This window comes from Diceros bicornis, chromosome 17 (assembly GCF_020826845.1).
Source record: "Diceros bicornis minor isolate mBicDic1 chromosome 17, mDicBic1.mat.cur, whole genome shotgun sequence".
In the NCBI taxonomy this organism is placed as follows: domain Eukaryota; kingdom Metazoa; phylum Chordata; class Mammalia; order Perissodactyla; family Rhinocerotidae; genus Diceros; species Diceros bicornis.
In genome coordinates, this window is record NC_080756.1 from 61,805,921 (window position 1) to 61,950,099 (window position 144,179).

The 144,179-nt window shown below is 40.4% G+C and overlaps 2 protein-coding genes and 1 pseudogene across 6 annotated transcripts in view; 1 reads left to right on the forward strand and 2 right to left on the reverse strand.

The window, feature by feature from the left end:
- The first annotated feature begins 438 nt into the window (after positions 1-438).
- On the forward strand, positions 439-94,217 carry BCL2L13 (BCL2 like 13). Of its 5 annotated transcripts, XM_058559155.1 has the most exons (7): positions 439-507; positions 11,590-11,760; positions 36,214-36,321; positions 46,129-46,285; positions 50,824-50,893; positions 58,063-58,206; positions 91,832-94,217. In XM_058559155.1, exons 2-7 carry the CDS (start codon positions 11,640-11,642, stop codon positions 92,636-92,638), a joined length of 1,407 nt encoding a protein of 468 aa, XP_058415138.1. In that variant the 5' UTR covers positions 439-507; positions 11,590-11,639; the 3' UTR covers positions 92,639-94,217. The 5 variants fall into 5 exon arrangements, with proteins under 5 accessions (XP_058415138.1, XP_058415140.1, XP_058415142.1 ...); XM_058559157.1 differs by lacking the exons at positions 439-507; positions 50,824-50,893; positions 58,063-58,206 and having other exon boundaries at positions 91,832-92,046; XM_058559159.1 differs by lacking the exons at positions 439-507; positions 50,824-50,893; positions 91,832-94,217 and having other exon boundaries at positions 58,063-58,160.
- LOC131416487 (BCL2/adenovirus E1B 19 kDa protein-interacting protein 3-like) lies at positions 61,395-61,945 on the reverse strand (annotated as a pseudogene).
- Positions 94,218-100,578: 6,361 nt separating the features above from the next.
- BID (BH3 interacting domain death agonist) overlaps positions 100,579-144,179 on the reverse strand; it is a 44,662-nt gene continuing 1,061 nt past the window's right edge. Inside the window, exons 2-6 of the mRNA XM_058559160.1 lie at positions 112,640-112,713; positions 107,542-107,749; positions 103,919-104,058; positions 102,272-102,484; positions 100,579-100,983 (exon numbers count right to left, since the gene is read on the reverse strand). Coding sequence (XP_058415143.1) covers positions 100,972-100,983; positions 102,272-102,484; positions 103,919-104,058; positions 107,542-107,749; positions 112,640-112,651 — 585 coding nt within the window. The 5' untranslated portion in view covers positions 112,652-112,713 and the 3' untranslated portion in view covers positions 100,579-100,971. The remainder of the gene's footprint in view (positions 100,984-102,271; positions 102,485-103,918; positions 104,059-107,541; positions 107,750-112,639; positions 112,714-144,179) is intronic.

Sequence of the window (144,179 nt, forward strand, 5' to 3'; positions counted from 1 at the left end):
TAACCGCTTCCTTGCGCACACTTAAGCTCAATACTGGTCTACTCAATACAGCCACAGAACGTGTTCTGTGGATGTAACAGCGCTCCTTCCCGCGGGAACGGCCAGCCTCTCTCCCCGCACAACGACTCGCAGATCACCATCCCACCTCCCTTTCTCCAACCGCCAAAGGACTCCGCCACCGCAGGCACCACAGACTTGAGCGACTCCCGGGAAGAGCGGGCCAGGAGAGATCCGCTCTTCCGGGTCAAGTCTGCGCGAAGAGCCCTCCAGGCCTCTATGGCTCATGCTTCCGCTCGGGAGAACAGAGCCGCCCCCTTCCGGCGCTCCTCGGCGCCCCCGGACGCCGGCGGTGACGGAAGCACGCCGGGGGTGACCTCACCCTCCAACATGGCGGCGGCGGTAGATTAGGGCCGCGGGTCGGAGCAGCGACTGCCGCTGGGGGACCCTGTCGGAAACAACTGCCGCCGCCGCGTCTTTCATCTCTTCTGGGGCAGGGGCCAGGGCCAGGTGAGGGGAGCGGGGTTCCGGGCAGTAAGAGCTGGGTTCCTCACCCAGCTCCTCAGGCCATTTTCACTGGGTAGGACGGTGTCCAGAGTCTGTGCAGAACCACCAGCTCCCAGGGGGTTCCGACGACGCGTGAGTGAGTGTGTGACTGTGAGCGAGTGAGAGTGTATGTGTACCCGCGCTCCTCCGCCCGAGGGTTCTCGAAGCTTACGGGGTCCTTTCATCACCGGACCTGTCTCGGGTGGTCCCCTCGCGGGGGGTTGCTGAGCGGGCTTCCCGAGGGAGCTGCCAGAGGAGTAGCGGCTGGGCCCTTGCCCTGCACCCCTGTTCTTCCGCCCAGATACCTTCACGTGAACACCCCGTCCATTTTTAGGACAAGGTGGGGGAACGTGGACTTCTTTTTGATCGAGGAAAAGGTTTTCTTGTGATTCGTTTAGAGTGATTGTAGATGAGCTCTGCCAGTCCTAGTCGTTTCTTCTCACAGTGTTAGAAATTTTTTATTCTTTATTCACTGCTGTTCTGATACCCATTATTATTATTATTTTTTTCCCTGGAAAAACCTGCCTTCTTACCCTTGGAGGCACTACGGTTCACACTAAGTCGTTTCCTCTTTTGACTCTTATCCTCTTAGCATTCCAAGGAGGTGCCAAGTGTCTTTCCTTCATAACCGACTATGAAGGAAAACTCCCAGACTTTGTGAGTTAAGGCTTTAACCTAGGTTGAAAATCGGACAGATGTGGCCTGTTCACAGGCTCCTGACTGATAGCTTTGTTTAGTTCTTAACCACTCCCGGCGCTAGTGTTTGTTTATCCAGAATAGCCACCTGAGTCTCTTTTTAGGAGTTTTAAACTAAAGTCAGAGTGCCCCCCGCCCCTTTTCTTTATGATGTAAAGCAAAACAAACAAGTCTTTTTGCGAAATTGTCAGTAAGATTTCCCCTGGAGGTTTGGTGTGAACCAGAATTTTGATCTCTGCCCTGACTTGTTGTGTGACCTTGGATGAGTTGCCACACCCTTCTAGTACCTTCTTTTTTTTTATCTTCCAGAAAATCAAGCAAATGTTTGTGTAGGTAGTGAACTGTTTATACCTCATGTACACAGTTGGATAAATGTACACTGCACATTTGCACCTGGAAAATGAAAATATTTAAACCATTATGAAATATTCTTTATTTGATGATAGGCCACGAAGGATTTTGAAAATCCTTTTACTTTGGTCAAATGCTATTTTCGGTATTTTTTTCCAAATGATTCGTTTTTTTTTATGGAGGACTGTACCCCAATAGTTGAATTCAGTTGAAGGATATGTAAGGTTGAGTCCCACCAGTTTTGTAAAGAAAAGATGTGCTCACTAGCACAATAGTTAATCAGTATTTACTAAATATCTTATACCTAAGATATATACTCCTGTATATCTTATAAGCTTTTGGGACAAGTGATTTGCAACAATAATAATCATTGTTTTAAAAATATATTTCTGTTATGAAATATCTTAGACATACAGAAATTTTAAACAATCACTTGGTACTGTCATCCTGCTTTTTATTGTTTTTCAAACATGATTTTGATTCATGTCTTATTCCAAATAAATGGTCACCAGGAGTTCTTAACATATATTACAGAGTTGAAAGAAGGGGGCTGTTTTCAGAGTAGCTGATTTTTTAATAGCTTTATTGAGATATAATTAATACCATACAACTCACCAATTGCAAAATTCAGTGGTTTTTAGTGTATTCACAGAGTGTGCAACCATCATCACAACTTTTATCACCCCAAAAAGAAACCTGTACCCATTAGCAGTCATTCTTTATTCCCACTCTCCTCCATCTCTCCTACCTAGGCAACCACTGTTTCACTTTCTGTCTCTATAGAGTAGCCAATTCTGGACATTTCATATAAGTGGAATTATATAATATGTGGTTTTTTGTGACTGGCTTCTTTTACTTGGCATAATGTTTTCAGGGTTCATACATGTAGCATGTATCAGTATATCATTCCTTTTTATGGCCACATACTATTCCATTGTGGATATACTACATTTTCTGCATTAATTGATGGGCAGTTACTTCCACTATTTGGTTGTTATATATAATGCTTCTGTGACCATTCATGTGCCAGTTTTTGTGTAGATGTGTGCTTTCATTTCTCTCTGGCATATCTCTAGAAGTGGAACAGAGTAACTGCATTTTATATCTCCCTTTTACATGAGCTATCTACATGTTTATGGGAAGCCTAATTAACTTATTGTGAAAATCAGACTCTGTTTATGTGTTTGTGGGGAGAGAGTGAGAGGGAGGCATTCCTCTGTAAGTACATTATCTTTGAGTGCCACGTGCTGAGTGAAAACAGTTTTGGGCAGCTGTTAACACAAGATCAAACTAGAATGTTTCAGTTAGGTATGTTTCAGTTGGAAAGGGATAGTCTACACTAGAATACTTAGTGTCTGCTGAGTTTTAAAAATGACGCCTTGCTCAGTTGCATTTCTCAGCTGGATGGGGTGAATTTTTTCAATTTCACAATTTTTGTTAGGATTATTTAATTTTACTTCTTTCATTTTGGAGAAAGTCCTGGAATTCTATAGGAGCTAAGAAAGCATGGATTAAAAAATACAGTTATTGAGACTTCATGTTAATTTGTGGACCTTTAGAAAAATTACCTGCCCAAACCACCAGGGAGTCTTGAGACTAGAGATCTGGTAACCAAAAAACTTTGCTAATGTTTAAAATTCCAGAGTTTTGATTTGTGACTGAGTTATCTGTGGATTTTTATTTTTCTCTTTTAAACTAGGATTATAGATCTGTTCTACACCATATTACTGGAGTATTTAACAAATCTTACTACATTAGAATTTTATTTTAGTGGAAAGAAATGGTCTAAAAACAAAGAGCTTCCTGAAATAATTTAATTAAAACATGTTAAATTATGTTTCTGTTATGGTTCTATGGGGTTAAGGAATACAATATAGATATGATATTCTAAATTAGTATGTCTGAGGTGGGTGCTAGAAATTTTTTTTGCTGAGGAAGGTTTGCCTTGAGCTAACATCTGGTGCCAGTCTTCCTCTTTTTGTATGTGAGCTGCCACCACAGCATGGCCACTGAGAGACGAGTGGGGTAGGTCTGGGCCTGGGAACCGAACTCGGGATGCCCAAAGTGGAGCATGCCGAACTTTACCACTAGGTCACTGGGGCTGGCCCAGAAATTTCTATTTTTAACAAGCATTCAAGGTAATTATGATCAGGCAAGTTTGGGAAACAACTACAACAAAATCATATTGCTGCAGATTTGCTTTTCATAAGAATTTAAAGTAGAATTTAATAGTTGCTACATACTTCTGGTTGTAGTTCATAAAATGTAGTTAATTCCTGCAGTACTATCCGCGCTAGTATCCTGGGATTTGCACTGGTACTCATAGTGGAAATCTGGTTAAAAAAAGAAAGCAAACCATTATTGTAAGATTGTGGATATTACATTTGTTATTGAAGGATTGTGGATGTTTTATTTGTGACTGGTTTTGGAGATGCCACTAAATGAATGTATAAACACAGGATTAAGTTACCCTAAGCTTTCTCAGTCTGTCCATCTGGCTGACAACTACTTGTAACTTAATAGAGGAAAGAACTAAAGGTGTCACGCAGAGACAGAAACAGCAGGGTAACACAGATATGTTCAATAGCTTGTCAGAATTGTGCAGAAGACAGGAGTTTTTATGTTTAAGATCATTCTTGTATTTAATCACTTCTTGATACCAAGAACACTTACATCTAATTTGAATTCTAAAAGGTCTACTAGATAAAATTTAAAGAGTAAAAGTAACTACGTCCTTCTCATCATTTAAAAAGAAGCTTGATATGTCTTGCATATGAAATGTTACCAACACTACTGTGTTGGTAACACAGTAGTGGGGTGGACCTGAGCATTGTCCCTGCTTCCAGGAAAGCTCTGGGTGGTGGTCTCAGATCATACTTATCTTTCATCCAATCTGTCTTTTTCCGTTTTTTTTTCCATGCCCCATTCTCAAAATTGACAAATTTGCTTCTTTCAGTACTCTGGGTGTCTGAAATTTCAAAGACCAGCTTGTTTTTCTGCCGTTTCTTCCTCCTATTATTAGTGTTAGTGTTTTCACCTCTGCCTTCCTCTCACCCAGCACGTTGCCTGGCATGCAGTAAATATATGTTGAATGAATGCAGGTAAGGGGGAAGAGTTCGAGCTGAAGAGGATGTACCTAACCAGGTGGTTGCACTGTTTGCTGAATGATTTGGGGCCAATAAATTATCTATTCTTGTTTCTCCATCAATAAAATTGAGACTATTACCTTTTCCTTCTAGCATAGAGGATTGCTGTGACAACACATGGGAAAGTGCGTCAGAAATAGAGAGCTCATGGAGATGTAAATTATTTGTGATGTTTGTTAGAAATGCTGCAGCCTGTTGTGCAGCATGCTGATTGGTCACCACTGAGTGTTGCAAAGGAAGTGGATGCCTTCTCTTCCAGAATACCTTAGAGTCCATGACCCTGTAGTAGTGCTCTGGAGTTTACATTTGGCATTTTCTCAATGCCTATGTTCTGTAATTTAATACAAATGCACTAGATATATAAATACAGGCCTGAATGAGCTGCTTCATTGCTATACACTAGAAGCTTAAGCTAAATTAGAAGTTGGATGGATATTTTATACTGTAGGTCTAGTATGTTTATAACTAGAATGTCAAGTTCACATTTAAAGCCTAAAAACCAAATACTAGACTTAAATGATTGAGGTTTGTATTCTCCTTTTCTCCAGTAGTGTGAATCATTGAGAAAAGACTGAATATAATTATTCACCAAATATGCAGATGTCTGGGTACTAACATGTATACTAGAGCTGAGGACTTTATTGCAGATAGGATGGTGAGTGTGAAAGATGGAAAATGATGAAATCCATGATTAAGAGTGCATTTATGGTTAGGCAACAGAGATTTGTAAGAAAATTTGAAGAGCACTGGGCTAAAAATCAGATTTGGAAACTCTGAACTATGCTTTGTCTGTGACATCTGCGTTGGAGAATGACTAAAAGTGTCTTCAGTGATCTAGATTTTTTTTTTTCGTGAGGAAGATTCGCTCTGAGCTAACATCTGTTGCCAAGCTTCCCCTTTTTTTTGCTTGAGGAAGATTAGCCCTGACTAACATCTGTGCCAGTCTTCCTCTGTTTTGTATGTGGGTTGCTGCCACAGCATGGCTGACAAGTGGTGTAGGTCCGTGCTGGGGATCTGAACCCGCAAACCTGGGCCACCGAAGCGGAGCGCACTGGACTTAACCAGTGTGCCACGGGGCTGGCCCCTGATATGGATTTTTGATAAATACAAGAAATTTGAATGTAACAAATTCTAGAACATCAATTTTTTATTTAAAGCATTATTCAAAATATGAGTACTTCTTTATTCCTGTTACCAAAGAATTCTAAGACTTTTTTTTTTTTTTTAAAGCTTGGCCCTGAGCTAACATCTGTTGCCAATCTTCCTCTTTTTTTTTTTTTTCGCCCCAAAGCCCTCATACATAGTTGTATATTCTAGTTGTAGGTCCTGCTAGGTCTGTGTGAGCAGCCGCCAGAGCATGGCCACTGACAGCCGAGCAGTGCGGTTTGTCAGCGAAACCGAACCTGGGCTGGAGTGTGCTGAACTTTAAGCACTAGGCCATCAGGGCTGGCTCTCTCTCAGACTTTTTAAAGCTTAAATTTTGTTACTGATTTGCTCTGTTCTCCCTCCCCCTCTCTTTTGGAACTGTACTTCATAATCTGTTCCTTGCTTTCTATATTTATTTATATCTCATTGACTCCTTCTCCACTGAATGTAAACATGCTTAAGTCTCTTTCATTGTGTATAAAAACAAAACAAAGCAAACGAACTCTCAAACTTTTGTCTCTCTCTGGCCTCCATTCTTTTCTTCCCTTCAAACCACGTTCTTTCTTTGAAACAGTAGACTAAAACTCACTTTCTCTACTTATTCACTTCCCATTCACTCTTCAGCTCCCTGCCTTCTACCATTGCACCTGCCAGTCAAACAAAACTGTCCTGTCAGGGATCATTATCCTGACGTTTTCATTCTTTTTGATGTCTTGTTACATTTGATGAATTTGTTCACTACCTTCTTATTGTAGTGTCTCCCCTGACTTCTGTGAATGCACTCTTTGCTGGTTTTCTTCCTGCCTTTCTGAGTGTTCCAATCCAGACTTAAAGGTCTCTGCCAACTTCTCATCTTTCAGCCACCCCTGAAATTTTAGTTGTGCCCTGAATTCTAATTGTGTTTCTTTTTCAGATTAAACCAGTATTTCTCAACATATTTTTTTAAAACAATGTCTCCTTTTGATAAATAAAAATTTCTCTGGCTCCTGTTCTGGTGGTAGTCCTTGAGGTGGGAGTGTGCATTATTCCTCCCTCCCATCCCCTCACTGAAAGTCATTGATACAAAGAAAATTGAAGATTTACTGAGCTTTATTTTCTGTACTTTGTAATCTGAAAACAATAGGCAATGTTTCCTTCTCCACATATGAAACTGTATATTGAATATGCTTTTTCAAATTATATTACCCTTTCTCCCTCCTCCCTGAAATTTTGACACTCCCTTCCCATTGGAAATCGCTGCTCTCCATTCACTCTCTAGGTAATTTTATTGACTTGCATCTGTGCAGAGTACAGTTTTGTATCTCCAGTCCAGACTTCTTTCTTTTTTTTTTTCTTTGAAGAAGATCAGCCCTGAGCTAACATCCAAGCTAATCCTCCTCTTTTTGCTGAGGAAGACCGGCTCTGAGCTAACATCTATGGCCAATCCTCCTCCTTCCCCCCCCCCAAAGCTCCAGGAGATAGTTGTATGTGATAGTTGCACATCCTTCTAGTTGCTGTATGTGGGACGCCGCCTCAGCATGGCTGGAGAAGCGGTGCGTCGGTGTGCGCCCGGGATCCGAACCCAGGCCGCCAGTAGCGGAGCGTGAGCACCTAACCGCTAAGCCACTGGGCTGGTCCAGATTTCTTTCTGAGTTTAAGACCTGTATGTCTATTTGTTGTACATTTCCACCTGGATATCCCATAGGTATTTAAAATTCAGTATGCCCCAAAGTGAACTTGTTATCCTTCTCCCGTAAACCAACTCTTCTTATATTATCTGATTGAGAGATAGGAATAACACTACTTTCCATATAGCTGCCTGGATTACTTTCTAATTGAGTTAGTTAACAAATGTTTGAACTCTTAATATTTTCCGATCCACCATCCCCTCCCCCTTTCCAGTGTTCCTGCCCCAGTTCATGCCTTCATACATTTCTTGTGTAGATTTCTCCAATACTCCCCTAACCTGTGTCTTTGCCTCCAGTCTGCATTCTCTCTTCCACGCTGCCTCCAGGATGATTTTTCCAAAATATAGTCAGCTGTTAATATGCTTCTCTTGCTTAAAACCCTTTAATGATTGCTAATGGTGTTCTGTAGTAATTTTTAGCCTGTTTTGCATCATGATCTAATTTGAGAATCTAATGAAAGAAATGGAGTGATTTTTCTCTCCAGAAGAAATTCTCAGACACACAATTTGCATACAGTTTTAAGGGGTTCATTCATGGACCTGGTTAAAATAATTCCTGGCTTGTAGGATAACACCCAAGCTTCCTAGCATGCCGTAGCATACGTGGCACACCAAATGCTGACTACTGCTAACTGTTGAGCCCCATCCCTTTTCGATCTTATGATTTAGCCATGTCAAATTCCTTAATTTTGGTGTTGTTTTGTGCTGTTTCAGAGCACTTCAGTGCCTTTTCCTTGTCTTATGTATGTCTAAAATTCATTCCTGTCCATCCCCCAGCTGGTTCAATTAGTGAATACCTATTCATGTTCCAAGATTGGCTCAGATTTTACTTTAGAAAGCCTTTCGTGATTTCCACTTCCTTTTCCCCTTACCCAGGGAGAGTTACCTGTGTCCTCTTTTGAGTTGCCCTCTCCCACTCTATGGATACTGACTTGTATCATAGAACTTTGTTGTTCTGTTCTTATTTGTTTATATATTTTTGTTTTCTTCTACTTGGTTGAAAATTCCTCAGGGCAGGTGATTTATCTTGTCTTTGTGCCTAATGCCTATAGAGTACTTTGTATTTTAAGAAATGTGTGTTGAATGAACACAAAAAATTATTAGAAGGCATTATTTTCTATTTCAAAAGATGTAATTACTACGTCCATAGGTAGACTTTGCAGAATTAGAAGATTTTTTCTAAACTATAAATTAGTGATCTTCACATGAAAGTAGTGTGTTATAATTGTTGGAGAATTGCTGTAGAAATTTTAAGAAAATTAGGTTCTGGTAAGGTCTTGATTGCAAACCACACAAAGTGATTTTTTGCTTATTTAAGCAGAAAAGAAACTTATGGAAAGGGTGTTAGGTAGCTCCCAGAATGGATGGGAAAGCTGGAAAACAGGCTTGGGAAACAGGAAGGAACCAAGAGAGACTGCTGCAGACTCAGCCAAGGTCAGTCCACAGGAATAGCATAGTTAGGACACTGCTACTGGATCCATACCACTGCCTCTGCTGAACTCATACCGCCACCTTCGCCAGAATTATCTTTAAAAGTATTTCCAGGGCCGGCCTGGTGGCTTAGTGGTTAAGTGCGCGCGCTCCGCTGCTGGCGGCCTGGGTTCGGATCCCCGGCGAGCACAGACGCACCACTTCTCCGGCCATGCTGAGGCCGCGTCCCACGTACAACAACTAGAAGGATGTGCAACTGTGACATCCAACTGTCTACTGGGGCTTTGGGGAAGAAAAAAAGGAGGAGGTTTGGCAATAGATGTTAGCTCAGAGCCGGTCTTCCTCAGCAAAAAGAGGAGGATTAGCACAGATGTTAGCTCAGAGCCGGTCTTCCTCAGCAAAAAGAGGAGGATTAGCACGGATGTTAGCTCAGGGCTGAGCTCCCTCACAAAAAAAAAAAAAAAAGTATTTCTAGATTCCAAATCCTAGGAGGGAACCTCTAACTTGGCTGAACCTAGATTGCATATCTGTACCCTCAGTGCTAGGGAACAGGAGAGAGAATGTCTAGCCCATTTTAGCTTTTGTAGTGGGGTCTGGGAGATTTCTGTTTCCTGCTAAGATTGACACAGTGTGGGATGTTCCACAGATAGGAAATGAGGTTTTCCATTTCATTACATTACATGATAGCACTGCTGTTAGCTAATACCTGGCTGATAGGCCTCAGAAAACTTATTTTACCTCTGTGGGTTTCCCTTTTCTTATTTGTAAGTTTGAAATACTATCTTCTCGCTATTAAATGGTAACAGTGTGTGATCAAGTATTTTGAACTTTTTGAGAGTAAAACGCCCTGTAAGAATACAGTGAATGTGGCTTTTATTCCTGTGATGTCAGCCGTAACACTTTTTCTCTTTCTTAGGAGTACGTATTAATAATTTTGAAATACCTGTCTGGAGTTTATGGGAACTTTTGAAGTTGAACAGGATAATCCAAAGCCTATTGTTTGATTTACTGGATATTTTGATATAATTGGGTGGCATTACCCCCTGAAGATAGAAACACTAGGGACTTTAAATGTTGAACCAAGATTTCTTTTGATGGCCTAAGTAAACACTGATATAAGTAGCATTTTTTAAAAATTAAAATTAAAAAAATTAAATACGTTTTTTAAAGAGTATTTAACCATTCAAACAGATTTACACGTTATCTTTCTTTTTATCTCTCTATATAGCCACTCTTTTATTTTCTGTACTTCAAATCCTGCATGTATTTTTTTCATTGTTTATCATTCTAGGACATTTCTCTTAGTTTGTTTATTAGAGATCTTAAATTTACCCAACATTGCCTGTCTCTTTTTCCTATTATTAGTTATCTAAACTTCTTTTTCTTTCACTGCATATTTCTTGAGATCTTTTTTGTTGTTGTTGTTATTTATTTATTTATTTATTTTTCCCCCAAAGCCCCAGTAGATAGTTGTATGTCATAGTTGCACATCCTTCTAGTTGCTGTATGTGGGACGCGGCCTCAGCAAGGCCAGAGAAGCGGTGCGTCGGTGCACACCCGGGATCCGAACCTGAGCCGCCAGTAGCGGAGCACACGCACTTAACCGCTAAGCCATGGGGCTGGCCCTTTCCTGAGATCTTAAAGCAGTTCGTGTTATTGTTTTAAGTAGAAAACAAAGTTATTTGGAAACCGCTTAAGACATTTTGGTTTGAAACAACTATCGAGGTACATAGTAGGAGGTCAAAAGGTACAAATTTCCAGTTATGAATTAGTCATGGGGATGTAATGTACAGCATGATGACTATAGTTAATACTATATTGCATATTTGGAAGTCACTAAAGAAAGTAGATCTTAAAAAAAAAAAGATACATAATAGGTAAAACAGCTACTAAGTCCATGTGAAGAAGTGAGAGTTCTAGTAGTATTGATTAGGGTACGGGTTAGGATGTCTAATGAAGAGATGCAGAATAAAGTGGCTTAAGTAACAGTCCAGAGGCGAGCGGTCCAGGCTGGCAGGGCAGCTCTGTTCCACATGGTCATTCAAGGACACAAGTTCCTTCTGTTTTGTTGCTTTGCCATCCCCTAAAGTGGCATCCTTGTTTGCATGGCAAAGCTAGGTGTCTGCCATATTCACATTTCAAACCATAGAAAGGAGGAAAAAGGAAGTATTTAATGAGAGACCCCCAAATTACACATATAATTTCTGCTCATGTTTCTTTGGCTCAGACTAATCTTATGATACATTAAGCTGCAAAGGAGACTGGGAAATGTAGTCTGTAGCTGTGTGGCCATGGACCTAGCTAAAATTTAGGAGGCTTTATTAGTGAAAGAAATAAGAGGAATACTGGGGCGGGGGTGTAGCTAGTGTTTCTGTCATATAGGTAAAAATAGAGAAATGAGGGAGAGCTAGAAAGGGAAATTTACTTTTGATCTGAAATCTGAATGAATTCCCACTTATAAGTAAATTAAAGTTACATTTTTTTAAGATTACTGGGAAGAAAAGTCTGAGAAAAATTTATTTTGGTATTTAGTTGAATAATTAGAGTCAATGAGAAAATGTACTGGCATGTAATAAACTTTAAACTGAAAAAAAAATTCTGTGTTTTTAGGTTTTACACATCTGTAAGTAGACCTTTTTGGAGCTCTGCAAGCCAACTCAATGGCGTCCTCTACTACTGTGCCTCTAGGATTTCACTATGAAACAAAGTATGTTGTTCTCTGCTACTTGGGACTCCTCTCTCAGGACAAGCTGCAAGAGCAACATCTTTCCTCAGCCCAAGGTATTATTTTTGGCTTATGGTGGTTATACTAAGTAGTAATAATTACTTCATATATAAAAGTATGTGTATCTAAGTAATTTATATCTGTGGTTATAAGATCAAATAATACCAATAAGCTTTTAAAGAATAACCCTTCATCGCATCCCTTCCCATCCCCTGATCCATTCCCAGAAGCAATTACTTTTAATGCTTTTTGAGAGCTTGATATTTTAAATGATTGCCATTGGTACATGTAAAAATGTACTAAGTACATGTAAATAAACAGAAATCCATCTGTTTTTAGAGATTTCATACTTAATAAGACATAGATTAGAATTACTTAAAATTATTTAAAAATTTTTAGTACAGCTAAGTTCTTTGAATTGCTTTTTCTCAAGGATATTAGATTTAAACAATGGATTCATATACAGTAGTCCCCCCTTATCCATGGGGAATATGTTCCAAGACGCCCAGTGGATGCCTGAAACCACAGATAGTACTGAACCCTGTATATGCTATGTTTTTTCCTATACATACATACATATGATAAAGTTTAATTTATAAATTAGGCACAGTAAGAGATTAACAACAATAACTAACAAAAAAAATAGAATAACTATAACAATATACTGTAATAAATTGCCAGCATCACTACTCTTGCGCTTTGGGGCCGTTAAGTGAAATAAGAGTTACTTGAACACAAGCCCTGCAATACCACGACAGTTGATCTGATAACCGAGATGGCTACTAAGTGACTAACGAGTGGGTAGCATATACAGCAGGGATACAGTGGACAAAGGGATGATTCACATGCCAGCAGGTTGGAGCAGAATGGCATGATATTTCTTCATGCTATTCAGAATGGCACAAAATTTAAAACTTAGGGATTGTTTATTTCTGGAATTTTTCATTTAATATTTCGGACCTCAGGTAACTGAAACTGCAGAAAGCAAAACCACAGATAAGGGCAGACTATCTGATAGACTTAGAGGGTTTTTAGCACAATTCTTTGTATTGTGAAGTTGTATATATCCTTCTTAAAATAGTTTGCCAAACGAAGCTTAAAACAGTTATGGAATCTGAATTAGATGTAATTCTTCATTAAGATGTAATATCGGGCTGGCCCCGTGGCTTAGCAGTTAAGTGCGTGCGCTCTGCTACTGGCAGCCTGGGTTTGGATCCTGGGTGCGCACCAACGCACCACTTGTCCGGCCATGCTGAGGCGGCGTCCCACATACAGCAACTAGAATGTGCAACTATGACATACAACTATCTACTGGGGCTTTGGGAAGAAACAAGGACAAAAAAGGAGGAAGATTGGCAATAGATGTTAGCTCAGGGCTGGTCTTCCTCAGCAAAAAGAGGAGGATTGGCATGGGTGTTAGCTCAGGGCTGATCTTCCTCACGCAACACACAAAAAAGATGTAACATCATCATCTTAAATATTCTCATCCATAAATTTCTCCTGCAGCCATAGAGGTAATTCTTATTTATCTACTGCCATTCTAGCTCAAGAAAGGGTAGTGTTGAGAGAATTCAGAAATGATGGAATCCAGTAGCCATTCTAACAGTAGGGATGACAGAAGGTATCTTAACAATGCTAATTTAAATAATTACATATAACAAGTGGGTGTTTTCTGTTTTTTTTTTTTTTTTTTTTTTTTTTTTTTTTTTTTTGTGAGGAGATCAGCCCTGAGCTAACATCCGCCAATCCTCCTCCTTTTTTGCTGAGGAAGACGGCCCTGGGCTAACATCGGTGCCCATCTTCCTCCACTTTATATGGGACGCCGCCACAGCATGGCTTACCAAGCAGTGCGTCGGTGCGCGCCCGGGATCCGAACCAGCGAACCCCGGGCCGCCGCAGCGGAGCGCGCGCACTTAACCGCTTGCGCCACCGGGCCGGCCCCTGTTTTTAAATATTGAATCATATTTTAAGTACCCCAAGGCAGGTTGCTATTTAAACAAAATTACGTCAAAATGACCTTAAAAACGCATAAAAGAAAATGCAATACCAAATATTTATTATTTCACCAAACTCACACAGCAACTATTTTACTTTCTGTTGTCTTCTAATCTTTATCAATATACACATAGTTTTTACATAGTTGTAATAAATTATTTGTGATTTTTTTCACTCAGTTTTATCTTAAAACATGTTTACATATTTCTATATCTTATCTCTTCCGTTATTGTATGTCTAAGTGTTTCCAGTTTTTTTTTTAAATCAATAGCACTGCTATAAAATTTTTGGTTTACCACAAAAGCCTGTTTACGTAGGTCACTAACACTGGAAGTAGGACTTTAATTGAAAAAGTCAATTAAAAGAGGGAATTGTAAATAAAGAGGTTATTATAAAAAATTTTAATTTAAAATGTTAATAAATGTACATTTATTTAGCAATTTTGATGTAGGGCCAAGGCTTTTTTTTGAACATGGGTCTGTTTGGAATTCCATGTTATCTTTTTAGTGTAAACCATGTCTATTACCTATAGTTTCCAATTTATGTTTATTTAAAGTGGAGTAACAACATAAAGACACTTATAAAACAATCTGATGGAAGAGACATTCTAAATTTTTATGATTTTTCTCCCAATGTTTTACAGTTGTTTCTCTCACACCCAATTTGATTTGGTATTTTTTAAGAATTTTTTTTCTTTTTTCCTCCCCAAAGCCCCAGTACATAGTTGTATATTCCAGTTGTAAGTCCTTCTAGTTCTTCTGTGTGAGCTGCCACCACAGCATGGCTACTGACAGACGAGTGGTATGGTTCCATGCCTGGGAACTGAACCAGGGCTGCCAAAGCGGAGCGCCACGAACTTTAACCACTAGGCTGTCAGGGCTGGCTCTGATATGGTGTTTTTAAAGCAACCTCCTAAAACATTTAATTTAGCTTTCATAGAAATACCAAGTATCTTTGCACAATCATATTTCAATTATGTCTATGATTTTTAATGTTATACAATTTCAATGACATGTATAATTTTCGTAAACGTTCGGAGAAAAATAACTGATTCTTGGTAAGCATACGACTTACGCAAGTGTGCCAGAAGGTAGTCTACTAGCTGCATGTGTTCACCTTGCTGTGGGCATTTTCAGTATGGGCTTTTTTTTTTTTTTTCCCCAGTATGTTTTATAGTGAGACTGTAGTGGGTCTCTTAATCCAATAAATCACTTCAGTGGAGGTTAGTTAAGAGCACTTCTACTGTATGTTGCTTTTTTTTCAGTTATTTACTTTTGCTAAATTATCTAGATTCAAACTACTGAATCAAAGAGTAATAATATTTTTATGAGGAGCTTGCCATTTGAAATAAATATATGGCCTTTAAATTGTCATACCATATAACATCTTTTTAAGTTTTCACACATTGTCTTTAAAACTAGTTATAACTTCTGAAAATGCTGGATCCTATTGTTCTAAAACTTGGTGATTTAGACTCAGTGAACATCTACCATAATAGACTTACTGTGAGTCCAATTGGGTAGTTGCGTTGATAGTGATTAATGCATAAATGGTTAGCACATCTGAGAGAGGAATTGTGTCTGTACAACATTTCAGTTTGGGAGGAAGATTCTGGAAATTAATTTTATGAAACATGGCTTTTATATTGAACCTCCTAGAACTTCATAGGTTCCAAAAGTAGACATAAAGACTCAGTGGATTAGAGCAAGACAATTTATTCCTCTAACCCAGCAAATGCCAGGAGTGTTACCATGGTAGCACTGGTTCCCCTGCCCCTAAGTACCATAGGGTAATGGGATGAGCCCACTTGATGGCATTTCATGTAGTGTCTTGTACTGCAGCTGAGGAACCCAGTGCTAAGGGCTTAGCCCCTTTTGTAGCAAACAGTAAGCAAGCCAGTTCCCCTCTCCCAGAGAGCGAGCAGTCCATTGTGGTCATTTTGGCCTACCTTCATGACTACCTACCTTGCCTTCATGACTAACTATAGAAATGGCTCAGAGTCAGAGGACAGGCCTTCAGTTTGTCATACTCAGCAAGGACATACAGGGATGCTTGGGGCTCATTGCAGGCTACTGCTCCCAACAATTTACCCCTGAAGATTAAATGCAGTGACATTCAGTGGAATCCATTCAGTTTGTCTCATATAACACTTGATTAAGGCCATTATCAACAAAATCTGAATTAGTGGGATGAGTCCATTCTGCAGTGTTAATCTCAGCCATCCACCTGAGGACCCTAGGTTCTGCCAAGTGAGTAAGTCCCAAGGGGACTAGTAGGTCTTTTTTCAGATAACCACTTAGCTTCCTTTCCTTTAGCATGTATGGATTGTTCCACCTAACCAGTAGTAGTAATCCAGCTCAACAGGAGGTGTTGTCAACTGTACATACTCCTCCCTATTCAGCCAGGACCAGTCTATTACCCATTATAATCCGTGCAAGAGCATTTAGACTGATCTGCTGATCTTCTAGGGCTTGTGCCATCTCATTGGCTATGGTAGCTAAAGTTAGGTATAGGTTCCTGATTATTATCTGTAGGGCATGAATTCCAATACCAGGGAACAATATTTGCTCTGCTGTGTGAAACCAGGAGTCAGTGTATCCCTGGATAGGACAGCCGTCTTTACCTGGAGATTCAACAAGGAGAATGCAGTCCAAGGGGTGGTGTCACTGACTCTTAGAAATATTGTCCAGGGTAGAGTTGGCAAAGAGCAAGCCTTATAGTATTAGATTTAGTTCATTAAGAAACATTTTCCAGTTTGCAGCAAAAGCTAATTACTAAAGCAATTCCTTATTTGATAACAGTAGTTGAAGGTGGTTCTTGTTCAGAAGAATTTCATTCTCGTTCTTGGGCTCAAAAAATTGCAATAAGGAGGAGTGACGTCAGCATCATGGCGTAGTGAGCTTTCCAGTAAACTCTTCCCATGATAAGATACAACAAAAGTGTCAAGCATAGACCAACAGGAGACACTCAGACTGCACAGAGAGACATCAGAAAGACCCACACTGCCGCACATCTGAGAGTTTACGTTCTGGGGCCCCCAGAGGAAGTGGGGAGAGATAAGGAGAAATCCTCTCTCTCCCCATCAGATCAGCAACATGGGTCATGCAGCTCCTAGAGAGAGAGGAGAGGTGGCCCTCTGCAGGGAAATTGTAGCTCTTCAGGCTCTCTCAGCCAGTGAGAAACTCCACAAGAGGACTCAGAACTTCTGCAGGGGTGCCATCAACATCTGAGCACCCCAAGAGAGCAGATAACGAGGGGTGAGTGAGAAGCCCCCCCCCAACCCAGAGACCCAGTGGGCAAGGGAGAGAGCCCCTTACCCCCCACATGCCTGACACTGCAGCTCAGCCAGCCAGTCTGAGCAGCCCTGGTGGAGTGCGGGCAGCCCGTGGCAGCAGAGCAGCCGCGGCGGAGTATGGGAGGCCACGGCAGCAGAGTAGCTGAGGTGGAGCACAAGCGGCCTGCGGCAGTGGAACAGCCGCGGCAGAGCACAGGGGGCTCAGATCACACAGTCCTTGACACCCACATGGTGACAGCAGGTGGAAACTGCAGCCAGATATTTCCAGGGTGAGGAAAAACAAAGCCAATACAGCAACCACGATGCAAAAGTACATTAAATCGCCAGATCAGAAGGAAAATGACAAGCACTCAGAAATCAACCCTGAAAGCACAGAAATCCATAACCTAAACGACAGAGAATTCAAAGTAGCTATCATAAAAAAGCTCAACGAAATAAAGAAAACGCAGATAAACAATTCAACGAGATAAGGAGTTTCTTCACAAAAGAGATTGAAATCATAAAGAAAAACCAATCAGTATTAATGGAAATAAAGAACACAATGGAGGAGATAAAGGAGAATCTGGAATCTTTAAAGAACAGAGATGACAATATGGAGGCAAGAATTAGCATTATAGAGGATAGGAATGCAAATATGCTTCAGATGGAGGAGGAGAGAGAACTAAGACTAAAAACAAATGAGGAAAGTCTCCGAGAAATATCCAACTCAATTAGGAAATGTAACATAAGAATTATAGGTATTCCTGAGGGAGAAGAGAGGGAAAGAAGAACAGAGAGCCTATTCAAGGAAATAATAGCTGAGAACTTCCCAAATCTGGGGAAGGAGCGGGAAATAGCTGTAAGTGAAGCCAGTAGGTTCACCTAAATATGTCAGCAGGCAAAGGCCCACTCCAAGGCATATAGTAGTAAAACTGGCAAAGGTCAATGACAAAGAAACAATATTAAGGGCAGCTAGACAAAAACAAACAATAACGTATAAAGGAACTCCCATCAGGCTCTCAGCGGATTTCTCAATAGAAACTTTACAGGCTAGGAGAGACTGGAATGATATATTCAAAATACTGAAAGACAAAAACTTTCAGCCAAGAATACTCTATCCAGTGAAAATATCCTTCAAATATGATGGAGAAATAATAACTTTCCCAGATAAACAAAAGCTAAGGGAGTTCATGGCCACGAGACCCCCATTACAAGAAATGCTCAAGAAGGCCCTCAGGCCTGAAAAAAAGAAGAGAAAGGGAATACAAAGCTTGGATCAAGGAGAAAAATAGGTAGACAAAATCAGAAAAATAGTAGATCTTCACCGGAATAGGATAGCAACCACTTAAATACCAAAATCAAAGATCAAAGGAAGGAAATCACCAAAAATAAATATAACCTCATCACTTTAAACACACACTGACAACACAAGATAGAATAAGTTGTGACAAGAATAACTTAGAAGAGGAAGAGGAAAGAGATTGAATTGACTTAGTAAAAGAGAATAAGAGGCATCAGATAATGGACTATCTCATACACAAGATTTTTTATAGAAACCTCAAGGTAACCACTAAACAAATAATCAGAACAAAATCACATAGGATAAATAAAGAGGAAACTAAAAGAGTCATAAGGCAGAACAACCAAACTGAACAGGCAGGCTGAAAAACATGGGACAAGAAACAGAGGAAATGCAAAAGAACTGGAAAATAAGTGATAAAACAGCAACATTAAGCCCTCATATATCAATAATTACTCTAAATGTAAATGGATTGAACTCTCCAATCAAAAGACGCAGAGTGGCAGGATGGATTAAAAAGCAAGACCCAACAATATGCTGCCTCCATGAAACACATCTCAGCTCTAAAGACAAACACAGGCTCAGAGTGAAAGGATGGAAGACAATACTCCAAGCTAACGGCAAACAAAAGAAAGCAGATGTTGCCCTACTTATATCAGACAAAGTAGACTTCAAGATAAAACAGGTTTGGGCCGGCCCTGTGGCTTAGTGGTTACGTGCGCGTGCTCTGCTACCAGCGGCCCGGATTTGGATGCTGGGCGCGTACCGATGCTCTGCTAGTAGACATATACAGAGCACTCCATCCAAAAACAGCTGACTACGCATTCTTCTCAAGTGCGCATGGAACATTCTCAAGGATAGCCCATATGTTGGGAAACAAGGCAAGCCTCAATAAATTTAAGAAGATTAAAATCATAACAAGCATTTTGTCAGGCCATAATGCTATGAAACTGGAAATCAACCACAAGAAAAAAACTGGGAAAGTGACAAAGATGTGGAGATAAAACAACATGCTACTGAACAACCAATGGATCATTGATGAAATTAAAGGGGAAATCAAAAAATATCTGGAAACAAACGAAAATGAAAATCGATGATGATATAAAGAAATGGAAAGATATCCCATGCACGTGGATTGGAAGAATAAACATAGTTAAAATGTCTATATTACCTACAGCAATCTACAGATTCAATGCAATCCCAATCAGAATCCCAATGACATTCTTCACAGAAATAAAAAAAAGAATACTAAAATTCATACTGGGCAAAAGACCCTGAATAGCTAATGCAATCCTAAGAAAAAAGAACAAAGCTGGAGGCATCACAACCCTTGTCTTCAAAACATACGACAAAGCGATAGTAATCAAAACAGCATGGTACTGGTACAAAACAGAAACACAGGTCAATGGAACAGAACTGACAGCCCAGAAATAAAGCCACACATATGTGGACAGCTAATTTTCGACAAAGGAGCTAAGAACATACAATGGAGAAAGGAAAGTCTCTGCAATAAATGGTGTTGGGAAAACTGGACAGCCACATGCAAAAGAATGAAAGTGGACCATCTGCTGTCGCCATTCACAAAAATTAACTCAAAATGGATCAAAGACTTTTAGGTGAGACCTGAAACTATAAAACTCATAGAAGAAAATATAGGCAATGCACTATTTGACATTGGTCATAAAGGAATGTTTTTAGATGGCATGCCTACCCAGACTAGGGAAACTAAAGAAAAAATAAACAAGTGGGACTTCATCAGATTAAAGAGCTTCTGCATGACAAATGAAACCAGGATCAAAATGAACAAACCCACCAGCTGGGAGAAAATATTTGCAAAACATACATCTGACAAGGGGTTAATCTCCATTATATATAAAGAACTCACACAATTGAACAACAAAAAAACAACCTGATCAAAAAATGGGCAGAGGAAATGAAGAGACACTTCTCCAGAGAAGATATACAGATGGCCAATAGGCACATGAAAAGATGTTCGACATCACGAATCACCAGGGAAATGCAAATCAAAACAACATTAAGATATCACCTCACGCCTGTTAGAATGGCTATAATCACCAAAACAAAACACAGTAAATGTTCAAGAGGATGTGGAGAAATGAGTGGTAGGAATGCAAACTGGTGCAGCCTCTATGGAAAACGGTATGGAGATTCCTCAAAAAATTGAAAGTAGAAATACCCTATGATCCAGCTGTCCCACTGCTGGGAATCTATCCAACGAACCTGAAATCAACAATCCAAAGAGGCTTATGCACCCCTATGTTCACTGCAGCATTATTCACTGTAGCCAAGAAGTGGAAGCAGCCCAAGTGTCCCTTGACTGATGATTGGATCAAGAAAATGTGATATATATACACTGTGGAACACTACTCAGCCATAAAAAAAGACAAAATTGTCCCATTCGCAGCAACATGGATAGACCTGGAGAGTATTATGTTAAGTGAGATAAGCTGGAAAGAGAAAGACAAACACCACGTGATTTCACTCATATCTGGAATATAAACTAACACACGGTCAGAGAGAACTGTATTGTGGTTACCAGAGGCAAAGGGGGTGGGGGATGGGCACAAGGGGTGAAGGGAGACATGTATAAGGTGATTGACCAAGAAAAATGTACAAAACAAAAATGTACAACCAGGATTTTCACAATGTTATAAACTATTAAGATATCATTAAAAAAAAATCGCAATAAAACAGTACCACAGCTTAGCCATTGGACTGCTGTGTGATAGGGTATCTCAGTGTATTCAGCTTTGATTTCTGACAAAAATTCTTGGAACTGACAATGGTTAAGTCCATGACTACAAATGAAATTCGCTGTTGAAACCCCTGGTTCATTAACACAAGATAGATTGAAATAGTTCCCAGAATACCTGCTGATGAATACTATAATCATTAACCATAAGTTTTATTGTTTTATTTATTTTTATTTATTTATTTTTTCCCCCAAAGCCCTGGTAGATAGTTCTACATCATAGCTGCACATCCTTCTAGTTGCTATATGTGGGACGTGGCCTCAGCATGGCTGGAGAAGCGGTGCGTTGGTGCGCGCCCGGGATCCGAACCTGGGCCGCCAGCAGCGGAGCGCGCGCACTTAACCGCTAAGCCACGGGGCCGGCCCAACCATAAGTTTTAAATACCTTAAATTTTCATAATCTTCGTAACTTTGTCCAAATAATAAGCCTTCTTCTGCTCCACACATATATTTTTTCCACTAACAGTAACACATCTTAGCAGATTCCACTTCAGGTTGTAGTGAATTAGTGTTTTCTTAATTACTTTGAAAACAGTCTCACCTGTAATTATTCTATGCAGACTATGCCAATTCTTTAGTCACTTCACACTTGTTCTTGACTCCTTGAATAAACAGCAGCTGAGCAGTTTCAGACATCTGTTAGTGCATCAAGAGTCTAGGAAAACCACTCAAAATTGTTTGCCTGGTATTTCAGTTGTCTATTGATGTTGTTCCCATTGTCCTCAACTCGTTGAGCAACTGTTGTCTCCAAAAGACTAATAAGCTTAAACTTTTACTTTTTCTGGACATATTTCTTCAGTTGCTGTGGTTGAACACGATTTAATTAACTCAGTGTCAGTAAATAACTTTCCTTGCTTGGCTAACAACTGAGCCTCTTAGGAACTCATTTTGGTTGTGGCCTCATTTTCAGTTTTATGAAAAAATTCCATGATGAGATGTTCCACTTTAAATTTTCTAATTTTTTTGCTTTCCTGTGAGTTGGGAATATTGTGATGAGTGCTTTATAGTCTGGTAATATCAATGTATATTGTGTTCTTTTAGCACAGCTATAATGTCATTGCATAATAAACACAATGCTTTGCCATCTAATTAGATAACAAAATAATCTATACTCCATTATGCCTTAAAAGCAGGATATTCGAAGTCCACTTGTCTCTTCTTGTTTTGACACATGGTTGTGCACGGATAAAGTAAAAGTTGTGGTACAGCAATGTGCATGCAGTTGAAATGCTGCATAGTTATAATTGTGTCACTGCAATTTTTAGTGTGCTGAATAGCAGTGTGGAGCTGTGAGAACGCCTCATATAGTCTCTGTTGCAGCTACTCATCTGCCACTGAGCCACAAAACAACCATAGATAATACTTGAATGAAGGAATGTGGCTGTATTCCAATTAAATTTTATTTATGGGCACTGAATTTCCTATAATTTTTATATATCAGAAAATATTAATCTGATTTTTTTCGACCATTTAAAAAATGTAAAAACCATTCTTAGCTCATGGGCTGTATGGAAACGCGCAGAGGGCCAGATTTGGCCCGTGGGTCATAGTTTGCTGATACCCGAGGTATTACATAAGTGCAAGGAACATTTTTTTTTTCCATTATTATTAAGGAGCTCATTTCATTTATGCATAAAACTAAATGCTGTTTTTTTTAATATTAAGCCCAAATCTGTCTCCTTGTCACTTCCATTCTTTAATCATATTTTATTTTTTGTTATATAAGTAATATATATTTGAAAGTATTTAAAAAAGTTAAAATATGAAAGAAAAAAATCTTATAATCCAGTAATTGAAATTATGAAATGTTAACATTTTTTCCAAACATTTTTATAGATACATAAATTTTTTTTATAAAACCATAAATTTTTTTATAAACCATAAATATGAATTTATGGTTTATAAAAATGAGATAATATATATGATGTTTTATAACACTTTAAAAATTAACAATATATTAGAACATCTGTCCATGTCACTAAATAAACATCTATAGTCTCCTGCTATAGGACGTTTAGGATGTTCACCAGTATTCGCTGGTAAAAGGTAATCATTAGCCTTCTTTGGAGTGGGCACATGGCAGTTTTTCAGTTAGCCTCCAAATTCCTTAAAACTTTTCCTTTCCAGTTTCCATTTTCATTTACTTTTCCAAAACCTTCCCTTGACTATTTATAGCCTGATAGGTCTGGAAAAACACTATTTAATAGAACTTTGTGCAATGAAAATGTTCTGTATCTGCTCTGTACAGTATTGCAGTCACAAGTCACATGTGACAGCTGAATGCTTGAAATGTGACTAGTGTGACTGAGGAACTGAATTTTTGATTTTATTTAATTTTTATTTAAACTTAAAAAGCTGCATGTGGCTCGTGGGTGCAATATTAGACACGCAGGTCTAGAACTCAGTTTTTTATCTTCCTCTCTCAGCCAGCCCCTATTTTTACAGTAATTTGTTAACAATACCACTTGCTAGCCAGGCTTGAAACATAGGAGTCATCCTTTAGCTCTTACCTCTGTTTTCTGTCTTCTTTATTTGTCAGCTGTTACCAACTGTCCCAATTTTGTGATGATTCTTCCATTATCCTACAGACGCTGCCCCAAATTATTGCAAATGTCTCCTGATTTTTCTCCTTCATTTTATGTCTTCTCCATCATACATTTTGCATGCTGTAAGCAGGTTGACCTTCCTAACATTGCGTGTTGCATCGAGAACCCACAGTTGCTCCCTTTTCCCTAGGGCTACTCTATAAAACTTTCCTTGGTTTCTATGATCTGGTCTCATTACCTATTGTGCCTTATGTCTGTTATTACCTTGTACTTTAAGCAAGTCCCACTATTCCTATCTATGTTTTTTCACTCAAGCTGAGCTGCTCTAGAATGGTAGACTCCTATGATAGTGATTACTATTGCTTACCTGTATCTATTTCTTCTCTCCTTCCTGGCCCATGGGAAAATTGCATTTAGGCAGGGCTGTGTGACTAGTCCTAGCCAATGACATATGAGTGGATATGATTTGTGTCACTTCTAGACTGTAACATTTAAAAGCCAGTATGCCTTCTCCCCATTTCTTTCCCTTGCCTTGCAGTATGTGTGTGGATGTAGGGGGGAACATATGTTCCTAATGGCATAGTTACAATAGGGCAGAACCACCATCAGGCAGGATTGCTAAGTGACTATATGAAGCAGTTGCCTTGCCTTCCAGTCCCCAGGTTACATATATAAAATGAGGGAGAAATGGACCTTTGAGTTAAGTTGCTGAAATTTTGGCTTTATTTATTATTGCAGCATAGACTAGCCTGTCCTAATTAACATATCTGCCAAATAGGTATAGGGTGACCAGCTGTCCAGTTTGCCCAGGATCGAGTAAAACTAGGAGAATCCCGGGCAAACTGGGACAAGTTGGTCACCCTAATACATACACACTTCTCCACCTATCCAAATTCAACTTATGTTGTATCTCAGCTGTAACAGACTCCATGTCCCACAAAAACCAGGCCTTTTCAACCCCTGTTATTTACTAAATTTGTAAGGACCTTAAGGATTATGTAAGCCTGTATTGATCAATTTTTTTTCCTGCTTGAGCATAGAATTTTTTCCACCTGAACATTGTAGAATCTAAAGAGTTTGCCTGCTCCAGCATTTTTGTTTTGTTTTCTTTTTGAAATTTGTTTGTTATCCTTATATTGTTTTCTCGTAAGCCCAAGTATAAAGTATTTATACCTAAAATACAAAGGTGTAGGCTAACTTTTTAGAGGGAAACATTAGGTTCTTTTTTTTTTTTTTTTTATAATTTTTATTTATTTATTTTTTTCCCCCAAAGCCCCAGTAGATAGTTGTATGTCACAGCTGCACATTCTTCTAGTTGCTGTTTGTGGGACACGGCCTCAGCATGGCCAGAAAAGCGGTGCGTCGGTGTGCACCCGGGATCCCAACCCGGGCCGCCAGCAGCGGAGTGTGCGCACTTAACCGCTAAGCCACAGGGTCGGCCCGAAAAATTAGGTTCTTGTTGCTCTTTGGTGCTTTACTATCCTACCCTATTTGTTATCTAAGATGTGATGTAGAACTCACTCCTATGCTATGCTATTGTAAATAGGATCTGCCATAGCATTCATTGTGTAATGTGGGTAGAGTTTGGTTTCAAGTTCATGAAGCAATAAGTATGAGAAGAGGCTAAAGGAGGTGACCCTTTCATGCCTCAAGATTTCTGTCACATTAAATGTCTTTCATTTTTTCCTAAGTGAGTCATGTGCTCAGTACAGAATTTTCCATAGTTACCTCTACACTTCCAGAACTAGTCAACTCTTCCAACTCTTCCAGACTTCCAGATTTGTGCTGAATATAGTCAACCCTGTTCAGGATTATGTATTCTCACTAGTAGAAGTCCTGACTTGCATACTTGATGCCACATGATAACTTTTGTTATACTCAACTTTTCATTTATTAATATAGAGCACCTTGATGCTGTAGTAATATGGATTTAATAATAAAACATTTCTTTCTTAGGTTAGGAAGGAGAGTAAGTTCTCTTCTGTTAATTAGTAATGTTAATTAGTAATGTAACAATCAAATACATGTGGTTGTGATACTGGTTTGTTATTCGTTCAGCCATTAAAGAGTAACTCCTCATTTTCCCCTCCTCCCTCCAGCCCCAGGCAACCACTATTCTACTTTGTGTCTCTATGAATTTTACTATTCTAGGCACCTCATTTGAGTGGAATCGTACAATATTTGTCCTTTTGTATCTGGCTTATTTTGCTTAGCACAATGTCTTTAAGGTTTATTCCTGTTGTAGCATGTATCAGAATTTAATTTCTTTTTAAGGCTGAATAATATTCCATTGTATGGAATGGACATTTGGGTTGTTTCTACCTTTTGGCTATTGTGAATAATGCTGCTATGAACATTGGTGTACAAATCTCTGTTTGAGTCTCTGCTTTCAGTTCTTTTGGATATATACCCAGGTGTAGACTTGCTGGATCACATGGTAATTCTGTGTTTAATTTTTTGAGGAACTGCCATACTTTTTTTCACAGTAGCTGCACCATTTTACGTTCCCATCAGCAGTGTATGGGAATATGGAGGGGTTCCAGTTTCTCTGTATCCTCACCAACACTTGTTTTCTGTTTTTTTATAATAGCCATCCTAATGGGTGTGGTGTGAAATGGTATATCTTTTTGGTAGGTCATTTCTTTTTATTGCTGAAGAATATTCCATTGTATGGGTGTACCATAGTTTGTTCATCCATTCACCTATTGAAGAACATCTTGGTTGCTTCCAAGGTTTGGCAATTACAAATCAAGCTGTTATAAACTTACATGTGCAGGTTTTTGTGTAGATGTAAATTTTCAACTTATTTGGGTAAATGCCAAGGAGGGTGTTGCTAGATTGTATGATAAGAGTATGTTTAGTTTTGTAAGAAACTACCAAGCTGTCTTCCAAAGTGGCTGTACCATTTTGCATTCCCACTAGCAATGTATGAGGGTTTCAGTTTCTCGTATCCTTGCCAAACTTGCTATTATCCATATTTTTGATTATAGCTATCCTAGTGGGTGTGTTGTGGTATCTCATTGTGGTTTTAATTTGCATTTCATGGCTAATGATGTTGAATATCTTTTCATGTGCTTATTGGCCATTTGTATGTCTTTGGAGAAATATCTATTCATATCTTTTGCCATTTTTAATTGGGTTATTTGTCTTTCTGTTGTTGAGTTGTAAGAATTCTTTATATGTTCTGGATACCATACCCTTATCAGATACAGTCATGAACTGCATAATGACATTTCGGTCTGCAACAGATTGCATATATGATGGTGATCCCATAAGATTAGTACCACATAGCCTAGGTGTGTAGTAGACTATACCCATCTAGTTTTGTATAAATACTGTAGGGGAGGAAGACATTTTCCTCTACCCTTCTAGGTTCTTCTGGCTGGTCTAAGAATTAAATTGACATGAAAGAGATTAGCAGGAGAAAAACAAACAAAAGTTTAATAGCATGTAAACATGGGAGAAACCCATGAAAACCAAGGAACTCACCAAAATGGCTGAAGCCCTTACCTTAAAAACCATCCTCAGCTAAAGACAAAAGAAGATGTTGGGGATGGGGAGAGTCAGGGACTTCAAAGGGAAGGAAGGCAATTCACAGGTAGGTGAAAAGGAGCAAAAGTTTGGAAAACAAGTGTTTGGCCACACAGAAAAAGAAGAACACAGAGGGGAGCCCAACAAGCAGGCTTTTCTAGGTTCCTCCCTGTCTACCACCTCATTTGTGTGATGCTAAGGTGATAGCTTGCTTCCTGAGACAGGTTTTTTTAATAGGAATTATTTTAGGCAGTTAAGGGGGAGGTAACAAGAAAACTTGGAGTCTTCTGTTTCTTAGAAATAATCAGCCTAAAATAATCCTCACATTAAAGAGTCACATTTTGGGGTGGCAAATTTCTTTCCCTTCAGTACACTCTATGATGTTTCCACAACGATGAAATTATCTAATGACGCATTTCTCAGAAGGTGTTCCCATCGTTAAGTGACACATGACTATATATGATTTCTAGATATTTTCTTCCATTCTGTAGTTTGTCTTTTCGTTGTATCGGTAGTGTCCTTTTTTTTTTCTTTTTGGTGAGGAAGATTGGCCCTGAGCTAACATCTGTGCCAATCTTCCTCTACTTTGTATATGGGACGCCACCACAGCATGGCTTGATGAGCAGTATGTAGGTCTGTGCTCGGGATCTGAACCCGTGAACCCGGGGCCGCCAAAGCAGAGCGCACTAACTTAACCACTACACCACCAGGCTGGCCCCTTGGTAGTGTCTTTTGACATACAAGTCTTTAATTTTTATGAAGTCAATTTATCTATGTTTTCTTTGATTTCATGTGTTTTTGATGGCGTATCTAAGTAACCATTGCCTAATCTAGGGTCATGCAGGTTCATTCTTTTGCATGGGAATATCCAGTCGTCCCAGCACCATTGTTAAAAAGGCTGTTCTTTCCCCCGATTGAATGATGTTGGTACTCTTCTCAAGAGTTGACCTTAAACATATGGATTTATTTCTGGCCTCTCAATTCGATTGCATTGATCTATATGCGTGTTTTATACTATGACCACATTATCTTGATTATTGTAGCTTTGGAGTAAGTTTTGAAATTGTGAGCTGTCAGTCCTCCAACTTTCTTCTTTTTCAAAATTGCTTTCACTATTTTGTGTCTCTTGCAATTCTATCTGAATTTTAGGATTGTTGTGTCCATTTCTGGAAAAAGGGCAGTTGGAATTTTGATAGGGATTGCATTGAGTCTGTAGATCAATTTGGGGAATATTGCCATCTCAAATCAACTTTTCAAGACAGATTCTTATAACCCATGTGGGGAAGGAGAAAATTTCCCCCCTTCCCCTCTTGGTTCTTATGGCTGGTCAAATAATTAAAATGCATAAGGCAGGTTAACAGGAGAGAATCCAATTTAATTTGTGTGCATGGGGAATTCACATAAGCATGAAAAATTCCAAAGACAGTCAGGCAAAAGGAGGTATATACATCATTCTGGACTAAGGAGAAGGGAGCAGGGGTCTGGGCCTTCAAAGGGAAAGAAGGCAATTTACAGGAAGATGAAAAGAGTTAATGTTTGGTACACAAATGTTTGTTGGGCCATCTAGAGACAATGGGACACAGAGAAGACTTAGGTCAAACGGGCCTTGCTAGGTTCCTTCCTATCTACCACACCTAGTTCGTGTTATACTTTGTATAGTGTCTATATATCTATACCTTATGTAGTTATCTATGGTGATAGCTGCTTCCTGGAGCAGGCTTTTTATCTTATATATATTTTATTTTTATCAAGGAACTCATGTATGGAATTTATTTATTTAATTTATTTTTATTATTTATTTTTTGTGAGGAAGATTGGCCCTGGGCTAACACCCGTGCCCATCTTCCTCTACTTTATTGGTGGGACACCTGCCACAGCATGGCTTGATCAGCAGCGCGTAGGTCTGTGCCCGGGATCCAAATCCAGGGACTCTGGGCCACCGAAGCAGAGCACGCGAACTTTACCACCATTGGGCGGCCCCAGGCTTTCTATCTTAAATTCTTTTAGGCAGTTGGTGTTTCTTGACTAAATTTTGTTTCTTAACAATAATCAGCCCACGGGGCCGGCCCTGTGGCTTGGCGGTTGGGTGCGTGCGCTCCGCTGCTGGCGACCCGAGTTCGGATCCCGGGCGCACACCGAGGCACTGCTTCTCCGGCGATGCTGAGACTGCGTCCCACATACAGCAACTAGAAGGATGTGCAACTATGACATACGACTATCTACTGGGGCTTTAGGGGAAAAAATAAATAAATAAACAATAATCAGCCCAAATAATCCTCAAGCCAAAGAAACACATTTTGGGGTGGCAGATTCTTCTCCCTTATACCCCATTGCAAATTGTGATTCACAATTCATTAATTCTGAAGATGTGTACTGTTTCATTCTTTTCTCAGTCTTTCTATCAGGAACAGGAGATGTTTGATCCCAACCACTGTGAAACCAGACTTTGAATGGGTGCATGGTGGGTGCATTCTTCTGTAACCCTGTCCTCTCTCAAATCTGTCTCCCAATATGCAGGATACCTGGTGGGTGTGGTATCACTGGAAACTGACAACTGCTAGTGAGATTGGCTATTTTGGAGTTTGGTTGTTTTTTAAAAAATCTGGTTTCTTACTTACTGGTCCAGTATGGTATCATTTGGGGTATTTGTTTTTGCTACTGAATTAATAATTGAACCATGTTGTCTATACTTTCAGTAGATGTTTTTAATTTGATTATAATTATTTGGGTTGTCTAGAGCAGTATTTGTCAAGGTTAATTGCCTCAATGCTTATTAAAACAAAGATCATGGAGCCCTACCCCAGACCTACTGAACCAGGTGCTTCATGCTAGAGCCTGGGAATCTGTATTTTTGATACATTCTCTTGGTAATTTTAATATGCCTCCAGTTTGGGAAACCATAGATTTAGAAAGTATTTTACTCTGGAGTGTCTAGCCCATGCAGCCTTTCTAAACTTGTTGATCCGATATTCACTTTGAAAGCCCTGAGTGTATTTCAGGGCTGGCATATGATGATTGCTGACTCAACTGACTCTTCATTTGACACTGAAGTGGGTGGGATTTAGTGTGCTAAAGTCTGTTTATCACTGAAGTATTTTCCTCTGGGTTTATAGTGCAGGATTTATGCTGCATTGGTGCTACTGTGAAGCTCTATGCTTTTGAAAGTCTGGGCGGGGTTGATTAAATGAAAATCGCTGAATCTGTCTGTGTCATTGGTTAGCTAAATAAATAGCCTTTTGTGTCTTGACAGCAGTAGACTTTTTCTGGTTTAGGGTTTCCACATGGCTGATTATCAAGTATGACAACTTGTCGTGTGTAATCAGCATCACATTAGTCTCAGGAGAATAGGCACTCCTTTAATCAGCTGCTTTTCTTTAATCTGGCAGGGTGAGACATATGGTAACCAAGACATTATTGTCATTTACGTTGTGGCATGGTGGTGGTATTGGTGTTGTGATTGGGTGTGTGGGTGTGTATATGTTTTAGGTATGTAGATTTTCCAAAAAGCGGCAAATGGCAGATAAAACATTCATGTATTTCTTGTTTTTCACTGTACATCAAAAATTATAATCATATGTTTTAGAATTCAGTAATAATGTTACTTACCAGAAGATCTACTTTCTAATCTTGTTTCTGTATGATATATTTGAGCCTGGGCTAGTCATTTAAATGCTCTTAGTCCTATATTCTTCATATAATAAGGAGGAAGGAGTAGACAGCTTTTACTTTACAGACCCAAATCTAAAATTCTATGATGCAGACAGTGATTAAAACTCTCATAAGCATGGAGATAATACTTAAGTTCTTATTCTTTACATTCCTTGTCCTCAGTATTCTCCATTACAATTCCATTACCATAAATAAATGGTCTAGTTACTCTCCTATGTATGTGTTTCATCTGTACTCTTGTTCTCTTATATAGAATGAATTCTCATTTTCTTTATTTCTTTTAACTTTTGTCATTTGAGCTAGCTTCAAAATATACTGATAACTTTGGGGTTTTTTATTCCTCTGAATTTATATACTATAACTTTCATTTTATTGTCTTTTTTCTTTTTTTTTTTTTGTGAGAAAGATCAGCCCTGAGCTAACATCCATGCCAATCCTCCTCTTTTTGCTGAGGAAGACCAACTCTGAGCTAACATCTATTGCCAATCCTCCTCCTTTGATTTTTTTTTCCCTTTTTCTCCCCAAAGCCCCAGTAGATAGTTGTATGTCATAGTTGCACATCCTTCTAGTTGCTGTATGTGGGACACCGCCTCAGCATGGCCGGACAAGCGGTGCGTCGGTACGCGCCCGGGATCCGACACCTGGGCCGCTAGTAGTGGAGCGTGCACACTTAACCGCTAAGCCACGAGGCCAGCCCCTTATTGTCTTTTTTCTTAAGTGTCCTATCTCCACAGCAAGGTCGTCATCTATACATGTATATCTATACGTTGTAATCCTTTGAGTCTTCATCACAGTGACGGTGATAGCTGTCACTATCAAGTATTTGAGTACGTTTTTAGTCCTTGCTTGACACAAGTCCTAGGACAAAGGAACTATCTCAAATAATTTGTAATCTGTCAGAATAATGATAATAAACTATAAAATCATTGAACATTATAAGATATATATTTAAATGTTAAACTACGTGGCACAGACTAAATGATATAAATGTTCAAATGTCAGTGATATAGAAGTAGTCAGTGAAGATGTGAAGAAGTAGAGAGACTTAAATTCGTCCTTGCAAAGTGGATAGAGTTTGAATAATCAGGAAAAGGAAAGACAATCCAGCTTAGGTAAAATTGTAAATATGTCTTTTTCATTAGTGAAGAAATTGGCAGTGAGTTCATACTGGGTAGGAACAGAAATGAATTTTTTAAAAAGTTCTTACCACATATAATTTAGTGTGGCTTATAATACATAATGAAAACATAAATAAATAAATAAAAATATTCTAGTAAATAAAATCAGAATAGGGAAACTATACATTTCCATAGTGGGAATAATAGATCACAGATATGTAGTCTATAAGGTCTCATACAGTAATACTAACATTGAGCAGTGAATTTGGTTCTGAGGCAAAGCCAAAAAAAAAGTGGAGATATATTTAGTTCCAGGACTTTTTTGTCCATAACTGGAAGCTATACTATTTTCTTCTAAGTGGAACATTATTCTTTAAAAATATTTTTTTCACTTAGAGCTTTATTACATAGGGCACAGAGAAATGCAGTAGAGAATGTTGTCAATATCACATACAGTATTAGGTTTCAAAACATTGTCTCTTAATATGATTCTGGATAAAAGCCAAGGAAATGGCACCAAGATGCAACTTATTTAAAATAAGTAGTTAACACTGTCTGGCGACCTAGATTATATGTGTGTATTTTTCTGATGATCCAGCTTAATATGAGGATAAAATCTAGAATGCAGAAGAATGGAAGGACTACATGTCACATCAGGAAACCTTATAAAAAATTAGATCTAACAGGTTGCATTCTCTGGGAAGAATTTGAAATGTTTAGGTGCTCTATGTTTCTGATTAAGGGCAGGTCAAGAGCAAACTAGCAGATGTTAAGTTCGAAATGTTTTTATGGAACTTAAAAGGCTAACCAAGACCTTTTTCAGCATGGTTCTTACCCTACCTCTGTCGTAGAAGTATGTTTGAAGGAGTATCAGTAGGTAAAAGAAGGATTTCTCTTAAAAGCACTTTCATGCATTGTAGTTCATGACAGTAATTGATCAAAATTCTTATTTTGAGTATGGCAGAGATTATTTTAGCCTGCAGAAGTTTGAAGGCAAATCTCTTATAGGTAAGTCACACCTAGAAAAGTAGAAAATCATAGGACATCTAGTATTCAGGAATGCAGCTTCTTAGTAAAACTTCCCACATGAATTTATTGTGAAATGTACCCTAAATTTAAAAAATTTAACTTTCCTTTTGAATTTTTGAATATAAACTAATTAAACTTGGTTGGACATGTGCTCAGGAAAAAAAGATTTTAGTTTTAGATCAATGGATCTAAATTGATTATTTTTTCTTATAGCAATTGAAGAGCAAGAGTAACTGCCTACCAAGATTTCTCCTAGTTTGTGTTATAACAGCCCTATTTTCTGTCACTTGGCATTATCTAAACTGTCAGAAGGTGGTTTCTGCTGATCCAGACTCTTACAGTACTGAAAGCAGAATATGTATAAGCATCATTGATTAGAAATTTATGATGAACTGTTTCTGTTCACAGAGACAGGGTTTGTGGAAAGATCATTGTCAAATAGTTAACAACATTTTAGAGAATCAAAAAGGCTTGATGAGAGGCCGGCCCTGTGGCCTAGTGGTCAAGTTCGGTGTGCTCTGCTTTGGCGGCCTGGGTTCGGTTCCTGGGCATGGACCTGCATCACTCGTCGACAGCCATGCTGTGTGGCGACCCACCTACAAAATAGAGGAAGATTGGCATGGATGTTAGCTCAGGGTGAATCTTCCTCAAGCAAAAAGAGAGGAAGATTGGCAACAGATGTTAGCTCAGGGTGAATCTTCCTCAGCAAAAAAACAAAAAAGGCTTGGTGAGTGGGAGCTACTATCTATTGAGCATTTTTGATGTGATGAGACTTAATTTATTTATCTCATTGCCCTTGACAACATCCCTTTGTGTTGGTTATTATTTTCCCATTTTACATAAGAGGAGAGGCTGAAGAAGATTATTTTCCTTGTCCAAGGTCCCATGTAATGATGAGCTGGAATGCTTGACTCCAAAGCTTATCTTCCACTTTACTGAGGTGTCTTCCAGGAAGCCAGAGGGGAGAGAGATAATTTCACTGGAAGAAATGAGACTGACCTTAAACTAATTTCCCAGTCTGTGTTTGGTGTTTTAATAATGTCACAGTATATTCTGGAAGTCACTTTACCTAGTGTAGTTATATTAATCAGTGCTGTTGCAGAGCCATCTAAAACTAAAAATTACTGCTAAAAGGAAAACCTGTTATAATTATAAACAATACTTGAGATTTATTAAAAATTTATCTGTAAGCGAAATAAGCCAGTCCCCAAAATACAAATAACTGTACGATTCCATTTATATGAAGTATTTAGAGTAGTCAAAATCATAGTGACAGAAAGTAGAATGGTGGTTTCTAGGGGCTAGGGGGAAGGAAGAAATGGAGAGTTATTGTTTAATGGTATAGAGTTTCAGTTTTATAAGATGAAAAGAGTTCTGGAGATGGATGGTGGCACAACATTATAAATGTATTTAATACTTCTGAGCTATACACTTAAAAATGGTTAAGATGGTAAATTTTATGTTATTTGTATTTTACCACAATAAAACAAATTGGGGGACAAAAAGCCTATCTGTAAAAAGATAGACTTTTATGCTTTATGAGAATTTGTAAAGATTACCTTCTTCATAGGATACATTGTCTTCAAATTTTGCATAATAGATTGTGTCTGCTTTATGTAATGTTTTAAAGTTTTTATGTATGTAGTTTCATCTAAGGTATTTATGTAGGCAGAAATAAATGAAATGTCATTAAGCAAAATATATGTTAACTATGACCTTGAGGGGATCCTTTGTAGTTGCACTTCAACTAGAAATACATAAGGAATCTTATATTTTCTGCAAAAAATTCTTTTAAGAGTCTGAGTTTTATTTTGGTCAGTCTCAGCTCAGAAGGCAAGTGTTTTATGTGGCCTAAAGGAAAATCATTTTTGTGAACTTGAAAAATTGAAAACTAATCATAGAATCTGTGAGATATAGAAATGTCTAACTTTTTGTTTTTCAGAGGTATTTTAAAGACCCACAGATGCTATAATAATCAAGTTTCTTGGCCTAAATTAATAAGCTCATCTTTGAATTTAGAATTTTTTGCTTACAAAAAATGAAAACATATAAACGGCTCACCCTTCTCTTTATAAAACTTGTCAGTGGTCGAAAATAGTACTGAAAAGTACTAGAGGGCTGGCCATGTGGCTTAGCGGTTAAGTGCGTGTGCTCCACAGCTGGCGGCCGGGGTTCGGATCCTGGGCGCGCACCGACGCACCGCTTCTCCGGCCATGCTGAGGCCGTGTCCCACATACAGCAACTAGAAGGATGTGCAACTATGACATACAACTATCTACTGGGGCTTTGGGGGAAAAATAAATAAATAAATAAAAATTAAAAAAAAAAGAAAAGTACTAGAAATGTGTCTATAAATAATTTTTCTCAATGGGAAGGGTGACAGGTGTCATATTTGGATTCAGTGTTTTAGATGAAGTGATGAAGTTCTGCTCCAACTATCTGAGGCAGGAGAAATTAGTAAATTCTCAAATGTCTGGTCTAATTTTCTCCTTTAGACTCTTGCCCTGTTTTCCATTCTGTGCTATAGACCAGGACCTTCCTTTTCGTTTTACTGAGTGAGAATAGCTTGTGCCTGGTACTTTTGGTATATTCATAAGTTGGAGGAGATAAATCTTTTGATGATAATAGGCATTCTCTTGGGCTGCAGTTTGCATAAAGATGTGAAGATAAGGGACTGTGAATGTTAATGTCAAAAGATATTATCACTGATCTAGACAACCTTTCAGGTTTCTTTTCTATTAGGTCAAAAATGTTTCTGAGCATTTCCTTCCTAGCTGCCCAACCAGAAGATGAGGAAGACACAGCCTGGATGAGTGGTTTTGTGTTTGGACTGACATGAGTTCCAATCACATGTACCACTCTATAGTAGTGGTATAACCTACCCAGGCCTGAGTGTCCTACTCTTTATTATTATTTTTTTTAATTTTATTTATTTATTTTTTTCCCCCAAAGCCCCAGTAGATAGTTGTATGCTGTAGCTGCACATTCTTCCGGTCGCTGTACGTGGGACACGGCCTCAGCATGGCCATAGAAGCGGCACGTCGGTGCACACCCGGGATCCGAACCCCGGGCCGCCAGCAGCGGAGTGCACGCACTTAACCGCTAAGCCACGGGGCCGGCCCATCAGTGTCCTACTCTTTAAATATCTCCTATCCCCCTAGCCTCGATAATGAGTTTTGATTTTGTATTTTCTGACTTAATAGTTAAAATACTACCCATATTATAATAGCTTCTCTCTCCCACTTTCAATAGTAACCTTTTTTGTTGGTTTCAGGAGCCCAACAAGATGTAGCTTCACAATCTCTGGATCAAGAAATTTTATTAAAAGTTAAAACTGAAATTGAAGAAGAGCTAAAATCCCTGGACAAAGAAATTTCTGAAGGTTTGTTTATCCTTATCTTCCTAGTTAATCAGTAGATTCTGTTTGGTGTAGTTTGCTGTTGATATAATTTGACTTTTTACAGTTCAGTGTTCTCAACATTATACAACTTCATTGATGTAGGATTATAAGGGTGAAACTAGAAGGTATCCTTTTTGTTTCCTGGGGGATATATTTAAAAGTTTCCCAACTATACCCAACAGTTTAGATGTAGCCTTTTCTGGCTAAAGTAATGGATTAAACGATCGTGTTAAGGTACTTTCCATTCAATGTGGTTTGATTTGTATTTGGTCTCTTTATAATTAATAACATTAAAGGGAAAAATGTAAGTAAGCTGCTTCCATTTTTGCATGCATATATGCTATAGATAGTTGTAATAGTGACGTACATGTAATTTTATAGCCACATATTTTGTACTTAACATTACATCATAAACTTTTAAAATAGTTATTCTACTTAACTACATGAAATTCTGTACTGAGTGAATATTTACTCAATCATTCCCTGTGATTGAGGGGAGCATTTGGGTTATTGTTTTGCCTTCCATAAGTAACACTGCATTGAACCTCTGGCCCAGTGATTTTTTTTTTTTTTTACAGCTTTATTGAGATATATTTCACATACCATAAGATTTACCCATTTAAAGTGTATAGTTCAGTGGTTTTTAGTATATTCACAGAATTGTATAATTATCACCAAAATCTAAATTTAGAACATTTTAACACACCAAAAAGAAACACTATACACATTAGCGGTCACTTCCCATTTCTACTCCCACCAGCCCTTGCCCCCAGCCCCACCCGTGGCAACCACTAACGTGCTTTCTGTCTCAGTGTGTTTGCCTATTATGGATATACACGAAAAGAGAATCATACACTATATGGTCTTTTGTGACTGACTTCTTTCATTTAGCATAGTGTTTTCAAGGGTCATCTGTAACATGTTTCAGTACTTCATTCCCTTTTACAGTGGAATAAAACTCCATTGTGTGGTTATACATTTTTTTTATCCATTCATCAGTTGATGGATATTAGGTTGTTTCTTCTTGGCTTTTATGTATAATGCTGCTATGAAGATTCTCGTACAAGTTTCTTTGTGGCTGTATATTGCCCAATAATTTTTAACAAGAAAAATTATAAATTATGTTTATAAATCAGTTCCCTGTTAGTAGAGAAAGAATATGAATAGAAATTTACAAATAATCCAGAAACCTAACTTTAATCTTCTCTTTTATTTTCCTTTACCAACTTTTAAAATTTTATTTATTTATTTACTTTTTCCCCCAAAGCACCAGTAGATAGTTATATGTCATAGCTGCACATCCTTCTAGTTGCTGTATGTGGGACACGGCCTCAGCATGGCCGGAGAAGCGGTGCGTCGGTGCGCGCCCGGGATCCGAACCCCGGGCCGCCAGCAGCAGAGCGCGAGCACTTAACCACTAAGCAACGGGGCCGGCCCATCCTTTACCAACTTTTTTAACTGATTAAAATTCCAATTCTATTTTAAGCCTTTGTCCATTTAAAAAAAAAATTATTTTATTGAGATCATAATGGTTTATAACGTTGTGTAATTTCAGGCATACATTATTATTTATCAGTTTCTGTATAGACTGCATCGTGCTCACTACCAATAGTCTAGTTTTTATCCATCACCATATATATGTGCCCCTTTACCGCTTTCACCCACCCCCACCCCCTTCCCCTCTGGTGACCTCTAATCTGTTCTCTTTAGCCATGTGTTTATCTTCCACATCTGAGTGAAATAATGCAGTGTTTTCCATTCTCTGTCTGGTTTATTTTGCTTAACATAATACCCTCAAGGTCCATCCATGTTGTTGCAAATGAGACGATTTTGTCTTTTTTTATGGCTGGGTAGTATTCCATTGTGTATATGTACCACATCTTCTTTTATCCATTCATCAGTTGATGGACTCTTGGGTTGGTTCCACATCTTTGCTGTTGTGAATAATGCTGCAGTGAACATAGGGGTGCATAAGTCTCTTTGGATTGCTGATTTCAAGTTCTTTGGATAAATACCCAGTAGTGGGATAGCTGAATCATTTGGTATTTCTTTTTTTTTTTTTTTAATTTTTATTTTATTTATTTTTCCCCCAAAGCCCCAGTAGATAGTTGTATGTCATGGTTGCACATCCTTCTAGTTGCTATATGTGGGACGCGGCCTCAGCATGGCTGGAGAAGCAGTGCATCGGTGCACACCCGGGATCCAAACCCGGGCCGCCAGTAGTGGAGCGCGCGCATTTAACCGCTAAACCACGGGGCCGGCCCTGGTATTTCTGTTTTTAATTGTTTGAGGAATCTCCATACTGTTTTCGATAGTGGCTGCACCAGTTTGCATTCCCACCAGCAGTGTATGAGGGTTACCTTTTCTCCACGTTCTCTCCAACATTTGTTATTTTTTGTCTTGGTAATTATAGCCATTCTGACAGGTGATATCTCATTGTAGTTTTGATTTGCATTTCCCTAATAATTAGTGATGTAAACATCTTTTCATGTGCCTGTTGGCCATCTGTATGTCTTCTTTGGAAAAATGTCTGTTCATATCCTCTGCCCATTTTTTGATCGGTTTCTTTGTTTTTTAATTGTTGAGTTGTATGAATTCTTTATATATTTTGGAAATTAACCCCTTGTTGGATATATGATGTGCAAATATTTTCTCCCTGTTGATGGGTTGTCTTTTCGTTTAGTTCCTCGTTTCTTTTGCCTTGCAGAAGCTCCTTAGTCTGATGTAGTCCCATTTGTTTATTTTTTCTTTTGTTTCCCATGCCTGAGTAGATATGGTATTTGAAAAGATGCTGCTAAGACCAATGTCAGATAGTGTACTGCCTATATTTTCTTTTAGAAGTTTTATGGTTTCAGATCTTACATGCAAGTCTTTAATCCATTTTGAGTTAATTTTTGTGTACAGGGTAAGATAATGGTCTACTTTCATTCTTTTGCATGTAGCTGTCCAGTTTTCCCAGCACCATTTATTGAAGAGACTTTCCTTTCTCCATTGTATGTTCTTGGCTCCTTTGCTGAAGATTAGCTGTCCATAGATGTGTGGGTTTATTTCTGGGCTTTCAGTTCTGTTCCATTGATCTGTGTGTCTGTTTTTGTGCCAGTGCCATGCTGTTTTGATTACTGTAGCTTTGTGTAGTATATTTTGAAGTCAGGGATTGTAATGCCTCCAGCTTTGTTCTTTTTTCTCAGGATTGCTTTCGCTATTCGGGGTCTTTTGTTATTCCATATAAATTTTAGGATTCTTTGTTCTATTTCCATGAAGAATGTCATTGCGATTCTGATTGGCATTGCATTGAATCTGTAGATTGCTTTAGGTAATATGGACACTTTAATTATGTTTATTCTTCTAATCCATGAGCATGGAATATCTTTGCATTTCTTTATATCTTCTTCGATTTCTCTCAATAATGTTATACTTTTCAGTGTATAGGTCTTTCACCTCCTTAGTTAAATTTATTCCTAGATATTTTATTCTTTTTGTTGTGATTGTAAATGGGATTGTATTCTTCTCTTTCTGCTAGTTTGTTATTAATGTATAGAAATGCAACTGCTTTTTGTAATTTGAGTTTGTACTGTGCAACTTTGCTGTAGTTGTTGATTATTTCTAATAGTTTTCCGATGGATTCTTTAGGGTTTTCTAAATCATGTCATCTACAAACAGTGAGTTTAATTTCTTCCTTTCCAATGTGGATTCCTTTTATTTCTTTTTCTTACCTAATTGCTCTGGCCAAAACCTGCAGTACTATGTTAAATAGGAATGGTGAGAGTGGGTACCCTTGTCTTGTTCCTGTTCTTAGAGGGATGGCTTTTAGTTTTTCACCATTAAGTGTGATGTTGGCTGTGGGTGTGTCATATATGGCCTTTATTATGTTGAAGTACTTTCCTTCTATACCAATTTTGAGAGTTTTTATCGTAAATGGATGTTGGATCTTGTCAAATGCTTTCTCTGCATCTATTGAGATGGTCATGTGATTTTTATTCCTCATTTTATTAATGTGGTGTATCACATTGATTGATTTGTGGATGTTGAACCATCCTTGCATCCCTAGTATAAATCCCACTTGATCATGGTGTGTGATCCCTTTAATGTACTGCTGTATTCATTTTGCCAATATTTTGTTGAGGATTTTTGCATCTATGTTTGTTAGCAACATTGGCCTGTAATTTTCCTTCTTTGTGTTGTCTTTGCCTGGTTTAGGCATCAGGATGATGTTGGCCTCATAGAATGAGTTAGGAAGTGTTCCGTCTTCAATTTTTTTGGAGTAATTTGAGAAAGATAGGTATTAAATCTCCTTTGAATGTTTGGTAGCATTCTCTAGAGAAGGCATCTGGTCCTGGACTCTTGTTTTGGGGGAGGTTTTTGATTACTGTTTTCATCTCTTTACTTGTAATTGGTCTCTTCAGATTCTCTATTTCTTCTTGATTCAGTTTTGGGAGGTTGTATGAGTCTAAGAATTTATCCATTTCTTCTAGGTTATCCAGTTTGTGGGCATATAGTTTTTCATAGTATTCTCTTATAATCCTCTGTATTTCTGCAGTATCCATTGTCATTTCTCCTCTTTTGTTTCTAAATTTGAGCCTTCTCTCTTTTTTTCTTAGTGAGTCTGGCTAAGGGTTTGTCAATTTTGTTTGTCTTCTCAAAGAACCAGCTCTTAGTTTCATTGATCATTTCTATTGTTTTTTTAGTCCCTATTTCATTTATTTCTGCTCTAATCTTTATTATTTCCCTCCTTCTGCTGACTTTGGGCTTTGTTTGTTCTTCTTTTTCTAGTTCTGTTAGGTGTAGTTTAAGCTTACTTCTTTGAGATTTTTCTTGTTTGTTGAGGTGGGCCTGTATGGCTGTAAATTTCCCTCTTAGCACTGCTTTTGCTGCATCCCGTAGGAGTTGGTATGATGTATTTTCATTTTCATTTGTCTCCAGGTATTTTTTTTTTATGGTCGTTTTTTGTGTTTTTTTTTCATTGCGATAACATTGGTTTATAAGATTATATAAATTTCAGGTGTACATCATTATATTTCGATTTCTGTATAGATTACATCATGTTCACCACCCAAAGACTAATTACAGTCCATCACCACACACACGTGCCTAGTCATCTCTTTCACGCTCCTCCCTCCTGCCTTCCCCTCTGATAACCACCAATCCAATCTCTGTCTCTCTGTGATTATTTGTTGTTGTTTTCGTCTTCTACTTATGAGTGAGATCATACGATATTTGACCTTCTCCTTCTGACTTATTTCGCTTAGCATAATACCCTCAGGTTCCATCCACGTTGTCACAAATGGCTGGATTTCATCGTTTCTTATGGCTGAGTAGTATTCCAGTGTGTATATATACCACATCTTCTTTATCCATTCGTCCCTGATGGGCACTTAGGTTGCTTCCAAGTCTTGGCTATTGTGAATGATGCTGCAATGAACACAGGGGTGCATGTATCTTTACGTGTATAGTGTTTTCATCTTCTTTGGATAAATACCCAGCAGTGGAATAGCTGGATTGTATGCTAGTTCCATTCTTAATTTTTGAGGAGTCTCTATACTGTTTTCTGTAGTCCAGGTAGTTTTTGATTTCCCCTTTGATTTCCTCATCAATCCAGTGGTTGTTCTGTAGCATATTGTTTAGTCTCCACATATTTATGACTTTCCCAGCTTTTTTCTTGTGCTTGATTTCTTTCATAGAGTTGTGGTTGGAAAAGATACTTGATATTTCAGTCTTCTTAAATTTATTGATGCTTGCCTTGTTTCCCAACATATGGTCTATCTTTGAGAATGTTCCATGTGCACTTGAGAAGAATGTGTGTTCTGCTGTTTTTGGATGGAATGTTCCATATATATCTAAGTTCATCTGGTCTAGGTTTTCTTTTAAGTCCACTATTTCCTTATTGACTTGCTGTCTGGATGATCTATCCGTTGATGTAAGTGGGGTGTTGAGGTCCCCTACTGTTACTGTGGTGCTGTTAAGTTCTTCCTTTAGATCTGTTAATAGTTGCTTTATATTCTTTGGTGCTCCTGTGTTAGGTCCATATATTCATAAATGTTATGTCTTCTTGGTGGAATGTCCCTTATATCGTTATATACTGCCCCTCTTTGTCTCTCACTACCTTTTTTATCTTGAAGTCTGCTTTGGCTAATATAAGGGTGGCAACTCCTGCTTTCTTTTGCTTGACATTTTCTTAGAGTATTGTCTTCCGTCCCTTCACTCTGAGCCTGTTTGTCTTTAGAGCTGAGATGTGTTTCCTGGAGGCAACATATTGTTGGGTCTTATTTTTTAATCCATCCAGCCACTTTTAATCCATCCATCCCTTTATCTTTTATGTTATAATTGTTTGCTAACCTGTTCTCATAGAGAGCTGCAATTTTCTGATTTTGTCTGTCTATTTATCTCCTTACTCAAAGCTTTGTAAACCTTTGCGTTTTTGTTTCAGATATGAGGGCATCCTTGATCATTTCTTGTAAGGGAGGTCTAGTGGGGATGAACTCCCTCAGCATTTTTTTTATCTGGGAAAGCTTTTATTTCTCCATCATATCCGAAGGATAGTTTCACTGGATAGAGTATTTTGGCTGAAAATTTTTATCTTTCAGTATTTTGAATATATCATTCCAATCTCTCCTAGCCTGTAAGATTTCTGCTGAGAAATCCACTGAAAGCCTGCTAGGGGTTCTTTTGTAGATTATTCTCTTCTGCCTTGCTGCCCTTCATATTTTTTTTTTGGCATTGACTTTTGCTAGTTTTGCTATTTTATGCCTTGGAGAAGGTCTTTTTACATTGATGTAATTAGGAGTTCTTTTGGCTTCATATACTTATAAGTCCAGTTCCTTCCCCAGGTTTGTGAAGTTCTCAGCTGTTATTTCTTTGAACAAGCTCTTTGCTCCTTTCTCCTTTTCTTCTCCCTCTGGAATACCTATCATCCTTATGTTCCATTTCCTAATTGAGTTGGATATTTCTCAAAGAGTTTCTTCATTTTTTTTAAGTGTTAGTTCTCTCTCCTCCTCCACCTGAAGCATTTCTATATTTCTGTCCTCTAAATTGCTAATTCTGTCCTCCATAACGTCAGCTCTGTATTTTAGAGTTTCTAGATTGTTTTTTTATCTCATTTATTGTGTTCTTCATCTCCAGAATTTCTCTTTGCTTTTTTTTTTTTTAGAGTTTCAATCTCTTTGGTGAAGAATTATTTCTGCTCGTTAATTTTATTCCTGAGTTCACTGAACCGTCTTTCTAAGTTTTCTGGTAACTCGTTGAGTTTCTTTATGACAGCTATTTTTAATTCTCTGTCATTTAGATTGTAAATTTCTGTGAGTTCAGGATTGGTTTCTGGAGGCTTGTCATTTTCCCTCTACTTTGGAGTGTTAATGTAGTTCTTCATGGTGCTTGATGAAGTAATCCTTTGCTGGTGCATAGTGGTAGTATCAAGTCACAGATTCTACCTGCCACCTCTGTTGGGGGTGGGCAGGAGCTGTATTTTCTGAACCCACCACGTCTGCTGGATGTTGTGCCAGTAGGGCTTGTCTGTGTTTGCCTGCTGGCCTCAGCCACTTGGCGGGTCACACGTGTACACGCAGGTGCTCTGGTGTGGAACTGCTGCCATCTCCAGGGACTGACCAGACTGGTGTGCTAGGTGGGAGAGGAGGGGAGAGAGGCACTTTCTTTTGCACATGTGGGCCCTCTCTGCGCTCACAGGCAGTTCGCCTGGGCTACTGCGCTTAGTGGGGCTGCCCACACGGTGGCTGAGTTGCGCTACTCACATGGAGCATTCCCGTGGGCCGGACTGCACTCTCAAAGCGAAAGTGTTCACGTGAGGGCCTGCCTGCTCCCCCGCCTCCTCCTACAGTCTTGTGCTGGCTACTGTGTGAGGACCTGTGACCTAGATTACTGCTGCTGGGGAGGGTAGGGGATCCTCTCACCTCCTTCCACTGCTTCCTGGGGATCCAGTACCCTCATCTTCAGATGTATGGCTGCGTGGATCTCTCAGACGTCCTGCTTTGAATTGTAGCGAATCCTGTGTTGGTTAATGAATGTCTGTTTTGTTGTAACTTAGGAATAAGAGACTAAAGGAACAGCTCACTCCTCCGTGATGCTGACATCACTCCAAGTCTTTGTCCATTTCTGATAAAAGTACTTATAGTTAGTAAAATGAGCAAAAGGCAGAAAAGGAAAAAACGCAACAAAAGCTTACATGCTCTCACTTATTGCACCCCCATATTATCTGAGACTAATCACTAAAATGAACAACAAAATATTTGTGAGCTTTGCAGCCATTTGCATCTTTCTTGGATGCAAGCACTTTTATAAAGAAATACATGCTTAAGTCTGTAGTAAAATTTGTAGCCTTCTAGGAGCAAGCCTTAGATTAATGCAATGAATACTTTATGGAAGTTTTTGATAACTCTTGGGAGTGGATACAAGCTGCTTGTGCTACTGGGATTCTATGCCCTGCATCCATTTGCACCCTGAAGCAACAATGATTCTACCTGTTCTTCCTACAGTTAGAGAATGGCTAAGTCTATATAACATGGAGTAAGGAAGCAGGTCAGATGCTGGAGGTTTCAGCTGAAGAGGGGTAGGCTATGACTACTTCCATGTACAACTTGTATAACCTTCATAGTTTTAAAATTTATTTCTGTAAAGGAATATTGACTTTGAAAATTCATTTTTAAAAGGGTATAAAAGTAATCTCTTCATCCTCTAAGGTGGAATAAACTGATTAGAATCTGGTTTAAGAAGTGCCACATTTAGAGAGAAGAGAACTCTCATACACTGCTGATGGGAGTGCAAACTGGTGCAGCCACTATGGAAAACAGTATGGAGATTCCTCAAAAAATTAAAGATAGAACTACCATACGATCCAGCTATTCCACTGCTGGGTATTTATCCAAAGAACATGCAAACACCAATGTGTAAAGATACATGCACCCCTGTGTTCATTGCAGCATTATTCACAATAGCCAAGACTTGGAAGCAACCTAAGTGCCCATCAGGGACGAATGGATAAAGAAGATGTGGTATATATACACACTGGAATACTACTCAGCCATAAGAAACAATGAAATCCAGCCATTTGTGACAACATGGATGGAACCCGAGGGTTTTATGCTAAGTGAAATAAGTCAGAGGGAGAAGGCCAAATACCGTATGATCTCACCCATAAGTAGAAGACAAAAACAGCAACAAACAAACACATAGAGACAGAGATTGGATTGGTGGTTACCAGAGGGGAGGAGGGGAGGGAGGAGGGAGAAAGGGATGACAAGGCACATGTGTGTGGTGATGGACTGTAATTAGGCTTTGGGTGGTGAACACAACGTAATCTATGCAGAAATAGAAGAATAATGATATGCGCCTGAAATTTATACAATGTTACAAACCAATGTGACTCCAATAAAAAATAAAATAGAAAAAGTGCCACATTTATAAAGGTAAAAACAAACTATTAACAGAGGGATGATAGAACTAGGAGTTGTCTCTCATTTATCATTCTTATACTAAATTGGTTTGTAGTAATACACTAAATTGGTTTGTATATTTTAAAATGTCAGTTTAGTCTTTTTCTTCTCTTGAAACTAAGATTTTCCATAAACATCCTTCCTTTAAAAAAAAAATCTCAAAGTTGAGGACCTATCAGATTTTGTGTTCCAGGAAAGATTAATATCCCATAATGATTATCTGACCTTTTTAAGTGGCTTATAACTATTAGCTTGTTCCCAATAGTAAGTATCTTAATCCTCTGAGTTTTTATAGTACAACTTTTGATATTGTTTATTAAATTAGGCTTTTCTTTTGCCCTGTCTTCAGCCTTTACCAGCACAGGCTTTGACCGTCATACTTCTCCTGTATTCAGCCCTGCTAACCCAGAAAGCTCAGTAGAAGACTGCTTGGCTCAGCTTGGAGAGAAAGTGTCACAGGACCTGAAAGAGCCTCTACAGAAGGCGTTGCAAATGCTCCTCAGCCAGTGAGTTACTATTGCTGAGTGGGAACGTGGTTCTCTCAGTAGTCTCTTGATCGCTTATGCACCACTGGGTTGGTTAAGGCTGTGTTTAAGTGAACAGTGTCACTTCTTTTCTCACTTACTTTTCTTCATTTTCCTTCTTTTGCTTTCCCAAGCATCTCTGAGTTTTGAGCGACAACTTTTACATCAAAGCAGTGGTTTAACTGTTCCAACATGAATTTGATCATTTGTATTTACTTGTTGAACTGTCAGGTTTCAACAGATGCTTTCACTGAGTTGTAAATAAAAGCTGTTTCACTTGTCCTGACCACTTTTTACTGCCATTCTCTCTAGTGGCCAACATAAATATATTGGCTAGGATTTTATGCCTTGCAATGTGGGATTAACATTATATCAGAATTTCAGATATCCCAGATGTTGCTCAACTTTGGGTCACACTTCTGTCTGTGGAACTGCTGTCACATTTTTTTTTTTTTTTTGTGAGGAGATCAGCCCTGTGCTAACATCTGCCAATCCTCCTGTTTTTTTTGCTGAGGAAGACTGGCCCTGGGCTAACATTCGTGCGCATCTTCCTCCACTTTATATGGGACGCCACCACAGCATGGCTTGCCAAGCAGTGCATCGGTGCGCACCCGGGATCCAAACCGGCGAACCCCGGGCCACCGCAGCAGAACGCATGCACTTAACTGCTTGCGCCTCTGGGCCGGCCCCACCACATTCTTATAGTGTGAACTTCTCTCCTAGCTGTGGTTCTGACTTTTAAAGCTAAAAGCAAGAAGCTCATAGTGCAAGTATATTAAAATAGAATCAAGTCATTTATTGTAACTCTTTAAAATTCACTTCCCCTAATTCTTTGCTAAGAATCATTAAGGAATTGGTATGAATTAGAAAAAATATTTGTTTTAATGAAGATTGACAGCTATTTAAAAATGGGATGAAGACTGTTCCTTCACTGAAAGGCCAAAATTCAGATGCCAAATTGCTGTCGTAGTAAGGTGATTCCTTACTTCCGTGTAGGCAAAGTTTATATACTTTACCATTTGTTAGAAGGAAGCAATTGAAGTTTAAGGAGAATTGTTTGTTTCTGCATATCCTGGTGACAAGAGCAAATGTAAAAATCCAAATTATACATAGGAAACAGTAAAATGAAAAGCATATTTGGATTTTCTTAACTTTATATATAGAAAAGTTTAAAGATAAATGTGGAGAGATTAGAGTGTTGAGAAATAAAACTTAAATAGGAAATTTGGATGTACAGCTGTGGCTTTCAGTTTTAGGGGCCCTTAGGAGGGGATGGGAGGGAAAGGGTGAGTGGGTGGGGCTTGTTAGCCCCTCTCCACTCTTCTGAAACCAGAGCAGCTATACTTTCATAATTTTATATGTTGAGGTTTCAAAACCTATTTTGCAAAAGCAAACGAAAAAACTTGTAAAAGCTGTTGGAACTGGGAGTAAAATAACTGAGAAGTATAAGGCAAAAAAATCTGTTTCCAATTTTGATACAAATTATTTGTAGCTTTGAGCAAACCATTTTGCTCTATATCTCAATTTCTCCATCTGTTAATTTTAACTTGACTGCGATATTATAAGCTCTCTGAAGAACAGTATTGTATAGTTAAAAAAATAAGTATTGTTTTTGGAGTCCTTTTCATAATCTACGGGAAAAATTGATATTGTCTCACTGCAAAGTAAATTATATTTTTAAAAATATTGTCTTGGATGAATACTTGTTTTGTTTTTTTCCCCAACCCTGAATACTGGTATAATTATTTTTTAGATTGGTACTTCTGGTTGTATATCAAAGTCGGGTGTCTTTATGAATAAATATTTTTCAGAAATCTACTTTTGAAAATTGTTAAGCTCTGTTACTAATACCATGAAAATAACTTAACTGATGATGAACTAGAAGTATTATACAGGTTGATGGCAATATCTTCTAAGGTGGAAAATACCACCTACTCCTCCAAACAGTTTCATTAAAGTGGGAAATCAGTCCTGAACTCTTCCGCATAGCCAAGCACCAGCAGTTTCAAAGGTGCCCCTGCCCCCCCATCCCCCCTTGCCCCGCCCCGCTTTTTCTTCTTTGCTCTGTTCAAACATCTGATTAGATAGGGCTGATTTTTCAGCTACTTACTTTTCTGCGTATTAGATTTTCTTTAAATGTTTTAATCTGCTGGATCTTTTATGTGCATATATGCGTGTACATATAATGTTTCAAATCATGTTTCATTCTGGAGGATGCTAAAGTACTTTAAGCCTGATAGACAAACTACCAATACAGACTACTGTGATCCACAGCAACATCAAACTGTTCAGGAAAGGAAGGGACTGACATACACAAGTAAAGCTTCAGGGAGAATATAGGTAGGTAGACTGTATAGTATCTGCTGAAGTTCAAATTTTACCACTTCCTAGTATTTAGCCCAAGGTTTCTAAAAAATTCTAAGCTTACTTTCTTGGGAATATATCAGGAAGGTAGTACATATTAAATTAAAAAGGTCTTATTAAAAGCTCTTATTAAAAAGGTCATCCCTGGTATCTTATCTTCTTTCAGCATCACTGAAGTGTTGGTTTTATACTGACTTATAGAAAAGAATGATTCCTGTGTCATCAGAACTGTTTTCTGAAATATCTAGAGTAGCACTGTACAATAGATATAATGCAGGTCACATATATGTAATTTAAAATTTTCTAGCAACCACATAAAAAATGAGGATTTCTAATAATATGTGATTTTACCCAATATATTCAAAATAGTATAGTTTTTTTTTTTTAATTTTTATTTTATTTATTTTTTTTCCCCCAAAGCCCCAGTAGATAGTTGTATGTCATAGTTGCACATCCTTCTAGTTGCTGTGTGTGGGACGCGGCCTCAGCATGGCTGGAGAAGCCATGCGTCGGTGCGCACCCGGGATCCGAACCCGGGCCACCAGCAGCGGAGCGCACGCACTTAACCACTAAGGCACGGGGCCGGCCCAAAATATTATAGTTTTTTTTTTTTTTTTTTTTTGTGAGGAGATCAGCCCTGAGCTAACATCCGCCAATCCTCCTCCTTTTTTGCTGAGGAAGACGGCCCTGGGCTAACATCGGTGCCTATCTTCCTCCACTTTATATGGGACGCCGCCACAGCATGGCTTACCAAGCAATGCGTCGGTGCGCGCCCGGGATCTGAACCAGCGAACCCCGGGCCGCCGCAGCGGAGCGCGCGCACTTAACCGCTTGCGCCACCGGGCCGGCCCCCAAAATATTATAGTTTTAACATGTACTCAAGATAAAATATTATTAATGAGATATTTTACATTCTTTTTTTCATACTAAGTCTTTGAAATCTAGTTGTATATTGTTCTTTCAGCACATCACTAGTCACGTTTCAAATGCACATTAGCCATATGTGGCATCTAGACATTATCAGGGCATGTGTCAAAATCCTAACTTAAAATAGGAGCTGTGTGGCCTTTGGAGCCAGATCTAATTGGGTGTGAATTCCTACATTGCTGCTTGCCAGCTATGTGGATTTGGGATAGTCTCTTGACTTTTCTGAGCTTCAGTTTCCTAATATGTAAAATGATAATATGTAATATAAAATATAAATATATAAAAATATAAAACCCAACAGTAGGCTACAAATAAGTGGTAGCTGTTATCAATCTTAAATATTCATAGGCTGAAGAGATGACAAACCAGAGTCATCAGAGCAGAAAATGCCTTTGGAATGTATTTTAAAATCCTATGAAAGACTCCTATATGTTAATACTTTGCCCACAAAAGGCGGGGAGGTAAACTTTATTACATCTGTTACCCAAGCTATTGGTTCCTTAATGTGTTACTTGGTACCAAGTATTTTTGTTGTTGTTAAGTTGTGCATGAAATGAAGGCTTAGAATACAGTACTTAAAGGCCCTCAGTAGATTAATGAGTGAGCGTTGTTGTCATCACTCAATGATTTGAGTTTTGGGTATGAATAGAACTTATACAGAAATGATCAGAAAGGCTTTTCTCTCCCGCTTCCAGGATGTTATGTCATAAGACTCGAAGTTAAAAACAGAGCTCCATTTACTGGCCTTGTTTGTTCTAACTCCTTATGTCCTCAATTTGAAAAATCTTCCATTGACAGGTCTCTTTAATTTTCAGATATTTTAGATTTTTTGCCTTTTAAAAAAGTTAAATTGTGCTTTAAGTTTTATGAATGAGGTAATTTTTGTTATTACTTGATCCTATATTAATAACCCAGTGTTTATATTTATCTGCAATATAGAAATCCTGTTGGATAAGTTTCAAGCAATTATAAAAAATTTATTATTATCTTGTTATGTTATTAACTGCTTTCTCAATCTGGTAGCATGCATCTCAGCCTCTAGAGAATGCTTGAAGAAGAAAATGCATACCAAATGTTAAAAGCCACTTCTCATACAAAACAATATGTTGAATAATCTTTGTTACTTTAGCAAAAAGTTCAACAGCAGAGTAGTGACTGTATATTTATTCATCTGGAAATTTAGAATTTTCCTTCTTTATGACACAGACTTTTAAAAAAAATCTCTGCAGGCCAGTGACATATCAGGCATATCGGGAATGTACACTGGAGACCACAGTTCATGCCAGCGGCTGGAATAAGGTATTAACCAAATTATCTTTTGTCTTACAAGATTTTAATGTGTTGATAAAGTAAAAAAGTAATTGCTAGCATTATATAAGAGAAAACTGTTAGAGCTCATTATTTAATGCATAAATCCAACTGTGGTAAGTGGATATTTTTGATTAAAGGAGTTTTTTGATTAATTAATGCTGTAAGGTTCTGGTTGGCCCAAAAATATGCATCCCATAGTATGCCACTCTTCCTTCCTATCTGTCCTGAATTTTCCATAATTTCTTCATTTCTCTGCATTAGACAGGACATTTGTCTCCAGATGATTATTTGTTAACACGTGAGTGTCTGGGGGGAGAAAGAATTACGGCTTCATTTGGGACACGATTCTTCTGGGTCTCTTAAATGAATAATACCATTTGTGTTTTATAGTTTACAAAGTATTTCATGTCACATCTCGTTTGATCATTACAACCATCGTTTGCAGAAGGCAGAATGGATTTTAGTAGCTTTTGTGGGTTTTTTTTTTGGTTTTTTGAGGAAGATTGGCCCTGAGCTAACATCTGTTGCCAATCTTCCTCCTTTTTTCCTTTTTTCTCCCCAAATCCCCAGTAGATAGTTGTATGTCATAGTTGTACATCCTTCTAGTTGCTCCATGTGGGACGCCGCCCCAGCATGGCTTGATGAGCGGTGTGCAGGTCTGTGCCCAGGACCTGAACTGGCAAACCCCAGGCCGCCAAAGCAGAGCACACGAACTTAACCGCTCTGCCACCAGGCCGGCCCCTTAGCTTTTGTTTTGTTATTTGTTTAGTTAGTTAGGTCAGGTGAATAATCAGAGAAAGAAGTTAAATGACTTGTCTAGGACCCCTTGACTAGTAAATACTGGAACCGACACTAGAGCTAAGATTTTCTGATTCCAGCTTCAGTGTTTTTTTCCTACTATACCATACTGCTTATCTGTTATCTCAGACTGTATTATCTACAGTCTGAAAAGGCAGAGAATCTAGTGGGATGCAATATAGCATGGCTCAGCTCAATTTGAGGAAGAAGTATGGCCCTTAGTGATGTAGTGCCAGGGATGAGAAAATTCAGTAGAATTATTTTTATAAATAGCCACCTCTACTCAGAATCGTTAATAATACGAGTCAGACCATGTGACCTAATTGAGGTATATTATTTTTACTCACCTTAATATATGCTTTGGAGGCATTATAGCATAATAATTAGCATCATAGGCTTTGTAATCGGACTTGTTTCAGATATCAGCTTTGTCATGGACTAGATGTATGTCTTTGGACAGGTTAATTAAGCTCTCTCAGTCTTAATTTCCACATACGTGAAATGGAGATGATAATGCTAACCTCATAAGTTTTATTAGAATTAAATGACATAATACATGTTAAATACTTTTTTAGCACATCTTCTAAAAGTGCTAAAAAATAAAAAAATAAGTGCTTACCATAGTAAGCACTCAGTAAAGAGCACCTATTATATTAGATTTAACACATGAGACCTTGTTCCGAAATAGTCACTATTATGGAATTTTACTGTTACTTAGCTATAAATAATTTGTTAAAATATCTGTTTGTTTCATTTGCTTTCTTGGAGTAAAAAAAACCTCTCTTATATGGAAATTTGAAATAGTTTTTATGAATAAAAATGAGCTTGGTTATGATATATTTCTTAGTATATCAAACAACAAATATTTAGGTACCTAGTATTACTAGCCTTCTTCCCCTATTTTATGTTTTCTTCCTGTCACTCCTGTCTAGTAACTGTTATCATCAAATCATGTATGTCCTCCTCTGACCTGATCCTAGGGTTACCCTAAAAAATCTGAGTAAACCCTAGTCTTTAGCCGTCCTTTTTTTCCATTCCCTGCTTCATTTTAGTCCCTCATCTGGACCAAGGGCCTACTGTTGATCTTTGAGGCTGTGGTTTGAATCCCTCATGTAAATGAGGAATGCCAATTAGAATATTACTTGCTCTGCTGCATCCACTATTACTCTCCTTCTAAGTCCTGTAGGCCTGAAAGGAACCTGTCTTATGATAGGCAACTGAAACGCCCCCCTAATCAAAACCAGATGGCTAATTTGAAGCAGTTAGCTCATATTTTACATTTTGCATACATGTTTGCAAAATTCTGATATAACATTGTTAAATGAATGTGGCTCTCTGGCAGGTAAATGAGGCTCAAATGAAACACCCATCAGAGAGAAAAGAAAAACATGTCCACAAAGCATGCCTGGTTAGGGCAAACTGAATATGTTTATCTGTCTAGGGATCTTAAAGCATCTTGGTAGAATACTCTTTAAATATATCAAAAGAAGTGGAGGAAAAAAGCTGGTCATAAACCTGTATTAATAGTATGATCTTTTTTTTAAAAAAAAATGTACATGTATATAAATGTAGACTGTATATAGTCAGCCCTCTGTATCCATGGTTCCACATCCATGGAATCAACCAACTGCAGATCGAAAGGCCTACCATGGTTGCCTCTCTACCAAACATGTACAGATCTTTTTTTCTTGTCGTTATTCCCTAAATAATACAGTGTGACAACTATTTAAATAGCATTTACATTGTATTAGGTATTATAAGTAATCTAGAGATGATTTAAAGTATACGGGGAGGATGTGTGTAGGTTATATGCAAATACTACGCCATTTTATATAAGGGACTTGAGCATCGCAGATTTTGGTATCTGTGGGGAATCCTGGAACCAATCCCTCACAGATACCGAGGGACGACATAGTATGTATATGCCTAGAAAAATAATTGGAATATGTGCCAGAACATTAAGTAATACATAGTAGTTATCTCAGTATTGTTTTTTTCTTATGTACTTATCTGCTTATCAAAAAAAAGAAGAAAATAACCATCAAAGGGAAAAAGCCAGCTAGAATGTTAGTGCATGATGTTCATAGTGTAATAAATAGACTTTAGAAAAATGATAACAAAGATAAATGAATTATTTGCCTTGGTTAACTGTTAGTGGCGTGTTAAATCACTAACCTTTTAAAATCTTTTATTATTAAAATTTCAAGCATACACAAAAGCAGAGAAAGTAGTATAGCAAATCCCATGTATCCATCACTAAGCTTCAACATTATCAATATGTGGCTGGTCTTGTTCACACTCTTCCCACTCTCCCTCTAGATTATATTGAAGTAGACCCTATACATCATATCATTTTGTTCATAAATACATTAGTATGTATTTCCCAAGGATCACGTATCCCCTTTTTTAACCAACTGATAATACCATTCAAAATTGATACACTTCAAAATATTAACAGTAATTCTAATATCACATCATCTAGTCAGTATTCAGATTTTCCCAATTGTCTCATAAAGGTATTTTTCTAAGCTGATTTGTTTTAATCGCGATCCAAACAAGGCTCATGCATTGTATTTGGTTGATATATCTCTTAAGTGTTTCTTTTTTTTTAAAATTGAAATGTAATTCATATGCCATAAAATTTACCATTCTAAAGTATACAATTCAGTGGTTTTCAGTACATTCACAGTGTTGTGCAGCCATCTTCACTGTCTAGTTCCAGAACATTTTTATCTTCCCCGCAAAGAAATCCCATACCTAGTGGTAGTCACTCCCCATTTCCTGCTTTTCCCAACCTCTGCCAACACTACTCTCTCTCTATGAATTTGCCTATTCTGGACATTTCATATAAATGTGATCATATAATATGTGACTTCAGTTTCTTTTAATATGTAGGCTCACTCTCTCTCTTGTTGCTTTTTCTCTAATTTACTTGCAAGTTATTTGTCTTGTAAAATTTCCTACCTTCTGGATTTTATTGACTGCATCATTGAGATGTCACTTAACGTGTTCCTCTGTATCTATATTTCCTTTCCATTGCTAGATAGATCTAGAGGCCTGATCATATTCAGGTTTAATCTTTTTGGCAAGAATACTTGATTGGTGGTCTTCTCTATTTCCTGTTGCATCACTGATACATAAGGTCTCGTTGTCTCTTAAATTTTATTTTGACTCATATAGGTCAAAGACATTTAAACCTAATAATAAATTAGGTACAGATAAAAATTGTGGCATGTGACATTTACTAGAATTATTAAGGCATAGAAAGGTTAAATAGTAGATTGATGGACAAAAAATATGTAATTTATCATCACAGATATCTGTTCTTTTGGAGGAGACTCTCTGAGCTATAAATTGGTGTACTTTGTCTCTACACCAGCCAAGCTCATATAGTCTTTATTTTTTTTTTTTTATTTTTTTTTTTTTTTATAATTTTATTTATTTAGTTTTTTTCCCCCAAAGCCCCGGTAGATAGTTGTATGTCATAGCTGCACATCCTTCTAGTTGCTGTATGTGGGACGCGGCCTCAGCATGGCCGGAGAAGCGGTGTGTCCGTGCACGGCCGGGAGCCGAACCCGGGCCGCCAGTAGCGGAGCGCGTGCACTTAACCACTAAGCCACGGGGCTGGCCCACATATAGTCTTTAATAAGAGGATAATGTTGTTAGCTAAGTCTAACCTATTGGAGGAAGATGCCACATGGTACATATGAGGAAACAGCCCCTGGAGATCATCCTTTTTGATGGTCAAAAGTACCTTAGCATTCCATTGCAAAAGTTACTGAAGAAAAAAATAATTTATATGTGTTGTGTGGATTACTATTATCCAGTAAGGAAATGACTTAAAGCAAGGAATTCAAAGGGTAAGACTGTTTGATTGCTTTTTAGTCCTAGAGATGTGGATAGTGGGATCTTCTAGGAATGGATGCTTGGGGATCCAGTTTTATTTTAACGTTTCTTTAATACTATGGGAAGGGGAGTACAAAATATATCAGGTGTAAATATGATATAAAATTCTTGTGGGTAGGGGCCAGCCCGATGGCACAAGCGGTTAAGTGCGTGCGCTCCGCTGCGGCGGCCCGGGGTTCGCTGGTTTGGATCCTGGGCGCACACCGACACGCTGCTTGCTGAGCCACCACACACTGCTTGCTGAGCCATGCTGTGGTGGCGTCCCATATAAAGTAGAGAAAGATTGGCACGGATATTAGCTCAGGGCCAGTCTTCCTCAGCAAAAAAAAAAGAGGAGGATTGGCATCAGATGTTACCTCAGGGCTGATCTTCCTCACACACACACACAAAACATTCTTGTGGGTAGTAAAATGCCAAATTGATGGGGATCAGATGTAGAAATAACTCGTGCAGCTTTGCGTGTGATCACAAAGAGGGTAAATGGATTTAACTATATAAAGACAATCTAAACTATACTTAAAAGATAGTGGGTCTGGAAATTTTCATACAGGTCCCTGAAGATAATATGTCAAATAGGTAAAATAGATGTAACATGTACCACCAAGAGTATTATCAACCAAATGGAAGAGGTTGGTCCTATAAAATAAAGTTTCTGTACTCTGGTTACTGCGATTTCAAGCAGTATATAATTGGGGTGGAGAAGATCCAGGAAAGGAGAACTTAAATGATCAAAGCAGTGGAGGAATTGCCTTATGAAGAACGGACTAAAAGATTAGTAGATTTTGGCCTAAAAAGTATAGTGAATGAGAGGGAATATGATTAAGGACTAAAATTAAGACAGTAGTGAAAGAGGATTACAGATTTATCTCTAGATTATTATATAGTAAAACTAGGGCATCTACTTTTTGATACATGAGAGAGAAAAATTTGGAACAAATAAATGTATTATTTTATATAGCAAGTATAAAATGTTTGCAACTCATTTCCCTAAGAGCTTAAACACGAGTAACTTTAGAATCTTGCATATGAGTAGATTATTATGGGAAATCAGAATGTTTTAAGGTACAGAACATCCCAGGCCTTTGAGGTGGATATGTGAATCAGCAAGGCTGATTTATAAGCTATCCTTTACTACTCCTGCTAAGACAAAATACTGAGGCTAGATGAACAACAGTTTTTTGTGTTTGTTTTTAATAGTATGACAGGTTTTCTAATTGTGGAGAAAGCCTAATATATTCTTTATAGCCCCCATACCCTCCATTAGTTTACGAAGGGTTTTAAAATATATTCTGGGCTGGGGTTCTTTTAGAATATCAAAAAGTGAAGATATATGTTTGTTGTATTCTTTCTGTCAGACTTTGATACAGATTCCTCAGGGATGCTTTTACTTAAAAGCCAAAGAATATTAGTAAGAATATAAACTCATTGGGTTTTCGTTTGTCCTCTTCTGCAGAAATATTTTATAATCCCTCAGTTATTACCTTGGCATTCAGTAACAAGGAACTGGAATTGGTTTCATTTCCTTTTGCATTCCTTTTCCAGTCATGTGGCGACCTCTTGATGTTTCAGGCAAAAGAGATTGCATGCAGATGGTTAACTGAGAATAGTTCTTTTCATTCTGCAATTTTGGGGGGAATACAAGGGTCTGTAGTTAGTCTCTGTCTAAATTTTGATGGTTTTTAAATATTGAACCACAAGGTTATTAGGAATGATAATAGCCCCTGTGGTTTTTCATGACTTTTATAAGATAGCTCATAATTTTGAAAGTTCTTGTTTTCAAGTAGGTATTAAAAGCACAGTACAAAATGCAAAAAGTACAGAAAGATAATACATTGAAAAATATTTTCCCACCCTTGCTGCCAGTTACCTAGTTCTCCTCTTCTTAGGCTACCACTATTACCAGATTCTTATATATTTTTTCCATAGATACTATAGGATGATACAAATATGTATGTGTATGTGTTCTGTTTTGTGTTTTTACGTAAGTGGTACCATCACTGTACACAGTCTCCTGTGTCTTGCTTTTTTTCCTGAAAATAATTCCTTGGTGATTGAGCAGTGAACAATCTTTTTAACAACTAAATGATATTTTACTGGATGACCAAAATTGATTTAACCAGTCCCTCTTGGGTTGTTTTCTGTCTTTTGCTATTATAAATAATGCTTCGGTGAATTTCCTATACATATGTTGTTTCACACACACACACACACACACACACACATATGAGCCCAATTATTTTTATATAATAATTGTTTCTATCATCCTATGGTATAAAACCTACATGCATTATTCACAAAAATTCTCGTAGGGGTCAGTGTTTTATTTTCTTTATTACAATAAAAATGAAATTCTTTAATGGTATATCTGAGTATAATTTTCTAGTAATTGAACATATAAAATGAATTATAAGAATTTCAGTTTGTTTTTCTACTCTCTCATCTTTGCATTGAAGATTTTGGTGCCTCTGATTTTGCTACGACAAATGCTTTTGGAGTTGACAAGACGTGGTCAAGAACCTTTGAGTACATTGCTGCAGTTTGGCGTGACATACCTGGAGGACTATGCAGCAGAGTACATCATTCAGCAAGGTGGCTGGGTATGAGCTATGTTTTTTTTTAAATTTTTTTTTTTAATTAAGTCCCTCATGATTGTTTTTAACAGCATAGGTTTAATATTTTTAATATTATTTAACATTGACTGGATGACAATCAATGGAAAGGCTATTCATACAATTGAAAGGCTATTCATACAATTTAAGTTAAGCCACTAAGATTTTACTTATTATAAGGTGATATGTGGTATTTTTAAGTGGTTCTTTTAGGTAGTTCTAATTATGAAACATTTCATACCAATAAAAAATATATAAATAACTAAGGGATGAGGAATAATAAAATAAACAGCTATGTATTAACTATCCCAGTCCAAGAAAAGAACACAGCCAATACTTTTGAATCTCCTTATATGCCTCTTCTAGATTTCTTCATGTTCCTACCTACTTCACAAGGGTAACTCCTATTCTGAATTGTGTGTTTTCTTTATTATAGTTTAACAAACATATATGTATCCCTAGACAATATATTTTGTATGTTTTGGACTTTATGTAAATAGTATCATATTATATGTATTCTTCTGTAACTTGCTTTTTTCACTCAATGTTACGTTCTTGAGATTCACCTAGGTCATTGTTTCCCAACCTTTTTTACATTATCCCTCCCCCTAAGGATCCTTTTTAGACACTTTTATCCTAATCATCTCCTTCCCTCCACCCTATGAAGTTTTGATACCACAGATATAAGTCTGTTTATGTACTGTGGCCCTTTGGAGGGCCACAACCATTGTAATATTAATATCTAAGATTTCCCCCACCTCCCCAAACCAATTTTCACCCTCGAAATCATCCCTATTGGGAATGCATGATCTAGCTTGACATGTTGGCTGGTGTTTGGTATTCCATTGTGTACATATATTGCAATTTATTTATTTGTAATTTATTTATCTTATATAATCTTGTCAGTAGACATGTTCACCTTTTTGCTGTTACAAACATTGCTCTATGAGTATTCTTATACATATGTGCAAGAGTGTCTCTGGGTGTATACTTGGGAGTAGAATTTCTGGATCCAAGAGTATAAACATGTTCTAATTTACAAGATAATGCCAAAGTGTTTTCCAAAGTGATTTTCCAACTTACGCTGTCAACAGTATATAAGAATTTCTGTTGTTCTACATCTTCCCTAACACTTAATATTGTCAGACTTACTAATTTTTAAAATCATTTATTAAAATAAGATTATTTTGGAATAATTTTAGATTTACGAAAAAGATACAAAGATAAAGCATTACCGTATACCCTTCACCACTTTCCCCTAGTGTAAACATCTTACATAACTATGGTACCTTTGTCACATTGACTTTTCCATATTGATTGTGTATCCGGCAAATTTGTTAAACTCTCTTATTACAGTATTCTGATTACTTATCTTTAGGTTCCTTTGGGTTTTCTTTTTTTTATTTATTTTTTATTTATTTTTTATTTATTTTTCCCCCAGAGCCCCAGTATATAGTTGTATGTCATAGCTGCACATCCTTCTAGTTGCTGTATGTGGGATGCAGCCTCAGCATGGCCGGAGAAGCGGTGCGTTGGTGCGCGCCTGGGATCCGAACCCCGGGCTGCCAGCAGCGGAGCACACACACTTAACCACTAAGCCACGGGGCCAGCCCTGGGTTTTCTACATAAAAAATCACATCATCTGTGAATAATGACAATTTTTTTCCTTCATGAGTCTATCTTTTTAAAAAATTTATTGTACTAATCAGGATTTCCAGTACAATATTAATAGAATTGGTGTTAGCAGCCATCCTTGTCTTTTTCTTGATATTAAAATGAGTAATTTTAATTGTTTCACCATTTAGTTTTATCAATCTCAGTGAGTGAGGTTGGGCTGTAATTTTTTTATTTGGTTTCAGTTTTAAGGGTCTGGTGGCTTCATAAAAGAATTTAAGTTGGGAAGAGTGTTTCCTCTTTTTCTATACTCTGGAATAACTTGTATAAGATTCAAATTGTTGATGCCTTGCTTCTTATAACATGCCTCTAAAACCTACCTGGTATTCTTTGAGAGAAGATTTCTGGTTTTTCTTGTCAGCTTTGATGTTTTTTCTAGGGTATTAACCCTAAATTTTCAGATTTGTTGGCATAGAGCTGTTCATAATATCCTTTTATTTTATTTTTTGGAGGAGGATATAGTGGATTTTTATTTCTTAATTCTCTTATACTACTTAATTTTTTAAAAGCGATTTATTTTGGAGAATTTTGAACATATATGAAAATAGAGAAGATAGTATAATGAATCCCCATCCCTAACAATCAACTCATTGCCAGTTATGCTTTATTCACACCCTAATCACTTCCACTCTTAATATTATTTTGAAGCAAAATCCAGACATCATATAATTTTATTTATAAAAATTTCAGTGTGTATCTCTAAAAAATAAAGGTTCTCTTTTTATTTTTAATCAAAATCCTATTGTCACATCAAAAAAAATTCAAAATAGTTTCTTCATATCATCAGCTATCCTGTTAGCATCCAAATTTCTAAATGTCTCACAAATATCCTCTCAAACTCTGCAATGTATGGAGCTGTATCTCCCTTTTCATTCCTATTATTATTTCTTAATGGTTTCTTTCTTTTGTATGTATGTATGTATTTATTTTTGGTTTAAAATAATTTTTTACTGCCCAGGATATTGTTTTTTCTTGTGTCTTTGTTTTCTTGTTGTTGTTTTCTCTTTAATAACTATAAATTCAAGCTTAGGGAAGCTTGCCTTTATCTTGAAAAACAAAACAAAACAACAAAGCTTTTATATCATTTGCTAACCTGATCTCGTTTTAAGAGAGAGATGGTAGTTATCTTGCAAGAGTAAAATTTATACCATGAATAATGTGGGTCTAAGTTTGGTGGTACTAAAAGGAGACAATAGCATTGTTGACAAAATTATAATCTGTTGGTGGCAGTGAAGAAGCCCATGCAAATTTCTAAATAAGAGTAAACTCGGTTAGGAAATTCTTACAATGTCTTACAGGCCAAAAAGGGAATGAGGTTAGTAAAATGCCTTAGAGTTGGAATAAAATACTGGATTTGAGAGTTACTGGAACTTGGATATGTAAAAATAGGGTAGTAGGTTGGGTTATGCTTATAATGGTCTCAAATTCAAATAAACTACTGTGACAGTACAAAGGTCACATGCTTCACAGGTCACATGGTTTTCAAGGGGCTTTTCTTTCCTTCAGTAGGTGCTGGCAGAAGGTATGCTCAGTCATTTTCAATATAGATGCCTAGCCCCAAAGCCAAAACATGAGAAAGGAAGAGAGATGGAATGAACACCTTAAGAGATTCTGCAGAGAAAATATCCCCTTTCTTCATGCCTCTACTTTTCCTCATGCTTAAAGAAACATAATGTTTAGGATGCCTGAGGTAGAACTCCATAGGTGGAATGTTTTCAGGTCTACTAGACCAGTCAGACACACAGTCTACACTTTTCTTCAAAGCATCAACTTCTTTCCCTCCTTTTACAACTTCTTCTTCTGACAGAGCTATGGTCCCTGGTGGTGTGCATTTCCACATCGAACATAATCTGCCCATCTTCTTGTGGGGAAGGGCTATCACAGTGAGAACTGCCTCTTGAGCTACTCTGTCCTGATTCATGTTGTGCATCCAAAAGACTCTTCTCCATGTCTCCATTGTGGATGGAGAATGAGAAAGGTACATGTTCCAGCCCCCGTTTTTCCCACTGGCATTATCATTGCCATTGCTGCTGTTCATGAGTAGCTCCACCCAGGAACCTTGCTCACCTATATGGTGCTTTACAACAAAGGAAGAAGAAAAATGCAAGGAATATTATATATAAAATTTTCAATTTTATTATGATGTAGTGCATCAGAATTTGTTGGTGATTATAATTTGTTAACAAGAAAGTATTTTATTCAACTAAAATATGAGTACTAAAGAGCAATAATACGGATAACTAGTTTGTTAATATTTAAAGTTTGTTTTTATCTCTAAATTTGAATGCCCAATCTGTATTTCACATTGTTAGGTCTAAGCATTCTGTTTTTTCATGTTTAAAATTAAGAGATTGCTTTTTTGGCTAATTGGTGAAAATGTATCCTCTGATACAGAGTGTCAGCATGAATCACCTTAAGGTACTTTGTGTTAAACACCACATCTGACAGCTCTTAAAACCATTCGGGCCGCTCTTCCAGAGGAGAATCATTTGGCTACATGATGTTGCATGTCTGTTCACTTAAAGTCTGTAGTATGATTTCCACAGGTAATGTGTTTGTCTTCAGCTACTTAAACAGGACATCCGGGTGAAACAAACTACCTAGCTCCCAAAATGGAACTAGTTTGGAAATGTACAGAAAAGGAGGATGTGATGGCAGCCATAATCTGTTGGATGAATGGAGTGATAGCATGTAGTTGTTTAGGAACAGGCAGGCTTTGGGCATATTGATTTGGAGAGAGAAAAATAATATTTTGTTCTCTGAATTATAAAAAGAAATGCCTAGGATAAATGCCTTTTGGAGTTCTCCAGATAGTTTTGTTTTTTCTGTGACTTATGTTTTGTAATTATTTTTGTCTTAGTACATTTGAGATGATTTTTCCATTGTGCTGGTATTGAGAAGAGCACTTTATTGAGGTTTAGAAGTAACATGACCAGTTTAAATGTTTTTTTTTAATATAGTTTTTAGAGCAGTTTTAGTTTCACAGAAATATTGAGCAGAAGGAGCAGAGGTTTCCCATATACTCCTTGCCCCCACACATGCATAGCCTTTTCCGTTATGAACATCTCCCACCAGCTCCCAAAGTGTAACTGGGTACATTTATTATAATTGATGAGCCTACATGGACACGTCATTATCACCCAAAGTCCATAGTTTACATTAGAGTTTACTCTTGGTGTTGTGCATTCTATGATTTGCATGGATGTATAATGACTGTATCCATAGTTATACAGAGTAATTTCACTGCCCTAAAAATCCTCTGTATTCTACGTATTTGTCCCACCCTCCCCCCAACCTCTGGCAACCATTGCTCTTTTTACTCTCTCCATAGTTTTGCCTTTTCAGGAATGTCATATAGTTGGAATCATGCAATATGTAACCTTTTAGACTGGCTTCTTTCACTTAGTAATGTGCATTTAAGTTCCCTCCATGTCTTTTCATGGCTTGAGATAGCTCATTTCTTTTTAGTACTGAATAACACTCCATTGTCTGGATGTACCACCGTTTTTTTATCCATTCACCTACTGAAGGAGATCTTGGTTGCTTCCAAGTTTTGGCAATTATGAATAAAGCTGCTACAAACATTCATGTGCAGGTTTTTTGTTTTTTGTTTTTTGTTTTGTGAGGAAGATCAGCCCTGAGCTAACATCCATGCTAATCCTCCTCTTTTTGCTGAGGAAGACCGGCTCTGAGGTAACATCTATTGCCAGTCCTCCTCCTTTTTTTTTTTCCCCCCAAAGCCCCAGTAGATAGTTGTATGTTATAGTTGCACATCCTTCTAGTTGCTGTATGTGGGACGCGGCCTCAGCATGGCCGGAGAAGCAGTGCATTGATGTGTGCCCAGGATACGAACCCCAGGCCGTCAGTAGCGGAGCACGCACACCCAACCGCTAAGCCACGGGGCTGGCCCCCATGTGCAGGTTTTTGTGTGGACATTAGTTTTAACTTCCTTTGTGTAAATACCAAGGAGCGTAGTATGTTAAGAATATGTTTAGTTTTGTAAGAAACAGCTAAGCTGTCTTCCAAAGTGACTATACCATTTTGCATTCCCACTAACAATTAATGAGAGTTCCTGTTGCTTCATAGCCTCACCAACATTTGATATCGTCAGTGTTCCAGATTTTGTCCATTCTAATAGATGTATAGTGGTATCTCATAATTGTTTTAACTTGCTTTTCCCTGGTGACATATGATGTGGAGCATCTTTTCATATGCTTATTTGCCATCTGTATATCTTCTTTGGTGAGGTCTCTGTTAAGGTCTTTGGCCCATTTTTTAATTGGGTTGTTTGTTTTCTTACTGTTGAATTTCAAGAGTTTGTTGTATATTTTGGATAACAGTTCTTTATCAGATGTGCCTTTTGCAAATATTTTCTAGTCTGTGGCTTGTCTTCTCATTCTCTTGACATTGTCTTTCACAGAGCAGAAATTGTTAGTTTTAATAAAGTCCAGCTTATCAATCAATTCTTTCATTGATCATGCCTTGATATTGTATCTAAAATGTCATCGCCAAGCCCAAGGTCATCTAGAGTTTCTCCTGTTATCTTCTGGGAGTTTTATAGTTTTACGTTTTACATTTAGGTCTGAGATCCAATTTGAGTTAAATTTTGTAAAGAGTGTAAGGTCTGTGTCTAGATTCGTTTTTTGCATATGGATGTCCGTATGCAAAAAAAATGTTGTTCCAGCACCATTTTTTGAAAAGACTGTCTTCTCCATTGTATTGCCTTTGCTCTTTTGTCAAAGATCAGTTGAGTGTATTTATGTGGATCTATTTCTGGGCTTTCTACTGTTCTGTTGATCTGTTTGTCTGTTCTGTCACCAATACCATACTGTCTTGATTACTGTAACTTAATAGTAAGTCTTGTAGTCAGGTAGTGTCAGTCCTCCCAAGTTTGCTCTCCTTCAATATTTTGTTGGCTCTTCTTGGTCTTTTGCCTCTCCATATAAACTTTAGAATCAGTGTGTCAATATGCATAAAATGTCTTGCTGGGATTTTGTTTGGGATTGCATTGAATCATAGATCAAGTTGGGAAGAACTGATCTCAACCACGTTGAGTCTTTTTATCCGTGAACATGGAATATCTCTTGATTTATTTAGTTCTTTGATTTCTTTCATCAGAGTTTTGTAGTTTTCCTCATATAGATCTTGCACCTATATTGTTAGATTTGTACCTAGGTATTTCATTTTTAGGGGTGCTTATGTAAATGGTATTGTGTTTTTAATTTCAAGTTCCACTTGTTCGTTGCTAATATATGGGAAAGTGACTTACTTTTGTATGTTTACTTTGTATCCTTCAACCTTGTTACCATTGCTTATTAGTTCCAGGAATTTTTTTTTGTTAGCTCTTTTGGATCTTCTACAGAGATGATCATGTCATCTGTGAACAAGACAGTTTTATTTCTTCCCTCTCGATCTGCATATATTTAATTTTCTTTTCTTGTCTTATTGCATTAGCTAGGTCTGTAGTTTTCTTTTCTTGTAATATCTTTGTCTGATTTTGGAATTAGTGAAATGCTGGCCTCATAGAATGAGTTGGAAGTATTTCCTTTGCTTCTATCATCTGAAAGAGATTGTAGAGAATTGGTATAATTTCTTCCTTAACTGTTTGGTAGAATTCACCAGTGAACCTTTCTGGGCCTGGTGCTTTTGTTTCAGAGGGTTATTAATTATTGATTCACGGGGCCGGCCCTGTGGCTTAGCGGTTAAGTGTGCGCGCTCTGCTATTGGCAGTCCGGGTTCGGATCCTGGGCGCGCACCAACGCACCGCTTCTCTGGCTGTGCTGAGTCCGAGTCCCACATGTAGCAACTAGAAGGATGTGTAGCTGTGACATACAACTATCTACTGGGGCTTTGGGGAAAAAAATAAAATAAAAAAATTAAAAAATATAAACCTTAAAAAAAATTATTGATTCAATTTCTTTAATAGATATAGGCCTGTTCAGATTGTCTTTTTTTTTCTTGTGTGAGTTTTGGCAGTTTGTACCTTTCACAGAATTGGTCCATTTCATCTAGGTTATCAAATTTGTGGGCATAGAGTTGTTCCTTTATTATCCTTTTAATGGCCATGGGATCTGTAGTGATGTCCCATCGTTCATTTCTGATATTAGTAATTTGTATCCTCTCTTTTTTTCTTAGCCTGGCTAGAGGCTTATTGATTTTATTGATCTTCAAAGAACCAACTTTTGGTTTCATTGGTTTTCTCTATTGATTTTCTATTTTTAATTTTATTGATTTCTGCTCTTATTTTTATTATTACCTTTCCTTGTGCTTACTTTGGACTTAATTTGCTCCTCTTTTTCTAGTTTCCTAACTAGAAGCTTAGATGCTTAGGTGATTGATTTTAGATCTTTTCTAATATATGCATTCAATGTTATGAATTTCCCTCTGCTTTCACTGCCTTGCACAAATTTTACTAAGTTGTGTTTTCATTTTTATTTAGTTCAAAATATTTTTTTAACTTCTCTTGAGATTTTCCCTTTGACCCATATATTATTTGGAAGTATATTGTTTAATGTCCAAGTATTTGGGGATTTTTCCAACTATCTTTCTGTTATTGATTTCTAGTTATATTCCATTGTGGTCTGAGAGGGGACATTGTGTGATTTCTATTCTTTTAAATTTGTTAAGGTGTGTTCCATGTCCTAGAATGTGTTCTAGGTGACTAGTCCGTGTGAGCTTGGGCAGAATGTGTATTCTGCTATTGTTGGATGAGGTAGTCTATAGATATCCATTATATCTAGTTGATCGATGGTATTGTTGAGTTAAACTATGTCCTTCATGACTTTTTGCCTGCTGGATCTGTCCATTTCTGATGGAGGGATGTTGAAGTCTCCAATTATAATAATGAATTCATTTATTTTTCCTTGCAATTCTATCAGTTTTTGCCTCCTATAGTTTGACACTCTGTTGTTAGGCACATACACATTAACAAATTATGTCATTTTGGAGGTTTAGCCCCTTTCTCATTATGTAATGCCTTTCTTTATCCCTGATAACTTCCCTTGTTCTGAAGTCTGCTCTGTCTGAAATTAATATAATTACTCCTGCTTTCTTTTTTTTTTTTTTTTTTTTTTTTGGTGAGGAAGATCAGCCCTGAGCTAACATCCATGCTAATCCTCCTCTTTTTGCTGAGGAAGACTAGCTCTGAGCTAACATCTATTGCCAATCCTCCTCCTTTTTTTTTCCTTCCCCAAAGCCGCAGTAGATAGTTGTATGTCATAGTTGCACATCCTTCTAGTTGCTGTATGTGGGACGCGGCCTCAGCATGGCCAGAGAAGCGGTGCCTCGGTGCGCACCCGGGATCTGAACCCGGGCTGCCAGTAGTGGAGGGCATGCACTTAACTGCTAAGCCACAGGGCCGGCCCTGCTTTCTGTTGATTAGTGTTAGCATGGTATATTTTTCTCCATTCATTTACTTTTAATGTATATGTGTCTTTATATTTAAAGTGAGTTTCTTAGACAATATATAGTTGGGTCTTGTTTTTTTCATCCACTCTGATAATCTCTTTTAATTGATGTGTTTAGACTATTGCTGTTGAAAGTGATTATTGATATAATTGGATTAATATCTACCATATTTGTTACTATTTTCTACTTTTTGCCCTTATTTGTGTTCCTATTTTTATCTTCACTCTTTTTTTTTTGCCTTTTATGGTTTTGATCAAGCATGTTATATGATTCCATTTTCTCTCCTTTCTTATCATATCCATTACATTTCTCTTTTTACTTTTTGTAGTCATTACCCTAGAGTTTGCAGTATACATTTACAACTGGTCCAAGTCCACTTTCAAATAACACTATACCATTTCACATGTAGTGTGAGTACCTTATAATAACAAAATAATCCTAATTCGTCCTTCCCATCCCTTGTATCATTGCTGTTATTCATGTAGTATATAAGCATATATAATCAAATACATTGTTGCTATTATTATTTTGAACAAACTGTTATCTGCTAGATCAGTTATGAATAAGAAAAATAAAAGTTTTTATTTTACCTTCATTTACTCTTTCTCTAATGCTCTTCCTTTCTTTATGTAGATCCAAGTTTTTGACCTGTATTATTTTCCTTCTCTCTAAAGAACCTTTTTTCACATTGCTTATAAGGGAGGACTACTAGCAACACATTTCCTCAATTTTTGTTTGAGAAAGTCTTTATTTCTCCAACACTTTTGAAGGATAATTTCACATGTACAGAAATTCTTGGTTGGTGGGTTTTTTCTCTCACACTTTAAATATTTCACTCTACTCTCTGCTTGCTTACCTAGTTTCTGAGATGTTGGATGTAATTCTTATCTTTGTTCCTCTGTAGGTAAGAATTTTTTTCTCTGGCTTTTCTTAGGATTTTTTTCTTTATCTTTGATTTTCTGTAGTTTGAAAATGATATGCCTAGGGGTAGTTTCTTTGACATTTATTCTACTTGATGTTCTCTGAGCTTCTTGAATCTGTAATTTGTTGTCTGACATTAATTTGGGAAAATTCTCAGGCATTATTATTTCAAATATTTCTTCCTCTCTCTCTTTCTTCTCCTTGTATTCCAATATGTTACACCTTTTGTATTTGTCCCTTATTCCTTAGATAACCTGTTCTTTTTTTTCCTGTCTTTGTCATCTTTGCTTTTCAGTTTTGGGTGTTTCTATTGAGACGTTCTCAAGCTCAGAGATTCTTTCCTCAGCCGTGTCTGGTCTAACAATAAGCCCATCAAAGGCACTCTTCATTTCTGTTACAGTGTTTTTGATCTCTAGCATTTCTTCTTGGTTCTTTCTTAGGATTTCCATCTCTCTGCTTACATTGCCCATATTTTCCTTCATGCTATCTACTTTATCCATTAGAGCCCTTAGCTTATTAGTCATAGTTGTCTTAAATTCTTGGTGTGATAATTCCGGCATCTGCCATGTCAGTTTCTGATGCTTGCTCCATCTCTTCAAATTGTGTTTTTTTGCCTTTTGATATGTCTTGTAATTTTTTCTTGATAGCCAGACACAGTAAAAGGAACTGCTGTAAACAGGCCTTGAGTAATGTGGTGGTGGAGAGGTATGGGGGTAGGGGAAGTGTTCTACACTCCTGTGATTAGGTTAGTCTTTTACTGAGCCTGTGTCTCTGCACTGTAAACTTCACAAATGTTTCTCAGTCCTGTGTCCCTCCCTCCACCCCCACCCTTAGGTGGGGCAGGACGGCTCAAGTGGGCTGGAGTTGGGTATTTCCCTACTCCTGGATTGGTTAGGATCTGGTTAACTAGTTTCTCTTGAGGGCAGGCCTTGTTAAGAAGAACAAAGTGCTCTGGTGTATTTCAAAATGGTTCCTTTTCCTCTCCTCCTTCCAGAAGCATGAGGGGATTTTTCTCTGGTGTTTATTGTGAGTACCTGGTCGAGCTCCTGGAGGTAAACCTCACAAAATTGTAGGGGCCTTGCTGTGACTGAGTCCCCTGGAGTTTTTAACTCGCAGTGTTTTCTACACTGAGCCTCCAGCAATTCATCAATTATAATTCAGGTGTTCCTACCTCAGCGCTGGTTGTGATTTCCCGTATTCTCTTGTCTCTCTCCAGTCTTGAGGCAGCAGTTTGTCCTGTGGTTTGCCCTGTGTCATCATCTCTCTTATCTTACAGATCCTAAAAGAGTTGTTGATTTTTCAGTTTGTTCAGCTCTTTACTTGTTGTTAGGGTGGAGTGGCAACTTCCAAGCTCCTTACAAGTGGAACCAGAAACTGGAAGTCCCTCTGAAGTTTTTCTCTTTCAATTTTGTCCACACTGAGCCTCCAGCAGTTCATCAGTTACCCTTCTCGTTTCCCTTCTCAGGCATTGGTTCTTGAGGTCGTTGCTGCTTGTGGGTTTCTGCCCCAGTGAGTTGTGATTCCCTGTATTGCCTGTTGGTCATTCCAGTCTTGGGGGCAGCAGTTTGCCCTGTGGCCTCACTTCTCTTGTAGATCTAAAAGAGTTATTGATTTTCCAGTTTGTTCAGCTTGTTACTTGTTGTTAGGATGGAGCAGCGACTTCCAAGCTTCTTACGTACCTCTGAGAAACCAGAAGTTAAAATGACTTTCAGTTGAGGCTTGTGTGTGTGTGTGTGTGTGTGTGTGTGTGTGTGTGTGTGTGGAAGATCAGCCCTGAGCTAACATCCATGCTAATCCTCCTCTTTTTGCTGAGGAAGACCAGCTCTGAGCTAACATCCACTGCCAATCCTCCTCCTTTTTTTCCCCAAAGCCCCAGTAGATAGTTGTATGTCATAGTTGCACATCCTTCTAGTTGCTGTATGTGGGATGCAGCCTCAGCATGGCTGGAGAAGCGGTGCGTCGGTGCGCGCCCGGGATCCGAACCTGGGCTGCCAGTAGCGGAGCGCGCGCGCTTAACCGCTAAGCCACAGGGCCGGCCCAAGGCTCTTTTTTTTAAACAAGGATCTATATCATTTTGTTTTTAGTTACTTCAACCATAGACACTGTTCTTCAAACTTGGACATAAGTCATATAGTTACAGCTTCTCTACCTTAGGTGTGAAAAATTCTCAGTCTACTTCTGAGCATTCCTAAGTACTGATACTCACTGTCATGTAAGGGCGACGTTTCTGTAATCCCTTTGAAATGTCTACATGGGGTATAGAAGCCGAGGCTCCTGCTCTGTGGAGCAGTAATCACAGCACCAACTCATGTTCTCTGTCTTGGTTTTCCAGGAGAAGCAGAATGACCTAGTACTGTTTATTACTTTCTAACTCCATGGCGTTAGATGAATCATTTTCCTGCATCTTCTTCAGATTATTTATAAACTGTTAGTATACTAATGAAATCATTAATAGTGTCTGCCCATTTTACAAGGAGTTTGTGATGATTAATTAATGTCTATAATGCTATTTAAACCCTTCAGAGATTAATTTTCAATATACAATAAACCTTAATTGATTGCAAGTTATGCTAGGCACCATGCTAGATGCTAAGTATAGAAATGTTGAATAAAATATAGGCTCTACTTTTGAGCTCAGATCTGGTTGAAGAGACATAAATGTAAGTAATCACATGTAGCATGTTACGTGCTGTGAGATAGGTATGTTCAAAGTGTAGTAGGAAGACAAAAGGAGGAAATGTTTAACTGGGGTGCAATTAGAAATATAAATTCACTTGGGACACACATCTTAACTATAATTAGCCATTTCGGAGCTTTTCAGAGCTAGAACTGGAGTATAACTTTCTATTACCATTTATCCTGGCATTGATAGGGGTTTTTGTTTGTTCATTTGTTTTCTTTCTTTACCCTTTTTTTTTTTTACCCTACCAGAGAGTGGTGAGTTGAGAACAGGATTGGAAACCACAAGATTCGTTTCTGGCCCCAGCTCTGCCAAATACTAGCCCTGTGTTTTGAAGGGAATTCATTTAACTTGTCTGAGCCTCAGTTTTATTAACGACAGAACGGGAAAAATAGTTGCTCTATCTCACAGAAATAATGATGAAAAAGTGTTTTATGAAAATGTTACATTTTAACAAATGTCAGGTTTTCAGATATGTTTTTAAGAGTGTGTATTTTGGGCCGGCACCGTGGCTTAGAGGTTAAGTGCGTGCGCTCCGGTGCTGGCAGCCCGGGTTCGGATCCCGGGCGTGCACCGACACACCGCTTCTCTGGCCATGCTGAGGCCATGTCCCACATACAGCAACTAGAAGGATGTGCAGCTGTGACATACAACTATCTACTGGGCTTTGGGGGAAAAAAAAAATAAATAAAATTATTAAAAAAAAAAAAAAAGTGTGTATTTTTTTCCTTTTCATAAGTCCAATTGAAGTTTCCTTTGAGTTTTGATTCTGACTTTTACTTGCCCTGCAGCGCAGTTAGCCACAGACTAGTTGGCATGCTTTAATTCTCACTGATTCATCCTTGTTCCCTCCCTCCTCTTTCTCACTGTCTTTCATTTCCTGGGATTGTATTGCTACATTAGAAGTAAGTCTCTCCTGAAAAGGGCAGTGCAAGACCACTGTGGTAAGGCTTCTCTTTTATTTTCTCCTATGTCATGTATTAAACTAAATACTCATTATGAGAGATTTAGTTTTATATTACATAAAAGATTATTGGGGAAAATGTCATCTAATGTCTATCATAATATTTAAGTAGTTTGAATAAAAGAAATTTTTGTCTTTTTTCTCTTTGACTTGAAGCATCTCATTTCTATTTTAAGAATAGCAGACCTCAAAGTGTTGTTTTTTTTTTTTAATCAAGGATATTTGAAGACTGTTTCTTAGGAACTTTTAGGTAAGACTTTGTTAGAACAGAGTTTTTACCCTGTGGGAAGTGACACATAGTTTGTGATCTAAAATCAGTTAAGTCGGTTTTGCAACTAAAACAATTTTAGTGTAGTACGGGTCAGAACTGTTTGTTTTATATGTGAGTGTGGGTGTCTGCTGCACTGTGTTCTAAAATGTATTTTTGTGGTCATGGTCATAATATTAGGTAGAAAATTTCTTCTCTGGAATTTCTTTCACACTCCCCATTTTCTCATTGTAGGCTAATAGTGATCTGACGCGTTTGATTCTTAGTATCCTGTTTACTGAATGTAGAAAAGCAAGTATCTGTTTTTATTTTATTTTATTTATTTTTTATGAGGAAGATTAGCCTTGAGCTAATGTCTGTTGCCAATCCTCCTCTTTTTGCTGAGGAAGATTGGCCCTGGGCTAACATCCGTGCCGATCTTCCTCTACTTTATTTGTGGGATGCCTGCCACAGCATGGCTTGATAAGCGGTGTGTAGGTCCCTGCCCGGGATCTGAACCTGTGAACCCTGGGCTGCTAAAGTGGAGCATGCGAACTTAACCACTACGCCACCAGGCTGGCCCCTGTTTTTATTTTTTAAGGTGAATACATGAGAGCTAAATATTGTATAAAGGCTGAGAAGTAATAATAAAGATTTGTTGGCGCATCTTAGGGGAGGTGAATCTCTAGATGAGTTTACCAATGAATATGGTCTTCAGAGTTCTGACAACGCATCTTCAGATGGAAAAGTTGTCTATAGGAGCTCAGTTTATTAGAAGCTATGACCCTGAAGGTGAAATACTGCTTGAAATGGCAGAATAATTTGTAACTGATGTGAAAGAAAAAAAAAAAAACTGAGGCAAAATGCAGTCAATATAGACATCATGAAGCAGCTACTGCACATTTTTGAAGTGGTTCTTTGAATGATCACAAAGCTTCGTTCATACTGCCAAAACCAAAAGTTACATTTATATTTGATCTTACATTTATTTAAAAATATTCCCTTTATCTCCATATTTCAATTTCTTCTCTACTTCCCTTTTTAAGGTTTTCACGCACGTATATTTGTGTTTGTGTTTCTTGCTTGAAGAAAACACCAAGAATAACCTTTTCCATTTACTTCTTGCCATAAACTCGGGGAAAAGCACTGGTATGGTAATTGGGGGACTTCAGCCTGAGAGTTAGGGTAGCATAGTTGATAAAAGCATAGACCCTGGAGGTAAACTGCTTGGGCTTAAATCCAATCCCAGTTTTATGACTTTGGGCAAATTACTTATTATTGCTACAGTTTCCTTGTCTGTAAAATGGAAATAATAGTAAGATTTACTTCACAGCTTTGTAAGATTTAAATAGATTAAGTCAAGTCTTTAGAAGAGCACATGATAAGAGTTATGTAAAGGTTACCTGTTGTTATTGGCATCCAGCTCTCATAGCACCCTAAGAGACCTTAGGCAAGTTCTTAATCTCTCTGGGCTTCATCTGTTTAAAAAAAAAAGATATAGTTCTCTGATTCTTTGTGCATATTTAAACTCTGATAGTTGGTCCCAATTAGTTTTATATTTTTGAGCCCTTGAAGTTATTCCTTTGTGTTTTTGTATCACTAGGACTAAAGAGCTGGATATTTCCAACAATATAAATATTTTGTGTTAAAAATGATTTAGATTGTTGGAATGGCTCTAAAACTGCTCGTAGATGTTATTTCCCCTAATTTGCTAAGTTTTAGGTGAAGTATTACTCAAAACAGCTCTTTATCTTTTAGTGAAAGCCTACTCTTCATTACAGTAATTGTTAAGAGTGACAGTAATTGTTAAGAGAGAGGCCTCTGTTTTTATATTTTTGCTTTAAAATGTCACGTCCCAAATACAGAAATAAATTGTAAGGTGTGGAGGCCATGACAACAAGGAAAAAAGCAATTAAATCTGAACTGGCTTTTGAGCAATGTATTATTTCAAAGTTGTAATTTGACAAACTTGTTGATCTAGTATCTTGGATGAGATGAAAAGTTCCTCTAAATGTGGAACAAAGAATGTTCTTAACTCTTTTGTTAGCTTTGAGCTGTTAAAAATAAAGAGAAAAGTCATTTTACACTAAATTCTATGTCAGTTTGTTAATTTTTCCCTTATTTCTTCATGATGGAACTTTTGAAATTTCCTTTTCACTTGTTTTGGCTTAGAGCCCTAAAGAAAAAGTCGCTGAAGTTTCCTTTCTGAGGATTAAAATTCTTACTTCTTTTGTTGTGGTTCTTTTGTTTTGTTTTGGTTTTGCTTTTTAAATCAGTTCTTGTTATTAGAGGTTCTGTTTTTAGAAGTGCAGATAAGTAACTTGTTGAAAATTCCTACAAGTGAGCACTTAAGACCTCTCTGACCCTTGGATAGCCCTTCTTTTTGAAGAGTTGTGTAATTGTAAGGCTGTCCTGTGAATCCAGCTGTACTGTACGTCTTTTGAAATGGCGTGGAAACAGATTACAGAACTTGTAGAGTGTGAACAGAGAATGAGAGCAGATGTGATTCTAAGACTAAGAATAAAGAACATGTGAAATTACATTCCTTATCTCCAAATAACTCAGTTGGGACGTAGGGGTGGTTAGTAGCACTTTTTGAGTTTTTTAGATGAAAATTTTAAAGTGTTAATGGAAGAACCAGCCTTGGTGGTCTAGTGGGTTTTGGCCCGGCTTTGTTTCCCAATCATGGAACCACACCACTTGTCTGTCAGTTGTCATACTGAGGCGGTGGCTCACATAGAGAACCAAAAACTAATAACTAGGGCACACAACCATGCACTGAAGCTTAAAAAAATAAAAAAGAAAAGAAAAAAAAAATGATCAAATATTAATGGAAGACAAAGAAGAATACCCTATCTTAAGTAACTTGTAGTGGAATAGCTGATGTTCTTTGACTATTTTGCATAACTTTGAAATGCAAATTCTTTGAGAAAAAAGTGTGGTCTTACTTGCTTCTTGGGGTGGTAGACTGTTTCATTCAGTGGTATAATTCTGTTAACTTTCTTTCCCAACTTTTTCCTCTTCACTTAACAAGAAGAGCCCAGTTTTAAAATGTTCAGAGTTTCAATAATGAAGAAAAGATTTTAATCTTAAGCAGTGCCTCATTGCCTTTACTTTTAGCTACATTACAAGGTTTGAGGGTGGAGGATTATAAAGCTACTTAACCATATTATGTAGTTTCTCATTTGGAGATTTTGAGAGAGCAAGTAAATAAAACAAGTAAACTCAAGTAAAGTTAAACAAGAGACAATTGTGAACTTTGTGTTACTTTATACTATTACTGTTCTTTGTTACCACCTTTTTCTTCTGCCTTATGAAATTATTCTTTATGTGAGCGTTTTTTTCTGGTCTTCACAAGATGGAGCTCCTTGAAGAGATGATTTAATAAACAGATAAACCTTTGAGTATATAAGTTACACGGCACAGAGAAATCCCTTTGTAACACGTGTTAGAGGATCTGCATGACTAATTAGAATTGTGTTCTGGCAAAGAGGTAGGTAAATATATCTTCACAGGAAAATTTAGCTTAACTGTTGATCTAGCTTTGGTGACTGGATCTCTCTCACTCTGGGATCTCCAGGTATAGTCTTCCAAGATGGTTACAGAAATGGCTCCTTGAGTAGCTATTTTCATTCATGTTGACTACTATCATTCTTCATAATTGGTGATTTATCAAGAATCAGCGGGCCGGCTCCGTGGCTTAGCGGTTAAGTGTGCGCGCTCTGATGCTGGCGTCCCGGGTTCGGATCCCGGGCGTGCCCCGGGGCACCACTTCTCCGTCCAACCCGGGGCCGAGTCCCGCGTACAGCAACTGGAGGGATGTGAACCTATGACATGCAACTATCTACTGGGGCTTTGGGGGGAAAAAAATGAATAAATAAAATCTTTAAAAAAAAAAAAAAAAAAAGAATCAGCAAAGCTCAGAATATCCTTATAATCTCTGAAAAGTCTAAATCATCTTACCTTTGTCTGTTCATTGTGCTGCAGTATATTTGGGCTTTGGGTGGGATATAGCGGAAGTCAAAGTGATTACAGTGTCATTTAGCAAGATGTAATACCTGGGTCCCACCTTCAAAGATTCAAAGACTGTTATGGGTTTTAACTTTAGCAAAGGAATTCTTTTTTTTTTTTTTTTTTTGTAAGGAAGATCAGCCGTGAGCTAACATCCATGCCAATCCTCCTCTTTTTGCTGAGAAAGACTGGCCCTGAGCTAACATCCATGCCGATATTCCTCCACTTTATGTGAGACACCACCATAGCGTGGCCTGACAAGTGGTGCGTTGGTGCACGCCCGGGATCTGAACCCGGGCCGCCAGCAGCGGAGCGCACACACTTAACCGCTACGCCACGGGCTAGCCCCGCAAAGGAAGTCTTAAAAATTTCACAGGTGTCTATAATTAGGTGGCTGTGTTATTAATCCCCCCAAGTGGATTACAGACTCCTTATAATCTTAAACTTCTTAAACTTTACTAGATTGCTGATTATATACTTATTAGTCAAATACAACCCTAAACATAAAGGAGCCAATTGTTTAATTATTCAAAATAAATATAAAGAAAGGCACGGTGAAGTACAGATTTTTTAGTGAGTATTGTAGAATACCAAGAAAGGAAATGATAGTGGTATGGTAAACTAGGGATTAATCAGGAAAGGCTTCTTGAAAGAAGTATAGTCACTTCTTGAAGAAAGTGAAGGACTTACGTTGGAAAGCAGCAAGGAATTAATTGGACGAGTTTTGGGATCCAGCTCAGGTAGTTTGGAGGGGTCAGGACTCAGAATAGCAAGACTTTGTGTGTTTGTTATGTTCCAAATCTTTTGTGTTTGAGCCCTTTCTGATATATCCTAAACTGAGCCTTGATTATGAAAAAAGCAGTCCTGAACCTATTCAGTCCTGCTCAGACCTCCGCTGAGGGTCTTTCTTCTCTGTGTATGGTAGAAAAAGTTGGAAAACAGATACATTTCAGAGAGGCTTGCAGGTCTAGAATGACAGGTTATGGTACCTGTTATGTTGTACATAAAAGTGTTCCATCTTTGTGGGTTGGTGATTCCAAGGCAGCAGTCATGCAGAAAGAGAAGTGATAGCTCTTCTGCAGTGGAAGAGATGCCAGATTCAAGAACTGCACCAACTTGACTAAGCTCCCCAAAACTAATATTCTCTTAATATAATATAATTAATATAATTCTATTAATATGATATGTATGGAATCCTATAAGGCACATGGGAGGAGTGGGGCTGAGAAAAGAAACAAATACAACAAAGATGTTATAAAAACATGTCCTTAATCTCTAGGAACTTATAGTTGCTAGGGAATGTAAGACAGATACACACTATTTACTGTATGTTTTATATCAAAGAGAACAGATAAATCATTGAAGAGTTTAGAGGTAATGAGAAGGGTTCAGAAGGGCAGAATTGAGGAGGAGGGCATTCTGGGTGGGTGGCAAAGGGAACTTGAGTCACAGGATGGGGGTGTGTGTTCTCTCTTCAGCACAGCACTGTGTGACCTTAGACAACAAACACAGTCCATATGTGTAGAAATAGATGAATAAAGAGCTGCATATTATCAATGCCTGAGAAAATCAGAATAGCTAGTGTTCAGAGCTCTTTTTATATCCAAAGATGGGACCAATTTTCTTGTCAGTCAGGCGTTTATTGAGCATCACTGTTTGCTTGGCATATGTTAGGCATTACAAGGGGGATAACGAAATTTAAAGTGTGTTTTCTTCCCTTGAGGTATTTATAATCTAGTTGGGGAGAGGACTGATACTTTTGAATAAATTAGTGAAAAGTATGGTGTAAAATGTATAAGTATGATACTTTGTGTGGCACAAACTCAGAGCTCCTATTAGTTCAGGAGAAATAAGAGAGGGATTGGATTCAGTCCAGAGCGCATGGAATTTAAGCCAGGCCCTGGTAGAGCCAGATGAGGAGTCTTAAACTGGGACCTGTGGATATGTTTCAGGGAGTCTGAAATTTCCCCTAAAATGATAGGCTGCTTTGTATGAATGCATAGTTTTAAGGGAGAAGTCTCACACCTTTCACTATATTTGCAAAATATTTCTGCTCCCCAAAATGTTAACACCAGTTACCTACATAATAAGAAGCCAGGGGTTGGGAATTGAGTACAGCACTTGTAGGGGGCAATGAGCAACCTCACCAAGATAAGCCTTGCCTCTTTTGTGGAGCACTTAATATGTGATTAAGACAAATTTAGGCTAAATGATAGCTCTAGGAATAGAGAGGAAAGATTGGCCTTACCTCCCCTAATACTATTCACTGTACTGCAGCTTTAAAAAAATTTTTTTTCATATACTTATCCATTTATTAATATCTGAGTTAAAATTATTAGCAGTAAGGGAGAAGTTGTGAAAGATATTAAAGTACAAGAGACATGCAACATGCAATGTTAAGGCAAAAAATTTGTGTATTGAATAAATGACACATTTTTTAGATTGGTATTATAATATTTAAAAGCAGCAGAAATATCACAAGATACATTTGAGCCTAAAAATGTCTGAAACTTAAAAAGTTATATTTTTCTTAAATGCTGTCTCCCTAACCTTATTATTTTTTTCTTATTTTTCTTTTATTGAGGTAATTGGTTTATAATATATAAATTTCAGGTGTACATCATTATATTTCAACTTCTGTATAGACTGCATTGTGTTTACCACCAAAGTCTAGTTGCCGTCCATTATCATACACATGTTTCCCTTTATCCCTTTTGTCCTCCCCGCACCCTCTTCCCCCCTGGTAACCACCAGTCTGTTCTTGGTATCTATGTGTTTGATGTTTGTTTATCTTCCACATATGAGTGAAATCGTATGGTATTTGCCTTTCTCTGTCTGACTTATTTTGATTAGCATAATAGCCTCAAGGTCCATCCATGTTTTTGCAAATGGCAAGATTTCATCTTTTTTTATGGCCGAGTAGTATTCCATCCATATATACGTACCACATCTTCTTTATCCATTCATCTGTGGGTGGGCACTTAGGTTGCTCCCAAGTCTTGGCTATTGTGAATAATGTTGTAGTGAACATATGGGTGCATATATCTTTTCCAATTAGTGTTTTTGTTTTCTTTGGATAAATACCTAGAAGTGGAATAGCTGGATCATATGGAATTTCTATTTTTAATTTTTTGAGGAATCTCCATACTGTTTTCCATAGTGGCTGCACCAATTTACATTCCAACCAGCAGTATATGAGGGTTTCCTTTTCTTCACCTCTTATCCAACACTTATTATTTCTTGTCTTTTTAATAATAGGTATTCTGACAGGCATGAGGTGATGTCTCATTGTAGTTTTGATTTGCATTTCCCTAATAATTAGTGATATTGAGCATCTTTTCATGTGCGTGTTGGCCATCTGTATGTCTTCTTTGGAAAAATGTTCAGATCCTATGCCCATTTTTTAATCGAGTTGTTTGTGTTTTTGTTGTTCAGTTGTGTGAGTTCTTTATATATTTTGGAAATAAACCCTGTATCGGATATATGAATGGCAAATATCTTCTTCCAGTTGATAGGTTGTCTTTTTGTTTTGTTGATGGTTTTCTTTGCAGTCTAGAAGCTTTTTAGTTGGATGTAGTCCCATTTGTTTATTTTTTCTTTTGTTTCCCTTGCCTGAGGAGACATATTCAAAAAGATACCTCTAAGACTGATGTCAAAGAGCATACCGCCTGTGTTTTCTTCTAGGAATTTTATGGTTTCAGGTGTTACATTCAAGTCTTTAATCCATTTGGAGTTAATTTTTGTGTATGGTGTAAGATAATGGTCTACTTTCATTCTTTTCATGTGGCTGTCCAGTTTTCCCAACACCATTTGTTCAAGAGACTTTCCTTTCTCCATTGTATGTTGTTGGCTCCCCTGTCGAAAATTAGCTGTCCATAGATGTGTGGGTTTATTTCTAGGCTCTCAATTCTGTTCCATTGATCTATGTGTCTCTTTCTCTGCCAGTACCATGCTGTTTTGATTACTATGGCTTTGTAGTATAATTCAAAATAAGGGAGTGTGATGCCTCCAGCTTTGTTCTTTATTCTCAGGATTGCCTTGACTATTCAGGGTCTTTTGTTGTTCAATATAAATTTTAAGATTCTTCTATTTCTTTGAAAAATGTTGTTGGGATTCTGATTGGGATTGCATTGAATCTGTAGATTACTTTAAGTAATATGGAAATTTTAACTGTGTTAATTCTTCCAGTCCATGAGCATGGAATATCTTTCCATTTCTTTATGTCTTCTTCAGTTTCTTTCAACAATCTTTTATAGTTTTCAGTGTACAAGACTTTCACCTCCTTAGTTAAATTTATTCCTAGGTATTTTATTCTTTCTCTTGCCATTGTAAATAGGATTGTTTTCTTGATTTCTCTTTCTGCTCGTTCAGTGTTAGTGTATAGAAACGCAACTGATTTTGCATGTCGATTTTCTACCCTGCAACTTTACTGTATTCATTAATTATTTCTAATACTTTTTGGGTGGATTCTTTAGAATTTTCTATACAGAGAGTCATGTCATCTGCAATTAGTGACAATTTTACTTCTACCTTTCCAATTTGGATACCTTTTATTTCTTTTTCTTGCCTAACTGCTCTGGCTAGGATTTCCAATGCTATGTTGAATAAGAGTGGTGAGAGTGAGCATCCTTGTCTTGTTCCTGAACTTGGAGGGATAGCTTTCAGTTTTTCACTGTTATGTATGATGTTAGCTGTGGGTTTGTCATATATGACCTTTATTACGTTGAGGTACTTTCCTTCTATACCCATTTTATTGAGAATTATCATAAATACACGTTGACTCTTGTCAAATGCTTTCTCTGCATGTATTGAGATGATCATATGCTTTTTATTCTTCATTTTGTTAATGTGGTGTATCACATTGTTTGATTTACAGATGTTGAACCATGCCTGCATCCCTGGATTAAATCTCACTTGATCATGGTGTGTGATCCTTTTAATGTATTGTATATGATTTGCTAATATTTTATTCATGATTTTTGCATCTATGTTCATCAGCAATATTGGTCTGTAATTTTCCTTTTTTGTGTTGTCTCTGTCTGGTTTTGGAATCAGGGTGATGTTGGCCTCATAAAATGAGTTAGGAAGCTTCCCCTCTTCTTCAATTTTTTGGAATAGTTTGAGAAGGATAGGTATTAAATCTTCTTTGAATGTGTGGTAGAATTCACCAGAGAAGCCATCTGGTCCTGGACGTCTGTTTTTTGGGAGGTTTTTGATTACCCTTTCAATCTTTTTACTAGTGATTGGTCTATTCAGATTCTCTATTTCTTCTTGAATCAGTTTTCAGAGGTTGTGTGATTCTGTGAATTTATCCATTTCTTCTAGGTTATTCAGTTTGTTGGCGTATAGCTTTTCACAGTATTCTCTTATAATCCTTTGTATTTCTGTGGTATCTGTTGTAATTTCTCCTCGTTCATATCTGAATTTATTAATTTGAACCTTCTCTCTTTTTTTCTTAGTGAGTCTAGCTAAGAGTTTGTCAGTTTTGTTTATCTTTTCAAAGAACCAGCTCTTAGTTTCATTGATCCTTTCTATTGTCTTTTTAGTCTCTATTTCATTTATGTCCACTCTGATTTTTATTATTTCCTTCCTTCTGCTGACTTTGGGCTTCATTTTTCTTCTTTTTCTAGTTCTTTTAGGTGTAGTGTTAGATTGATTATTTAAGATTTTTCTGGTTTTTTAACCTTCTTTAAGGTAGGCCTGTATTACTATAAATTTCCCTCTTAGTACCCACTTTTGGTACTAGGTTTTGATATGCTGTGTTCTCATTTTCATTTGTCTCAAGGTATTTTCTGATTTCTCCTTTGATTTCTTCATTGATCCAGTAGTTGTTCAGTAGCATATTGTTTAGTCTCCACATATTCGTGACTTTTTCAGCTTTCTTCTTGTAGTTGATTTCTAATTTCATACCATTGTGGTTGGAAAAGATGCTTGATATGATTTCACTCTTCTTAAATTTATTGATACTTGTTTTGTTTCCCAACATATGGTCTATCTTTGAGAATGTTCCATGTGCATTTGAGGAGAACGTGTATTCCGCTGCCTTTGGATAGAATGCTCTATATATCTGTTAAGTCCATCTGGTTCTAGTGTTTTGTTTAAGGCCAATGTTTCCTTGTTAATTCTCTATCCATTGATGTAAATGGGGTATTAAAGTCCTCTACTATTATTTTGTTGCTATCAGTTTCTTCCTTTAGGTCTGTTAATAGTTGCTTTATTTATTTTGGTGCTCCTATGTCAGGTGCATATATATTAATAAATGTTATGTCTTCTTGGTGTCCCCTTTATCATTATATAATGTCCATCTTTATCTCTCTTTTTTTTTTTTTGGCTTGAAGTCTGTTTTGTTTGATATTAAGTGTGGCTATACCCACTTTCTTTTGGTTGCCATTTGCTTAGAGTATTATCTTCCATCCCTTAATTTTGAGCCTATGATTGTCTTTAGAGCTAGATGTATCTCCTGGAGGCAACATATTGTTGGTTCTTGTTTTTAAATCCAGCCAGCCATTTAGTGTCTTTCGATTGATGAATTCAATCCATTTACATTTAGGGTGATTGTTGATATATGAGGGCTTAATATTGGCATTTTATCTTTAGTTTTCTGGTTGCTTTATATTTCAGTTGTTTCTTTTTCCTTGTGTTTCTGTCTGCCATTTCAGTTTGGTGGTTTTTGGTGATGTGTTTCTCACTTTCATCTTTTTAAATGTTTTGTGACTCTGCTCTGAATTTTTGTTTTGTGGTTACCATGAAGTTTGTATAAAAGATCTCATAGATGAGGTTGTCCTTTTTCTGCTGATAGCATCTTATCTCCATCTGCCTATGCAGGTTCTGTCCTTTTCCTGTTCTCCTTTTTGTTTTTGTTGTCACAAATTATCCTCTTTTTTGGGGGGGTGGGGAAGATCAGCACTGAGCCAACATCCAATGCCAATCCTCCTCTTTTTGCTGAGGAAGATTGGCCCTGGGCTAACATCCGTGCCCATCTTCCTCTCCTTTATATGGGACGCTGCCACAGCATGGCTTGACAAGCGGTGAGTCAGTGCACGCCCGGGATCCTAACCTGTGAAACCCCGGGCTGCCAAAGTGGAGCACACGGACTTAACCGCTTGCACCACTGGGCCGGCCCCACAAATTATCCCTTTTTGTGTTGTGAGATTGTCACCAAATTGAAGTAGTTTTAGCTATTTTTAATGCTTTCCTTCCCTTTAGCCTTTATGTTATAATTGTTTACTAACCTATTCTGATATAGAGTTGCAATTTTCTAATTCTCTCTGTCTGTCACCTTGCTTAAAGCTTTGTATACCTTTTTGCCTTCTGTTTGCCTTTTTGTTTCAGGTAGAAGAGCTCTTTTCAAGATTTCTTGTAAGATAGATCTAGTGGCAGTGAACTCCCTCAGCTTTTGTGTGTGGGAAAGCCTTTATTTCTCCTTCATATTGGAAAGATAAATTTGCTGGATAGAGTATTCTTGGCTGACAGTTTTTATCTTTCAATATTTTGTTTGTTTGTTTGTGAGGAGCATATGTACTTAACCGCTGTGCCACCAATCCGGCCCCTATCTTTCAATATTTAATCATATCATTCCACTCTCTCCTGGCCTGTACAGTTTCTGTTTAGAAATCCACTGATAGCCTAATGGGGGTTCCTTTATAGGTTACTGGTTTTTTTCCTCTCTGGCCACCCTTAATAGTTTTTCTTTGTCATTGACTTTTGACAGTTTTAATATAATGTGCCTTGGAGAAGGTCTTTTTTTTTTTTTTTTTTTTTTTAAGATTTTATTTATTTATTTTTCCCCCCAAAGCCCCAGTAGATAGTTGTATGTCATAGTTGCACATCCTTCTAGTTGCTGTATGTGGGATGCGGCCTCAGCATGGCTGGAGAAGCGGTGCGTCCGTGCGCGCCCGGGATCCGAACCCGGGCCGCCAGCGGCGGAGAGCGCGCACTTAACCACTAAGCCACGGGGCCGGCCTGGAGAAGGTCTTTTTGTGTTGAGATAATTAGCTATTCTATTAGCTTCATGTACTTGTATATCCAGATCCTTCTCCAGGATTTGGAAGTTCCTGGCTATTATTTCTTTAAATAAGCTCTCTGCTCCCTTATCCCTCCCTTCTCCTTCTGGGAGACCCAGTATCTTTATGTTGCGTTTCCTAATTGAGTTGGATATTTCTTGTAGAATTTCTCCATTTTTTTTAAATCTTAGTTCTGTCTCCTCTTCTGCCTGAATCATTTCTAGATTTCTATCTTTGTGCTTGCTAATTCTCTTTTCCATATGGTCTGCTCTATTTCCAATGCTTTCTACTTTATTCTTCATCTCATTTATGTTCTTCAGCTCCAAAATTTCTGCTTGGTTCTTTTTTAGAGTTTCAGTCTCTTTGGTGAAGTACTTCTTCTGTTCGTTAATTTTATGTCTGAGCTCATTGAACTGTGTTTTTGGGTTTTCTTGTAGCTTGGTGAGTTTCTTCATGACAGCTGTTTTGAATTGTCTATCAGTTAGATTGCAATCTTCCATGACTTCAAGTTTGGTTTCCGGAGAGATGTCATTTTCTTTTTATGATACCATGTTACTGTAGTTCTTCATGATGCTTGATGAGTTGGTCCTCTGCTAGCACATTTTTGATAGCAAACACCTTTCTTACTTGGGTAAGGCTTTGTTTACTTTGATTCTGAGCTGCTTCTGGTTGTATTTGAGAGCCTGTGCTTTCCACCTTCCACTGCCTCTACTGGAGGTGTTGTCATTGTGCTGCTTGTGCCCCCGAGCTTCTGGTGCCTTGCTGCTTACAGTGTCACTGCAGTCGCAGATGTTGTCACCAGGGTCACCAGACTGACAAGCACTTCTGCTGCTCCTGGGATCACCTGGATCATAGGTTCGCCCACTGCGGCAGGTGGAGCGGGAGAGAGGGGTGGGAGCCAGGGTCACAGGCACCTCTGCCACGTTTGAGTTTGTTGGGTCTGCAGTCGCCACTGCTAGAGGTGAGGGTGCTGAAGTTGCAGGCACTGCTGCAGCCAGGGGTCCCCGAGGTTGTGGGCTCTGCTGTTGCTGCGCCACAAGGCCAGCCCCTGGCTCTCCACAGGCTCTCTATGGGCTCTGGTGCTGCTGCTGTGTGCGCTGCCTGCACCACTGCTCCTGGGTTTTCTGGGTGTGCTGGCACCACCACTGCCAGGTGGGCTGGGGTTACAGCAGACATCGCCACTGCCATGGGGAGAGGGGTACCTGGGTCGTATGTGCTACTTGGGTTCTGGAGCCTCAGGTCACAGGCACACCACCCAGCACTGCTGAGGGCAGGGGAGGGGCTGAGTGGCAAGTGCCATTGCAATTCCTGGAGCCTCTGGTCACGGGCACCACTGCTGCTGCCAGGGGTATTGGAGTCTTGGGTGCAGCCCCCACTGCTGAGAGGGCTAGGGTCAAAGTCACAGCCACGAGGGGAGGGGCAGGGGCAACGGGAGGAGGCTGGGTTACATGTATTGTCGTGGTTCCCAGAGCCTCCAGTTGCAGCCCTGCAGTGGTTCCTGGCACCTCTGGGAGTGTGGGCTTCCTGGGTTCCTGGGGTCTCCATTCACGAGTGTTACCTCAGTTCCTGGGCCCTCTGTTCACAGGCACGGCCACAGTTCCTGGAGCCTCCAGTCTTGGGAGCTGCCGCCACTGCTCCCCTGGTTCTACCGCCTCTGGGAGGTCCAGTCTACTCACCTTCATATGTATAGATGTATGGATCTCTCAGGCATTCTGGTGTGCTGTGCAGAGTCCTTTGTTGGTGTATGGATGTCCTACTGTAACTTAGAGGGGAGAGACAAAGGGAACAACTCACTCTGCCATGATGCTGACATCACTCCAAAATTTTCTTTTTTTTTTGGTGAGGAAGATTGATCCTGAGCTAACATCCATTGCCAATCTTTCTCTTTTTGCTCAGGAAGATTAGCCCTGAGCTAACATCTATGCTCATCTTCCTCTATTTAGTATATGGCATGATGACCAGTGCATAGGTCTGCGCCCGGGATCCGAACCTGCGAACCCCAGGCCACCAAAATGGAGTGCACGAACTTAACCACTATGCCACTGGGCCAGCCCCCAAATTTTCTTTTTTATTGAAGTACAGTTGACATACAGTATTATATTAATTTCAGGTATATAATATAGTGATTCAACATTTGTATACATTGTGAAATGATCACCACAATAAGTCTAGTTACCAGCTGTCGCCATACAAAGTTAATACAATATTATTAAGTGTATTCCCCATATTGTACATTACATCCCCATGACTTATTTATTTTGTAACTGGAAGTTTGTACTTCTTGATCTTCTTCACCCATTTTGTGCCCTCCTTAAGCCCCCTCCCCTCTGACAACCACCAGTCTGTTCCCAGTATCTGTGAGTCTGAGTTTTATTTTGTTTTGTTTTGATTTTTAGATTCTACATGTAAGTGAAACTATGCAGTGTTTTTCTTTCTCTGTCTGACTTATTTCACTTAGCATCTTACCCTCAAGGTCCATCCATGTGGTTGCAGATGGCAAGATTTCATTCTTTTTTATGGCTGAGTAGTAGTCCATTGTGTATATGTGTGTGTGTGTATATACACCACATTTTCTTTATCCATTCATCCATCAATGGACAGTTAGGTTGTTTCCATATCTTGACTATTGTAAATAATCCTGCAGTTGAATGTAGGGGTGCTAAAATTTTTTTATATTTGGTTTCCTAGGAAAACCTTTAATGTGCTCAAGAAGAGATAATATATTATTCTCAATATTGCATGACTTTGCCCCCTTTATACCTGAAAGAGTCAGTAATTAGAAATAGATTTCAAATGTAGCACTACTCTATTTTATAAAATTCAAACCGAGCCTGTATCTAATGGCCGATGGTACCTTAGATTCATCTTTATGCTCTGAGTTATTGATGATGTCTAAGAGTTGCCATATTGGGAGGTGGGAGGGAGTTGGATTTGGTTTTCAGTAGAACCAAGATCTTTATCAAACTCAGCAAGATTGCAGGGAAAACACTCACCTGCTGTGAGACAGAGGCATGTCTTTGTTTTATATCCAGATAGACATTGGTATTTTGCTTTCCGTGCACTGGTCTCATGGCTGACCTTCCCTGCTTCTCCACCTTCATCTTTCTTCACTCCTCATCTTGAGCTTTGGAACACTGAAGAGCTAGTAGTTGCCTGCACATACTGTGATATCTCTCAGCACCAAGTTTTTTATTATTTTTTGCTGCTGCCTGGAGTGTCTTTCTCATCTGTTTGGTCTGTTGGTTCTTACTCATTCTTTTAGATCCAGCTCTGTTATTCTCTCTTCTAAGAAGCCTTCTGTAAATCTCCAAATAAGTTCCCCTCCTTCGTGCTCCTAGAGTAGCCTATGTTTTTCTCCTTCACTAGATTTTAAACTGTATTTTAAACTCTTTGAGAGCAGAGATGATATTGTTTTATCACAAGCATCTAAATAGCACAGTTCCCAGCAATAAGAAGTAACTACTTCAGGAATAGGAGAAATCAGTATGACTCCCAGGTTTTTGGCTTAGCTGACTGGTGAAATGATGCTTTTCATCTCCAAACTGGATTGCAGGGTCAAGGAGACAGTCAGGAGTTGTTTGCATTAGTTCCAGTGAAAGATAGTGATTGCTTATATTAGAGCAATAGCAGAAAATGTTGAGAGAAGGGGTAAAAATATATTTAGATGTATTGATACATCTAAGAATAAATATTTTGAGATATATTTAGTACTTAATGATTAAATATAGGGAGAACAACATGGTGATGAGATAGATGCTAGCTAAAATAAAAAATTGTTAAGTATGGGGTAAGACAGAGAAATGATGTAGAAGTGGTATTTGTAGTTTGTATTCTTCAGGAGGACAAGCACTATCTTCCGGCTGGCTGTAACTAATGACCCCTGCAATTGATGGGTGTATACAGTCTCTGTGTGCTGCATTTGGTTGTGAAGGGACTCTTTGTTATCATTCATTATTGATGATAGTCTCAGAACTGTTGAGTGACTTTACATTACCATTATACTGATGAAAATATAATGAAAGTTTAAAAGAGATGAATCCCATAAGATTATAGCTACGAAAGTCTCTTTTAGTCATGTGGGCTTTGAAGTCTAGGAAAGGAATCCATCTGAGGAATGGCACTAATGGCAGAGATCTTTTTAAAAATAAAATTATTAACTAGCAGAGACTACTAGTTACTTTAGTACTTTACCCCTCTGTTTCCTTTAGTCTCAACCTTATTACAATCACCCACGCCCCCAAACAGTTGGTTATTTTAATATCCAACTATGTAGCAGTCTCATGTAAGAATAAAAGATAAAACTCTTAACAATTCAACAATAAAAAGACAACCCAATTTAAAAATGGGCAAAATATTTAAATAGACAGCATTCCAGAGAAGATATACAGATGGCCAGTAAGCACATGAAAAGATGTTCAGCATCATTAGTCATTAGGAAATGCAAATCAAAACCATAATGAGATACTGCTTCACATCCCCTAGGATGGCTATAATAAAAAAAACAGACAATAACAAGTGTTGGCCAGGATGTGGAGAAATTGGAACCCTTAGAGATTGCTGGGAGGAATATAAATTGGTACAGTTTCTTTGGAAAATAGTTTGGCAGTTCCTCAATAAATTAAACATAGAATTATCATATGACCCAGCAATTTTCCTCCTAGGTATATACTCACAGAATTGAAAATAGGTGGTCAAACAAAAACTTGTACATAGCATCACTATTTCTAATCACCAAAAGGTGGAAACAACCCAGATGTCAACCAACTGATCAATTAATAAACAAAATATGGTATATCCATACAGTGAAATATTATGAAGCTATAAAAAGAAAGGAAGTACTGATACATGCTACAACATGGACAGACCTTGAAAACGTCATGCTAAGTGAAAGAAGCCAGACACAGAAGGCTACATATTGTATGATTCCAATTATATAGACAGCCCAGAATAGGCAAATCTGCAGACAGAAACTAGATTAGAGGTTGCCAGAGGATAGAGGAGGGGAGAATCGGGAGTGACTGCTAAAGAGTTTCTTTTTGAGATGATGGAAATGTTCAGGAATTAAATAGTGATAACGTTTGCACAACAATGTGAATATACTAAAAATTACTAAATTGTACACCTAAAAATGGTGAATGTTAGGTTACGTGAATTTTATGAATGTAAATCTTAATACTAAAAAAAATAATGAAAGATAATAAAAGGAACACTAGTTCCTAATAGTATATTCATATGCCCTGCCCTTTATTTTAGACATGTGCAAAAGAAATTCAGGAGATTCTCTTCACCTGACTCAAAGTATTTCATACCTTATTTTGAGATTGTTGAATATCCACTAATCTCAAGTTCCTAGGAGGTAGCAGAGCCCCATTTATGTTTACATTCTTTAAAAAAAAATGGAAATAGATTCTTTTTACTAAGCCATGATCATTGTAAAAAATTTATATAACACGCACTTTTCTTGGAATTCCGTCCCATAGAAATAACTCCTATATTGGTTTGATGTATAGTATTGTAATTTCGAAGGAGAGATTTTACTTTCCAGTTTTGTGATGTCTCTATTTAAAAGAGATGAGAGAGGAAGGAAAAGTTTATCTTCTCTACACAAGGAAGGATATCGTTTCAAATCTCTTTTACTTTTTTAATTTTTCTATCTAGGTGGTACTTTAGAGTAGCTCTTTGTCCCACTACCATACCACCTAAACAACAGTAGCAATAAAGACAATGACAATAAAAACAATAATAAAAAAATAGCATTCTTTATTGATTGCTTACTACGTAGAAGGTACTATGTTAAGCACTATAAATACTGTATCTGATTTTTGTAACAGTCTTATCAAATTAGTCATTCCCATTTTATTTATGAAGAAATTGAAGTTTAAAGGGCTAAACAAGGCATTCAAATTTACACAGCTGGTATGTGGTGGAGCTGGAATTCAAATCAGTTCTTTTTTACTACAAATATTGTATTTTTAATTACTGTAATGTTTTGTCTCTCTGCTTGTATTTGTGGACCAAGATCTCTTCTGAAGGAGATTGAAGCAAGAGTTGAGGTGCTAAAATGTGGGGCATTTAGAATATTGACATTATGACCATGTGATGTGTTTAGCTGTAGTTCTGGTTTCCTTTTTGTGGGGCTGATAGAATGACTAGTGATTTATTTTAGAGCCTTAGTACACACAGAAAGTTTTTGGTCTTGATTGAAGAATAAAATTATATTTTATATGGCTTCATATAAATAGCCATAATCACAAAATAAAGTAGGAATTAATTTGCTTTACCTATCTTATTTAAGCTCTCTGTAGCATTTATGAGTGTCATCCAGACTTTTTGTAAAACTTGCTATAGACGTCTATGACATTACACCCCATTAGTTCTCTTCCTGCCTTTCTAATCATGACTTAACCTGTGGGTTCCCCTACTGCCCTGTGTGTACACCTGTCTTAAAGCTTACTATATTATGGGGCCGGCCCTGTGGCGTAGTGGTTAAGTGCGCGCGCTCCGCTTCTGGCTGCCCAGGTTCGGATCCCGGGCGTGCACTGATGCACTGCTTGTCAGGCCGTGCTGTGGCGGCGTCCCATATAAAGTGGAGGAAGATGGGCACAGATGTTAGCCCAGGGCCGGTCTTCCTCAGCAAAAAAAGGAGGAGGATTGGCACGGATGTTAGCTCAGGGCTGATCTTTCTCACAAAAAAAAAAAAAAAGTTTACTATATCATACTGAAATTAGTTATTCATATGTCAGTCTTCACATCTAGACAGTGAATTTTTTAAAAACAAAAATTGGGTCTCATTGTTCCTTATAACTCTGGTGCCTAACAGCACCTCATAGGCAATAAACACAGAGGGTCCTGTTAAGCTAAACTGTTAAATGTGAACATGAAGACCAAGACTATTTGTTGTTACTGCTTTTGTGTAGACTCTTGCTAAAGAGGGAAGCAAGAGTCCTACATTTCTGGTGTCTCTCCGTTCTGCCACTGCTATCAGAGTCTTTAAAGTGGAGCTCTGATTGTCATTTTGTAGCTCAAAGACTTCATTGACTAACCATTTCCTATTGAATAAAGTCCATATTTCTTGGCACTCTGCCAGGTTCCTCCGTGGTCCTGTCCTAACTGAGCTCTCTCTTCTTCTTCATGTTTACTGTGCACTCCTTAAACTGGGCTACTTGCTAGTCCCCTTCGTTATATTTCTATGCTTTTGATGGTATTGTCTTCTACATGATTGTCACCATGGAATCTTACCCATTCTTCGGATGTCCAGTATAAATGCTGGTTCCTTGATGAGCTTTCAGTCATCTCACTGCCCTTTCCAACCTCCACCAAAAGAAGTCATTTCCCCCTCTGAACTCTTAATAGTACTTTGACTATGGTATAGCATTGCCCTACTAAGTGATAAATTCCTTGAGAACAAGGTTCTTGCCTTTGCTTTCTCTGCTGTTTTGCATTGATTATTGCATTGAATATATATAAATTGAATATAAATTAACTTTTTGATTTTTTAAGTTCAAGGAAACTGGTCAGAGGACCATTTGTTAAAAATTCTTCCTCTGCATTGGTCTGCAAGTAAATGCATCCAATCCAGAAACTACGTAGGTTTAAACAATGTATTTATTCCTGAAACTTCAGTTGAGGAAAGAATTTTTTTCCCAGATTTATATTTATTTTAAATATATTTGCCATTCTTTATATTGACTCTCCTTCTTTTCTAGGGCACTGTCTTTAATCTTGTGTCAGAGGAGGAGGAATACCCTGGAATTGTTGCAGAAGACAGCAATGACATTTATATCCTGCCCAGTGACAACTCTGGACAAGTCAGTCCTCCAGAGTCTCCAACTGTGACAACTTCTTGGCAGTCAGAGAGTTTACCTGTTTCACTGTCAGCCAGCCAGAGTTGGCACACAGAAAGCCTACCAGTGTCCCTAGGTCCTGAGTCCTGGCAGCAGATCGCAGTGGATCCTGAAGAAGTCAAAAGCTTAGATAGCAATGGAGCTGGAGAGAAGAGTGAGAACAACTCTTCTAATTCTGACATTGTGCATGTGGAGAAAGAAGAAATACCTGAGGGTATGGAAGAGGCTGCTGTGGCATCTGTGGTCTTGCCAACCAGGGAGCTGCAAGAGGCATTCCATGAAGCCCCAGCTCCCTTGCTTCCACATATCACTGCCACTTCCTTGCTGGAGATGAGGGAGCCTGACACAGAGATGACTGCGGTTGAGAAAGTCAGCCCTGCTACCTCTCTGTGCGTAGAACTTGATGAAGAAGAGGGGAAGGCAGCGACAGTTGAACCTAGTGAACTGGAGGAGCAGGTGGTCCCTGCACTGGAACCCATGAAAACACTGCTGAGTGAAGAGGAGAGAAATGTCAGGAAGGAGAGTCTTACAGAAGTGCTCTCCCCTGCTGGAGAAGAGAAGGCCATGCCATTGTCTGAGAGCAAGTCTATACTGCTGTTTGGAGGGGCTGCCGCTGTTGCCATCCTGGCAGTGGCAGTTGGGATAGCACTGGCTCTGAGAAAGAAATAGCAGATTTTTTAGAAGAGAACGAAGACAAAAAGGATATAAGGTTTTAGTTGTATTGACTAAATTTGAACCGCCAGCAGCTGACTAGACATTTGTGGAACACTCTGGGATAATTTAGGACTTCTGCTCAACAAGGCAGTGGATTGATCCACATATTAGGGCTTAAGGTAGAGGGTGTTCACCTTTGTCTGATTGTAAGTTCCAAGGGTCTTGGCTCATGCTAGATTCAGAAACTTATGAGTAAAGTACTCCCTCCAGAACGGGGTTTCTCAACCTTGGCATTAATGACATCTTGATAATTCTTTGTTGTAGGAGGCTGTCCTGTGCATTGTAGAATGTTTAGCAACATCCCAGGCCTCTACCCACTAAATACCAGTAGCACCCTTCCCCTAGTTGTGACAACCAAAAATGTCTCCTGACATTGCCAAATATCCCCAATCGTTCCCCATGAGAGAGCCACAGCTTTAGAGAGGGAGGGTTAATTTAGGAGAATCTGGGATAGAAATCACCAAGCAAGAGAGCTTAGCTGTGTGCTCCTCAGCTAGGGACTTGTTCCTGCCCTTGGAATTTCATCTTTCCTGATGAACATGCTGTGTTTTGCAGCCATTCCTTTTTGGCTCTTCTTTTCTTCCCCACTTCTTAGTCCTGTAGCGTGAGAGTGCTCTCCCCTTATGTCTCGGCTGTGTCTCAGGTACTGCGGCTCCTCCTCACCCCCAGGTTCCTTCTCAGATCCCTTGGGTGAGTCCTTGCTCTGTACTCGTCAAGTCCGTGATGCTTCCTACAGCTACACCTTGTGAAGATGTTGCCTTTAGTAGTCTTAAAAAAAATAAATATAAAATAAAAGAGATCTAAGGTTCCCTGCCTATGAGTGCGAGGGCAAGTAATTCTGGCTAGAGAGAGATTTGTCTTATTCAGAAGCAGGAGAATGGCTTAGATGACTGTTGAGGTCTCTTCTGGCCCTTTAGTGTATGGCCATCCTACTGAGCTTATGCTTACTTCCCAGCAGCATCTTTGTTGCTGGATGGTCACTGTCTATAACTTGGGCTAGTGTGTTTTCCCAGTATCTGGCCTCAGTCTTCTTATTGGTCAGCCCCCTCCTCTGTAGTCTCTTGCCACGTGGTAAGGATTTTCACACTCTGGCTTACAGACCAACTGAATCTTAATTCATATTAAATACAGAAAGTATCCTAAATATCATTGAAATGAAAAGTAGGAAAAGAGAAACTTGAATTTCTCGAGGCTACCCTAGAGATCCTAGTTTGGCTTTCAGAGTTCGAGAATGGAGGCTTCTTTGCTGAACTCTTCAGTCCAAGTACCAGAGTGATAAACCAAAATGATCCTAATCAATATGTGTTAGTTGAGACTCAGCATAATTTTCTTTCATCTGGCCGATCCCTTCCCTAAAGGAGGGGGGGGGGGGCGGGTGGGACTGTGTCCTTGCATGCCTGATGATCAGTGTTACTGTGCAGGACACACATGCTTGATACAAGTCATCTCAGATTTATCTTAGTAAATGTAACAAATTACTTTTTAGATCCTGAAATTTGTAATAAAATTACTTTACCTACCCTGATCACCCAAACTTGATGTTTTAAATGTGCTTTCTTTTTGAAATTTATTTTTAAAAATTAAATCTTCTCCCTAAAGCAATACTATTTAAAAGTTAGTTAAGAAAAAAAGATCTGAAGTGTGTTTGTGTGTCTGTTCAGATTGGTCACGTGGTGTATCTTTATGTTCTGATTTTTAGTGTTCCATTTAGGCAGTGTGTTTTTTTTTTTTTTTTTTTGGTGAGGAAGATTGGCCCTGAGCTAACATCTGGCAATCCTCCTCTTTTTGCTGAGGAAGACTGGCCCTGGGCTAACATCCGTGCCCATCTTCCCCCACTTTATATGGGACGCCGCCACAGCATGGCTTGACAAGTGGTGCGTCAGGGTGCGCCCGGGATCCGAACTGGCGAACCCCAGGCCGCTGCAGTGGAGTGCGAGCACTTAACCACTTGTGCCAGCGGGCTGGCCCCAGGAAGTGATGCTTTTTAAGGGTTTTGATCTACCTTGATTAATATAGCTAGAGGTGAGGGGGAGAAATGGGATTAGTGAAGTAAAGATTTTTCCCTCCTTGGGCTCTGACAGTTGCATTTGATTACTCTGTATTCCAATTGCTATGCTTATGTTTGCGTAGGGTGAGTTATCTTGATTTTTTTCCCTTTTATAATAAAATATTCTCCCCCCAGTATTCACCCTTGTAAACTCTGGATTCCCAAACCCGTTGGCTGAACACATTTAAGCACTAATAGAAACCAGGTTCGTTTTAGAGCTGCTAAAAGGAGATCTGTGGCTTAGGATATTTGGGTCTGTGTTCTCCACAAAAGGAAATAAGACGTGATATGATGCTGCTGTGTGCTGCTTTATTTTCCCATCTGTTGAATATTAACCTTTGGCCAGTTGCATTTTGTTAGGTAATGGTAAATGGAGATCCTTTTCCATTGGCTTTCTCTGGATTGAATCGTTGTTAGTCCCTGAGTAATAGGATGTGTCAGTGTCCCCATTCTTTCCTTACTTCCTTACCCTCTGCCTCTGGCAGTGGAAGGAAATACCCTAATAAGGATTGCTGCTTACAGCAGCTCCTATTTTTTGCTATTACATTAAAAAAAATTATTTCTCACCCCCCTTTTGGTGGGGGCTGGTAGTAGTAGGCCATTCCTTCTTGCCCCCTGATTTACATAACATCTACACTTACAGTAAAGGGAAGATTCAGAATAAATCCAACTTGTTTATGGAACTCAAATGCAGAATAAATATCACCCTATTTATCATTCCTCATTCTTTGAACTGTTGAGGAAATATTTTTGTTAGAAACTCTTTCTTTTTTGTGTGTGTGAGCAAGACCAGACCTGAGCTAACATCCGATGCCAATTCTCCTCTTTTTGCTGAGGAAGATCGGCCCTGGGCTAACATCTGTGCCCATCTTCCTCTACGTCATATGGACGTCAGTACAGCATGGCTTAACAAGCGGTGCGTCAGTGTGCGCCCAGGATCCAAACCTGTGAACCCCGGGCTGCCAAAGTGGAGTGCGTGCACTTAACCGCTGCGCCACCAGGCCGGCCTTCTAGAACTCTTCTTAACTGCTCTGTTGAATATAATGATTTCTGATCAGTTGGTAAAAAGCCAATGAAGTTTTCTTGAGAAAAATACCAGAATTAAAGAATGCCAATTTATCTTCTCTGTATTAGAATGACAGTTCTGGGCCCAGAAATCAATCAGTATCTACAGTGTGCCTTAGGGGCACTCGCATGATCATCACTGGCCGCTAGAGAGCTTTCTAGATAAAAAAAAAAGTGCTGACCACCTGGTTGCGTTCACCACCCAAAGACATCCTTGATAGCTCCTCTCACCTGTGTTTCTGTCCCATTGCTAATATCAAATGCAGCCACTACCTAGGTTTGTCCCGGGAGGAATAAACAGTGAACTCAGAGATGTGGTTTTTTGAACCACAACTACTGTTAATTTCCTGTGGAAATTAATTTCCTCAGCCTTTGTGCTAATTTCCTCTAATAATATATAAGTAATGCCTCCTCCTCGCCTTTTTCCCTGATGCGATGACATGTGAACAAATGTCAGACCCATAGAATTTTAAGATTATTTTAAGAGATGTTTTATAGAAATAAAAGGTATTATAGGTAAGAATTTTTCCTTTTTTTCTCTTAATTTATGTCTTTTTACACAAACTTATCTTTCAAAGAATTCGAGGGGGTGTGGTAATCATAGTTCACTAAGAGGGCCTTAGGAGGCTAGTGGCCTGTAGGCTATCTGATTGCTTACAGAAAAGGCTTCGAGCCTCTGAACCAGTTCCCTCACAAGCACTGTCTCATTTAAAGTCTCAGAAACACAGCTGATGCCAGAAAAGTGTTTCCTCTTCTCTGGAGGACCAAGATCAGCCATTAGTGATAACTCCCGTTATACCGTTGATCACGGAGGAGGTTCAAGTATGAGATGGGTTTGAGTTTAGGGTGCATATTTTTTTCCATATTAGAATATCCTTTTCCTAAAAAATTTGTAATTATAATTTTAGCAAATGTAATATGCCAGAGATTGTTCTAATGCCCTCATACCTTATTTCACCCTCACAGTTCTAATAGCTCTTCCTATTTGTTTTATTCCCATTTTACAGACTGAGCAAACCTCACCAGTTGAATAACTTTTTCTAAAGTCTTCTAGTATAATCTAGCAATGATTTAAATTTTTCTGACTCCAAGTCTAGTGCTTCTTCCTGTTTTTACCATTTTTGTGACCCTGCAAAGAAGTATGAGCAGGCTCTGCAAACAGTTGTGCCAATTGTACACTGCACCGGGGCAGCCTGTGCTCACCAGTGTGCCCCCTGGAAGAAGAGGGGCCTTCCCTAACTTGTACAAAGGTACCCTGTAGGCTGGTCTAAATATTGAGCAGGTTCCACTAGAGAAACCTAAGAGTGAAGGTTATGTCCAGCATTGTTGCCAACTTCTAATTATAGCAGATGTTGTCCCTTTAAATATTGAATGAGAGGCCTTATGGTTAAAGAATTCACAGTTACCACTGGTATAGATCTTTCCTTAGCTTTCTTAGTTAATATGTTAGATAAATATTTCTGCGTGTAAGCAAGGCTAAGGCAGTCTGACATAGGAGTCATCACCAATTAGAAGGTAGCACCGTGGCACTTTCTCCTAGTTCATCCCCTGCCTATGCTATGGGTTGTGGAGTGAAGTGGGGGATACATCTAGACATTGCTTAGCCTCTCAACACTCAGAGGTCACCAATCCAATCAATCAGGAGGGCTGACCCAGCACAGCCACAGGCTCGGAAGCTGACACTAGGTGACTTCCCAGTGAAAAACCTTCCATTCTTTCCACAGTACACTGGTGAATGTCAAGTTAATAGTAGCCTTGGTTACAGAATACTGATATCTTGAAATTCAGTCACTATTTTTAGTTACCTCATATATAGAGCTTCATGGAAAGTTGGAAACTGTCATGTTACTAAAATACTAATACATCTTGTCTTCCCTGTCTTTGCACAAGACTATTTAACCTCTATCTGGCTTGCCATGTTCCTGTGAATTAAAACCATCGGGGTCCTCCACATGTTTATGTTTACACTGCAAGAGCCCTAGCCAGGCAGCTGCTTCAATGTCAGCTCAGGTTGGAATTATTCTCAGGGATATTTGCAAGGCCTAAAATAGCAGCTGGCTCCAGGTGATTCTTGCCCTGTTCTCACCTCTCCTAAGGGGAAATTTTATAGCGATATCGCTCATTTCAGTGAGTGTTCTTTGCACCACTAGAGGAAATTGGTTAATGTACTATTTAGAACAAAAATTTTGACATTTTAAGATTACTAGTTTGTTGCCGCCTTCCCTGGGAATAAAAGGAAGTTGAAGTATAATCTTCCCTGTTACACAGTCTGGAATGATTTAGTTGTTCCTGATGCTTTCTAGCAAGAGAATTGTATAAACTAGTCTTTGGCCAGCATCAAAGGAAAAGACAGAATTTTGCTCCTAGACTTGTATTTCTCCTGCTATCATAGTCTTCCATTTCTTTCATCCTTCACATTAAAAGTGCCTGTCTACCTAACTCATTCCTTGACTGAGTTCAATTTATTATTGGTTCTAATGCCCTCATCTCCTCAGAATTACTGGAATTAAATGGTAATTTTGGTAACTAAGCTAACACAAGTATTTCACTTAAGCAGTGTATATTTCCTTTTTCTGTATGAGGTTCCATAAACTCTCCTTGCTACAACTCTGATTTGCTCAATTTATTATTGTGAGTTATTCTGGCTCCTTTTTCCTCCTCTTATCTGCCTTTTGGCAATCTACTCTTCATCAGGGGAAAGGAACAAAATTCAAATCTATGAATTGTGCTTTCTATGAGAAGCAATGTGTTGGGGGAGAACACATTGGAGGTTGCAATAAAATGAGATTTCAAGTTAACTGACGGCCTCATCTTTCTGTTCATATGGTAACCTTATGCTCTTGACTTAGAAGGGACCATTTCAGATAATCTTGTAGTCTGCTTAAATACATACTTGATTTGACTTCAGTTCTGAAAACATGGTGATAATATCCAAAAGACACTCCATAGTCAAGTTCCCAAGTCAGCACAGCTAATGAAATCTTTTGAAAATAAAGACAGGCTGTGGTGCTGTGACCCTGTACGGCAGCCCTGAGATCTCGGCAGTTAATGCTGGATCCCAAGAGGTGAGGGCAGGAAGGATTTGACCTGAATACAGCAAATACTCCACTGACTGTCAGATATGCCAAGCATCTTCTGAGAAGAAAATGTTTGCTCTTTTGCCAAGGAACATCCATCACTTAATTCAAATATTAAAAAAACAAACAGAATGAAACATTCTCTGAATTAGTCACTTCTTAATTATATACACAAGGATTATGTTACCAGTGTAAAATCTATCAACTTCCAGGCTATGCCTGAGTTGTGGCTGAGATAGATATGCTCAAGAGTGGAACATTTTTAATACAGTGGAATCTTTTTATAATGCTGGCTTGGGAGAAGAGGTGATAATCTTGCTTTATGACCAAGAAAGTGTATCTGACTTGGTCTGGAAAAATTTACACTAAAACGTGTATAAACTACATTAAAATATTAATTTAAACAAACAAAACAGTAGAAGGTAAAGATGCTGTGAGAGATTAGAAGTATATAGTCTGGGAGTATTTGCTGTTGTAGAGCTCTTCTCGCTCCCATTAGTTTAGAGTTGACTATTATAAGTGCTTCTTCTGGAAGACAATCTCTCCCCCCAGTGAGACGCTGACTGTACTGACTGATGTATGTACGGATGAGTGTGTGTGTTTATGTGTGACTCAACCTGTTTCCACTGTGACATGAATTCTTTAAAAAAAAAAAAAAAAAGTCCACTCCAAAACATTCATAATAATAGCGTTACTGGAAGGTTTACTTCCAAATGGTGGTCTTCGTACTGCACGTATTTGCTTTTAGAGTTTGCGACATCTTGCAGATACCAGATTGAGACCCAGCCCTAGTGTGATATGTACTTAATGCTGAACGATGTAGTTATTTTTCTTTTCTGAGGAATTTAAATTCTCAAGGAATGGAAAAGTGTTTTTGGTAACAAAGTATTTTATTAGTACTTCATTACTCTTGTTCGTATGCTTTGCCAGAGCGTCATGTTGATAGTAACACAAGCGTTACTGTTAGAGTAAAGGGAATGTGTGTGGTATGGACCCAGCATCCACCATCATACTTTTAAACAGAATCCCAGGAAAACGCATATCACAGGGAACAACAGACGAGTGTTGCACTGTTTCTAAATGCAAGCTCTCCCTGGTATGTTTTGGCACTACCTAAGTGACCTGCTTTTGTTACTTGTATTCTGAATGTGTCCCTAAGAAAGGGAACCTCCTCAACTGTTCACTTTTTAAAAGTCCAACTGTTCTTTCATCTTTTATGCCTAAAAAACCTGTTCTCTCCAGTGCAGCTTCTTAGGCATGGATGAGCTAAGGGGTATGGCTAGAAAATGAAAATACAGAGATTATTCCCCACGGGTATGCAGTAGCTTCTGGTACTCCGTCAGCTTAAAATTTTTATCAAAGCCTTGACCTCTTGGAAAGAGAAAAGGTGCATTTAGTTACCTGATTTTGAAACTGTGTAGACATAGGCCCCCAAACCTATGGTTCTTCTTGACTCAAATAAAAGGAAATCAAGTTGAAAAAAGTCAAACACATTTTGAGGCCTGATTTCGCCACTGTTTGAGTATAGAACTGTAGTCCAGAACCTCTTGTGCTATTTGGTTTTCAAACAGGAAGACTGTTACTTCCTTAGTATTTTGAGAGGAATTTTTCATTTGTAAGGGGTATGTGCATTCCTTCTCCAATCCTTGCTCTCCTCAGACACAATACTGCCTGTATTGTGAAGAAGATCATGCCCAAAGTTACACTTCAAGAAACAGTAGGTTTTTTTTTTTAACAGAAAAACATTAAGCATGTTTTTTTCTTCTGCCTTACAGTCTGCTTTCAAATTTAATTTTCAAATGGGGACCTTATACAGCTGAAGATAAAGGCACAATGTGTAGACAGATTTAGAAGATGGTATGAAACATTCAAATATGTGCAAGTTGACAGTTTCATTCAAGTATATTAATGTAGAGATTCCTAAATGGGTCACCAGCTTAAAACATCATCTTTAAAATAGCGAGAAATAAATAGCTATTATCTTGCGCATCTCCTGTCTAAGAACTTTAAGTGGCAATGTCTTCATTTCCGTTGAAGGCAGCTATACTGCTGTCAACATACCAAGTTTTAACCAGTAATGCTTTTGCAGAGTCATCCATTCAATCCATCTCCTAGAGCAAGAAAGGAAAAACAGCCCAAATTAGTCTAATTCACAAACCAGGATTCAGTACTTAAGAACTCTAGTGCCACAGTCAATAGAAGTGAAGCTGGCGTTCGTGCAAAGACATACTCCCTGGAGCCCTGTCATCCTTATATCCCTGCAGCCTCCTTTTTGCTACATGGGAGCAACTGCAAAAACATAGGCTTTCAAGGTGCTGAGATCTGGATATTCACATCTGTTGAATCACTTATGGTGCCAAGAGGCATCTTAGTGGGTCTGAGGAATCAAGATTCTGTTTCAGCCTTTCAGTGTTTGATAAGTTGTTAATACAGACTGCTGTTGACATCTTGCCCAATTACTGCCCCTGTAGACGGTGCTGGTGAAAGCTGTCCAGGAACTGTCTCAGGCTTATCTCCTTCCAACAATTCAGCTTGGGTTAACACCAAATTTGAGATTTATCCTCATTCTCCTGTTTTAAAATGCCTGTATAACTGAAGACTACAGCGGATAGAGAATGCTTTTAAGGCTTACTGGTAAATATTAAGAGGGTGAGATGCCCGAGTAATGCTTCTGACACATAAAATCTCAAACGTTCACTATATTTTCAAATTTATAGATAAGATACATCCACTTAACTTCCAGTTGGGTCTATGAAACTGCAGCACCAGACTTTAAGGAGTGTCTGGCCCTTCCTGGGCAGCATCATGAAGAATTATGACTTTTCATATCCTGGTTATGGGACAGATGTTTTCTGGGCAAGATTTTAGGTAGTTTTCCCCCCTTTTGACTACTCTTCTTGATCTCTCTCCCCACCATCCCTCTTGGTAAGCATGTTTTTAATTTAAATTATACTTATTTTGTGACAAGGTAAAGTTGAGAGCACACTGAGGAAGCTCAGCTTGGGCCCTCCTGCCACCTTCTCTCATGCTCTACACGTCTCTACCAGACTAGAGGATTCTACCAAGAGTGTGAAGCAAGCCTTCACCACCCCTCTGATAGCAGCAGGTCTTGAAAAGCGAGCTGATAAATCTCAAAAGGACATTAGGTGTTCATTCCCAACTTCTACCACATAACTTGCTTGCTCACGAAAGCAAACCCAGCCTTTCTACCTGAGCGAGAAGGTCTGTAACAGCCTTCCTTGTGGTTTGGTCACCAGAAGCAGGGGGAGAAAGATGAAAAGCCCTGCAGGAGAGGGTTCTGCTGGGTTTCCAGACCTCGGAGGGAAATGAGTATGGGGAGCAGACAGCGACCAAGAGGATTAAGTGGAATGCCGAGGAGCAGACATCACTGGTTCTTACATTTCTGACTAAGTTCCTCACATAGGTGAGTAGGTTCTGGTTAATAAAGTTCACTGTTGTGCGAAAGACATCACGGAGCAAAGATGGTGTGTGATCGGCCACCTTTTTTGCCAACAACATGGACAACATCAGCATGGTCTTCTCCTTCTCCATGTCTCTAGGGTAAGTCTGCATGGCCTGCTCCAGCGCAGTAGTGAGGCACTGTCTTCTGTCCTGAGGGGTGAAACATAAGGGCCACACAGAACCTGCTAACATTCTCCCTCTGGGAGGAGAAACAGTCCTCCGACGTCAAGTGTGAGGAAGCATGCTTTCGTTTCAGAGGGAAGTATTTATTGAACAGCTAAGGAGGGTGGAGGAGAGAATGAGAAAATTTACTTTTGAGAGGCAACGGAAAGGGAAGATTGAGATCACTCCCTAGAGTGGGATACTCATTAACCAAATACATATACATATATATATGTATATATATATATATATATATATTTTTTTTTTTTTTGCTGAGGAAGATTGGCCCTGAGCTAACATCTGTGCCCATCCTCCTCTATTTTGTATACGGGACGCCGCCACAGCATGGCTTGATAAGCAGTGCAGAGGTCCACGCCAGGCATCTGAACCCAGAAACCCTGGGCCGCTGAAACGGAGCACATGAACTTAACCACTACGCCACCCAGCTGGCCCCCAAATACATATTTACTGAGTATCATGTGTTCACATTAGGCACTAGTCATTCCCTGCCTGTAAGGCACTTAAAATCAAGAATTAGTTAACTATCCAAGATGTCTTAGGCCTATCTTACTGGCACAGACCTAGCTAAAAGGAGGAGAATGAAGGGGGCTACATGTGACATTGCCACCTACAGAGGAGAGGCATACCGTAGACCATTAGACCTGAAAGGACCTCATCGAATCACTGCAAAATTAAGTTGTTAACATTGTGGGAGAGGTCCCAAGGCAGAAGATTACTAGAGGCTCACATGTGCTATGATAGTTGCTGGAGAACATCAGACAGAGAGAGCACTAGGGAGGGGACAAGCCTTCTTGGAGGCAGGAGACTTGACCTGGCTGAATCCTGGAGGATGAATAAATTCCTAATAGTGAGAGGAACCTGCATTTTCAGCTGGGAGTCAGAAGAATGGAACCTTTTTCTCCTCTGAACTCCCGTAGGCATATATTTCTCTCTCCCACTAAGTTTCTTCAGGAAGGATATAGTGCCTTAGACCCATCTTTGTATTCCCCACAGTGTCTAGCAAATGGTAGAAGCTCTGTAAGTATCTGTAGATTGATTATATCCATGAAGTCAAGAGTAGCAGGCTAAAATGTCACTTTTCTTGTCACATGTGGGTAAGTGACAAAGTTCTCTATTGGCATGTTTATTCAACTCCCTAAAACTGAAGAAACAATAAGTTTTATCTCCAAACTCTTGACTCTGACTTTAGGTTCAAGTTTCCAAACGTCAAGTAACTTAATTCTTTTGAAAGACAATTAACCATGCTATGATTCTATTTCTAATTCTTTTGTAGACAGTCATGAACTGAGTCACCTCACTGATAGGAGACAGGACACACCTTTTTGGTTCAACTGACAACTGAAAAAGCCCTCACCGTTCCTAACTAACCCAGAAAAGGCACTGGTGGATTTTCTCACTTACTTCCTCTGACAGGTTCACGTTCATAAACTGCATTGCCAGGTTATTCACCAGTCTTGGGTGGATGCTGCGGTCCATCCTGTCCCCTATTTGGGCAAGTTGCCTGGCGATATCCTGGATTATCTCCTCTTGACTCTCAGAATCTGAATGTTCAGGCAGGGGCAGCAGAGAAAAAGCAGATTCAGACAATGGCGCTGTTTGACACCCTCATGCCATTCCACCCCAAACCAGAAAAAGGATGGGATTCTCCTTTGGAACAAAACCAGTTCCTGCTTCCACAGCACACCATGGTGGTCCCAGCTGAGCATTTGCTTCACTCTCCTAGAGCCACAGTGTGAAGACTTGGGGACCTGTAGTTCGGGGCAGCAGGGGCAGAGTGCTGGGTGGGTCGGGGAAAGGGCCTGAGTGAACAGACACTAGCCTGGAGAAGCAGGCCTCTCCTCGAGTACAGAGTCAACACCTGCCCACAGAAGGGTCAGTGATGCTGGGCATCCATGACCATGGGTAGCTGGGGCACAAACATGCAGCAGCCTTTATGGCTGCCAGTTCTAGACTCCATTGTTTAACAGATGTCAGCCTAAGAAGTTGTGAAGACAGAGGCTCTGCAGTAGATGAGTTAGAGCCCCACCTGTGCCATTCCCTAGCCACGAGACACTGCCACATCCTCCCTACCTTCCTCACAGGGCAACTCCTCTCCCCAGTCCTGTCTCACTGAGTAAAACCCCACGTCTTCACTATGACCTAGAAGGCCGTGTATGATCTGCCTCAGCCTCTCTAATGGGAACTCTTCCTCCTTGCCCCTTACTCCCTCTTCTCCAGCTACACTGGCCTCCCCGGAGAGCACGGCTCCTTCTCTCTTCCCTTAGGTCTACTGAAATGCCACTTTGTCCAAGATTAACACCCTCACTTCACAGCCACACACGCTCTCTCCTCTCCCTCTCTTTTCCTTCTTTGACACTCACTACTATATCATACATTTTACCTGTCTGTGTTCTTTGCCTCCCTCACCAGAACATAAGCTTCGTAAGGGCTCTGATTTTTTTTTTTTAATAATTTTATTTATTTATTTTTTCCCCCAAAGCCCAGTAGATAGTTGTATGTCATAGCTGCACATCCTTCTAGTTGCTGTATGTGGGACGCGGCCTCAGCATGGCCCGAGAAGCAGCGCGTCGGTGTGCGCCCGGGATGGAACCTGGGCCGGCAGCAGCAGAGCGCGCACACCCAACCGCTAAGCCACGGGGCCGGCCCAGGGCTCTGATTTTTAAATCTGTTTTGTTTACTACCAAATACACAGCACCCAAAAACAATGCAAGGCACACAGTAGGTGCTCAATAAACAATTGCATCAATGAATGAATGAGTAAATGAATGGACCCTGTACCCAGCTCCTAGTAAGTATTCAATAAATGCCAGCTATTATTATTTCTCCCATAGTAAATCTTATATTTTTTCTGTGCTTGCAACTTCCCTCTGGCTTCTTATTTACCCAGGATAAAAATCTCATACTTATCCTAGTCTTTGTCCTCGCCGCTGCACCATCCTCTATCATTGTCAGATCTTATCTCGCAGCACAGATACAACTCTCTCTCCTACCCATCACCACTGCCAACCTGGGTGTGGGCTCTCCACTACCTCTCATCTGGATAATGACAGTAATCTCACCCACTCTCACTGCCCTCCAGTCCATTCTCCACTATGTACTCAGGAAGGTGAGGCACTCAGGTGCAAAAGTTCAAGAGGCATTGAGAGGATTAAGAGTACTTGTACCCAGGTGTTTCATCTGCCTCGCTGTAGTCTTGACCATGATCCACGTAGTATGGATATGGATCAACTGTCTACTCAAAACCTTCCATGTGCTCACCTCTGGTTAAGTGACAAGTCATGACCCAGCCTTCAATCACTCAGACCTTAACTTCCATTACTCCCTTCAAAAGTTCTAACCAAACTCAACTATTCACAGTACCTTTTACAGGCCCTGGCCTTTCCATCCTCAGGTTTTTGCTTAAATTATTGCTATTTCCTCTTCCCAATCTCCAAAGACCCAAACTGTCCCCGTCCTTCACGGCCCAGCTCAACTGCAGTTGTAGTCATGAAGTTTTCCTGATTCCCCACAGACAAAAGGGTATCACCTCCTCCACAGCTCCCACGGGACTGACCATGTGTCACAGGTTTCCCTAAGCTTTCCCATTTCAGCAGCTTCAGGAACCATGCCTGCTTCATCTGCATCCAGCTGAGTGAATGAATACACCGACGAAACTGTGGTGGCCAGAGCCTCTATTTTGCCTTCTGTTTCCAAATCTTGTCAGGTACTTCATCTACATGCTAGTTTTCTACCAGAGGGTGAGGTTAAGTGTACAGCCCCATAATCATTTTTGCAAATGCCATTTGAGTCAAGCCAGGCTTTGCAGTCTAAGGGCAAGGAATGGTGTGGGAGAGCACAGACGGGCCAGGGAACAGCCTCTGGTTGTAGTTACTCCTGCAGCAGCTTCTGAGAGCAAAGCCATTCCTGACTCCACCCGCTCCTAAACCCCCCCAAAGGGGGCCAAGTGCTCTAATTGCAGTTTAGGACCAGTCAGAAGACACACTAGCTGGATTCTAAGTCAGAGGAAGTCTCTGGCACACCCTAGCTAGTGGGGAACTCCTGCCGGAGGTCCAAAGGCCGGGTTGCCTGCTGGTCTCCCTCAAGGCCACCAGAGGGCAGTGCAACCTCCAACTGCAGGCGATTTCCGGGCAGGATTTCAGTCCTGCTCAGGAGGTTGGGAGGCCTGGGTCCAGGTCCTCAGAGGCACCCTGGGCTTTTAGGGCAGTGATTCTAACTACGGAGCACATCAGAAACACCTGGGGAGTCTCCACCCTAGAACATCTGGTTTAGGCAGCTGGAGTAGGGCCCAGGGCCTGTGCATTCTGAAGAAGTTCCTCATGGAATTCCAGCATGCACACAACTGAGAACCAACGCTCCAGGCCCAAATCTGGGAGTGGCTGAGCCTTGCCACACTCCCCAGCATTCTCCCTCAGCCATCAGCTCAGGGCAGCCTCCATCTGTGGAGGCAGCACCGGTGGCTCAGAGGAGTGAAAACTGAGGTTGGGAGGGCAGCACAAGGATGAGGGTGAGGAAAGGTAAAGAAAGTCTAGAAACTGATGCAACCGGAGGCAGCACCGGGCAGTGGGAGCACGACTGGGCCCGGCTCAAGGAAAGAGGCCTGGCCTCAAGTCCTGGCTTGGCCATGCCCACTAGTTGTTTGATTTGGGGCTCATCGTTTACCCTTCTCTGGACCTCGGTTTCCTCATCTGGAAATGATGTTCAGAATACTTCAAAGCCCTAGTTATCTGGTAGATAATTACAAGCCATAATATGTATAAAAGTAAAAGTGTAAGGTGCTATACAGATGCAAAGAATCATTATAAAGAAACTGAGTGGATTTCCGCTGACTGGAAACTCAGCCAGGCCTGCTCCACTGGAGTAATCAAGCATAGACCAAAGAACCTGCGACACCAACACAGATGGCGGATGAAACCACAGAGGGGAGCCTGAGCCCACGGGTCCCTTCCAGCACTTAGGGCTCCTAAATGTTACTGGTTACAGCAAAGCTCAGATTTGGGGCAGAGGAGGCTGGGCCAGATGCGTACCTGTCTCCCCTCTTCCCACGAAGCGGCTGCACCGGTTGCCATCTGTCTGCAGTTCATCATGGTCCCCCTGCAGATAAACTTGCGCGGGCAGTTCGTGGCCCAACACCTCCAGCTCTTTGTAGAAATGACAGTTGGAGCAGTTTTGGAGGAAGCCAAACACCAGCAAGTTTGTGATGTGCTCATCCTGGAGGCCTGAACCATTGCTGACCTAAGATGAAAGGGGAGTGAGGGAGACCTGTGGGAACCTGGTCCAGGGCCAGAGGCCCTTACTGCGGCTGAGCTGGCACAGGGCTCCAGGTACAGCTGGGCCTGAAACAGCCTCACTAGCCCGAGAGATCTGAAGAACCCTGTGGGCACAAGGCCTCCTGCAAGTGGGAGAGACCAAGTCTGCAGTGCCTGCTTTAAGCAATGCCACCTGTAGATGCCAACAAGAAAGCTCCAAATTCGCACAAGGTGGTTCATCCACCATTTGCTTGACATCCTGACAAAATTTAGCTGGAGCGAGCTTCCTTTCAGGGCAGGACACTCCAAAGGATGTGTTAGGGAAGCCAAGCAAATATCATCATCTAGATGCCATCCTTGTATTCACATGCTTTTGCCAAGTCCCATGTATCTTTTACTAACTTACGTCCCCCTTTACTGGCTATGCATCCAGCACTTAGAAGCTTTCTTTTCAAAAACCTCCTTTGTAGGACCAGGATAGCATTGTGCAAACAGCCAATCTTCAACAAATACTGAGCAGTAGTAACCACAGATAACATCTGCCTTTGGGCAGGCTGGGTTTATTTCAGGTGAGTATGCCTCTTAACCAAAACCCAGAGAGCCATGGGGATGCTCCTGCTCCAACCCGAGGGGCTGGGGATCTCAGGCCCGTCAGCTCTCCAGCCTGGAAGCAGCACTTGCAGCAGTAGCCCAGTTCAGCATCTGCTCTATGGAAGCCAGGAGGCACATTTCTGGTGTGCAGACTGCATTTGGGACAGGATTCCTGGCAAACAAAGGTGAGTACCTGTAGCATCCGCAGCCAGGTGTGCTCAGAACAATCAAAGATCTAGGATGAGAGAGGGAATAATCGGGAAAGCTGGGGAGACTGAGATCTGCCCAGATAAATGCAAAACAGGCTGGGCTGTAAGAGGGCAGGAGAAGGTGAAGGTGCAGGTAAAATTTATTTCTATCTTCTAAGCCTTTAATATTTTTCATTAATCAGAAAACTTTTAGACGACAGTTTTTAGAGGGCAAATTGTTTTAAATAAATAAAATGCATAAAATAAGGTGCTTATGTATTGCTATTCAGCTTTCTCCAAAATTACTCCTAAAAAAGGAAAAATGTTATGTAAAAGGTCTACTGCATCAAATCCTTACAGTGAGGCCAGGTGGCACAAGGCAGCTTAGAAACTTAAGAACGTGCTTCATTCCTGCTTCCAGGAGTGTCCTGGTTAGAACAGAAGAAACGAGGGCTAGGGCAGTGTTGTGGGTTGAACTGTGTCCCCCAAAAAGAAATGTTCAAGTGCTAACCTCAAGTATCTATGAATGTGCCCTTATTTGGAAATAGGGTCTTTGCAGATGTAATCAAGCTGAGATCAGGTCATACTGCCTGGATTAGGGCAGACTCTAAATCCAATGACTGGTATCTTTATAAGAAGAAGGAAAAGAGGATTTACACATGGAGACACACAGGAACAATGCCACATGAAGACAAGGGCTGAAACTGGAGCGATGTGTTAAAAGCCAAGGATTGCTGGCAGCGACCAGGAGCGGAGAGAGGCATGGGACAGATTCTCCTTCGGAACCCCCAGAAGGAACCAAGCCTGCCGACGCCTCGATTTCAGACTCCTGGCCTCCAGAAGTGTGAGGGAAAACACCCAGTTTGTGGTATTTTGTTCCAGCAGCCCCAGAAAGCTAATGTGGGCAGTCTTTGCCCGAGGACTTCTTCTGATCCAGAGGTTGGTAAACAGGTGTCCAAAGTCTGGGTGCAGAGCACTGGTGGCCGCCAACTAAGCCAGATCAGGTTATCAAACACAAGTTCAGTGATCTCTGCCTTTTCCACGTAAAATAAAAAGAATCGGCAGGGAGGGAAAGGAAAGAATTTCATACGTTAGAGCAACACAGGTCCAGAAGCCACGAGTGGATAACCCATGAAGTCAAATGTTTAGTAGCCGTTGGCTGGAAAACAGTATGGATAGACTATTTTGATGAGCATGTCAAGAACAGGTTGGACTGTACCACAAAATGGGAAATAGGCTCAGACGACTGACAGGATTTAATTCCAAGAACAAACAGAGCTTGTGACAAGCCAAGTAGGGAACTATGAGCTTTTTTGATCCTTCTAGTGATAAAAGTTGAAATGGATGTCTCAGAAGGTGGAAGATCTGATAGTTGTGTATCCTTTTAGATCACAGGAAAGAAAATACATTAAGAGAAATGATCAAGACTTAGGAAATCTTGCTGGACATATTACAAAATTGATCTAAAGGAGGCAAAAATAATTCTCATGCTATAAAATCAGTTCCAGTGCAAAGAAAAAGATGGAAGGCTATCCAATGTGTGTGATAAATTGTAATAATCCTGGTGCACAATCCTGGAGAAAAGAGCACCAAACAAACGTTAAAAAAAAAAAATCCAAAACCAATCTCACTTCTTTTCTTTTCTTTTTTTTGGTGAGGAAGACCAGACCTAAGCTAACATCCGTTGCCAATTCTCCTCTTTTTGCTGAGGAAGATTGGCCCTGGGCTAACATCCATGCCCATCTTCCTCTACTTGATATGGGATGCCACCACAGCATGGCTTGATAAATGGTGCGTCCACACCTGGGATCCGAACCTGTAACCTCAGGCCACCAAAGCAGAATGCGCAAGCTTAACTGCTACGCCACTGGGGCAGCCCCCCCCCCCACTTTTTTTTAACATTTTGCTTCATACCTTCTTTTTTTTTTTTTTCAATTTTTTTTTTATTTTTCTTTTGAGGAAGATTGGCTCTGCACTAACATCTGCTGCCAATCTTCCTCTTTTTCTTTTTTCTCCCCAAAGCCCCAGTACATAGTTGTATATCCTAGACATAGGTCCCTCTAGTTGCCCTATGTGGGATGCTGCCTCAGCATGGCTTGATGAGCGGTGAGTAGGTCCGTGCCCAGGATCCAAACTGGCGAACCCCGAGCCACCAAAGCAGAAGGCATGAACTTAACTGCTACGCCACCAGGCCAGCCCCTCACTTATTTTGTTTTTCTAAATATCAAAAAAGTCAAATAAGAATGCTACACTGGATGAACAGGACCATACAAACAGTAAAAAAACCCGAGCCCAAGACATCATGCTAAGTGAAAGAAGCCAGACACAAAGGACAAATGCTGTCTGATTCCACTCCTGTGAGGTACGGGAAGTAGTCAAATTCAGAGACAGCAAGTAGAGCAAGGCTGTCCGTCAGGGGCTGGGCGGAGGGGGCTGGGGAGTTAGTGTTTAATGGGGACAGAGTTTCAGCAGGAAAGATGAAAAAGTTCTAGAGACGGATGGTGGTGATGGTGGCACAGCAATGTGAGTGTATTAAGGCCACTGAATTGACCACTTAAAAAAGGTTAAAATGGGGGGCCGGCCCGGTGGTGCAAGCGGTTAAGTGCGCGCGCTCCGCTGCGGCGGCCCGGGGTTCGCTGGTTCGGATCCCGGGCGCGCACCGACGCACTGCTTGGTAAGCCATGCTGTGGCGGCGTCCCATATAAAGTGGAGGAAGATGGGCACCGATGTTAGCCCAGGGCCGTCTTCCTCAGCAAAAAAGGAGGAGGATTGGCGGATGTTAGCTCAGGGCTGATCTCCTCACAAAAAAAAACAAAAAAAAACAAACAAAAAAAAGGTTAAAATGGTAAAATTTATGATCTGTATATTTTACCACAATGACAAAAAAACTGGAAAAAAAATCAAAGAAAAATCTACAACAGGATGAAATTCTGATGGTGGGGGGGGCGTGGCCAAACCTTAAAGTATAAGAGGAAATTGCTCGGCGTTTGACTGAACCCCAACTCAGCAGGACACTGGGCAGCATCTGTGTCTCAGTTTTCTCACCTTGAAGGAAAAACACTGGGAGTAGTTATATCCACCTTCCTGCACTGAAGGGTTCTCAGGAGAAATGGGGCACCGTGGGAGAAACCACCCCTACAGTTAACACGCTACACGAGTCTGATGTGGCAGTGCTGTTTGTAACTTACCCACGTCTCAAGAACAGGGAAGAGGAGACAGCAGCTGTAGGCTGGGAGGGACAACAACGGGCAGGGGTAAATGGTACCACACAGAAGAGTATTCTGGACACTGATAACAGGCCTTTATCAGGACAAGGGCAGCTCCCGAAATCTCTTCTGTTCAAGCAACTAACATCTCTCCTGAGCCTGCAATATCTTAGGCCCTCCAGCCAACAAGCTAAAAGCCACGTGGCTCCCATCCTTTAGAGGATATTCAACAAGTAGGCATTGAGACTGTGTCAGGAGCCATGAGCTGCTATATGCTCAGTGATTCAGAAACTGTGGGCCACTGAGTTTACTAACCACTAAATCCTTAGAGTTTTCCAGATGTCTCCCACAACAGCTGGTGAGAACAGAAGGCTGATGCATTTGGGGTGGACAAAGAAAAGCCCCTGGTGCTCGCGGAACTTGGCAGAGGAGGGAAGTAGAAAGACTATATAGTAAGTCAATGAATAAAGAGCTTTTGATTGGATAAGCCTCGATTTTCTCTTCCACGCTTGTTCAAAGCTAAGTATGGACACGTCACAGTTTGGGTGCCATCTGCTGAAGGCAGGGGAGTGGCCTGTATGACTGCTGGACGACCCCTCCCAAGACTCTAGAGCTTTTAAATGGTCTTGAATCAGAAAGCCTCCTTGCCCTTCCAGTGAGCAAGCAGGCACGAGGTGTAGGAGGGAAGAGGACGAGGAGATGAGACGTTTTAGTTTTCCTTTTGACTGGGCTCCAGTAAGTTGTGAATGTGAGGCTCCTCTCTGCGGCTCTGTCAAACAGGGGTCAGACTGGGTCCACACTGAAGGCACACACGAGAACAAGCTGGCCTCAGCCACCTTCACCCCCTCCCCCCAACAAAGCATTCCTCCAGGAGAAGAACGTCTGTCTGACCTTAGAATCCATGGCACAGGCAGCCTCGCAGGGCTCCGACTCCCTCTGGCTCGCACGTGTCCCGAGTCAGCAGCCTGAAAGAGGACACACATACACAGGGTAGGCGGCCGCTCCCTACAGACTCCCACTCTGGAGCCGTCAGGAGAGAACCCAGGAAGCCATCCTGGGCCCTGGCTCAAAGGCGCTCCAGCCACGGCAGCCAAGCTCACCTGGCCCATGCCAGCTGCAGTCACCCTGGGCTGCTGCTTTCTCCTCAGCACAGAACAGGGACAGCAACCCAGTGAGCCAACCTTGGAGATTTCCTCCACACACAGACTTGCCAAGGCACCAAGCTCCCAAGGGTTGACCCTCCAACTTGAGAGTTCAACTCTCCCACCCCGAGCTCACTGATTGTTAAGACCCCACTGATCAGGCAAATCAGGCAAATGTCTGGTGTATGAATTCCTTTTGAGTAAATACTCATATTAGTGAGTTTTGTACAAAGATAACTTAGCTAATAAAGTATACCTGGACGTTTTCAGGGCATCTGTTTATTCTTCCTATGGCCACTATCAGAACAATTCCTTCCAACAACAAAAGTCCCAACCCATTCTTCAGCGTGCAAGGGTTCTGGAGCATTCACGTGGCTCTCTCATTTGTTCCACAACTATGCTGAGAAGTAGGCAGTGTACTGTGTTCATTCTGACTCAGCGGATGAGAAAATAAGGTTCGGGGAGAAAGGGACACCCAGGCAGGCCAGTTCTCTCCACAGGCCACATGGCTTCAATGGGCAGGTAAGATGAACGGTTTAGAGAGAAAGAGCTCCTATAAAATGTGTATAAAGAAAGAAAGAGAAAGAATGTATATTTGACAATTACACAAAAGATTAAAGCTTCCATATGGCACATACTCCAAACTAAATAACCCATCATAAATTGACCAGACAAAAGCCAACTGGGGATTGAGTTAAAAAAGATTATGCCCATAAAATGGAATACATATAACCACGAAAAGAATGAGAGATCTGTGTGTGCATCCACATAGAGAGATGCCCAAAATAGACTGAACAAAAGTTTCTGTAGAACAGTCTCAATAGAATAATCCTATTTTAATATATATTTGCCCACGTTTGTGTATATTTACACACAGTATTAGGTTCAACCAAATGAAATGGTCATTTTGCAGGGCAAAAACAGTCAAATTTGGTAATTTCATTGAAGAAGACACAAAGAAATGGAAACATATTCCGTGCTATTGGATTGAAAGTATTAACATAGCTAAAATGTCCAAACTTCCTAAAGCAGTCTCCAGATTCAATGCAACCCCTATCAAAGTTCCAAGGACATTTTTCACAGAAATAGAACAAAGAATCCTAAAATTTATATGGAACAACAAAAGACCCTAAATAGCCAAAGGAATCCTGAGAAAAAAGAACAAAGCCGGAGGGGCTGGCCCGGTGGCACAGCGGTTGAGTGCGCACGCTCCGCTTCGGTGGCCCGGGGTTCACAGGTTTGGATCCCAGGCGTACAGCAATGCACTGCTTGTCAAGCCATGCTGTGGCGGCGGCCCAGAGAAAGTAGAGGAAGATGGGCACGGATGTTAGCTCAGGGCCAATCTTCCTCAGCTAAAAGAGGAGGATTGGCAACAGATGTTAGCTCAGGGCTGGTCTTCCTCACACACACACACACACACACACACACACACACAAAATGTTAAAAAGAACAAAGCTGGGGCCAGCCTGGTGGCACGAGCAGTTAAGTGTGCGCGCTCTGCTGCAGCGGACCGGGCTTCGCCAGTTCGGATCCCGGGCGCGCACCAACACACCGCTTGGCAAGCCATGCTGTGGCGGCGTCCCATAGAAAGTAGAGGAAGATGGGCATGGATGTTAGCCCAGAGCCAACAGCAGAAAAAAAAAGGGGAGGATTGGCAGATGTTAGCTCAGGGCTGATCTTCCTCAAAAAAAAAAAAAAAAAGAACAAAGCTGGAGGCATCACACTCGCTGATTTCAAAATATACTACAGGGGCCAGCCCAGTGGCGCAAGCGGTTAAGTGCACACGCTCCGCTGCGGTGGCCCGGGGTTCACCAGTTCGGATCCAGGGTGCACACTGCAGCACCGCTTGTCAAGCCATGCTGTGGCAGCATCCCATATAAAGTGGAGGAAGATGGGCATGGATGTTAGCCCAGGGCCAGTCTTCCTCAGCAAAAAGAGGAGGATTGGCAGATGTTAGCTCAGGGCCAATCTTCCACAAAAAAAAAAAAATACTACAAAGCTATAGTAACCAAAACAGCATGGTACTGGCACAAAAACAGACACACAGATCAATGGAACAGAACTGAGAACCCAGAAATAAACCCATACATCTATGGACAGCTAATGTTTGACAAGGCAGCCAAGAACATATAATGGAGAAAGGAAACTCTCTTTAATAAATGCTGCTGGGAAAACTGGACTGCCACATGCAAAAGAATGAAAGTAGACCATTATCTTACACCATACACAAATATTAATTCAAAATGGATTAAAGACTTGAATGTAAGACCTGAAACCATAAAACTTCTAGAAGAAAACACAGGCACTACACACTTTGACATCTGTCTTAGCAGCATATTTTCAAGTACCACGTGTAACCAGGCAAGGGAAACAAAAAATAAACAAATGGGACTACATCAAACTAAAAAGCTTCTGCACAGCAAAGGAAACCATCAACAAAACAAAAAGACAACCTAACAATTGGGAGAAGATATTTGTAAACCATACATCTGATAAGGGGTTAATCTCCAAAATATATAAAGAGCTGTGGCATCTCAACAACAAAATACTAACAACCTAATCAAAAAATGGGCAGAGGATATGAACAGACATTTTTCCAAAGAAGACATACAGATGGCCAACAGGCACGTGAAAAGATGTTCAACATCATTAACTATCAGGGAAATGCAAATCAAAACTACAATGAGAGATCACCTCATGCCCATCAGAATGGCTATAATTAACAAGACAAGAAATAACAAACGTTGGAGAGGATGTGGAGAGAAGGGAACTCTCATACACTGCTGGTGGGAGTGCAAACTGGTGCAGCCACTATGGAAAACTGTATGGAGATTCCTCAAAAATTAAGGATAGAACTACCACATGATCCAGCTATTCCACTGCTGGGTATTTATCCAAAGAACATGAAAACACAAATGTGTAAAGATACCTGCACCCCCGTGTTCATCACAGCATTACTCACAATAGCCAAGACTTGGAAGCAACCTAAGTGCCCATCAAGGGATGAATGGATAAAGAAGATGTGGTATGTATACACACTGGAATAGCAGTCAGCCATAAAGAAAGATGAAATCTTGCCATTTGTGACAACATAGATGGACCTTGAGGGTATTATGCTAAGTGAAGTAAGTCAGAGGAAAGTCAAATACCGTGTGATCTCCCTCATAAACAGAAGATGAAAACAACAACAAACAGAGCCAGCCCTGATGGCCCAGTGGTTAAAGTTCCAGGTGGCCCAGGTTTGGTTCCCGGGTGCAGAACCACACCACTGGTCTGTCAGTAGCCATGCTGTCACGGCAGCTCACATAGAAGAACCAGAAGGACTTACAGCTATACACAACTATGTACTGGGGCTTTGAGGTGGCAGGGGGAGGAAGATAAAAGGAGGAACATTATCAACAGACATTAGCGTAGGGCAAATCTTCCCCTACAAAAAAAAAAACACACTGCCTTTTCCTTCACACAGATTGTGTCATTAAAAACAACAACAACAGGGCTGGCTCCGTGGCTTAGCGGTTAAGTGCGCGCGCTCTGATGCTGGTGGCCCGGGTTCGGATCCCGGGCGCGCCCCAAGGCACCACTTCTCCGTCCAACCCGAGGCCGAGTCCCACGTACAGCAACTAGAAGGATGTGAACCTATGACATACGGCTATCTACTGGGGCTTTGGGGGGAAAAAAATGAATAAATAAAATCTTTAAAAAAAAACAACAACAACAACAACAACAACCAAACACAGAGACAGAGATTGGATTGGTGGTTACCAGAGGGGAAACGGGGAGGGAAAAGGGCAAAAGGGATGATTAGGCAAGTGTGTGGTGATGGACTGTAACAGTATTTGGGTGGTGAACATGATGTAGTCTACACAGAAATCAAAATATAATGATGTACACCTGAAATTTATATAATCTTATAAACCAGTTACCTCAATAAAAAAATAAATAATAAATACATTGTGAAAAAAGAAAAAATTTGGCAATTTCACATGGATCCTAAATACACAGGAGGTAAAAAACAGAAGAATAGACAACCAACTCATCTCCAGAAAGAAGGGGCGAGGCTCCAACCTTGGGTGTGAAAAGGAGGCTACAACAAGGCCGTGCCTTCTGTGTGCCAGGCAGCCATGCACATCCCGTGCTTGGGGCACAGTCACATTCTTAGCACTGCCCATCTCCCCGTCTTGGGTGCTCACACTGGCCCTGGGGGGTTGTGTACAGCTAAAGGCTGCACCCTGACCCTCCCACTGGGAGTCTGGAAAAGCCAGCCCCACAGCTGGGTATGGCTGAGTGTTCGGGAGGAAATGACCAGGAGCAAAGGACTCTGGTGTATGTGGACAGACAACAAGGACGCTGGCTCGCTGGCCATCCACAAGGCAAGAGGGAAGAGCTGGAGCCATTATCATCAACAGCACACAGAACTAAACATAATACACCACTCAGGAAAAAGGCCACAGAAGCCAAACCATCACCACAGAGTCACTGCCAAGATAGAGGCACAGTGGACGGAACCCTGGCCTCTGCCTCTACCACGTTCTGTCAGGAAATAACTTCAGAAAACCAAGAGGGGAGACAGCAGTCAAGAGAGAATTCACATAAACCTTTGATCTGATTTCCTTCCAGACTCGGACACACACACTCACATCCTCAGTCTTCTACTTTTACCTATGTTGGGACACTTCAATAAGCATCTTTCAAAAAATGTTTTAATGCTTATATAATATTGTTTTGCAGTGGTTTATTCTCAACCGGGGGTGATTTTGCCCCCCGAGGAACATTTGGCAGTGTCTGGAGACATTTTTGGTTGTCAGAACTGGGGAGGGTGCTACTAACATCCAGTGGGTAGAGGCCTGGGATGCTGCTCAACATCCTACAATGCACAGGACGGGCCCAGAACAAAGAAGGATCCAGCCCAAAGTGTCGATAGTGCTGAGGCTGAAAACCTTGTTCTATCGTACATATGCACCAAAATACAATTAATCCCCTGTTATTGGACATTTACAGTTTCCATTTTTTCACCATTAAAAATAGGACTGTGTGAAGATCAATGGAACAGAATTGAAACCCCAGAAATAAAACCTCCCATCTACGGGCAGCTAATCTTTGACAAAAGAGCAAAGAACATACAATGGAGAAAGGAAAGTCTCTTCAACAAATGGTGCTGGGAAAACTGGACAGCCACTTGCAAAAGAATGAAAGTGGACCATCTGCTTTCGCCAGACACAAAAATTAACAAAAATTAAAATGGATCAAAGACCTGCAGGTGAGACCTGAAACTATAAAACTCCTGGAAGAAAAGGTAGGCAGTACACTATTCATCATTGGTCATAAAGGGATCTTCTCGAATTCCATGTCTACTTGGACAAGAGAAACAAAAGAAAAAATAAACAAGTGAGACTTCATCAGACTAAAGACCAGGATCAAAATGAAAAAAACAACCTACCAGCTGAGAGAAAATATTTGCAAACCATATACCTGACAGGGGGTTAATCTCCATAATATATAAAGAACTCACACATGTGAACAACAAAAAAACAAATAACCCGATCAAAAAACGGGCAGAGGATATGAACAGGCATTTTTCCAAGGAAGATATACAGATGGCCAACAGGCACATGAAAAGATGTTCAACATCACTAATCACCAGGGAAATGCAAATCAAAACTACACTAAGATATCGCCTTACACTCATGAGAATGGCTATAATCACCAAGACAAAAAATAACAAATGTTGGAGAGGATGTGGAGAAAAGGGAACCCTCATTCACTGCTGGTGGGAATGCAAACTGGTGCAGCCTCTATGAAAACGGTATGGAGATTCCTCAAAAAATTAAAAATAGAAATACCTTATGATCCAGCTATCCCACTTCTGGATATTTATCCAAAGAACTTGAAATCAACAATCCAAAGAGACTTATGCACCCCTATGTTCACTGCAGCATTATTCACTATAGCCAAGAAGTGGAAGCAACCCAAGTGTCCCTCGACTAATGAGTGGATAAAGAAGATGTGGTACATATGTATATATATATATATACACATATATAAATAAGCCAGACAGAGAAAGACAAACACTGTATGACCTCTCTCATATGTGGAAGATAAACCAACATATGGACAGAGAGAATAGTTTGGTGGTTACCAGGGGGAAGGGTTGGGGGGTGGGCACAAGGGGTGAAGGGACACATTTATATGGTGAATGACAAATAATAACGTACAACTGGAATCTCATAATGTTATAAACTATTATGACATCAATAAAAAATTTTAAAAAAACATAGGACTGAGTGGGGCTGGCTCCACTTGGCAGTCCAGGTCGCAGGTTTGGATCCCAGGCACGGACCTATGCAGCAATCATCAGTGGCCATGCTGTGGTGGCGTCCCATATACAAAACAGAGGAAGACTGGCACAGATGTTAGCTGAGGGACAATCTTCCTCACCAAAAATATAAAATAAAATAGAACCCTATAATTGGTATTGAAACATTAAAAAAAAATAGGACTGTGATGAACACCCTGGTGTGGCATTGTCCTATTAAATCTGGAATCAAATGAGATAATAGAGGGCCGGCCCCGTGGCTTAGTGGTTAAGTGCGCGCGCTCCGCTACTGGCGGCCTGAGTTTGGATCCCGGGCGCGCACCGGCACACCGCTTCTCCGGCCATGCTGAGGGCGCGTCCCACATACAGCAACTGGAAGGATGTGCAACTATGACATACAGCTGTCTACTGGGGCTTTGGGGAGAAAAAGGGAAAAAAAAAAAAGAAAAAAAAATGAGATAATAGATATGAAAGTTCAGCGTGTCATCCTGTGTGTATAGGCCTCATGGCAGTCACAAATGACAAGAGTAACTGTAGCTCAGTTACAGGGCTGTGCCAAGGTCACCCAGGCCTCAGGATCACTGCCACAGCACCTGGGAGCATGCAGCCCAGTGGAGGCCTCTAGCAAGCAAGGGTGGTGGGCTGCCCTCCCAGGCCTGGCTGGGCAGGGCTGCAGGGGGTGCATGAACCTTCAGGCAGACCACCTGCCTGCACCTGGTCCACCTCTGGCCTTATTCCTCTGTCACTCTGAGGAAATGCAGTGAGTCAATTATCAGCCATGAGGAGACTAGGAGGACAGCGCTGACACCCACTGAAAACCTCCAAGCCTCCCAGCCAACAGGGCTTTATCCCCAAGCCCCAATTCCTAAACAAAGTTGCCAGCAAGAAGGAAAATTCAAGCTGCCAAGAACTGATGTCCCCTCCTTTCTGAGACCTGGTGGGAAAATGGCCAGGTGGGCAAGTAACAGGAAACAATAACCCACAGCCTTCCCCCTGAACAAGGCTTCCTTTCCAGTTACCAAGCACATTCACAGCCAGGGTTTCACCATTTTGAGACACGACTGTGACAGACGCAGCCTGCGACTTGAGACTGTTCATGGGTTATTTCTCCAAGCCCCTCTCTCCCCCACCCTATTAACCTCAGAGGACTCGAGGGGCAGGGATGACGAATATTACTCCCAACAACAAGGACCCCAGCAACCACCATCTAGTGACAATGTCCAAACACACCAGCCACAGTGCCAGGCTTGCCTTTGCAGGCCTTCTCTCTGATCCTCACGACATCCTTGCAAGGAAGGCACTTCTGCCCCAGTTTTCAAAGGGCAGAGCCCGGAGCGCGCCCTGCGAGAGCAGGGAACACCTCGGCAGCTGGAGAGTTACCCAAGCAGGGGTGCGGAGCAAGTCAGCGCCCACAGCTGGGCCTGTTTTCCATGAGTAAGAGAAGCAGACAGTGGACAGCTCACCTATGTCCACTCAGACCTGAATCCCCCTTTTCTGAGGCCGAAGAACCTCACCCACACCCTGGAAGCTAAATGTCTCTAAGTGAACTGAAAACCCCAAAGTTCACAAAAGCCCAGCCCAGCACCATCCCATACAGTCAGTCAACCTGGAGGCGTGGGCCAGAGTAAGGCAGAAGCAAACACACACAAGCGCCCCTGCAAGGACAAAGGTTTTATGATGACAAAATCTTGGCAGGGCAGGCTTCTCCTTGCCAACATACCTTTACCCATGTCCCTTCCACCACACCTACCTCCTACCCAAGCACCATGCAGACTGCAAGGTCACTTGACATTGCACAAGAGGGCACACAACACTGAAGCTGGGAGAACCCAACTCTGTCTATCCCCCAACCAGCTGTGTGACTGTGTGACACTCATCGATCGAGTGACAGGCATTCTGAGCTGGTTCAATGCGCAGGCCCTGTGCTTGGAGCTGGAGAAACAATGGTAAAAATGACCCCAGGTTCTCTGCCCCAGTGAAGCTTATTTACACAAAAATATACAATTATAAATATAAACACTATTTTTAAAAGTGTGTGCTGCTATGAAAATGAAGTCATTAATGCATCCATCAAATACTCAGAGTGTAACCAGGCGCCTTCCAGGACCAGTTCAATTGACCCCATCTTATTACCAGAGTAACTAACAGTAGTTTTTCAGGAACTGAGACCCCTTGTCCAGTTCAGGCCAGTTGAGACCACCAACCCATCAAACTAGGCCTGTGCAAATGCCTGATAAGTGACCCTTTTGACGTCAAAGGGCTGAAAACTCCACCCTCAGATCATGGTAACAGCCACCACTTTGTGAAGACGCGTCCTATGAAGAGGCATGCAGCTTGACTACGCTTGCGCAGTTCATCAATTACCTCACCTCTCCCTACCTCCAATCATCTAGCTCCACACTTCAGACCGCCGTGCCCTTCATCCCATACATTGTGCCCCTAGCCCTGAGCCCCGGACCGGGGAGACAGATGTGAGAGCGTATGCCCCCGTCTCCTTGCAGATTGATCTCACAATAAAGCTGTTTTCTTTTCCCAAAAGCTGATGCCGTAATAATTGGCTCTTTATGTGCATCGGGCAAGAAAGCCCCAATTTTGTGTGGTAACAAGAGTGCCTACTGTCTGCCGGGAAAAGCTATATATCTTTTTTATAGCACACTCTCTATGTATATATAAAGATGTAGATACTTATACCTATTTTTATAGATATATCTATATTTAAAGGGTCAAAATTGACTTTAGCAGAGCCATTTTAAATGCAGTTGGAGCTGCCTTTCCAGAGAAACTGCCTTGCTGTCTTGAACCTTGGACTGGGCCAAACCTTTGGACTGGGCCAAAACGGCGATTGTTTTACAAGCAACTGTTTGAGAAGTCAGCAGGAAAACAGACATTCTGATCATATCCTGGACTTCCTGAAGATAGAATCAATAGTCAATCAATGTTTAGCCAAAACTAGCTCTCTGCCTCCAACTCCAATTAAAATTCTTTGTAATATAACTTCCTTTCTTTGCCTTTAAAAGCCCCTTTTACTCCCTATGATACTGGCTCAAGACAAGGTTGACATGATGGAAGCCATATTGTACAAAAGAAGCCCTATTATAACTTCGAATGACCTCTGACCAACCAACCCGGCTGGATATGCACCCTCCAGATCTAATTGCTCTGTAGATTTTATGACCCCCTGCTTGTGCACGTACCTCCCAGCTGCGATAAGATGATAGCTTTGTTCTTTTACTTCCTTAGGAATGTGAGGACCCCCCGAATAGAGAGTCTATGCTGATAGCCATCATCAATGAAACTGAAAGATCTGGTGTGGCACTCCCAGTCTGTAACACCAGAATGTCAACATTCCTAATCCCCTCCCCTATAACCCATTGGCCTATATAACTGCTGTAACATTCTGTGCCACCTTAAGATGGGTCTTTGAGACGTTAGTTGGCCATCTTCTCCCTTGCTAGCAAGCTGTAATAAACTGCCCTTTCTTTTCCACCATCTTGCCTCTTGACAACTGGCTTTTGTCTCGCAGCGAGCAGATCGTGCCCTTTGTGCGGTAACAGAAATCTGGCGACTCTGGCAGGACATTAAGTCCTGCTCATGGCCAGCCAACCTTGGACGGGGACCTGTCGGGTAAGTCCCTACTGGCTGCCAAGGCTCCCTTTGTCTTAGGGATCTGCCCTACCTGCCCTCCCATGCCAACGCCGGCTGCCTCCTAATGGTCCCTATGGTAGAAAGAGAGTGGGTCGACGGGCTGACATCTGGAGTAAGGTAAGTCACCTCGGGGGTCCAGCACCGAGAACTATCCTTCCCCTCCCTCTGGGGTGCCCTCTTTCAGAAGGGGGGCCACCTGGTAAATAGGGTGCCCTGCCATAGTGGGAAGAGGAATAGGACTTCACCTGGAATCTAGGAATTGGTGTCTAATTTGTGTCTGTGTCTGTAAAGAGCTCCAGGATCAGACATTTTTGGATTTGGGTGAGTGACCTCATTAAAATGCACCTGTGCCTAACATTGTCTAATATCTCATCAGGACAGTGGGTTAGAGGCCCCACTAATGAGATTTGGTTGCTGGTTAAAGTCCCAAGGCTAGAATTGTGGGAGACAATATAAAGGTTACAGCCACTGGGGCACACAAAAGGATCAGGTTAGAGTCCCGAACTCTGGGGTAGGGTACCAGAGTACCCTGGGTTAGAGTCCCAGAGACTGGATTTCTGTATCTGTTCATGTTTGTCTATGTTTGACTGTGTTATTTGTTAAAATCGGCTGCTTGGGGACTGAGTTTCTTGGTGACTGTAACAAACTGCCTTTTAGACTAATCTTATGAGGGTCTCCTGACTCCGAAGAAAAGAGGTGCTGTGCCCTCTGGTCCTTCAGGACGTTCCCAGGTGACTGGGGACTTTACAGAGGTCTCGGGACATCTGCCCATGACGTGCAACGGCCTCATAGGGACCCCTCCTGAAGAACATATCTTACTGGGCCCTCATTGTTTGTGGTGAGGCAATTGGCGGCAGCAGTTCGTCTGGGGCTTAAATCACCTGAACTTTGTGGGTGCCAGGACACATAAGGGAAAGAGCTGACCCTGATTATTCTTGGGGGAGCTGCTCCCACTAGCTCACTATCAGACCTTGTTTGTTGCGGCCACCTTGATAAAAGCCCCCTAAAATGGAGATAACTGTAAACAGTTGGCAAGATAACCTGGGATAATTTAAAATTACAGTGACCATTTTGGGCTCTTTGAGCCTCCAAACCAAGGAACAAGGAAAAATCTTTAATCTTTAAAGAGTCAAGGGCTCCACCTTTCCACCAAAAGTTTCCAGAAGCTGTGCATGTTTACAGAGAGCAGCAGGATCTTACCAAGCTTGTTTTGTGTCCTGAGGGCTTGGCTTCATAATTGTCAGGTTGAGGGGGATCCCAAAATACGGTCGGACGAAGATATGGTTGCACTTCATTTTGTGGTCAGAGAAGGTAGGACAGAAATGCAGGTTGCACTCCTGTTTGTGGCTAAGAGTCCTACCAAACTGTCGTTCAGCCTCAGGGGTATTACACTGGCAATCCGAAGAAAGCCTTGGCTGGGCCTTCATTGTAAGGATCTTGATTTCAGGGACGCTTTAAATTTTTGTGATCTGATTCTAGCTGCAGCATAAATATACTTTTGACCAGCGGTGTGGAAATTCTGAAACAACGAGAAACACTAATTCGATCCCCACTTGAAACCCCTTAGGCTACGTTCTCCTGAATTGGGTGACTTTCAGGTAAGCAGTAGGAGCTACTGAATATTCATTGGCTTATTGATCCTTCTTCTCCCAGAGATATTTGCTATTTTTCCTTGTTTCTGTTTTTTGTGTCATTTGTCACAAAGGAAAACCCATAGAGCAGGATGCAGGCAGCTCCACAAGCCTGCATCTGGGCGGGCCCGCAGCTTTGCCGTAGGGCCTGCCTATGGAGTATGCGCATAAGGTGGAAGCTATTGCTAACAGGGCATCTTGGAAGCCAAAAGAACCACAATATTGGTGGGCACGGGTCGAGCAGTTAAGAGCCATTAGGGTGCTCGCCCCCTCCAGAAGTCTCCCGTGATAGGATAAGTTGGGTCACAGAACGGGGTAGATGACACAGGTCCCCCGCCAACTTCAAGAAAATGTCCGTGCAACGACAAGGCACTCTGTAAAGCACACACAGTCCCCAACCCTGCGGCACCTCCCCACTAGGTATTAGTCTGGCTCCAAGAGACCCAAAGCATAGCTAAAGCTGTTAATGTGCATATAAGATGAGGGTTTTTTTCCTCTTTTTGTCTTGAGAACTTGGCTTTGTGACCTCTTTGGTCATGAGGGGTCCCAGTCCATGGGGGGCCTTTGTCGTCTCGATCCTTGTTGTTTGTTGGTGCACTACCGCCTGTGCAGCTAAGGCCTTTGCTTTCTTGGGCTGTTTTTTGGAGTGAACTCTCTGGATCTTGTGAGGGCTTCTCCTTTTGCACTCTCTTTTGGGGACGCCTCGTGTCCATAGTTAAGCCATAAATGCTTGTAGATATTGGGACGTTAAAAACTGACGAGGCAAATATCCCCCAGAAACTCCACCTTGGAGAAAACTTGAGTGGTTTCTCTGTGCCTTTGTGATGTAATTGGACAGGTGGATCAACTGATAATGCCATTTCATTATCAGTACAACCCAATTTCTGAGAAACTAAGAGCAACTGTCCTTTTCCAGGACAAGCAGCTCTAGAGGCAATTCAGAGTCCACCCACTTCCCTTACCTCAGAAAGGATTATCACCTCTCCGGGAAGTGTTAGCTAGCTCATCACCAGTTCCTAAGACTGAAGAAAAACAGAGAGTAAAAAGGCCAAAAAATGGCCATAGAAGCGTGCCTGGCCCAAAATCTAGCATTTTGAGTATCTTCTCCACAAATATTAGTAAAAAGGCTTAAAACAAAAATTCGGATTCATAACTAGGTAGCCTTGTACCTGATTCACGGCAGTAATAGCTGTGCAGTCTCTGTGCATGTGTGTCCATATGAATTTTACATATGTGTGATATTTTACCTCCAGATGGTATGGTCAAAATTAAGAGCTCTATTCAATTAACTTGAAGTAAGTGCTTACAAAAATTACTTCTAAATGCAGTTAACCCAAATGTCTTTCAAGTTAACATGATATAAACTAATCTTTGGTAAATGAAAGCTGGTTTAAGTTTGTTGGTCTGATTGACAATTGTTGGAAACAAATGATTTAGATAGATGAAAATGAGTAAGACTTTTTGGGTACAATAATTATGTTTATGGTCTGTATACTTGAAAAAACAGCTTCCAAATTCCTTTTGGTAACTTAAAACTTTAGAGTTTTGCTAGAATTAAGTTAATGATAAAAGTTCGTTGAGTATCTGGGTCATTTTCAAATACGATAAAATACTGAAAGATTATTACTAAACATATCTAAGTTTATCTTGTTTGGCTTATTACAGAAAAACTAAAAGGTGTTTTGGGTCTATTAGGAAACATGTCTTGTGTTTTATTAAAAGATTGTACTATAAAGTAACATGTTTCTAGAAATCATGAAAAGTGTTTGCCAATAATTTGCCAAGAAATAAATTTGCCAAGCCACAGAATGCTAATGTAAAACAAAGTTTATAACTGCTTACTTAGTTTTTACTTAGAAATCAAAGTCTATCAGGGTTAAAAATTCTAATTAATATGTGTGATTAAAGTTACTAAAAATTAATAAGGAAAACAGCTCTGTATACAAGGAAAATAAGATGTATATTTTATGTAAAGAAGGTACAAAGAATGGAAATATCTTGTTTGGTTGGTTAAGAAAGATAAAATTTGTCCCAAAGTACTAGAAGGGAAAAAAGGAAGGCATGGGACAAATTCTGAATGTAAAAATAAAGTTACAGAAGGTTTGTGAAAGAGGAATTCTGTAAAAAGAGTTTTCTACATGGTCAGGTTGGCTGGGATTAAAGTAAATCCAATTAAGTAAATAAGTTTTAATATCAAAACTAAGCTGGTACAAAATTAAAATTTGGTCCTCTTTCTCTTAAAAGGATAATTTTCTTGAACTTGATAAAGAGGTTATAAAATATTTTTCTTTACCTTTGAGTAAGTCTAGCTAAAAGACAGAAAAACTTAAACGACAGAAAAACTATGTTGAAATAATTTCCTACATTCAAAAGGACTGAAGTCTCTCCTAAGGTTTTTTGACTATTTTAACTCTCTGTTTGCCCTTGACTGTTTCTGTTGTCACTTTCAATGGATAACTGAGAATTGTTTCACAATGAGTGTTGTTTCCTATTTGATCAAGTGTTTTAAAACCTTCTGATATTTTTGACAAGCTCCCCAAAATTCATATCTTAAATAAAGTCTTTCTTTTGACTTTTTTCTTTGAGGATTTTCAAAGGGCCCTGGGACTTCTCAAACAAAGCTGCTCTCCTCCTATACGGAGGAAGACACTAAACTTATCAGGCTTATTTGGTATGTTAAATTTCATGGGAAGCATTGTCAAACAAGTGATGATAAACCTTCTTAGGTGACATTATGTAGGTGAATGTTATTGATATAGGTATTCAGAAATTGTAGGGCCGGCCCCGTGGCTTGGCGGTTAAGTGCGCGCGCTCCGCTGCTAGCGGCCCGGATTCGGATCCTGGGCGCCCACCCACGCACCGCTTCTCCGGCCATGCTGGGGCCGCGTCCCACATACAGCAACTGGAGGGATGTGCAGCTGTGACATACAACTATCTACTGGGGCTTTGGGGGGAAAATAAATAAATAAAAATAAAAATAAAAGAAATTGTATAACATTACTGAAATTCCAATCTGTCCTGGTTATTCGTCAGGTTCTGGTTATTATTTTAAAGTATTGTATGTCACAAAATTAACCAAATTTCTTTGTCAATTGCCATTTTAGGGTCTTGTTGTTTACAGACAGTTATTGTTTCATGCTTTTGCAAAATATGTGTCATCTTCAGAGACATTCATGGAACGGACTCTGGCACTTACTCTAGAATACAGGTTTCTGATAAAACTTTCTGATTACAAAACTGAACTGGGTAAGAAATTAACAGAATTCTAACAGAGAAACTGCTGACTTCATGAAAGTGCTAACAGAAGATTAAGATCAAGAATCAATTACACTGGACTGAATGAACTGATGAGGATGATTATAATTTTTTATGACTTTTGTGTGAAATATTGCTGATTTTTTTAATGTTTTGTTTTTTCAGATTTAAGGAAAACTTTTTCTCTTTTCTCCTGAGCTAGCTATGACTTATGGCAATTTGGTAAATTATACCTCTGTTAGCAGAATTGAAACATTTATCTTTTTCTCCCTACCTGATCCCTCTAGGATGTGGAAACTCTTAGCGAGTGAGTATTGTTTTCATGGCAATATAGTTATTTGCATAAGTTCAATAAGAATCTGTTCTCCTTATAACAGGACACAATTGGAAACATTGGTTATATTACCAAGCTTTGACTGGAATATTATATTTAAGAAAAACATAGACTCAGATATGACAAGACAGCTTTTGAGAGACAAAGATTGGACTGTATGGAATAAAGCCATGTGCAAATATTGGCCTGGTACCTTATGTTCACTGTTCCAAGCAGCACTTACTGGATAGGTAAGGAATGTCACTTATCTGGCAGGTGCAAGGAATCTCAATATTTTGGGGGACCTTGAGAAGAGAGGAATTCACCCAAATCTGTAGGTATTGCAGGCAAAGGCGGATGACAAAGTCCTTGGCATGGCTTTCCTGGCCTCAAGAGGCCTTTAAAGTTCAATCTGAGATTCCTTATAAAGAGTTCCAGCAAAGCAGATTATTTATTTATTTTTTTAAATATTTTTTGTGTGTGAGGAACATCGGCCCTGAGCTAACATCCATGCCCATCTTCCTCAACTTTATATGGGACACCGCTACAGCATGGCCTGACAAGCGGTGCACCAGTGCGTGCCTGGGGTCTGAATCCGTGTTGCTAGCAGCAGAGCGCACACACTTAACCACTACGCCACCGGACTGTCCCCCAGCAAAGCTGATTTAAAAGTGCCTATATGATCAGTGGCTATTCTTGCTGTACTTATGTAAATAATTGGGCCAAGTTTACTGAAACTAAACTTATTTTGCAAACTAGTTAGTTTTAATTTGGCTACCTTTTATAAAATGAGGGTGATTTTAGAGGGAAAAATATATGTTTCAATACAAACTATAGTACACATTCATGGATATTAGGCTCTAGTTCTGATAATTGTCTTTGAGGTTTCTGCTTTATATCTGTTAACTGGACTGGATCCTGAATTCATCTAGTCTCCTGAAATATCTGGCCACAAATCTCCAAACTAATGTTTTCAATTTTCTTCCACCATTTTCATTTGGAATCACTGAGAACTGAGTCTGCCCTTTTTCCTGAAGCCCTACAAACTGAAGCTGGTGGACTTGATATAAACTTAAGAGAGATTCACGTCTGTTGCTAATGTAAGCCACTCAGAAAGGTACCTGAATACCTGATGACATCATCAGAGACATTTTAAGCTGCAAAAGATGCTTTGATGCTGACATCTCAAAATCTTTTTCACTGGCTGCCCCCTGGACTCAGAAACTGGTTTGTAATTTGCTCCCACCATTAACTTTTTCTTTTTGTCTTATTAATTACCTGGTTACTTGCTTCCACAATATAGGCCTAACTTTGGGAGCCCACCTGCATCACCGTCTTACTAAGAGACTGGTTCAGTAAGATGGGACAGCAAGACATCCCTCAAGATTGAGGGGCTAAACAGCAAAGGGGGGGAATTGATACCAGTTCAAGACAAGGTTGACATAAGGGAAGCCATATTGTAGAAAAGAAAAACTCTATTGTAATTTTGAATGACCTCTGACAAACTAACCCAGCTGGATATGCACCCTCCAGGAGATCTAACTGCTCTGTAGATTTTATGATCCCTGCTTGTGCATGTACCTCCCAGCTGTGATAAGATGATAACTTTGTTCTTTTAGCTCCTTAAGAATGTGATGACCCCTGAACAGAGAGTCTATGCTGATAGCCATCATCAATGAAACTGAAAGATCTGGTGTGGCACTCCCAGTCTGTAACACCAGAACGTCAACATTCCTAACCCGCTCACCTGTAACCAAATGGCCTATATAACTGCGGTAACATTCTGTGCCCCCTTAAGAGGGGTCTTTGAGACGTCAGTCAGCCATCTTCCCCCTTGCTAGCAAGCTATAATAAACTGCCCTTTCTTTTCCACCATCTTGCCTCTTGACGATTGGCTTTTGTCTCGCGGCAAGCAGATCATGCCCTTTGTGTGGTAACACCTAGGGGGACACTATTTGGGTTTCTACCTTAATTCTACCCTGAATTGCAATTCTTTGATCCCAAATAAACGCTTTGTCTCTTAAACTGGTTTCTGTTTTCGTAGGTTGACAATCTATAAAGATATATATTTATAAATATAAAGATATAGAAATAAATATAGACATAGAGTAGAGCATGGAAGCCAACCTAGACTGGGGATCCAGAAGAGAAAGTGCCTCTGGAAAAGAGAAAGGCAGGAGAGGGAGTTCACTTTTCTGGCCCTCGGTGTCCTCAGAAAAATAGTGAATATAGAGAAGGTAGATTTCCTTTTTTTTCTTAAATGAGCACATATTAAAGATTTTATTTAACTCATTGTCTAACAGAAGAAACAGTAAGACGTTAAAACCCCTCAACGGAGTCAGAGGCCCATACCCACAGGCAATGTGAAAGCTGAGATGAACTTAGAGACAGATGCAAAACTGGTCAATATCCACAAGGCATTGCTGTGGGCAGAGGCCATTTGCATTTCTATGGACAAATAATTTGCATTAGTATCAGTTTTCTGCAACTTACAGATGTAAAATAGCTCAAAGACAATGAAAAGCAAAGAAAACATACAAAGATGCACATCCAGTTAGTATTTTTTTTGCCAAATTCTTTCACAACTTTCCTGACAGTCTTCCTGCCTATGATGATAATCTCAAAAATTATTCTTTGACACAAAAAAAGGGCTTGTCTCATTAGATTGGCCTGATAATTTACATCCGTGCAGCAAGGGTACTAACTAAGCATCTAGGCCTCCCTCTGTTTCTTTTGCAATTTACAGCCATGTAGTATTGAACAATTAACTAAAAAAGCCACAAAATCAACTTCTGTCTGGAAACCTTCACAAGAAATCTCAGCTTGGACTTTTAAACACCTCTATTACTTGCTATCCTGAGAGTAGGAAGCCAAACCTAAGCAATTCCACCAGGTTTCACTTGCAGTTCCTTTAAACGGGAAATAAAGGAAGCTCAACCAATCGGGAACAAAGGCTATTTATTCGGACGCCTGCATTCGGCAGAGACCCAGAAGCAGGTGGAAGAGCGGGAGAGCTCTGTAGTGGGGAAAGTGAGACTCCAGGTGTGCCCCGACTGCAGGCTCGTGGCCTGGGGCAGCTGGAGGCGGGCTGACCAGGAGTAGGCACCCCATGTGACTGGGTGGGGGTGTATATGTGGCTTTCTCTGGATGGTCCTAACTTGGAAGCAGGGACAAAAATTAGGGAAGCTGTCAGTTATTAACTGAGTCCTGGCCATTTGGGGCCGATTGTTACAGAAGCTATTTTTAGCTTCCTGGATTATCACCAGAGACAGCAGTCCAACTTCCTACAAGTCTGACTTCTAGCAGGCTGCTTTCCTGGGCTAGTTATTACATACGGGTTGGTTTCCTGGGCAGGCTGCTGTACGTTGTGAGTCTGAGTCCTATTTTCACATACGGTTTGGCCATCATCCATTTGTATATTCAGTCTCTCCTCTCTCTTACTCAGGTCCCCCAAATATCTTAAATTCCCTGGCCTGCCAGGAAGTGACCTTCCTTACCATCTGTAGGGCTGAGACCCTGTAAGCCAGGGGCCAGGCCAGTTCTCCTGGGAGGGCTTTGTAGGCATCAGCTCCCTAAAGTCAACCTTAGTTCTGTGAAAAGTGGCTTGTCATAGCTGATTACATGAGCATCATTCAGAAATAGATCATTCCAAGTAAGGCCCTGGTTACACTAGCAATCTGTCCAATTATATTATATCCTGGTTAAAAAAAAGATAGCATGGCAGTTTCCCCCAAAATTATACACAGATTTACCACAGATCTAGTAATTCTGCTTCTGGTTATATACACAAAAGAAGCGAAAGCAGGGACTCGAACAGATAGTTACACACCCATCTTCATAGCAGCACTATTCACAACAGCTACAAGGTGGAAACAACACAAATGTCCATCGATGGGTGAAAGGATAAACAAAATGTGGTATTATTCATACGATGGAATATGATTCAGCCTCAAAAAGGAAAGAAATCCTGACACATGCTATGACATGGATGGACCTTGAAGGTATTATGCTAAGTGAAATAAGCCAGATACAAAAGGAAATATATTGTATGATTCCACTTATCTGAAGAATTATTCCTGTTTTTTTAGAGAATTATTATTTCCTTATTAATGCCACTAACCTATACGGTTAAAGTGGTAAATTTTATATCTATCTTATCAAAATAAAAAAAGTTGAAAAAAAGGACAGCTTCTTCTTACTGAATCTATGCAAATAACGACATCACCAGGGCCAGCCTGGTGGCGCAGCAGTTAAGTGCACATGCTCTACTTCAGCGGCCTGGGGTTCACAGGTTCAGATCCCCGGCGCGCACCGATGCACCGCTTGTCAGGCCATGTTGTGGTGGCATCCCATATAAAGTAGAGGAAGATGGGCATGGATGCTAGCCCAGGGCCGATCTTCCTCAGCAAAAAGAGGAGGATTGGCATTGGATGTTAGCTCAGGGATGGTCTTCCTCACACACACAAAAATAAATAAATAACTATCACCACACAAAATAAGAAGATTTAACAAGAATTCTAGGGTGGAGGGGGGCAGGTGAGGTGGGGGACAGGAGGGTATGGGTGAGAACTAGGTATCACTTTCCAATGTTTCATTTCCATTTACCAGAGCAGAGTCTACTAAATTGTTATGGGTTACAGGCAGCTTAAGAAAGAGAAAGTTTCCTCATGTATCTAGAAAACAGAAATTAAAACATCAGCAGTATTCCAAGCAAATTACCACAGTACAATTTCCCGCACCAGTCTGTTGGGTCCTACATAAATCATGTTCTGCAGGATCTGGGGCCAGCAGTCCACTTGCATGAAGCCAGCTGCATCCAGACTAGCGGAGCCCCAGAAATCCTGACTCACGCACTGGGGGTCTGAAAGTTGTTGAAGCTGCAGAGCCATGTTAGGCTCAAAAGCCTGTTCTTGAAGGATCACTAAAGTACCTGGTATAATCCTCTTTCACAAGGCTCTGACCCTGTCCTTCTCGGTTGAAGACACAGACACACACACATGCACACACACCCCAAAAAACCCAGATCTATAGATGGCAGAGACTCATTGGCTGTGATTAATTTACTTCTTTAACCAACATCAAAACGGAGGAGGCTCAGATTCTCTTTTGGAGTACAGTATATAACTATTTCACAACAATTTTGATCAGTGTTTCTCCAGAGAATAAAAACACATTATAGACAATAAAGGCATTCCCATAAAGCACCCAATTTCTGAAATATTTATATTAACCTTTTACCTACACAAACTTAACCAAGGGAAGCCAGAGCACACATCTCTTCTGAAGGACAACTACTCTTCCCATGCAGTTCTTACACAGTAATACTTCACACAAATCTAATGAGCTGTATAGGACAGCCTTTCTCTATCAAGTGAATGACCTTTGTGACTTTCCAGGGGCATTCTGGGAAGTCTCAATGATAGTTTGAGGTGTAAACGATATCCAGAAAAAATTTTTTTCTAAATGTAGGGTCCAGTCTTTGGAGATGGACAACATCGACAGTGTTGTCGGAGGCCACCTGGGCACGCACAGAATCACAGCTGCCCGAGAACCAGGAGCTGGGTATCGATTACTGAAACAAGAAAAGGTGCATTAGTGATGAGTCACTGCTCCTGATGGGTTTGTTCCCCCTTAAATAATCAAGAATATAATTAGCCAATATAAAGCATTAAAAACTATTTTGTTGGGCCGGCCCCGTGGCTTGGCTGAGTGCACGTGCTCCGCTGTTGGCGGCCCGGGTTCGGGGCCGGGTTCGGATCCCGGGTGCGCACTGACGCACTGCTTCTCCGGCCATGCTGAGGCCGCGTCCCACATACAGCAACTAGAAGCATGTGCAACTGTGACATACAACTATCTACTGGGGCTTTGGGGGAAAAATAAATAAATAGAATTAAAAAAAAAAAGAAAGTATATATGCTAAGGTTTTTAAAAAATAAATAAATAAATAAATAAAATAAAAACTATTTTGTTAATACAGAATCCCTGTTATCCAGTTGGGTTACACAGAAAGTAAAGAATAATCTTTCATTTTGCAGGTAAAAGCATTAATGAGTAAACTGAGAAGACAAACCCTCCAAACAAGCAAACTTTGCTAAATTGTGACATATTTCATAGCCTCCTTTTAGACTCAGTCAGACATTTAGGAGAGTCACAAAAACATGAAATAATGTTCTCACTAAAAATGTTTTGTAAAATATAGTTATTTTTCAAAAAAAAGACAGTTATGTTATCAAGCAATGGGCATGGATATTTTCAAATAATTAACAAATCCTTTTTAAATTTCTTAGCTTTAATTTTGAACACAGAAAATATCAATAGATAAAACCCACTTAATCAAAAGCTTTTCAGGGTCCTCAATAATTTTTGTGTACAAGGGTCTGGAGACTACAAATGTTTGGGAAATTCTGCTTAGAGAAAAAAACCTACCCCTTTTCCTTGAAGAAAAGCATAACACAACAGTTTCTCTCTGTCATCCATATTAACCATAACTTTTCACCAAAGGAATTGACTTCTATTTCACAGAGACCTAGGGGTGATTAGCTCTAGCCGTCCATCACACAAGCGTGCTGGCAGACCAGCACAGCTCCTGGACACACACGACGCAACCTGCCACAGCCACGCGCAACCCTTTTATGCTTTCTCAAAGTGGCAAACACATTCATCAATGCTAGCCAAAGATAAAGCCTCTTTTCAGATTAGAAGAACTTAAAATTATACCTAGTAATCAATGTTTCAGTACTCTGTCTTATTTAGAAATTATCTAGGTATACAATGATTACCCATTAATTAGCTCAATTTAATATAAGTCCAAGGTTTTAGGTTACCTAAGCTTTATCTTGGAATACTGTTAAAATAAAAACATTGTCAGAATTTAATTGAACACAAATTTACATTTTTCATAACCTTAGACATTATGTAAGAGTAGGATTAGCTGATTTGATAAGTAAACCTGCAGAAGTTTTGGGGGGAAAACCATGCAGAATAAAATTACAGTGAATATTGATTATTAAATATAATGAGTATTATATTTAATACTGATAGATCAGAGAAAAGACATAGCTTTTTTTAAACCAAAATTATTAATTTATTCTCATTTGCCAAAGATTTATCTTAATTATGTGAACCTATATTCTTACAACATTTCTGAATTTGTTTCTGTAAGAATATTTTTTAAGTCTAGTGAATTTAAATTATTAAAAATGCAATTTCCTTATTTTCTGGAAATTTTAGAAATATTTGATTTATATAAATATTTACTTAGGTCCACACAGCCAATCAGAGCAGAGTTCCTCCAATTTAAGACACTTCACAACCTAACTCCCCAATGATGAAAAAAATTTTTTTCCACATTTACACAATGAGAACAAAGGCTTTTCTGAATTACAGACACATAAAGAGCTGATGGCATCAGTTCTACAACCTCAGCTCCAGATCAAAAGCAAACACAGTGACACGAAGACTCACTGGTCCAGATGTCAGAGTTGTTCTTCCTGGAGGGCACAACATTCTGAACTGAATCGAGCTCAAAAGAGACTGAGGACACAAACAAGAAAGTCCAACAAACCAGACTCTCTGTCATCTCTCACTCAACAGAACAGATCTCAGTCATCTGTCTGGAAAGGTCAGCAAAAGGTTAGACCATAGACCCAAATCCTCTGTCACTGATGCCACCAGTGGGAATTGATGGGCTGTGCAAACCAGAAACCAAAACAAAACACAAAGTCAGGAGAGAGACACAGAGTCAGCAGAGGTACAAGTTCCACTGCTGCTGGGGAGCCACCTCTGGTAGCCAAGTCAAGATCACATGAGGCTGCTGGGCATGCATTTCAGTGGATGACCTCCAAAGCTGCTAATGGTGATTGAAGAAAAAAAAAAAAGGTGAACCATGACTTTCATACAAATATAAAATGATAAAATGAACACATGTCAAAGATTTTATTTAGCTCATTAATTAATGAAGGAACCAGTAAGATGACACAACCAGTTTCTAGATAATGTAGATATTTCAAAGGTGCCTGCCAGTCCTAATATCTACTGTTATGAACATAAAACCAACAGTCTTGAGTTGCAAGAAGACAGTCCTTCCCTTTAAGCAGGGTGAAGTCCAGTTACAGGGGTGGACAGGGTCAAGGCAAAGCCTGAAAGATGGCCCCGACAGCCTCGGTTGCTCAGAGCCATAAACCTCCTCCTTCCCACAGTTCCTAAGAAGACCACATGAGCTTCCCTAACCCGCTGACTTCTTCCTTTGGGTTTTGACTCTTCACCAGTTTTCACATGAGCTCTTTCTGACAATTCATGGGGGGAAGCCACACTTCCACTCACTCAGCCTAACTGGATTCATCAGGAAAGGAGGAAGCTGGAGCTAGGCCACTGGTCCCTCTACCCCCTTGTACCAGGCTGAGTTGAAGATCCCAGCCTCTGCAGGCTTCCACACAGACACTGGGGAAAATTCCTCAGAAATTCAAATGCTCTATCTGACTACTCTGTTCCCCTCACCTTCCCTTGCAAAACCACTGATCCAACCGTGTGGTTTTCAATCCTGACTGCAGACTGGAATCAACTGGGAAGCTTTAAAACAGACTGATGTGACATGATCTTATACATCGAGAAGCCCAAGGAATCCACTAAAAAACTACTGGAACTAAAAAATAAGTTCAGCAAGGTTATAGGATACAAGTATTTGCAAGATCAATTGTAGTTCTATACAATAGCGACAAACAACCCAAAAATGAAATTAAGAACACAATTCCATTTATAATGGCATCAAGAAAAATAAATAATTAGGAATACATTTAACAGAAGAAGTGTAAGACCTGTACACTGAAAACTACAAATATCATTAGAAGAAAGTAAAGATCTAAATAAATGGAAAGACATCTCATGTTCATGAACTGGAGACTTAATATTGTGAAGATGGCAATACTCCCCAAATGGACCCTCAGATTAAATGTAATTCCTCTCAAACTCCCAGCTGGTTTTTTTGCAGAAAGTGACAAATGGTTCCCATAATTCCTATGGAAATGCAAGGGACACAGAATAGCCAATCTTGAAAAAGAACAATGTCAGTGGACTCACACTTCTTGATTCCAAAACTTATTACTGTTGGGGAAGGGGGAGAATCCCCCTCCGCCCTTTCCCTGAAGGTTTTTATGGCTAGCCAAATAATTAAAAGACAGGTTAGCAGGAGAAAATCAAAGTTTCATAACATGTATACCCGGGAGAAACCAGGGAAACTGAGTTTCTCATCAAAATGGTGGAGTTTCTCATCTTAAATACCATCTTCAGCTAAAGACAAAGGAGGATGTTGGGGGTGGGGGGCGTCAGTTATGGGAGATTGCCAGAAACACACAGTAAACAAGAGTATGGTTATTATGCAGATTTAAGGCCTCCCCTTCCACACTGATAAGTTTCTAGAGATGAGGTCATCCCCCATCTTCCCAGTACAGAGAGTGAGATACCTTTACAAATGGAGATTTCTCTTAAAAATGTAAATGTTTGTCTGGCCACTCTTTGCAGGGCCACCTAGAGAATGTGGCCTGGGAGAGACAGAATTTTTGATAAGATGGGCTTGTTGGTGCCTTTCCTATTGTAGCATCTATTTTACATTCTATTACAGCCATCATATGATAGTGGCTCCTTCCTGAAACAGGTCTTCTATGTTAAATTATTTAGGCAGTTAGTAGGGGAGGTCAAATGTCCATCAGAGAAAATAATCAAGGTAAAGGGACATATTTCAGGGTGGCCAATTTTGATCTCCCACATTTCTAAGCTACAGTAATCAAGACAGTGTGGTACCGGCAAAGGATAAACACATAGATCAATGGGTTAGAAATGACAGTACATAAATAAACCCTAAGATGTACAGTTAATTGATCTTTCACAAAGGGGCCAAGACCAGAGTAAGAAACAGTGCTGGGACAACTGGATATCCACAAGCAAGTGTATGAATTTGGGCTCCACCTCCCATCATGCACCCAAATTAACTCTAAATAGATCATAGACCTAAATGTAAGAGCTAGAACTATATAACCCTTAGGAGAGAACACAGGAAGAAAACTTCATCACTTCAAAACTTCCTTGGGTCAGGCAATGATTTCTTAGACACAACACCAAAAGAACAAGTGACACAAGGAAAAAAAACAGATAAATTGGACTCCTTGAAAATTAAAAAATTTTGTGCTTCAAAAGATACCATTAAGAAAGAGAAAAGACAACCCACAGAAAGAGAGAAAATATTTGAAAATCATTTATCTGACAAGGGACTTGTATCCAGAATACTGTATATAAAGAATTTTATAACTCAATAATAAAAAGACAAGCCAATTAAAAATTGAGCAAAAGATTTAAATAGGATCCAAAGAAGATATACAAATGGCCAAAAAGCACATGAAAAAGTGCTCAACGTTATTAGCCATTACAGAAATGCTAATCAAAACCACAGCGAGATACCACTTCACACCCACTAGGACGGCTAGGCTAGTGGCAGCAAGGATGTGGAGAAAATGGAATGAACCCCCACATATTGCTGGTGGGAATGTAATATGATTCTCTTCTAGAAAACAGTTGGCAGTTGTTCAAACAATTAAACAGCAATTCCACTCCTAGAGAAATGAAAACAAATCTCCAAAGAAAAATTTGTATGTGAATGTTCATAGCAGTATTATCCATAACAGTTAAAAAGTAGAAATAACCCCAACATTCAACTAATGAATCAATACACAAAATGTGGTATATTCATTACAATAGATATTATGTGGCCATAAAACGGAATGGAGTTCTGATATATACTACAACATTGATGAACCTTGAGAACGTTATGCTAAGAGAAAGATGCCAGGCACAAAAGGCCACATATCATAGGATTCCATTTATATGAACTTCCCAGAATAGGCAAATCCATAGAGACAGAAAGTAGATCAGGGTTGCCTACAGCTGCGGCATATGGGAACTGGAGAGCGGCTGATAACGTGTATGCAGTTTCTTTTAGGGGCGTTAAAATGTTCTAAAATTAGATTGTGGTGATGGTTGCACAACTTGGTGAATCTTATGGTATGTGAAATATCTCAATAAAGTGGTTAAGAAAAAAAGGCAGCTCGGGGCTGGCCGGTCACGTAGCAGTTAAGCGCGCCCTCTGGCGGCCTGGGATTCACAGGTTCAGATCCCAGGCGCGGACCTACGCACCACTCATTAAGCTGTGCTGTGGCAGCGTCCCATATAAAGTAGAGGAAGATGGGCACCGATGTTAGCCCAGGGCCAATCTTCCTCAGCAAAAAGAGGAGGATTGGCAATGGATGTTAGCTCAGGGCCAATCTTCCTCACACACACACACACACACACACACAAAAATAGGCAGCTGGAGGGAGGGCGGTATGAAGAGGTGGGATCCCCTTTTCCAGATAACTCAGGCCCTCATACAAGGGGCCTCATACATGCTGCTCCAGCCAGGTGCTCGAGAATCGATCACCCCGGGTGCCAGACGTCCCACGGCCCAGAGTCTCCTGCTTCCCTCACCTGCCCAGGCCCTGGGCTCCTGAAAGATCTGTCACATGGGCAGGGCAAGATGGGCCAGCACGGAGGGAGACAGGTATCCCAGGAGCTACTCCGAAGTGTCTAGGCTGGCCTTGGACTGTCCCACAGCCTGTCCCTTCAACACTCCACAGCCATCCTCCCCTTAGAGCCTAGTCATGGAGAAGAAAAGGGATGTCACCACAGCCAGTCAGGGCCCCAGGACCACCGCCACCCTGGGGCCGCTCCCACACAGCCCTTCTGGGCCAGAGCTGCCAGGTGGGGCTGATGGAGCAGGAGGGCAAGGGCGCCAGCAGGTGTGGACAGAAGGGCCCTCCGTGGGCAACAACAGTCCTCCTGCCTCCCAGGTTCTGGCAGGAAAAATCTATGAAAGGCGATGATAACCTGCATTTGGGAGAACAGTGCAGGCTGCTGGTGTGTGAAAAGACACAGCGCAATCATTTTACACACCAAGTGCCACCCCAGTGAAATGCAGTGACCAACAAGGGCCCTGGACTCAGCTCCCTGGTCAGCCAGGTAAGAATTCGGGAGGTTAGATGTCACCGAGCTTCCCAGGAGATATCCTGGAGAGAAAACAAGGTCTTTTGAGAAGTGGTGGACACCTGGGGGCCAGGTGGTCTCAGAGTTAGGGTGTAACAAAGGAATGGAGACATTCGCCAGGCTAGGCAGGTATGGCGGCTGTAGAGAGGCATCCTCCTCAAGGCTGAGCTATCCCCCAGTCTCAGGCCCCTGCCCCCAAGGCCAACCTCCCAGACTCACAGCCCCACATCCACCCTCTCCGGGGCAGAATGAGGAAATGCCTGCTAGAAAGTTCCTGGAGGTTCCAGTCAACAACAGTTTATCATCTCAACCACAGCAGGGCCAGCCTGGATTCCACCATCCCCCGGTGGCGCTGAGCCTGGCTGTGGTCCCTCTACTCCCCCTCACCCCCCACCCACCCCTGCCACGACACACAGAGGCAGCTGGGCCCAGAAGTGGGGGGCAGTCCCAAACGTGGTGACCCCCCACCAAGTCAGCACCCAAAGCTCAGGGTTCCCCCAAGTGAACCCCACAGGTGGCCTCCTCCTTCCCAACCCCAGGAGATGCCTGCTGATGTGGGAGCCTCTCTCAGCCCCTTCTGACACAGATCTGACTTCCCAGATGGCAACTCCTTTAATAGGAACTACTGCTAATGCTGAGGGGCTGCTGGTGAGCTAATGCTCAGGCCTGGTTTTATTCTCCTGGGACCAGAGTTACTGGGCTCCAGGTCACCCTCCTGCACTTACTGCCAGATGCCTTCATGCCTCAGCCCCGTCTCCACCCCCCCGCCACCCCTTCCCCCATCTCACCTCCCTGGCACTGACTCCCCATCCCCGTGCTGTTCTCCTGCTGCCCCCAGCCCCTAACTAAACTCCAGTTCCCCCAGCTCTGACTTCAGCTGGCTCTCCCTGGAGAAACAGATCTAAATCCCAGAAAATAAAGTCTCCAGGGCCCAGCAGCATTCTAAGAGGTCCATGCACCCCTAGTCCCGAGGGCATCCTCTGAAGGTGGACAGGTGGAGGGTCGGACGTGGCTCTGGACCTCCCCGTGCTTTCGCTTTCCCCATCTGTAAAAAGGGACACCCCCTGCCTCATGGGATCAGACGAGACAACAGGGAGGGCGCCCAACATGCCATGGCACTCAGATGTCTTACCCTTCACTCTGTGTATGGGGGGTGGGGGTGGAGATCTGAGCAGGAGCCCGGGTCGTGGCCCAGTCCTGGACCCGGGCTGCGGCCACCTGAACCCTAGTCCAGACATGAGCTAAGATGTGAGAAACACCCCCACTGTCGATGTTTCACATCTGCAGAACTTCACAGAGTTCATATGAGAATTAGATATACAGTTATGTAAGTTAAACCAAACACAGGGGCAGAGATGCCCACTAACAGAAGTACAGCAACACTTACCCCTGGCCTCAGAAAAAAACTTAGGGCCAAGGGACCACAGGGGACCAGCACCGGGAGATGCAGCAAGTTGGACCTGCCGCCCCCACACTGCATTTGGAACACCAAAGACAGGCCTGCCCCTGCCCCAGGCCACAGCACTTCCCTTCCTCTGAAGAAAGAGTTTTGTTAAGCACATAAGGTCAACGCTGACCTGCCCCACCGGGTCAGCACAGCCATCAGCATGGCGGGAGCTTGGTAACTGCAGGCTGGGGATCTTGTCCAGGTCCTGACACCTCCCTCCGTGTGGTGGCAGCCCCACTCCTGGGCCTGCCCACCCTTCCACTGGGGCATACGCCTCCCGGGCCCCCAGGGCAGTGGCAGTGCAGTTCCTGTGTGTGCCTGAAGGTCACCAGCCCCCTTTTAAGCCCAGTCTAGACTCAGCAGGTGCTGAGTCTTTAAAGCCATTCCCCTTTTAAAGCCCCACCTCTGAGCGCCCACCTCCACCACTGCCAAGCTGATGGGATTACTGAGGGGAGAGGTAATTTAAAACAAACCACTTCCTCATTTTCTAAGTTGATGGCTTCTAGGACCCTGGACACAAATACCCAAAAGCCAACAAAGAACTCGATTTGCAAGGCAGAACTCCAGAAATGGTTGTTTTGTGGTTCATCCAGATGATGTGTTGGCCTTTCATTTGAAACTTCCCCATTTTGATCAGCCCAGGCAGGAAGAGGAGGGGAAGGAGGGAAAAAGGGCTGAGTCAGGGGTGGGGGGCTGGGGAGCCTGCAGGGGATGGTTCTTGGGGAAAAATCCCACCGAGAGGTTCCATGGCACTGCCCCCTGAAGCTGCACCCTCTCCCACACACATCACTAGCCTCCTCGTCGCCTGGCTGCCTACAAGGGCTGGGAATCGGCAGAAAGGCCATGGTTGAGCTCTCTGATCCTGCCACTTTGCTGTCTAACAGGTGCGGGGTTGCAGAGGCGGATGGGCCGGCCGCATCTGGGAAATGGGGCAGTGAGAGGCCTGGAAATCCAGGTAGTGTAGGATAATGGTTAGGGCTGGGACTCTGGAGTCTGACTCTTGGTTGTGACCCTGGACAAGTTACTTAACCTCTCCATGCCTCAGTTTCCCCATCTGAAGAATGGGGACCTAGTCTATGATTACTGTGATGTCCAAATGAGCTAACTAATACACATGAAGTTCTCTCCGTGTGTATCTGGCACACAGTGAGCTCGACTGTTATGGCTGACCGTCACCACCCTCAAGCAGCTGTCTTTTTCAGACCTGTCAGGAGCTTTGGGCAAGGATCTGTGGGGCATCTGGGGTGCCCAATGAGGTGTGGCAGCCAAGGTGCTGCTAATCAGATCCTATGCGTGGGAGGCCCAGTGGGTGGACAGCTGGCAGCCAGGGCACTCCAAGCCCAACCCTGGCAAATGGTCACCAGAGGCATAACCACAGAAAGCACGTGCAGTGGCCACAGCTCTAGGGGGAGGATTCTCATGGGCTAACAGGACAGAGCCAGCATCCCAGGTACCACCACCAAGACGCACAAAGTCCTTGATCAGGATGGCTGCTCAGCCTTGAAAACCGACAGCGTTACAACCTCCTGTCCCAGTGCCCCGTCCTCCACTCTGAAAGAGAACAGCTGGAATATCGTTCGCTGCCCTTCTGTAAGGCCAAGACTCCTGCCCTGGAAGGCTCTGTCATCCAAAACCCATCCTACTCCGATGCCCTCATCCCTCCTTCTGAGTCCAGGGGCCTGGCAGGGCTCCTAGACAGGCTATTCTCACTTGCAAATGAGCGGAACCTCCAGTTCCTCCAATTAGTCTCCCCAGGTCAGCTAAGGCTGTGAGCTTTCCTGGGCAAGGCCTCGGAGCAGGGCATGCAAGGCCCCTTCCCAACTAGGTACACTCCTTTCCCACCTGGGTACCCCTCCCCCAGCATTCCCTGTGCGGCCCTCAGTGCACTTTCCCAACTTCTCTATTGGCAAGCTCCTGTGCATCCTTCAGAGTCCACCTCAGATAGCCTAACCTCCTCAGACCGCAACCCACCCCATGTTCCCACAGCTCTTTGCACCAAACACTGCTGAAGCCTGCATCCCAACACGTCACAGCTGCCATTCTCACGCCTCCACTCTCACGAGACAGCACCCTGTCCCTCAGGAAGCCCCTGTGCCCAGCACAGCACAGACACCCCAGGTGCTCAAGGAAGCCCATGAGACGCCTGCCTTTCAACCCAGCGATGAAGGGCTGCACGAGGCCTGCCGGTGCTGGCCCTGCACCTCTTCCCTCCCCAGGCAGGAGGGACAGGAGAGCACATACTCTGGGTGGCAAGTAGAGGCTTGGCAGTGTCCTCTTCCCAACGAGGTCTCACTAGAGGTCTGCCCACCTAAACTTTTAAAAGGAGAGGATTCCTCCGCCCTCTTTCCTCCCAGCTCCCACAGCAGATTCTCTTCCAAGAAGTCATCAATGACTCCCAGTGGGGCCCTGGCTCAGGGTCTGCACCATGATGGTACAGACCAGGCCCGGGAGAGCCTGCCCACCCTCAGAGCTTCCCTGGGCAAGCCATGTGCCCCAGATGGGTGGAGATGGAATGTGGAAAAACCACATCCTTCTGCAGCTCCCCCAGCTCCCTTGCATAGAAAGGCCACTGAGATGCCATGAGCAAGGCTTGAGGGAGCAGATAAGACTTGCAGGAAA

What these genes read in the sequence shown, in the direction of transcription:
- BCL2L13 (XM_058559155.1), top strand. Translation starts at nt 11,640, where the DNA reads ATGGCGTCCTCTACTACTGTGCCTCTAGGATTTCACTATGAAACAAAG. An exon ending in GGACAAAGAAATTTCTGAAG is followed by an intron (nt 36,322 to 46,128) that starts GTTTGTTTATCC and finishes CCCTGTCTTCAG; the next exon opens with CCTTTACCAGCACAGGCTTT. An exon ending in TTGCAAATGCTCCTCAGCCA is followed by an intron (nt 46,286 to 50,823) that starts GTGAGTTACTAT and finishes AAATCTCTGCAG; the next exon opens with GCCAGTGACATATCAGGCAT.